The sequence below is a fragment of the Sciurus carolinensis genome, chromosome 14, assembly GCF_902686445.1.
Source record: "Sciurus carolinensis chromosome 14, mSciCar1.2, whole genome shotgun sequence".
Lineage (NCBI taxonomy): Eukaryota > Metazoa > Chordata > Mammalia > Rodentia > Sciuridae > Sciurus > Sciurus carolinensis.
In genome coordinates this window covers 64,105,362-64,249,540 of record NC_062226.1, presented here as the reverse complement: position 1 = coordinate 64,249,540, position 144,179 = coordinate 64,105,362, and the positions used below count along the sequence as shown (strand labels likewise).

General features: G+C 34.6%; 1 protein-coding gene, 1 non-coding gene and 2 pseudogenes across 2 annotated transcripts; 2 read left to right on the top strand and 2 right to left on the bottom strand.

The window, feature by feature from the left end:
• Positions 1-6,046: 6,046 nt before the first annotated feature.
• LOC124964133 (40S ribosomal protein S10-like) lies at positions 6,047-6,578 on the bottom strand (annotated as a pseudogene).
• A 27,805-nt stretch (positions 6,579-34,383) lies between these two features.
• Positions 34,384-142,000, top strand: Ric1 (RIC1 homolog, RAB6A GEF complex partner 1). The gene is given in 39 exon segments (XM_053743299.1): positions 34,384-34,811; positions 57,822-57,929; positions 66,820-66,899; positions 92,426-92,533; positions 95,897-96,039; positions 96,257-96,393; positions 99,878-99,969; positions 104,236-104,324; positions 110,435-110,579; positions 111,529-111,577; positions 113,627-113,779; positions 115,639-115,839; positions 121,105-121,143; positions 121,461-121,571; positions 122,391-122,480; positions 123,361-123,415; positions 123,418-123,523; positions 124,470-124,608; positions 130,263-130,379; positions 130,833-131,076; positions 131,079-131,200; positions 131,202-131,253; positions 131,256-131,462; positions 131,465-131,494; positions 131,497-131,558; positions 134,080-134,238; positions 134,326-134,462; positions 136,215-136,240; positions 136,243-136,323; positions 136,326-136,479; positions 136,481-136,497; positions 137,305-137,353; positions 137,355-137,494; positions 139,304-139,447; positions 139,450-139,480; positions 139,616-139,804; positions 140,703-140,718; positions 140,720-140,773; positions 140,775-142,000. Coding segments are annotated over 39 exon segments (4,239 nt in total). The 5' UTR covers positions 34,384-34,667; the 3' UTR covers positions 140,994-142,000.
• LOC124964758 (protein FAM204A-like) lies at positions 37,547-39,121 on the top strand (annotated as a pseudogene).
• LOC124965093 (U6 spliceosomal RNA) lies at positions 44,905-45,009 on the bottom strand. Its single transcript, XR_007105099.1, has one exon. It is a non-coding gene; the product is annotated as a U6 spliceosomal RNA (small nuclear RNA).
• Positions 142,001-144,179: the final 2,179 nt, after the last annotated feature.

Sequence of the window (144,179 nt, the reverse complement as noted above, 5' to 3'; positions counted from 1 at the left end):
TACTATATTTTTGCAATATAGTTAAGATACTTTAGTAAAATATTTTAATAAAAATTGCTTCCAGTCCCCAGAGTCTATTACATTCTGTCTTGGGATTTGAACTCCCAATCAGTTGTGTGTTGTGAAGGATACAAAATATGTATTATACATGTTCCACCTTGTTCCACCTTGTTCCACCTTGAGGAATTTAAAGTTAACCCAGTACATTTAAAGTTAACTGAAGAAATACATCACACATGTATTTTAAAAAAAAACCACTAGATGGTTTACATCTATGTCTGTCAAATGGAAATAAACTTTAAGTCCTAGAGGAATTCAGAATAGGTGGGATCGCCCTATGAGAGGGAGCAACACAAGAAAGCAGAGAAGGGAATGGAAGATGCACTGAGCCTGGAAAATCTCCAAGGATGAGTAAAGTATAGATAAGTAGTTGAGGACTGGGTTGAAATTTTAAAACTCACTAACCTTCCCAGCAGTGGCTCCAGCCAATCAGAATGAGCATGGGCTCGTGCTGGAGAAGCATCCTAGAAGCTCGTTGCTGAGGCAGGAATTGTTCCTTTGGTTGTTAGATTTCAAGGAAATCTGAGGGTCCTGGAGGAGAAGCAAGTCCCAGGAGATGGCCAAGGCAATGGGGAACACTCAGGGTGCTTGAGTTGATGGGCATTTCCCATCCAATGCTATCTGCTACAACAATGCAGCCATATCAGCAAATACCTGCTAAAAACCAGCTGCAAATGAGGGTCAATGCAAAGAAAGAACATTTCAAACTTTCTTTCACATACGGTATTTTATTTGATCTGCCTGTCTCTCTGTCTGTCCACAACAGTACAAAAACAGGCAAAGATACAGAAGTGGGAATGAAGGTAACCTTTGCATATTTTTCACTTGGTCAGTTGGTCCTTTGAGAAATTCAGCGCCCTGAGTGCTGGGGATGCAGCTGGACACTTCCAAAGCTCCAAGTCGAGGAGTCAATCCAGAGGTGAAATTATCACATGGTAATTGTACCTCCCGACAACAAGTCCTAATGCAAGGTCAGATCAGAAACTCCAAGTGGCAATAGAAGGAAACAAGTAAGCCAGAATCTGGGTATGTGTTGGGCCTTAGAGGAAACAAATCTGAGAAGGAAGCAGGGCAGATTAGAAACCCAGTTACTGACAGGCTACCAGGCATTGCAAACAGGAGAAACAAGAAAGCACATAAAGCCTCTACTAATTTCACTCAACATTAAATCATAAAGATAAAATTTATATTTCCATGGCACATTAAAGTTTGCAAAGCATTTTCAAATGTTGTATAATACTTGTTGAGCCTCACGACCACCTGGTAAAGTGAGTAGAGCAAATATTCTTCTTTTATCGATGAGGAAACTCATATTTAGAGAAATTAAGTAACTTTTCCAACTTACTCCATTTCTTTTTAAGTGAAGTTCCCAGTTTGGTGGATTAGGGAGATGTCATAAACATAAAATATCTCAGCACATAGCTAAGTGTTGCTTGTATATGCTTGTAAATATGTTAATATGGTTGAGGAAAGAAGTCAGGTTATAAAGCAACTGTTAAAAATTTGTCTTCTTTCTGTTAACCTCTCTCTTAGCAGTGACTTGGATAAAGACACAGAAGATGAGTTTACAACTTTTGAAGGATTAATGAAGTGGGAAGAATAGTCAGTTTTAGAGAATAGTTTCTCATTTAAAATACCAGGTTGAGTCATTAGCTCAAAACCAAGGAGTCAGAATGTAAAGTTCTGATCTTGATTCACACACCTAAGGTGGAAGAAGCTTATTTGCTATCAGTTAATATGGAAAAGTACGGGGCTTCATGTAAAATAATACAGTCTCTTACTTCTAAATTTTCCATACCTATGAGTACAGGTTGAATTGAAATCCCAAATGCTAAAATAACTAAGGTGAACTTCAGCAACACTCATAGTAGAATATTGTTCAGAACTGGGAACAAGTAGTCCTGCTGTGCCTGGCACATCTAAGTCAGTCTGCCTCTGGAATATTTTGTTCACTTTTGGCCCCACTTATTAATTGGAACATTAATACATGGGAGTAGATCTGGAAGTAGGCACCCACTACATTAATGGGGTCAGAAATCCACCTTGACCAGGAATACCTGAAGAAGCTGGGTGTACTTCACTCAGCTTCAGAGATAGTTTCTTTTAGGACTCCAAGTCTTTTTAGACCTTAAGAAGCTCTCTAGTTGCTATTTATTAGTCCCACCAGGGCAGCGTATCAAGACGTGGGGGAAAGGGCCATTTCTAGGGAAGTAGAGTCCAGAGCTATCCTGGAAAACTGCATTCATGAAAAACCAACCTGTTGTCCATTTTCATTTATTTTACCTTTCATGTGGTGCTAAGCCTTGTGCTAGGCACCAGGAATGTAGAGATAGTAAAACATCACCTGTCTTCCAGGCTTGCTGATCTCTGATGACAGAAAACTTCTCAGATGTCCTAAGTTAAGTTACAGGCCAGAGAATGGAAGAAAGGAAGAAAAGAAGAAATTCATCTTAATTCAGAGGTTCAGCTAAATGAACCCATAAAAAGAAAAACTGTTCCATGTTCCTTTTCTGTATGGAGATCAACCATAAAGGCAACCACATTCTGCCTTTAGAGTAACCAATCCAGAAGCAGCAAAAGCTTCTCCTTCTGGACTACCCCCCTATTCTAGGATTTGGCTCTCATTGTGTGGTCCTGCCCTTCTTGTCCATAGCCAATATAGGCTCAATGTAAACAATTTATGTTTCTTCTCCCCAAAATTTCATCATAAAACACACTGACTAATGTCCAGGGGACAGTTTCCCAACAACTATCTGGCCATACTCCTGGTAGATTAGGGACTTAGTCACCATACAGTCCTTTCACCTTTGGTTAGCATTTCTATCACTTCAATAAATCCTTTACTTCAGCGATCTTTTAGTCCCAAAAATTTAATATAATATCACAAAAGCTCCCTCTCTCATCTTTTATGAAGGTGATGTCCTACCATAGAGTTCTCACAGGATGAATAACATGAGCAAAGTAGCTGGGGGTATGGATGTAGTTGGGGCCCCATGGCAGAGCCTTTAACCTGGTGACGTACTGGCTCTTTTAGTCACTGAGGCTAGTGTGGTCAATGGAGGCACCAGAACCAAGGAAGGGAAAGTGATCCTACAAAGACTAAAGGTAAGTCAAACAGAATCTTGTGTTCAGCTAAGTGCCGCAAATTTTTGCTATAGAGTTCTGTGTTCTTTGGAGGTCTTTTACAGAATTAAGTTGGGGTCACCCTGGGCAGAGTTGGTAAGAGTGAAGAGCTGGAATTTCTCAGAACTTTTTTGTGGAGCCTCAGACAAAGAAAGGAAGATGGGAGACGTGGCATGTTGTAGTGGTTCTAAACATTTTACCACTCAAAACACTGAAGGATAATTCCACCCTGTCTCACCAGAATCTGCAAGGATTCATAACCATTAAGAGGTAAATTTGAGAATGTCAAGGAAGGAAAGTGAGGAATAATTTCATAAAGCTTCCTGGTTGGATCTAATATGACCCTTTCCCACTGCCTTGAGAATTCAAGGTTCAGACCTGGTTTGAACCCAGTTCTGACACTAACCAGTCACATGACCATAGACAGATCACTCATTCTGAGCCTTATTTTCCTCATGTATAAAATAATGAATCTTACCTGGTAGTATTAATGAGAGAATTAAAGATAATGTACTAAAGAACCTATCACAGTTAGTGGATAGCCATATAGACAGATCTCAATGTAACAATTGGCTACTAGTATAATAATTTGTTTCAAAAATTATATTGTGGAATAACAGAATCTGCAAATTCAGTCTTTATGTAAAAGTGAAAATTCTGGAATATACATATATATATATATATATATATATATATATGGTCCTAATCTGGAATAGGAAGGACATTCATTCATTTTTTTTTGACAAAAATTTATTGAGCACCTGCTGCATTCATCAGACAAAACTGTACATAAAAGGCACTGATTATATATATGTATATAAAAAAGTTGTCTTTACTGTGAGTATAATTGCCATGCTGAGACTGTTTTCTCTGGGAACATTAATCCCTATCACATAATAGAGGGACAGGAGCTGAAGGGAAGACATGCCTCCTACGATATAATGGTAGAACTTGTGATAGAGGGCCCAGTTTGATATTTTTCTTTTCTCTATTACTATTTCTTTCTGCTAGTCCCACATCTTTTTCAGAAAAATATTTTTAAATGTTACATTCTGTTCTCTGGAGGCATTACAAGATGAGCTACCAATGGGGCCCCCAATTGTTGGTGGTAAACCTTCCTTAGGAATTCACAGAAATCCTTGGGGAGAAATCAGAGACTGACTTTATTTCAGTTATGTAAGAGGATGAAGTTCAAAGTTATTGGGGCATTAATTAGAAGTGTGACCCCTTGAAGACTGGAGAATTCAGGACACCTTTTTTGCCACATGTTTTTGTGGATGGTTTGAATCAAACCCACAAAGTAGCTGGGCAAATTCCCATGACACTGGAACCCTGGGCATTAAAAATAGAAGTGACTTCACATTCTGGGTTACAATGTTCCAAACCAGCTCACTTGAAAGAATATCAGTTGACCAAACTCAAGCAATGTGCCTTCCTCTTTTTCCTCCCTTCTTTACCATTCAACCTTCTCCCAATGTTTTGGGTCCTGGTGCCCAAATGAAATGAAGAAGAAATTAACAAATATACTAAATACAGAGTGGGGTGTTCTGCACAAATTATTTCATTTAACCCCCTTACAACAGCTTGGCAAGACAAGTGGAATTATCCCAGTTCGGCTGATGAGAAATAGAAGCTGAGAGTCCTGGTCCAACACAAGTTCATCCAATTCCAAAGTTCTTGTTATCATCCCACATAGGAAAATGTACTTTAGAATTAATTTAATCAAAATGTAATTAAGTGGGGGTAGGAACAATAGTAGAATGAATCGGACATTATTACCCTATGTGCATATATGATTACATGACCTGTGTAACTCTACATCATGTACAACCAGATGAATGAGAAGTTATACTCCATTTATGTATGATGTGTCAAAGTGCATTCTACTGTCATGTATAACTAATTAGAACAAACAAAAAATAAAAAATAAAAGTTAATAGAGTATAAACAACAAAAAAAAATAAGAAGAGAAATGTATTGAGAGAAATGTTTAGTATTTCTAAGCAAATATAAATGGTTGCTTAGGTTAGTGAACATTGACCTCAAATTGTAACTAATTGAGCCCAGGTTCAAACACTTTCTCTCTGCTTACAAAACTTCCACAAAGGAAAAAGTCAGTTTCAGCCAGATCGTGGCAAGACCCCATAGGTTTTCTTATGTAATAGGCATAGAGATGATATCATTCTGTCTTGGGGATTCAAAACGGTTGCTGAAGGTTAATTAAAATCTGAGGTTTCAAACATAAGTTGCTTTGTACATCTGCACCTGATCACTTATGCTTGCAAACTACCCCTGCCCATTCAAAATTATGTTTACATATAAAGGCACAACTGCTGTCACAGGTGGATAATTCATAACCTTCTTATGAAACAGGGTCTTGAGGACAAATAAGGAGTCAGGGCCACTGGACATGGAGATGGTGTCCTCTGGTGTCATACGGTGACATAGCCCTGAAAGCAACCAATAGTATTGACACAATCTGGACCAGCCATCTCAAATGGACTGTGATAGAGAACCGTTACATTGTTTCCTCGATCTCTAATACTTCACAAACCAATGATTTTATAAACTACAATAAAAATAATTTAGCAGAGAAAAGAAATAAGCCAAGACATATAAAACAGAAATCTAATTTTTTAAATCATTAGATTCAATAGACCTAAAATTGCTGTCACAAATCCCCAAAAATATCTAAATAATTCAGTTTCTGCCCTTAGACCAGTAAGTTGTAGACCAGTAAGTTGTGGATAATCATAAACACACAGATCACACTTGGACACACACCTTCAGTTACAACAGCCTTCCCAAAACTTCTTTTTTTTTTTTTTTTTTTTTTTCTGACTACAAGTTTATTCAAAACAAACTAATCCTGTCCAACTTCACTGAGTGGTTGACCAAGTCCACAACCAAATCCTCCTCTAAATTGGAATTCGGTTGCTGACCCAGCCCCAGTCTCGGCTTTCTTGTTAGCAGCAGGGGGCACAGCCCTCCGTCTGTAGGTGTCTTTGTCAGCTTCCCTCTTGTGAGCCTTGCAGGTCGCTCTCCCCTAAGACCTTTAGGCCGAGGCCTGCCAGTTTCTGGTCGGCTACGGCGGCGTAGAGTGGCAGGCACCATCTCAGGTGGCAGGTGGAGGTAATCGCAGAGACACTGGATGCCCTCGTTGGTAAGGTACCAGTAGAAATGTCTCCATGCAAACTATTCCTTCACATAGCCTCGAGACTTGAAAGACTGCATGGCCTTCATGACGTGAAGGTTGGGTACATTCTTATCTGCCAGCTCTGGGTGCTTGGGCATGTGGACTTCCTTCTTGGCTACCATTACTCCCTCCTTAAAAAGGAGTTCATAAATGGCAATCTGATTCTTCTTGGGCATCAACATCGCAGAGGCTTTAGGGTCCCAGAAAGCTTCTTTCTAAGGCAGACTGAACCCTTTGACCCTCAACATGGTCTTCACCTACTAATTAATTATCAACTATTTCTTCCCTCTTTGTCTTTTTTTTTTAACTCAAGCAATCTGCAGGCCTTTAAACAACTCTAATTAATAAAATCATTCTAAGAGAAATAAGAGAAATATGGAGGTCTAGATTATATCTCTGCCTAATGATTGCTGTGTAACTATTATTTTTAATCTTCTCAAAAATTAAAATTGCCTCTGGTGGCACTAGGGTAGAACCTTGTTATTTGCATGTTTTCCCCCTAATGTTTCCCTCTCCCTGCCCCTGCACACACACTGTTTAGAGAAGTCAGATACCAGAGGGAAAGAGGGAGAGAGAAACATTAGCAGAACTATAAACTTCTGTAAGCAATCAAAGTGGTTTTTTTGTAGTCTCATTATAGCATTTGATGTAAAAACCCAAACAAAAACCACTGTACCCTCTCCTCTATACTTTTCCTTTGTCCCAGTTTTGTAGTAACGTGATTTTCTATGAGACTGATGACATTATTACAACCTTATGAATTTTTCATGATGATATTCCAGAAATTAATATCATCATGAAAATCATATCATATCAGCGATTAGTGTTATTTCTCTTTTGCTTTTTTTTTTTTTTTTTTTGGTGCACCTCAAACTTACTTATTTTTGGAGCAGTAGAGGAGGTTACTGGGGATTAAACTCACGGGTAATTTACCACTGAGCTACACTCCCCCCATCCTCTTATTTTGAGACAGTGTCTCACTAAGTTGCTGAGGCTGGGCTCGAAATTGTGATCCTCCTGCCTCAGCCTCCCTAATCATTGGAATTACAGGTGTACGCCACCACACCCACCCTTCTTTTGAGGGAAATTAGTCAATGATTTGTAAAGATACAACCAAGCTATGACCTCAGTGTCCTACCAAAGTCACAATCAGTCTCCCATTCAGTCAACTCTAATAATAATCTTCCACAGGTGCTAAAGCTCCACTTAAACCTGGAATTTTTTCCCCTTTGATAGAAAAAAAAGAATCCTGGAAGTCCAAGTGTAGAGAGTTTAACAGAAAATAGAAACCTTGTATCTTTCTAGTTAGTGTTCTGATGAGGCACTTGGGGCTAGGGAAGAAAGTGTGGTCCAGGAAGGGCTAGGTGAGAGGTGTATTTAGGGGCTTTGGAGAAGGGCTGGGGTCTCCTGGGATATCTGAAAGTGTAGAAAGTCCTACTGTTTACTAGGGAAATGCAGGTATCAGTGTCTGACAAATACTAAGTGTTCAATACATATATAATGAATGACTGGACAAAAAAGGACAAAGCAGAAGAGATAAGAGTAAAACTGGGCTAGGTAGAGAAGACAGTCGACTTTCTTTCTTTCTAGGATATTTTAGGGTTGTTTCTGTTTTCTTTTGTTCCCAGCTGCCCCAGGTATGCTTAGACACTGCCTCCAGCTGAAGACTTCTTCATCATTCATTCTTCCAACCTGAATGATTTCTAAACTAGGATTACTACTCCACCCAGGAAGAGATTCACGTTAAGCAAAGCTGTGCAGTAAGTATAAAAGATGGCGAGAAGAGGAAAGGGAAAGTATAAAATTCTGTGTTCCCTTCCTTTTATTTTAATTTAATTTAACTGTTAAAGGCAAGTTAAAATTCTTCATGTCTCTGTTTTCCATAACTGGGACTTACACTTAATGTCACTGAAACAAGCTGAAGGTAAATCTACTGACAGAAGACCTGTGAAAGAATAAGGGAATTGCAGTGTTTGGCAATACCTGGAGAATATGTTCAATGCAAACCTCTGGTTCTCATGAGCTCTCACCTAAACCAGTGCTACTCAGACTTAAATGTGCACATGAATCACCCAGAGACCTCATCAATATATAAGAGCCAATTCAGTAGAACTTGGGCAGGACCCAAGATTCTGCATTTTTTTTTAATATTCTGCATTTCTAGTAGGTTTCCTGGTGATGTCAGTGCTGCCCTGTGCCACACTTTGAGTAGAATCTGAGTCTTAATCATTGCTATAGTGTCTTCCAGCTTCAGTTGTTAACCAACTCTCTCCCACCCTCATCCCCCCATTCTGCAGATGACATTTTTAACCAACTCTCTCCCACCCTCATCCCCCTATTCTGCAGATGACATTCTGGCCATCATCAGTGACTTGAAGAGTCCTTAAAATGCTTTCATACCTGTGTGGCTTTGTATATCCTCTGCTCTTTGCTCCCATCCCCTTCACTGGATGGGCTGATGGATCTCCACTCACATGTAACCTCTGCTGTGAAACCTCCTCTGGCTCTCCACCCTATCATTTAGGCTTTCTGTCCTCTGTCCTCATCACACTATACTACAATACACTGTTTACATATCTGAGCCCATAGCATAAGGTTGCTCAGATTATGCCCTACCTAAGGGCCCCAGGTGAAAACTGCCAAAAGGAACTAAAATTCATCCTGCTCTTCACCTACCAAGATTGAGTCCTGGTGCAGAGTTGCCTCCAAGAAGAAGGGATGACTTTGTCTAATTCACACTTGTCTGGTTTTTCTCTAAAGGATGTCAGGTTCTTGAGAAAGGAATCAAGTCTCATTTATCTTTGTTTCTACCTCTAAGCATAATGCCAGTTACAGTGAAGCGTTGGAAGAAATATTTGTCGAATGAATGAACAACGAAAGAAATGCAGAGCTACTGAGAGGATTCTCAGAGAAGAATTCCATTTGGTCCTAAAGGTGTAACAATTGGATTGTAAGCAAGAGGTCAAGGGCATGCTAATGTGTAACTCAGAAGGCAAGGTCACCTTAGCTCCATTTTGTGAAAAGGACATCAGTGAAAAGAAGTATAAGGAATAAAGTCAGAATCTTTAGAAGACTCAGATTCAGCAGAGAAATAGGCTTCCCAGAATTGACACCAAATTTTCATATCTCTTCAGATCTAGGGAAAGATGATAGAAACTCTGAGGATGTTATTTTGGTCATAGGATTTAGAGTGTAATGAAAGCACTTTCTACAGTAAAAACATTCACAGAACTAGAAAAGGTGATCATGATAAAACTATATGGATTTTTTTACATTAGAAATGAAAATTTATACTTTTATTCATTTAGAGGGGCTGTGTGATATCACAAGAAATATATATTTAGTTTCTGTCCCAGGCTCCTGGCACAGAATTCCTAAAATCCTGTAATTTCCTGAATGATGGACACATCAGCAGTATCTTACACAGTGCTCCTAGGTCCCTTTCCTGAATCCAGGAGCATCTTTTGTTCTAGTGAGATGACTGTTGGTGGGTGCCTGGGTAGCTTCAGGATAGAGGCTGATTCCCGAAAAGACCAAGTCATGATTGGAAGCTTGGAACTTCAGCCCCACTCCACCTCTGAGGAAGGGGGAGCTATTAGAGATAGAATTAATAATCAAGCATAAACTGGGTATGCTGATTCACACCTGTAATCCCATTGATTCAGGAGGCAGAGGCAGGAGGATTGCAAGTTCTAGACCAGCCTCAGCAACTTAGTGAGGCTCTAAGCAACTTAGTGCAACCTGTCTCAAAATTTTAAAAAGAGCTCAGGGTTAAAGCATCCCTGGGTTAAATGCCCAATACACCTCCCCTCCAAAAAAAAATCAATCATGGCTATGTGATGAAGCCTTCATAAAAAAAAATCCCTAACTATGGGATTTGGAGAGCTCTGGGTTGGTGAACTCATCCATGAGCTGAAGGGACATTGCATCTCCATTCCATGAGGCAGAAACTCCTGTGTTTGGGATTCTATGAGATCCTACTCTGTGTATCTTTGATCTAGGGATTCATCTGTTCCCTTTATCATATCCCTTATAGTAAACAAGTCAATGTAAGAAGTTCTTTCCCTGTGATCTTGATGCCATTATAGGAAGTAATTAAACCTGAAGAGAGGGTTATGGGGACCCCTGATTTATAGCCTGAAGTTCGCCTGAAATATTGGAGGTCTGACTTGGGATTGGTATTTGAAATGAGGGAAATCCTGTAAGACTGAGCTTTTAACCTGTGGGGTCTGATACTAATCTCAGGTAGTATAAGAAGTAAATTGAGGGCTGGGGAGATAGCTCAGCTGGTAGAGTGCTTGCCTCACAAGCACAAGGCCCTGAGTTCGATTCCCAGTACCATAAAAAAAAAAAAAAAAAAAGTAAATTGAATTTGCAGGACAGCCAGTTTGTGTCCACAGAGTTGGAGAATTGGTTGTTGACACGAAAAGCAAACCACACATTTGATGTCAGAAGTGTGGTGAATAGTGTTATAAACTTTTCTTTTCTGTTGAATTTGGCAACAAGAGAGAATTTGTTGGATTATAAATGAGTTGCCCCCAGCTGCTGAGGTTCTTGGCTTTGCTGAAGTACAACCCAGATGAATAAGTACCTTAATACAACCTTTAAATAGGGTTTATTTGATATGCTTTTCAAGAGCTCCTCAGTTGTGTCAGGAGAATGTCTCTCTGAGAAGACTATAAGCTCTCAGAAGTTGGGAGCATGACTTAGTCATCTTGTATATACCTGGGACTTGCATGGTGCTCTGTGAAATGCAGAAGGCTCTGGATTTGCAGGGAGTTTACAGCTATCGATGACGTTGATAAAATAAGGAAGTGCAAAAGGTTAATACTCCTTGGCCAAAATATCCAGAACTTTACTTTGCAACTGTGAAAGAGATTCCTCTGAGAAACAAACTGACATCTTGCAAAACCCCAACCTGGGCTTCATTTTTTTATATCACCTTATTCTCTCTCAGGCTGTTTACTAAAGATACAAGTGTGGTTCTTCAGTAGAGGAACTGAGAATCCTGAATACTGTATGTTATCATGTGACTTCAAGATAAAATGTTATTCAAAACAAAACCCAAGTTAAACACATTCCCACACACAAAAAGAAAATAGGGTAAAATATCAAAATTTCCATTTTTCTCTTTTCAACATTTAATCCCAGGTGTTCATAGCTTCAGAACAAGAGTAGTAGTGAGGAGTCTATTTGACAGCATTTGGGACCTCCTATTATCTCTTCAATCCTTTCATCTAAAAGAATTTCTAGTCCTCTTTTCTAGGGTCAGACTTGTGACTAGGGTATGAATGAATTGTTGAAAAGAATAGAGATAGGTCTTTCTGAGATATTAGCATCATGAAATTCAACACTGATGACCTACCAAGAACCTACCTATGCTGGTATCAAGAACTAGACAATTGAAAATTTTCCTCTTTTTAAGGCAATGGTAAATGCTGATTTCATATACTTATTTTCTGGGTCATTTCTAGACAGCAATCAAGTTAGTTCATTTCCTTTCTTCTTTTTTAGGAAAATAAGCCAAATAGCAAATATTAATTTTAAAAAGTTTTCAATTCTTAAAAATGCTTCCTTATTTTAGAAAAATTTAGAAATAGGAGGATTCCAAAGATAAGTAATCCTGCAAATGTCAACAACTAGGCATAAACTCATCAATATCTTGCTGTAGCTTTTCAAGAAACAGAAAATCAACATACAAAAAGTCATACTCCATATTCACTAAGTGAACCAAATACAGTCTATTCTCTTATCACTCTGAGAATCAGTGGAATGATGTAAGTAAAGTAATACAGAAATCTTACATAGCAAAACAATTTAAAAATATGCCAATATTGATTTTTTTCAATGGAAAAGAGTTCAAATTTTATGCTGTTTCATATGATTTATTTTTTCTAACAGGTTAGAAACTTATTTGCTGTTTCTACATTTTGGAGAAGAGACAAGTGAAACGTCTTAGATACTATTGGGCAAATACACACACACACACACACACACACACACACACACACACAAATCCTTTCAGGAAAGTTAGAGAAACCCCAGAACATTTTTAACAAGAAATTCAGATTCATCCTTTCAAAAAAGATTAGGTGGAAAATGTATTACTTATAATTCCAGTTATGAGACATTTCTTCTGATTGTCATGACATTTTCCTTCTAATGTAGCTCCTCTTTGTTTCTTTACCTGGCTTTCAGAAGAAATTTGAAGTGATCTCTTTCTGATAACTACAGGATAGACTGCTGAATTTCTTACTGTATGGCAGGGAATTGCTTTGAAGCTGTATTCTGAAGCTCGACATGCAAAAATAGCAGCGACAACAAAACACTTTTTTATTAAGTTTTTATTGCAAGTGAGATACTAATCTATGTGTTTATTTAATCTTCATAACATAATTGTCCTTTGAGCTAGAAACCATTAAGTCCCCATTTTATATATGAGGCATGGAGAGTAATTTGCCCCAAGTCACAGAGCTGGCAAGTAGCAAAGTCACACATCTCTTCCAGCAATCTGTTTCCCCAACTGAAAAATCACATTGATTGCTTCTGCCCACTCTCCTCCCCCAATACATCTGCTTAAGTCATTGAATGCTAAATGCAATAAAGTTTACTCTCTAACAACTCCCTTTCCTGAGGTTAATGAGAAACTGACTTTTTGCCCAAGGTATCTTGTTTAATCCCCATCTGAGGGGTCTGATGGAGACTAACACTTTACTCTTGTTGCGAGAGGGAGGAAAGGGAGTTTTCCTGTTCATTTTGCATGAAGAGTCCCTTAGGTGTGGCATTTCCTTCCTCTGCTCCCCACTGCAGCCAGCCCAGGCAAGAATGTCTTCTGGTATCGATTTCACATGATCTGCCTCAAACAAAGACAGGTCATGTGCTCCCAATACAGAAGTTCCTTGCTTATGCTTTACTGTTAATTGCATGTTTTGGTATAGTTCAAGAAATGATCTTGAATTACCAAAAAAGAAAAAAAATACCACTCAGTGACTTAGCATTTTCTCTGCTGGGCATGTGACCAACATTACTAAAGCAAAGAAAGAAATCTTTGAGACAGTGAATAAAAAATTCTGTTCTTTGGAAGAGACAATGTGAAACCTCAGGATAATAGAGCTGGAATGGAAATATAATATCATCCCCCCCCCCGGATTTTTACAGATTAGGAAAATTGATATGCAGTGCTCATGATAAGATAGCTAATTTGTAGCTTGAAAAAAATCATAGTGATTCCCTTTTAGCTTAATTGATTTTAAAGAGCAAAAGAATAAAAATAACTAGCCTGTCTGTCCTTCTAGAAATGACCTATTGAATAAGGCACAGGAAATAAAATGAGCATTTTTTTAAATTACCTTATTATAAGATTATTCCTTATAACAATACTTATAATACCAAATGACTGGAAATAACTAATATCTATCGGTAGGAGACTGGCTAAAAAAGTGAGAGTATGTCTGTAAAATAGTATGTAATGCAGCCATAAAAAGAATAAGGAAAATTTCTATGCAGTGCTACAGAATGATCAGTAGGATATTTTATGTGGAAACCAAACCAAACCATGGTACAGAACTGAGTATATAGTATGCTATAATTTCTTCTTGTTCATATATGAGGAAAATGAAACTGAAAGATACTAAGTAATTTGAGTAAATAAGGGTGAAAGGAGTGCATATATTTCTTTATGCTTTTTCTGTACATAAATATAGGAAAGCTAAAGAATCAGTTGCTTTGGGAGGACAACTGGGTGTGTATGGAAGAGACAAGTGAGGGAGACTATACCAGTTAGGATCCCAACAGGAAAAACATGGCTTATTCAAAAGGTATAACTGAGGAGAGTTTAATGACAGAATTATTTCCAAAGGTATGGACAGGGCTAAGGCACACAACAAAGGATGGTAACACACTCTCCATTGGGCAAGCTGAATGGGAATCACTACCATCCTAGGTCCTAGGGAATGAGGGGAGTAAGTGGACCTGAACCTAGAAAGACCTGTAGGTATAGAAGAAGCTACTGGATAGAAGCCACAGGCTCCCCTAGATGAATGCAGCCACTATTGACCCATAGCCCAGCTCAATAGCAGATGGGGAAATAAATACCCTGACCCCATTCTCTCATGGCCCTTGGCTCTCATGCTAGTGTTTCGCAGTGTACAAACAAGGGCAGAGGAGTTTATGAGTGCATCCCTTTAGATGAGCTTCTCCTGGCCCATGGTGGGGTAGAGAGTGGATGTGGAAGGAATCCAGAAAATTCCCTGTGCAGACAGTATTGCCTCATTACTTTGTAAATTGCAAACTATTATGAATACATAACTTATATGAAAAGTAGATAATTTTTGTACACACAAAAATAATTTAAAAATAAAATAAATGAGGGATTAGAGTATATGGTTTCTTTCTTTTTTTTTTTTTTTACAGACTGTACTTTACTGTATTTCTTTGCAGCAACAGTTTTTTCACTTAATTGCAATCCATGGCTCCACCTAGTGTCGAGGCACTGCTTCACCCAGCTCTGAGACCCGTTCTTGCAGGGAATTCTGGGGCAGCCAGGCTGTCTCTGCTTCACTTGGTATGTGAGTAGTTTTCACTGTGAATTATACTGTGAATTACACCCAGGTGAAGGATCTTTTCCCATAAAAAGAAAAAATAAATTATTTTGAGATGTAGAATAAGTGTTTTTTATTTTGAAATGACAGAGGAAATTAAACATAATTTCTAACTAATTGTGATTTTTTTTCTGACATATTTCAAACTGTTAAAGGTAAACTACATGTCATCTAGGACTAAATACCCTGTAAACGCACTTTTGAGCTTGTCACTCCCCTCTTGTCCTTAATACAGTGATTCTCAAACCTGACTACAAAATATCCCCTGTGAAGAAAGCTCCTACTGGAGATTCTAATTTGATTGGTTTGAGGAGGGGCTTGGCATTGATATTTTTAAAGCTCCACAGTGCTTGCCATGGAAAGCAGGGGCTGGCAACTGTTGCTTAAGTGATTCCTTGCTGCCTACAGGGCATATTGCCCTGGCTACACAGGCTGTACTTACTCTGATTTCAACAAACCAGGTCACTTATAAGCAATTTTCTTTCCTCTATGCTCCTGCTCATTGCCATACTCTACTTCTTCCCTTGCCTCTGTCTTGACTGTCATAGTTCTATTATTCTAGGTCTTATTCAAGGGCTCCCCACTTGGAGAATTTCTTGGTCCTGCATTCCCAGATGTTTCTTCCTCCTCAGAACCCCTGAAAAACAAATTTATCTTTATTTTTGGTACCAGGGATTGAATCCAGAGTTGCTTAATCACTGAACCACATCCCCAGCCCTTTTCATTTTTCGAAAGAGGGTCTCACTAAGTTACTTAGGGCCTTGCTGAGTTGCTGAGGCTGGCCTTGAACTTGCAATTCTTCTGTCTCAGCCTGCCAAATTGCTGATTACATTCACCACCACACCCAGTTCCCTTGAAGATATGACCTCTTTTTCTTAATAGAAAATCAATATAACAATGATTTTTGTTTTAATTTATCACTCTATAACAATTTTATTTCTGTGAGGAAAATGAGTACTTCTTATATTGATAGGATATAGATAGGTACAATGACTTTTATAAACAATCTGGCAGTGTGGATAAAATACATACAGTGTGATCCAGCAATTCTACTCATAGGAATTTATCCTATGCACATGATCACACATGAGGGCAAAAATACCTGTAAAGGAATACTCATTGCAGCATTGTTCATAAAAGCAAGCTGTAGAAAACAACCAAAATGTCTCATTAACAGAGGATGGCTAAATAACTAATGGTACATACAAGACAATGCTGAGAGGTCATTTTTAAAATGTATATGTAGACATAGAACAATTCCAAAATATACTGTTAGGCAGAAAAAGGATCAAATGCAACATTATAGAATGTTTTCATTGTGGTTTTTACAAAAGAATAAATATGTATTTATCTATACTTACAAGGTTTCAAATATCTATGGAAGGATTTACAAGCAATTAAGTTAACAAAGGATGATTCTAGGGACTCGAACTACAATTGATAGGTCGAAAGCGACAAAATTCTAAAATAAAAACCACTGGACCCACACTAAATGTAAGAATTAGAGCGTTAACAATACCTTTACATCTGTCCAAAGTCATAGTTAGCCCATCCAGAAACTTTGTGAAAATTAGAAAAAAGCCTCCCCTTCTTGGGTTAGATGCAACCCTAAGCCAGGGCTTATTGCTTGGCAAACAGAGCATTGTTTTTTTTTTCATGCCCCATTTCCACCATTTTGTGCTTTTAAACTTGTGTAATAGAATTGGTACTGTATATATTCTCCTGCGGTTGATCTTTTTTTTTAACTGAAAATCATATTTGTAAGATATATCAATATTATTGCATGTGGTATGTTCATTGTCACTGCTATACAATATTCCTTTGCATGATATTTTAAAATATTTTTTAGTTGTAGATGAACACAATACCTTTTATTGTGTTTACTTTTATGTGGTGCTGAGGATCCGACTTAGTGCCTCACCCATGGTAGGCAAGCGCTCTACCACTAAGCTACAACCCCAGCCCTGCATGATTATTTTAATATTATAGAACTAAATATTAAAACAACCAAATTATTTAAATATAATAAAATATAATAAAAATTATATTAATATAGTAGAATCAGCCTCATATTTCATATTTCAATTACAGGATAGCAAAGGGCGAATGTGACTAAGCTAAGTAGAAAGTGAAAATCACCTAACAATAGATAAAGAAACTTCAAATCTTTTTATTTTATTATATTTACTTATTTATTTATTTATTGGTACCAGAGATTGAACCCAGGGACACTTAACCACTGAGTCACATCCCAGCCCTTTTTATATTTTTTTTAGTGACAGGATCTTGCTGAGTTACTTAGCACCTTGATAAGTTGCTGAGGTTGACTTTGAACTTGGGATCCTCCTGACTCAGCCTCCTGAGCTGCTGGGATTACAAGCATGTGCCACCACACCTGGCAGGGACTTTGAATCTTCTTCAGAGTTGGTGTGCTTTCATTTGATGAGGGATGGTTGCATTTTATGAAGTCATAATGAGCTAGAAAAGAAGTGAATATAATAATAGTAAATGTCTGGTGTTCATGCTTGCCTGAACCTTTTATGTTCATTTTCATTCTTTATGGAAAAGTCTGCTCTCTATGACAGTTTATTATTTTAATAATGTGAGAAATATTATAATGGTATAACCTATATATACATATACTTAATTAATGGAAGCACGAGATGTGAGATTATTGAGAGAAGAGCTAAGATATGACTGCAGCAGACTCTGTGTCCTAAAATTTGCATTTACACACAGTTGAAATGTCCTCACTAGCACATGAATGTAAATTCACTATAGCATGTTTTTTATTAGGCAAGGGAAACTTGAGCAAGGCTTTTTCTAAGGTGTTCTAGTAAATTTTCAGATAAAGAGAATTTAAATAACTTCTAAACTAGAAAAGAAACTGGAAAAGAAAAAAAAGAGAAATTTGGAAAAAGAAAATACCACTATATATGAGAAAGAAAGCAAGAAAAGAGAAAGAAGAAACAAAATAAAAGTAGATAAAATAAAAACTTGAAAATGGAATAGTAGAAAAGTCTAAATACATTAATAATTGCGAACAATACAAATGCAAAAAATACTGAACTTTATGGTTAAGAGACTGCTTAGATCAGAAAGCAAATTTTAAAAAATCTCCAAATACATGTGTTTTTTTTTTTCAAAAGAAAAAACCCCAAACTTAAGACAGAAAAATGATAAAAATTGTAAGAAAAAAAAAAAAAAAAAAGGACTGGGACTCTGGCTCAGTGATAGAATGCTTGCCTAGCACATGTGAGGCACTGGGTTCAATTCTCAGTACCACTTAAAAATAAATAAATAAAGGTATTGTGTCCACCTGCAACTAAAAGATATTTTCTAGAAAAAAACGTAAAAAGCAAATACTAGCCATAAAAGGAGGTGGGAAATATTATATTTTTAAAATCATACAAAATAGACTTTGGGACAATAAGTGCCATCAAAGAGAGCCATCATTTAATAATAAAAGGTTCTATTTATCAGAGAGATAGAGCAAAATAATTTTTAAATTTACCCCTAGTAAAATGGTTTCAGTTATATAAAGGAAAAATGTATGGAACTCAAAGAGAAATTATAAAATCTAAATACTGAAATGGGAGATTCCAATATGTTTTTCAAGTACTGGTGATCATACTAAGCAAAAATATTAAAAATATAGAAGATTTTAAAGGAAAATTAACACAACTAAATGAATAGGTTTTTTTAAATCCTACATTCAATATTGAAAATGCATATATTTTTCTCAAATATTTATTGAACTATTACAAAAAGTATTCATTTATTATGCCACAAAGGAAATTTCAATAAATTATTACACAGACTTCATTATGTGCCCACAAAGTAATTAAATTAGAAAGCAATAATAAAAGATGTTTGTAAAATTTCCCATAACTTGAAAATATTAAAACAAACTTATTTATTAAATAATTTATGTGTCAAAAATAATGGTGGAAACTTTAAAATAGTAAAAATCAAATTATAATGCAAATGCTACCTACCATGTTCCATAAGATACCGTTGAGGTCATTCTTTAAGGGCAATTTATTAATTTAAATGCTTATTGTACAAGAAGAAAGGTTGAAAATTTGTAAGCTATGTTCAACTTAAGAAATTAGGATGGAAACAATAGGGAAAAAAAAGAAAATCAAAGTAGAAAGAAATAGATAATAAAGATAAAAATAGAAGTTCACAAGAAAGTAAATAAAGGATCTGCAAATATGAAAAACTTTCTTATAGAAATACAGGAATCTTTATTGAAATTAAGCAAAGGGGAAAAAAGAGGGAAAGTACAAACAAACAATGCTAGGACTAAAAGAAACATAATCAAAGGCAAGTCAAAGATTTTCTTTTTCTTTTCTTCTCTCTCTTTTTTTTTTTTTTTTTTTTTTTTTTGGTGTGTGTGTGTGTGTGCACATGCTCACATGCTAAGCAAGTGCTCTAACCCTAAGCTACATTCCCAGCGCTCTTTATTTTGAGACAGGGTCTCTCTATATTACCCAGACTGTCTTCAAATTTGCAATCCTCCTGCCCCAATCTCCCAAGGAGCTGGGATTGCAGGCATGTGCCACTGCACCCAACCAAAGATTTATTTTCAAATACTTTTAATCAATTTAGACCAAACACTTGAAAACTTAAGTGAAATGAATAAATTCCTAGAAAAATAAAATGTATGAAAACTTACTCAAAAGACAAAGAGCCAGAATTTTCTGTTACTACTAAAGATATGCAATCAATACTTTAAAATATTCCCACAAGGAAAACAGTTAGTTCAGTTATTTTTACAACTGACTTATACCAGGCTTCCGAGAAAGAGATTATTCCAATCTTTATAACCATCTCAGAAAAGAGGAAAAGAGGAACTATGATACAAGTCATTCAATGAAATTAATGTATTCTTAATATCAAAACCAAAGAAATATTCTGGTCAAGTACGGTGGCTCATGCCTACAGTATAATCTATTTGGGAGATTGATGCAGGAGGATCACAGATTGGAGGCCAGCCCTGGCAATTTAGGGAGATTCTGTCTCAAAATAGAAATTTAATAACAAAAGAACTTGGGGTGTAGCTTAGTGGAAGAATGCTTGCCTAGCATGTGTGATGCTCTGGGTTCAGTTCAGAGTTTTGCAAAAGAAAGGAAGGAAAGAAAGAAGAAAGATAGATTTCGGACCAATCTTAATCATAAATGTACCTGTAAATTTCAAATAAAATACCAATACAACAAATCCAGGAGTTTATTTCAAATAGATAATACACCACGTGTTGAGTTTATCCAGAAATGCAAGGGCAGTTAAACATTAGGAAATAGAAAAATAAAATTTACCACATTAACAGATTAAAGGGGAAAAACATGATAATCTTGAGAGATACAAAAGTAGTCAGAAGCAGACTACAAAATCAGTAACATGACAAAGAAGTTCTACTTCTATTCAGCATTATTCTGGATTTTTTAATGAGTGCATTAAGGCAAGAAAAATAACAAAGATTAGTAAGAGAAGTAAAAGATTGGAGTTCTGGTATAGTCTATTTTTAAAAATATAATTGTTTACATAGAAATTCCTAAAAAAAAATCACAGATAAATTATTAGTAATAAAAACAGAGCTTATCAATATCTGAATAGAAAACCAGCCAATACACAAACATATTTCTAAGCATCAGCAACAAATAGTCAGAAACTATGATTTTGGGAAAAATGCTGTTAGGTATCATAACAACAGAAAAGAACAAGTTAAATCCAATGAAGTTATACAAGCCCTATTAGAAATAAATTCTAAAATTCTATTTGAAACATCAAAGAAGATCTAATACAGAGATAAATAAAAGAGGAATGTCCAATAGGAAGACTTTCCATTGTGAAGTTACAAGGTCTTCTCAATTTGCTCAATAGATTGAATGTAATTTAATTCCACACCCCACTGAATTTTTTCCTAAAAACTGACAAATGATTCTAAAACATGTATGGATGAACAAAGATAAAAAATATAACAAAGACTCTAGGAGAAAAATAAATAAGAAGTCTTGCCCTATGCTACAAAGAGACTTTAAACTTATAACAATAAGGAGAATGTGGTATTCATGCTGCAATAGACAAACAGATTAATAGATTGGAAGATAAACAAACCTACACATATATGAACACAATATGCAACAGAGATGGTATTGTGTGTATTTTGGAAAGGAAGGATTAGTTAGTATGTGGTGCTGAGACAACATGGGGAAAATGAAAAGAACTCCTAGCTGATATATAATACATAAAAAGTCAATTCTAGGTGTATTCAAGACTTTGATGGGAAAGCTGATATTTTAAACCACCAGAAGGAAATATAGAGTAATACCTTTATGACTTGTGGTAGAGAACACACACAGACACACACACACAGACACACACACACACACACACACACAATGCATCTAAAAGAGAGATTGACAACTTTGACTATCCTAAGAGTTTATGTTCTTCAAGAGATCTCACAACCATAAACCAGTAGTAGATCTTTGCAACATATATAACTAGCAGTGCACTGGCAAATATTTAAAACCTAGTTTTTGTTACAGAGGAAAAAAGGAAGAGAAAGTGTGTATGTGGGCAGGGGAGAGGGGTCTCATGTAAAGCAAAGGGGGATCAGTAGAATAGAGGAAAGAAACCAGGAAGTGGAAGCAGGGATGGAGGGGGGAAGTGCCAAATTATATTATTACATTGTGTACATGTCCAAATATGCAACAACAAACTCTACAATATGTACAACTATAATGAACCAATTAAGAATGTGAAGGAAAAAACTTACTGGAGTGCAATGTTGTGTTCTGTTGCTTTTGTTTGTTTATTTTACATTGGAAGTGTAGATCATTTCCGTGACATGCATTAAATTTCCATAGAACATTAAAAGTGCTGACTTCCTTTCTCCACTAGCCTCTGTCCAGCATGACACACATAGACATGTACTATACTTTATAATTAAATTATTTAAAACCAAAAAATAAAATAATACAAACAAAATCCAGCTTTTTCAGGGTAGGAAGCCACTATCTGCTGAGTTTGATGATTTCCACAGTGGAAAGACTTATACCAAGCCACCAACATGATGTCACTCAATACAGTTAGGAAGAGATACACAAAATCTTTCTGCTGAGACTGGTACAAGCCAGCTCCAACACATCATTGCACAAAACTCTAAAAGATTTGTTACCAGGATATATTAAGAATTCTTTCTATATATCAATAATTAAATGGACAGCAATGCCAAAGAAAAATGGGTTAAGGTCATGAATAATTATTTTGCAGAAGAGGATATATGAAAGAATAAGGAAAGTAGGAAAAGCTTCTCCACTTCATTGTTCATCATATAAATGCAAATTAAGATTAAAAATAAAAATATTAAACTCTTCATATGGGTGAAAATTAAGAAGTATTGGGCTGGGTGTGGTGGCACACCCCTGTAATCCCAACAAATTGGCTGAGGTAGGAGGATGGCAAGTTTGAGGCCAGTCTGGCAACTTAGCCAGATCCTGCCTCAAAATAAAAAATAAAAAGAGTGGGGGATGTAGCTTAGTGGTAGAGTACCCCTGGGTTCTCCCTATTACTAAGAAAAATTATTGCTTAATATATTAAGTAGTTACAAAGACATGAATCAAGGTGAGCTCTTAAGCAATGCTGGTGTTAGTATCTATTGGCACAAACACCCTGTAATACAACTTGGCAGTATCTTACCGAGTTGAATGTTTGCATATCTCATAATCCAGCAATATGTACTCTCAGGTATGTTTTATAGAGAAATTCTTGTATCGGAAAACACACACAAGAATACTTGTAATAGCACTACCTGTAATAGTTAAAAAATAACCCAAATGTATCAATTTGATTTGGTTCAGAATAACAGAATCACTAAGAGAAATAGACACAATAAATAATTTTTATTATAGCAATTTGGCTTATGCAATTATGGGAGCTGGTTATACTACATATGTGTGAGGCTGTTGCTTCTGTGTCTGCCACTGGAGTTTACATTCATAGGACAGGTAATAACAATGTGGAGTGGAAAAACAGAGACTGGAACCCTTGAGGATGGACTGGAATTTGCATCAGTCCCTCACCACCTCCAAACCTCTATTGCCATTTTTTTAATGCTGATGATTGAACTCAAGATTTTGAACATGCTAGTTAAGTGCTCTACCAGTGAGCCACATCCCCAGCCTGTACTACCATTTATCATGCAGTTAAACACACATCTGACCCAAGAGTTGGCAAATATGAAGTTTCAGAAGAGTCAGTAGAGTCATGGGCCGTGAGCAGACCTCCTGAGTATAAGGAAATACAGTCATTTCCACTCTCCATGTGAGGCACAAAATACCTCCAGCAGTGAAGGGACTTGTAACCTGGAAGCATATTTTATTTATTCTTATGCAACTGAAATTCTTCTCAAGGGAATGCATGTCAGTAATTTCAGCTCTGGATTCAAGCTATGCCTCCTCTCCAAGAGGTATTCCTCACTCATGTGCTTGTGTCTGTGGCCTTTAGTAATATCACATAATAGGGTTTAGGGAACTTTGCAGTAACAGTTCTACTTGTTATTCTCTCAAGGAAATTCCCCATTGCATTATAAATAGATGTGATTTTAGGACTGATTTCCTCCAAAATAATTGTAATTTAATCTTACCTCAATTTGAGCACCCAAATGTTCACTTTATTTAAATGTGAATGGCTAGATTTAAGCTAAGGCAGTGTTGGCTATTTTTTTTTCTTAATTTTTTTTAGTTGTTGATGAACCTTTATTTTATTTATTTATTTTTATGTGGTGCTGAGAATAGAACCCAGTGCCTCACACATGCTAGGCAAGTGCTCTACCACTGAGCCACAACCACAGCCCGAGTGTTCACTATTTATACAAATTTGATACCAATTTCGTAACCATAATCCTTAGCTACTCTGTGACTACTAATCTCAGGTTAAAAGAAAACACTGAGGGCAGAGTAAAAGTACTTAAATTTTATTTCCTTGTTGTTGGCTACTCATCTACAACCAGGGCTGAATCCATTACCAAAATGTAGCTGTAGAATTAAGATTTTTTTTAAGGAGAATAAGTCTTAATTCATTAAGAAAAAACTATTCATTTACTTTAAGCAATAATATTACAACAAATTTGGTTAATCTGAAGAACATCTTAGTAATATCAACTTAGTGGCTTTTTCTCTACTTAAAAACATTATGCTAAGAGTAAGCAGAAATTGAATGAAATTTTATATCGATGTTTAGGTTTTCAATAACACTTTAAATCATGCCAGTGGGTGAATCTAGTTTCACAAAATAACAAATTGGATAGTAAAGATTTAAATTTGCATTTTTCTACAAAACTATTTGTCATAAAAAATCTTTAAATGATGAGATCCACTACTGCTTTAATTTTAATATGAAAATATGGTTCATAGCCACCTCTTTCAGCAATGTTTTTTTAAAAAGTGAGATGTATCAGTACTTCTTTCACTTCTAAGACTATGAAGTAACTTTCTTTTTACTAAGTGATTTTTACTCTAAAGATAGTTTACAAAAAACCGACCATGCAGCCCTTTTATGAATACTGTACTTAGTAGATTATACATGGATATAGTTACTATGTACAAGACAGAAAGACAAACTTCCCCCTGAAAGAAGTGATCATTAATATCATCAGTCATATGAGACATGGTTCCATAGGCTGCTAGGACTTTTCCTTATTCTTACTCTTTGGGGTCTAGACTTCAGGAGTGGTATGTGCATCTTGGCTCTGGGTAGTTCCCAGGAATTAAGTACTCAGGGAAGCAGCATCTGATACTGAGTTTAGGGTGAGAAAGGTTTACTAGGGAGAGCTCCTGAGATCAGACCAGTCTATTGTGTAGGCTTAGACCAATATTAAAGAGGAAAACCATTTCCTCCACTCCAGGTCAAGAAAAGACAAATCCAGAGGGATATAAGATCCAGCTATTCACCAGATCTTCAACTCTACTACAAAGCAATAGTAACAAAAACGGCATGGTATTGGTACCAAAATAGAAAGGTGGATCAATGGTACAGAATAGAGGACACGGACACAAACCCAAATAAATACAATTTTCTCATACTAGACAAAGGGGCCAAAAATATGCAATGGAGAAAAGATAGCCTCTTCAACAAATGGTGCTGGGAGAATTGGAAATCCATATGCAACAGAATGAAACTAAACCCATATCTCTCACCATGCACAAAACTAAACTCAAAATGGATTAAGGATCTCGGAATCAGACCAGAGACCTTGCATCTTATAGAAGAAAAAGTAGGTCCAGAGCTTCAACATGTCGGCGTAGGACCAGACTTCCTCAACAGGACTCCCATAGCACAAGAAATAAAAGCAAGAATTAATAACTGGGATAGATTCAAACTAAAAAGCTTTCTCTCAGCAAAGGAAACTATCAGCAATGCAAAGAAAGAGCCTACAGAGTGGGAGAAAATCTTTGCCAATCATACTTCAGATAGAGCGCTAATCTCCAGAATCTATAAAGAACTCAAAAAACTCTACACCAAGAATGTAAATAATCCAATTGACAAATGGGCTAAGGAAATGAATAGACACTTCACAGAAGAAGATATACAAGCAATCAACGAACATATGGAAAAATGTTCAACATCTCTAGTAATAAGAGAAATGCAAATCAAAACCACCCTAAGATTCCATCTCACCCCAATTAGAATGGCGATTATCAAGAATACAACCAACAACAGGTGTTGGCGAGGATGTGGGGAGAAAGGTACACTCTTACATTGCTGGTGGGGCTGCAAATTAGTGCAGCCACTCTGGAAAGCAGTGTGGAGATTCCTTAGAAAACTTGGAATGGAGCCACCATTTGACCCAGCTATCCCACTCCTTGGCCTATACCCAAAGGACTTAAAATCAGCATATTACAGAGATACAGCCACATCAATGTTCATAGCTGCTCAGTTCACAATAGCCAGATTGTGGAACCAACCTAGATGTCCTTCAATTGATGAATGGATAAAGAAAATGTGGTATATATATACAATGGAATATTACTCAGCCATAAAGAACGATAAAATTATGGCATTTGCAGGCAAATGGATGAAACTGGAGAATATCATGCTAAGTGAGATAAGCCAATCTCAAAAAACCAAAGGAAGAATGATATCGCTAATAAGTGGATGATGACACATAATGGGGGGTGGGAAGGGTTAGTGTTGGGGTTGGAGTTGGGTTTAGGGAGGGGGGCAGGAATGGAGGAAGGAAGGACTGTATAGATGGAGGGGAAGGGTGGGAGGGGAGGGGGGGAAGGGAAAAAATGGCAGAATGAATCAAACAACATTACCCTATGTAAATTTATGATTACACAAATGGTATGCCTTTACGCCATGGACAGACAGAGAATCAACATGTATCCCATTTGTTTACAATAAAAAGAAAAAAAAAAAAAGAAAGAAAAAAAAAAAAAAAAGATCCAGCTATTCCTTCCTATGCAGAGATTCTTCTTCTAGTGCCAATTTTGGACAAGTGTTTATTTTTATTAAGAAAGGCAACAAGCCAGGCATGGTGGCGTGTACCTATAGTCCCAACTACTCAGAAGGGTGAGGCAGGAGAATTGTCTGTGTCTAGGAGTTCAAGGCCAGCATGATAAACATACCTAGCCACCCCCCCAACACTTAATTTTTTTTTTTTTAATTAGGGGTCTATAAATATTAGACTCCTGAAAACATTTATTAAAATTTGGAATTTAATTTACAATCTTCACAATCAGTGATCAATTTAGAAAAATACTACATTGAACTGAAATAAATTTACTATATGCTCATTTTGGTCACTATCTTAAGAATTAAAAATTTAGTGAGGAAAGTTCTTTGGAAAGTATAATGAATTTTCTTCACTAAGTTTTTTTTTTTTTTATTGTAGTTTTTATGTGCCATCATGAGGGTTCTTTGTGCCCTTTGTATCATCTCTTCAAATTTGTTCTTGCTGTTGAAAGTAGAAATGTTTAACAACAAAGCAAAATCTAAGTAACCCACCCAGCGTTTATATCCTGCATGGCTGAGCTTTAATGAAAGCTTGAGTTTTTCCAAAAGTCTGTCTGCACTGACTAGGAAGGAAATGCCGTGAGCATATGAACCATGTAATTTCATTTGAACTAAGGAATTCCAAAAATATTTGCTTATTGAAAGGGCAGTTATGCTTTTGTGTTGGAACTTGTTATGGAGAAGGGTAAGTACTAGTTCTTTCCTCCCTTAGAAACAAAAAACAAAATTAAAGACTGAGTGACTGGGTAGGAAAATAGCATGCAGAGGGTGAGCTGTCCCACTCTTCCTTGGAAGATCTAACTACTCTACAGAGCCCCATCCAGCTTGAGGTCACCCTTTCCCTGACTGATTTTAATGCAGGGCTCTATCTGGCCTTGTCTTCAACACTACTTGAACTGACACCCAGATGTTTTGTGAGATCTGCTCATTGATGCCAGTGTAAATGCTATGCCAGTAGCAAGACTGGAACTTCTGGAACCTGGCTGGGCAACCTGGCCAAGCAAAGCACACTTAGGTCCTCTTCATCTTTGTCTCTGCAAGGTGATCTGATGTTATAATATTAATAACTAGCATTTGGAGGAATATGTACTATGGTTGCATTCTCAATACTTGGTACTTTTATATGAATTGCATCATTTAATTTTTACAACAATACTTCATGGAATTTGTGGGGTATTTTTTTTTTTTTTTGGTTTGAGTTTTTTTTTTTTTTTTTTTTTTGGTACCAGGAATTGAATCCAGGGGTGCTTAACCACTGAACATCCCCAGCCCTTTTTTATATTTTATTTAGAGACAGGGTCTTGCTAAGTTGCTCAGGGCCTCACTAAATTGCTAATGCAGACTTTGATCCTCCTGCCTCAGCCTTCTGAGCTGCTATAATTTTGAAATTTAGAGAGATTAAAAACCAATGTTTTAAAATCAGTGTGTCTCCAGGGACTTTGATCTTCCCCATTTTGTAATCCCTGGCTTTTGACAGTGAGTCTTAGTATACTAGATTGGGATCTCAGATACCAGTACAGCAGATATAATTGGTGCTCTTTGCTTGTCTCTTGTGCCTTACTAACTGCTGGCATATGGACTACCTTGCTTAATAGATTTCTTTGTTGAGTAGATCTCCAGCTGTGAGCATGGCTATGTGGAGATGTAAGGCCTCCTGAGAGCAGCCCTTAACTAATGATTGGTGTATAAATTCTCTAACTTCTTTGCTTCTCTGATCGATTAGTCAGAGACATGAGTTCTACACTGGTACTCAGAATTCCACAGAGGGATTAAGCCTCAGCTCCTGTAGCACACTAGGCTGGCAAACATTCCCTTCATTCATTGCCTTTCTCTGCCTTTTTTCCCTTTGCCAGCATTTGATCACCACCCAAATAAATTTTTGTATATTCTCCTCTCAGAATCTGCTTTCAGGGGAACCAAAACTAAGATAATAAATAACAGAAAGATCTATCTAAGAAGGAGAAGCCAAGTGGAGGGGGTACTGTGTTTCTGGAAGGACAGCATGGGGTTGCACTAAGTAGGAAGCAACCTCTGATAGATGGTTCCCTGTTTAGAAGGTGACTGTGTCATTCTGAGGGAGAAGAGAAAGCTTTTGGAGGATTATGGAATGTCGAGACACTGTTGACTCTTGACTGGGTGGGGCTTCTTTCAGAAATCATCTTATGCTCTATGTTTTTTTTGACTTATAGTTATCCAAAGTTCAAAAAGAAATGAGATCACAGGAAATGTAACCATTAATAACTAGGATAATAACACAAGATAGAAATGCCAATATTTTATTAATAGAACATTGAGGAAGGCATAAGTAAATGAATAGAGGATACACATATAATTTTGGAGGATTTATAACTGACTATAATGTAATTATGTAACATGTTTCATACTAACTTAAAACTGAATGAGGCTCTTTCATACCAACTTTACTACACTTACAGGATTGTTTCTCAGTTTATGACACTATGACCTTTGTTGATTAACTGGACTTCCACTGATTCCCAAACATTAACATAAACCGCTTTTTACCTGCTTGAACATAGAAGGACATGGGCTTTATGATAAAGTATATATAGGCAATGGCCAACTTCCTTTTCTAACCCACACATGGTTGATCTCAACATTTGTTTTCCCTCACCTCACCTGTTGAAGACAAAAGCATGGAAGGAGTCTTGCCGTCCTTGACAATTTTATTTTGTCTTTATTACAGACAGGTTCTGATAAGATTTCTGAGAACACTGTGTTTTGGGGGGGTTGGAGAGGTGTAGGATAAGACAGAGGCCAAAACTACTATGTTCCAGAATGGTTTGTTAACAATTTGCAGGGTACAGTGACTCAAGCCTGTAATTGCAATGATTTAAGAGGCTGAGGCAGGAGGATCACAAGTTCAAAGCCAGATTCAGCAATTTAGCAAGGCTAAAGACTTATATGTCTGAGAAAAGAGGGGTAAGAAGAGAGACTGAGAGAGATGTCTGATCAGAATTGTTGTACACTCTCTACTGTCTCATGTTATGGAGTAAAAAACCTCTTTCCAACTCCTCTAGTTATTTTAATAGAGAATACACATAGAAAATTCAAGCATGGCATTTTTATATTGGAGAAATGGTTGAGACATGTCAGACAGAACAATTGTTGTTGTTGGCTAATTTAAGTCTGTGTCAACCAACTTCCATATCTAAAAAGACCAAGCCAGGCACTGTGGTGCTGACCTGCAGTGCCAGCACTCTGAGACTGAAGCAGAAAGATCATTTGAGTCCAAAAATTTGACACGTGCCCAGGCAACATAGTGACAGCTGTCTCAAAGAAGGAGGGGAAAAAATAAAAGACCTAGGTAAAGAGAAAGCATGGTGACTCTTTCCCCATTTATCTAGGTTAGAAACAATAAGCTATTTCATTTTATTTTCTTGTTTGCGCTAAGTCTCCAGCCCAGAAATTCCATTTGCATCTATTAATTCTTAATAATAATAGGCTACCCTGCTTTTATGGTTAATTAAGTGATTCCAAGTGATATTTAACACTCTGATCTATGGGTAGAATTGTGGACAAGATACATTGGTTAGTTACATGTAACAACAGTTACTGAGATACACCTTTTAATTTAAATGTTTACATTTTCATTGTTGAAAAGTTTGCTTTTACCAAAGACCAACCAACATGTGCTGTATTTGCACCATGAAGAAAGGACCCTGGTCATTGCTGAGTACTACTATAAGCACTGTTCAACACAAACACATGGGTAAGGAAATCACCATTATTAAGCAAGAAGTTCCACAATAATATAGTAGATGACATCATAGATCTGATGAAATGAATTGAGAGAAGCCAGGAGAGGGGTATCTCTATCAAACTGTTGGAGGAGAGAGAAAGGAGAGATAATTATGTTCCTGAGGTCTCCACCCTGGATTGGATCATTGATGTAGATTCCAATATTAAGGAAATGTTGATGGTTTTGGACTTTGGCAGTCTGTCCAAACTATAGGTCACTCAGCCTGCAGTCACTGAATTTCAAAACATCACATGGAGTCACTTGATTCTGTTTGCTATGCTGTGATATTTTCAGTAAACTTAGGGCAAAAAGGTAAGGAGAGGAGGGGAGGGATGGAAGGAAGAAAGGAAGGAAGGGAGCGATAATTTCAACCATATACTAAAGTGAAGAGGATTACACAAGGAATTCCCATTATAATTCAGCTTTAAAGATTATCAACCTATGGCAAATCATGTGTGTGTGTGTGTGTGTGTGTATGTGTGTATGTGTGTGTGTGTATGTATATGTGTATATATATATATATATATATATATATATAAAGCAAAATGCAGACATTGTATCATTTCAGCTGAGCTCTTCATTAATAATTTTCAGAAGGTACATACAAACAAGAGTCCAGTCAAGAAGCCAATGCATCAGTTGCACATGATAACAAGTGTAAAAAAGTTGAATGGTGAAAGTACATTAAAAGCCAGGTGTAGTGGCAGGTGCCTGTAGTCCTAGCTACTCAGGAGGCTGAGGCAAGTGGATCACTTGAGCCTACAAGTTCAAAAGTAGCCTGGGCAACATAGCAAAACCTTGTCCCAAGGAGAGAGAGGCGAGGGAGGGGGGGAGAATAGTAAAGATTCTTAAACCAAATTAGTATCATTTTCAGTGCATGTTATCATAGGTTATTATGAAGGTCTCCAAACATTGGGAGTGGTATGCTTGGAATCAAAATCCAGTCATAGTTCTGTCATCAGAAGCCTATGAATGTGTGCAAAAATACACAGGGTCTACTTATACTCTGGTGACTCAGGGGACCTTTTCTCCTAATCCTTCTCTCACTATTCTTGGGACTGTGCCTGAAACTTCACATTACTCCCTTTGATTTGCCAGCACTGCAAGGCCTATTTAAAGCAGGACATGTAGGATATTATCAATCGTGAACAACTTCACTGTTTTAAATAGCCTTTTTCTCATTACAAAAGTAACATGAATTCATTATAATTTGGAAAATATTAAGAATCCCAAAGGATATATTAAGCACCCAAAAGTCAAGGAGCTTTTTATTTTTAAAAATTTTTTAATTGACTAATTTTTAATGAAGAATGGAAGGTAATAAAGTGAACATAGAAATTTGGGGATTGCAAGTGGCAAATACTTTCAAATTGAGACCTTTAAACAAAAAAAAAGGCTTATAAAACTAGGTCTATAGGTAAGGATCAAATCAAGCATATCTCTGTCACACCCATCTTTAATATCTCTAAATGAATCAAGATGTCACCAGTACACCTTTTTGATTGGATGAAATGTCAAGGATCTTTCTGAACACCAATATTTAGTGCATTTTTTTTTTTTTGGTAGGCACATAAATATGTTTTTTCACCAGCAGGGGATATTTTATGTCTTTAATCTGTTTTCAGTACTTTATAATATATAATAAATGTACTTCTATATGATTATTCTTTCCAAAATAATTTTAATTTTTTTGCAAAACATTCCATTGTAAGAGGGATAATACATTATGTCTTTTGGAGGACCAAATATTTTCTCTCACACCTTTACATTTTTAAAGCTACAACTCTATACATATCAGGGTTGATTTACTTTGAAAATAAGCAAAAGAAAGAAACAGTGTGGTCCAAATGTATGCATATTTTTAAGATCTCTTATTTTATTTCTCTTGTATCCTTTTACCAACTATCCTTTAGGATAATTTTACCAAATTATTCTCCTAACCATGGTGTATATATGTACTCATTTCCATGCACTCTTACCAACATTATTTCTTATAATAAAAAAGTCTTAGTTTGGTGGGTACAGATATGCACTATTAACTTTTGCTTATTGACTTAAGTCTTAGCTCAGAATAGAGTCCCATAAGTTTGACTAGACAGTGTTGGTGGTTAAGTTTGATTAGACTGTATGTATGCACGTATGCTCACACAGAGAAAAGTGTGAGAAAGGTGAAGTCTCCTTCCCTCTCTCTCAATGCCCAGAAATGCCACCACAATTCATTACAATCCAGTCAAAAGAACACCAGATCTATAGAAAACCAATTTTTTTTTCAGGTCATGTAAATATATGCATCTCCACCCTTCTGCTTCTATTTCCTTATTAAAAAAATAAGAATAACAATATTCCACCAATTTTACCTATCTTGAAAGTTTACTGTGGAATTCAATCAAATCATGCACGTAAAATTATTTTGTAAACCTCAAATGTTACAAAGGATGATGCAGGAGAATTAGATTGTAAAGTTGGGAAGTAAGATCAAAATTGAGTATAATAAAAATTACTTAGAATTTCCTTAAATTGCTTGAGTGCAGGAAGATATTCACATTTTAGAAGCTCATAAGAACAAAGACTGTCTGAAGAAGTGCTGAGACAAATATGCTATCTAAACTGCCAGTGGAATTGCAGCACTCTTAACATTTTCATTTCCTCTCTCTTTTTGCCAGGTGCACAACTGACTCTAAGATGGTAAGTATGATGCAACTTTGTTATTGTTCTACGATTTTACATTGGCAAGTTAAGAAACTTCTCTGGGCCTCTTTATTTGCCTCACGGTGTGATTCAGGAGGATCAGAGTTTCATGCAGTGTTTCATATATCAAATATTTTCCAAGTTTACTATGCTCACAACATTCCAAGCTGCTCTGTTGATTGGGGACGGGGACAGGGGGTAGCGGTGGTGACTGGGAGAGCACAAGGAAGGAGACACAGTCTGATCACAAGAGGCTGGCGAGTGGTGAGGCGGTTCTTTGATTCCCTTTTACGGAATGCAGCAAACGTTTGGGGAAATTATGAAAACTCTTGTGTTTTGTTGTACCAGCTTCAATGCTGTATCTGATACAGATTAAGTTACTTTGTTTCCTTGTTTGCTGCTAATGTTGCTAATTGTTAATGTTGGTTAACTTTTTTTAAACCTCGGCTTTTTTTTTTTAATTGAAAAAGTAATACAAACACGGGCAAATTCAAAATAAAAATTAAAAAAAGGAAGACGAGAAGTCAATCTGTCTTCTATTACAGAACCCCTTTCTCCTCTCCACACCTCCATCCCGACTCCTATTCAGAGGTTATCACTTCGTCAATTCTTTAAAAGTAGTTATTTTAAAGGTGATATCTGAGATTCAAACGTTAAATACTAAACTACATTATCTCAAGTTCGTTCCAGCTCTAAAATTTAAGTTCGTATTTTTTGCAGAACATTATTGCGAGTGCAAAAGAGACAGCCTCGTCTTTGTCTCACAGGGTTGGTTGGGGGAAAGAATGCAAACTTAATTCCTGAAGTGCAGAGGATAGAACTCAAGTACTTTCATGGTAGGTAGTTTATTTTCTGATTAAATAAAGGCCCCGTCCAGGATGTACGCTCCATAAAGGCAAGAACCTAGCCACCAGATCTGCACGTTAGCCCTACTACGCAAAAGGTGCTCGCTGCGTAGACATCTCTAGTCCTTCCAAGGTGGCCGCCCCGACCTTAAAATGGGAACCCGACCGGGTGCCGTCACTGGCTCTGAGCTCCATTCCACCCACCCATGGCGTTGCAGCGCCGGACCCGCCCCCAGCGAAGGCCCCACCAATCCGGAAAGGAAGACAGATTTGGCCAGGCGAAGGGCGTGTTCGGCGGGCCAAGGTGCTTGGTCCCTATGTTATCACTCGACTCGGTCCACCGGATTCTCACACGGCAGCCCCGCCCCTGATCATAAGCTCCAAATTGCAAGTGGGAGGTGCAGAGGAGCAAGAGCTGTTGACGCAACAAGTCGGCCGCCAATGAACATTGGGGCGGAGCTTCAGAAACCAGCAAGTGGGAGGGGAGAAGTCTCCAGAGCGCGCGCGCACCAGCCCTCCCGGCCGACCCACGCGGCGCGGCGTGGTGACGCCCGCGCTGCCCGAGGAAGGGGCGGGGCCGGGGCCGGGGCGGGCCTCCACGCTCCTCCCGCCCTCTCTCGGTCCCGACTCTCCCTCCCCATCCCTCCCCCATCTTCGGCCCCGTCAGCGCGGGGGTGCCTTCGTCGTGTAGCATCCAGTCGGCCCGACCCGGCCAGGCCAGCGGGCAGATGCCCCGAGCTGCCGCCGTCGCCACCGCCGTCTCGGCCGGTGGCGGTGTGGGAGGCGGGCGACCAGCCCGCGGCCGCTGAGTGTGACAGACCGGGCCGGGGGCCGCCGTGGGCTCCGGCGTCTGTGCCTCCTCGCGGACCATGTATTTCCTGAGCGGCTGGCCCAAGAGGCTGCTCTGTCCTCCAGGGAGCCCGGCCGAGGCGCCTTTCCACGTTCAGTCTGACCCTCAGAGGGCTTTCTTCGCCGTGCTGGCCCCGGCCCGCCTCAGCATCTGGTACAGCCGAGTAAGTAGAGCCTCCGCCGTCCTCCGCAGCTCCCTCCCGGGCGTCCCGGCATCGACCCTAGCCCGGGACCCCTGCAGCTTCGCGCCAGACTCTAGCTCTTGGTCGGCTCTCCCAGGTGGATGAAATCGCTGCTGCCGAAAATCCATGCGCCTCCCCGCGTTGGACAGACAGCCGCCCACCATGCAGACCCCGCGCGCTCCCTTGGCCGAGCCCAGACTTACTCTCACCTCCCTTCCCTCGTTCCCGGGGAGCAAATGTGTTTAAACTTTCCTCAATTAGAAATCCGGCGGCTGTGGTCTCCCTTGCTTTAAAGGTCTTCTTTTTTTTTTTTTTTTTTGAGTTAGGGAAAGCCTGTTGGGCTTTCCCAGTGTCAGACTTTGCAGGCCTTTGATAACTTAATTCTAGGAACTTAGAGCTGCAGTTATTTTTACTAAGAGTCTGGTTGTTCGACTCCCTGCCTTATAGCTAACTTCCCACTTTCGGGCTAGGTTTTTGTTTTTGTTTTTTGTTTATTTGTTTTCTCTTTACCGCTTTTGGACTCTTGAGAGAGTTGAAGGGGGGTTTGGAGGGGCGGAAGTAGACTCATATCTGTCCGCGCTACTTAAAGCACCTGGAAATAATAAGACTTGGAGAAGGTATGCGACAGAGTGCTGTTTTTGCTTTGGATCTTGGTCATCTTTTTCCTTCTTGTATTTACTTACCGAGCAGATAAGAGAAAAAACTTGAAAAATAAGTGATGGGTGGGATACTCCCTACTCTGTACATGCTACTATAGGTCTGTCTGTAAAAATTTCGGAATTAAAGAGTATAAAAATGCTTTTTTCCTCCGGAGAAGACAGTACTAATCGATGTCAGAATGAAGTTCTCTTCAAAGTTGATTTGACCAAGTGAAGATAGATTGTGACCTTGCCCTTATTAGAACTATGTGAAATACTGATTTTAGTTGGTTAACCCCCCCAAAATCTGTTACCATTGGAATGTCCATAATGTCCTTGACTGTCCTCACAGCTCTAGTAAAACTGATGATAGGATTTAGTTAATTCTTGTTATATCCTCTGTTTGACTATCATAGGTGGACTGTAAATCAGACTGTTTGCCATAAGTTTTTGGCCTATTTTTAAATATATATCAGAACAAAACAGGATGTTATAAAATCATAATACCAGCAATAAGACAATCTGTCCATTGCTTAATTCTATTTTCAAATATGTACATAGTATTCATTTGGTTCTTCAGTGAAATATTCATTTACAAGGTATATACCAGTTGAATAATTTTTAATTTGTTTAGGTGTATATAGTTTTAAAGTACATGCAGAAAAAATAATTAGAACTTGAATTTTAAATTGTTTTTTGAATTTAGTTTGTAATTTCACTTGACAATAACATTGTCAAGCCTAAAATTTTTCTTACCTCTACAAAGGCAGACCTGACTTAATTTTAGACAAAAGAGAATTTAATATGAGGGATGAATAAACTAGAAGACTAAACCACTTTATTCTCCCACAAAAGAAACATAAAAATGGGCCTCCACTTTCTTAATGATGTTATGAATACTAAAAGCATCTATTATTTGATAATTAGATACAATATAAATGCAAGGAAGTTCTGGAATTTAAAAGTACTCATACTCCTTCCCTTTAAACTCCCACTCTAGATACAATTCCTATTCGTGGAAATCTAGGGGGCCACTATTATTAAGATCCACTAAGTAAAAAAATTCTGGTTATCTGTGGGTTCAGAGGTAAGGAGTAAAATGAAATTCAGGAGTATTTTAGGGGAGGCTACATGGTACTGTGGTTTTACATGATGGTTAACCCAGATCTCTGGGGCACAAGCTTTTTCTCTTAGAAAAATCAGATATTGAACCAGAAGATGTTTTTGTTTTGTTTTGTGGTTTTGCTTTTAAATCAGAGAACTCCAAGATTATTTTAAAATCTTTTTTCCGTATTTTTTATTGGTGTATTATAGTTGTACATAATGGTGGCATTTGTTGTTACATATTCATACATCCTCACAGAATAACAATAGAATTTGGCCAATATCATTCCCCAGTATTTCCTCTTTCCTTCACCTCTTCTCTCCCCCTGAACCCTTCTCTCTGCTCAGCTGATTGCTCTTCAATTTTTATGAGACCCTTATCTCATCTGTCTTTTCCTTTTTTCTCTCCAGCTTCCACATCTGAGAGAAAACATGTGACCCTTGACTTTCTGAGTTTGGCTTACTTCACTTAATATAATGGTCTCAAGTTCCATCCATTTTCCTGCAAATGACATAATTTCATTTTTCTTTATTACTGAAAAAAATTGTGTGTGTATTTATGTATGTATGTGTATCACATTTTCTTTATCTATTCATCTGTCAGTGAATACCTAGGCTGGTTCTATAGTTTGCTATTGCGGGTGTGCATGCATCGATAGGGTATAATGACTTTAATTCTTTGGGATAAATACAGAGGAGGGGTGTAGCTGTGGGGTCATGTGGTGTGAACCAGATGATTCTAAAATCTGTGATTATTTGACTGGGTATGTGAGGAACAAGTACCTTTCTGGAATGTCTTTTCTCTCACTGAAAGCTTCCATTTTTATTTTATAGGGAATTTCTAAACTTTCTGAAACTGTGTAAGTTAAACTTAGGTTAACAAATTGTTAAAAAGTAAACTACCACTAGGTAAATTAAAGAACTATCAGTTACATAATTTATAATGAATTGGTTTAAAGTGTTTGCAATAAGAACATGAAAGCTTTGATTTTTGGAAAAGTTGTAGGTGCAAGTAATTTTATGGCATCAAGTGAATTTTGAAGATTAAAGGATTTTATGTAGTTGAAGTCTTACAGCCGCTTCAGAGACAGGGAGAAACATGTTCAAAGAGATGAGAGTATATAATAAGATTTGCTTACTTAAAATTTTATTAGGGCTCACTTAGTAAATTAAACTTGCTAAGAAGGAAAACACTTTAAAGAATTTTTTTTTTTCATACCTGTACATAGGGTAATAAAGAGGAATGCATTTTTAAAAAGAAAAAACTAGCTTTGTGGAAGGAACAAGTATTTATTAGTCTCGGCCAGTTTTTTAATGTCCAGAAAAATTGCGAAATGTTGGTTACCCATGAGACTATGGAAACATTATAGTCTTTAAGAATAATTTGTGTACATTTTGAGTCTTTGAACTTTTATGTACCTCTCATAGATACTATTATATATACTAAGTAGCTATTGGAACTTGTTATGGAGTCATATCTCTCCCTACTTATTTTTCTATCCCAAATTTGAGAAATATACCATGCTGCTGTTATAGACTGTTTATGAACAAGAAGAGTTTCTGTAGGTATTTATTTGACTCTTTGATAGAGACTTAAAACTAGCATATTTCATTGTTAAAGTTTGAAGTTTTTATTGCTTCATTTTCTGTATAATGTGTTAATTTAAGTTTATTTTCTCTACATTGCAGTTCTTAGGAATTCTAAAAAAAAAATTCTAGAGTCTACAATAGGAATCATCCATATATTTTGAAGCCCTCCCAAAAGTTGTTAAAAACAGGTATAGTATGTATATGTTAGTGTGAGGTGGTAGAAGTACAACTTTATTGATGGAACAGTTGATGTATTTCTGTCAATAGTATTATAAACGGATCTTAAGATAGATGCAGTATGGCTGCTTCCTGACCAAAGAAAAGATGTGGACTGCTGCCTCCTGGCCTAAATGAAAGTGATGCTGAGTCGAATTCTGAAGATGAAGCCCCTAGAGAAGTCTGAACTTAACTTATAGGAAGACAAAGAGGATGGGACCGTTAGAGAAACAGAAATCTGAAATTTCCCTGCAGATGGGCCAAAAATGGAAGCAGAGGCCAATGCAAATGAAGAGTACCCATCTGGAATTCCCTTAAATTTGTGAAACAAATTTCAAGAGTTGCATAAAGACATTCTGAACAGAAAACTTCAAAATTCAGAGGGAAAAAGAGAAAATGCTCCATAAATCAGCAGTCCTTAAATGAAATCCAATGACAAGAGCTTATTCAGTCTGTGAAACCAGTGATAGATTTGAGCTCCCTGTTAAAAAGATTGCCAAGTCAGGCCTTGAAAAGAGGATAGTTCAGGCTGTAGAGGAGTAGAATGTTGAGAAGCCTAAAGAACTCAGCAACCAGCTTGCTACTTGGGAGCTTCATGTACAATTTGCCAAAGCAATTGCTTGTCACAAGTTTGTAAAAGCCAATAAGGAGGCTGAAAACTTATAGGCTCAAAAAAAGGAACTTACGTGGGGGTTTGAAGCAAAGAAGAGATGGAAAACCAAAAGCAACATGGGATATATATAATTTGTCAGCATTCTTCACGACACTTGTTAGACTCCTGTGCTCAACTTACTGAAAAGATTTTCTTGCTTATGTTAAATATGTTAGGAAATTGGTAGAAATAGAAAAAAGTAAGCATGAAACTTTGGAGCTGATTATCAACTCTTTTCAGTTTTTTTCTAAGGAGTTCATTCTATTGAAGTGAATGAAATGAAACATTTTGTTATTCGTGTAAGAAATCTAAGCATACATACAAGAAAAAAAGATAGGATTTCATTTTTTTAGACCTACAATATGAAATCAGTTTTGCTTTTCACATGTTTGGTATAGCATAATCTCTAAGATCTTTGTACCTTCTTATTTGTTCTTGGCATAACTACACTTTTTCTGAAACATTTTTAAGACTGGCTTTTGTTTATAATGAATTAGTCATACATGCAAATAAGTCTGAATTGATACTGTCCTTACAAATGTCTTTAATTCCTTTGATGCTCTAACGATTTTTTTTTAATTCTTAAAAAAAGTATTATAAAAGGATTCAACTTTGAGGATGAAGCTGCTCTGTAAAGTGGGATATGGTTTATGATTGACAAGGTGTTGACCAGGGCCTTAGGATTATTCCTTTAATATACTGCTTACCAGTGAATGTGAAGGTCTACATATGTGAACCTCAGAGTGATACCTGAGAGTGCTGTCATTCAAATTAGATATATAGACATATTGCAGTTTTCAGGTCACTAATGATTTCAAATATTTAAAATACCCTCAAGTATTTCTGAACCATCAGTTGTGAAAAATAGCATAAACAGGGAGGATATGAAAGGGATGAAGAGGCATATTATATGTAGAAAATATTCTATTCAAAGATGTTAGTGTGATAATGTGATAAATTCTTATGAGTTATCTCTGTAGGTTGCTAATAAAAAGTTGAAATGGGCACATAATCACTAGGCTTTTGTAAATAAAATCTTTGAGTAACCTTTAACAGAAACTTATATTCCTTTTGATGTGTGATAATAATGGAAAAAACAAGAGATAGATGTCCAAAGAACCAAACTATAGGATCAGGTATAGGATTAACCATCAACCTCAGAAGGACCATTTAATTTAATTCAATTCTCATTTTTTCCATGTCCCCATTTCTTGCCCTTTCTGTTCTATTCTGTTATTGCCTCTAGAGAACTTATTTATAAATTAACTGCTCTAAAAGTCTTCCAGGGTTCACTTTTTATTAAAGAATTAAACTCAATCTACTGAGTTTGATATCAGAAATACACACCCTTCCTGAACTGTTCTTTTGCACCATTTTTACCATTAGAATTTTATCTATACTTGACTTTTGTTGACATCTTTCTTTCTCTGAGTCCTTCTTACCTACCATAACCGTACATTGATGACTATTATTTTGTTTTTCCCCAGCTTTTTGAGGTATAATTGACAAAAATTGTATATACTTAAGGTATACAATGTGATATTTTGATATATATATATATATATGCATTGTGAAGTAATAACCAAAATCAAGCTAATATACGTATCCATCACCTGACAGTAACTTTCATGCCTATAACATGATCTATTCTCATAGCAAATTTCAAGTATATAATACTTTATTATTAATTGTAGTCACCATATTGTATATTAAGCCTCCAGAATTTATTCATTTTGAAACTTTGACCTGGCACCCCCCACCCACCCCATTTCAAACCTAAAGTGCAGACACTTTACCACTGAGCTACACCCCAGCCCTGCTTTCTTAATTTCCTTTTTAGTTTGTTGTTAATATATAGATTATGGTACAGAGAATTATGGATTTTTATATATTTCATATTCTGAAAATTTAGTGAATTCACTTAACAGATTTTTGTAGGGTCTTTAGAGTTTTCTAGCATGTCATCTACATGCTCTTGTATCTAGGGATAATTTTACTTTCTACTTTGAACTTTTGTAAGTTTCACATTCATACTGTATTTTTCCAACTGTATTATAAATTGGAGGACAAAAACTATCTTATTTCATGTTATCCCCAGTGCCTCCCACAAAGCAAATGCTTAATACCTTTTTAGAAATTAATTCAAAATATCTGTACTTTGTGTAGCACAGGATTTTCAAAAGATTTAATAATTTAAAGATTTTTAAAAATATATAGTAAAAAAATTGTAGTACTAACTTATGACTTAAGTTCAGAAAACCTAAAATTAGGGTTTATAGTAAGTGAAGATGAATTAAGTGCAATTTTATTTCATGTAGTTCAAATTATAGTAGAAAAATGGTAAGTGGTAAAGGATCCTACTTTAATTATTAGGTAATCTATAGTTTATCAAAGTTTAAGCTAGTATACTAGTATTCATATAGAATCAAATTTCTGGTTCCAGAATGTGTTTTTATTGACCTGATCTATGGAATAAAGAAAAAGAAGTATATAGACAGATTTAAAGAGAATATTTTAGCCACCTTCAGGTACTCATGAATCTTTGACATAGTCCATATTATGATTGAGCACTCCTCTGGAGTTAACTGTTGACTAGAACCAAATTTAGGTTCTTTGCATGCCTTGTTTATGATTTTTGCTCTCATACAACCTATTCATTCTAACTTTTAAATGTAAAATTCTCATTCCAATTAAACCAGGTGTGGAGGCACACTCCTGTACTCCCAGCACTAAGAAGCTGAGGCAGGACTATAACTTGAGCCCACGAATTTGGGACAAATTGTGAATCCTGTCTGGGGCAGAGGAACACCTCACAAATTACTTTATACTTTTGTCATAAATGGAAAGCTAGGACTGTTTACATGAACAGAAGATTACCTTATGAAGTGATACAGTGAAAACAATGTTATGAAAATACAGTTTCTGCTAGAGGCTCTTACCCCTTTGTTAAAAAGGAAAATTAGCAGATATGTGTAAGATTATTTATTAGTAAACTATCACCTTGTCCAGATTTCCTCCTTATCTAAATCAGCAGGATTGAAGAATTGAAAAAAAAAATTCTTGTTTTTATGTATTTAATAATAGTGCTTTGTATGTCAACTAAAATGGTGATACAGGAACTGCATTAAAACATTTTATCTAAAAAAATTTTTACCTGTATTAGCTTATTAGGCAATTTAATTACAATAAATAAATTTACAATTTAAAAATATTTAAAATTTTTTAGAATTCACATTTGCCACAAAATGAGACAGTTCTTTAATTCAAATTTCTTACTGACCAGTAGGTACCAGTTGATTGAAATCATGGAATGATTCTTACCTTTAAGTTCATTACACTTGCTTTACTTTGAGTTGTCATTTGTCTCTACAAGTTATTTGCTTTAATTTCAGTCGTAAATAATACTTAAATTTGCATGTTAAAGTCCAGATATTACTATGGGTATGTGGTAGAATTCACTGTGGTTTAATTTTTTTTTAACAGCTTTGAGGTATACAAAAATACATGCACTCTAAGTGTACAATGATTTTTTAGTACATTTTTAGAGTTGTGCAACTATCCCCACAATCTAGTTTTAGAACATTTAGATCAATCCTAAAAGTATTCTGCCTGTTTGTGATCAACCTCTACTCTCACTCCAGCCTCAGGAAACCAATGGTTTGCATCTGTCCCTTTGGATCTGACTTTCCTGGAAATTTTATCTCAGTGGAATTATATAATATGCAATATTTTTATGCCTTTTATTTATTTTTAAAATTTTTGTGTGTTCTTTTTAGTTATGCATGACAGTAGAATGTATTTTGACATTTCATACATACATGGAGTATAACTTTCCATTTTTTGTGGTTGCACATAATGAGTCTGACTTTTATTTAGTATAATGTTTTGGGTATGTGCAGGTGTAGGACTCATTACTGAAATTATTCCATTGTAAAGATACATCTCATTTCCAAAAACTCATTTACCAGTTGATGGTATGTAGAATGTTTCTAGTTTTTTGTCATTTTGAATAATGCTGTAAACATTTATGTATACGCCTTTATGTGGACATATGCTATCATTTCTTCTGGTGCGACACCTAGGAGTAGAATTGCTATGATAAGTTTATGCTTAACTTTTTAGGACAGTGTCATACTGTGTTCCAGAGTTGCTGTAGCAGTTTACATCCTCATCAGTAAATTTATGAAAGTTTCTGTTTCTGCATACTCATTTTAGTGAATTTGTAATGGTGTCTCATTTGTGGCTTTAATTTGTATTTAGCATGTTTTCATACGCTTATTATTTATAAACTTTATTTGGTGAAAAGAATTTGAATATCTTTTGACCATTTGGATAATATAGGTGATTTCTTTAATTTATTAAATTTTATTCTAAGTATTGTTGCTTAAGAAAATATAACCTGTCACCATTATTTTCCTATAAAATTGTATACAAATTTTAAAACATACAGAACATGTAGTATCACCTAGATCCAAAACAGTTTTCAACATTTTGCCTTATTATTGGCTTGTGTGTATTTGTGTTTATGTCTGCATATTTGTGGAATTATTTAGAAATTGCACATTTCAGGGTGCTTCACAGGTACCTAAATATTTTGGTGTCCATCTTCTAAAAATGACAATAATATGTAGCTTTGATATAGTTATAAGAAAATTCATAATCTTCTAATATCTGCTAATATGTAGTTTAATTTGAAATTTCCCAAGATATTCTACATGTTACTTGTAGAGCCTTTTTCTTTTTTAAAAACTAAAGTCTACTCAAGATCCATTGCATTGCTATTTTTTTTTTTAATTTCTTAACCTAAAAAGAAGGTAGTCCTTCCTTCTTTTCTCACTTTGTTACATAAATTGCTTTAGTAAATTAGGCCACTTTACATGAAGACCACCGCACGTTCTTTTTTTTTTTTTTTTTTACTGGTTCTTTTTAGTTATACATAACAGTAGAGTTCATTTTGATATAATTATGCAAGCATAGGATATGTCTTATTCTAATTAGGACCCCATTCTTGTGGGTGTACACAATGGTGGGATTCACTATGGTGTATTCATAGTGTACATAGGAAAATGATTTTTGATTCATTCCACTGTGTTTGCTTTTCCTATCCCCCCCACTTCCCTTCATGCCCCCAAATATCTATTGAATATCTGTTTTTCTCTTACCCCTTATTGTAAGTTAGCTTACATTCTACCTTTGGCTTTTGGAGTCTGGTTTATTTCACTTAGCATGCGAGTCTCCAGTTCATCCATTTACCAGCAAATGTCATAAAGTCATTCTTCTTAATGGCTGAGTAATACTCCATTGTGTATATACACCACACTTTCTTTATCCATTCATCTGGGCACATAGGTTATCTCCATAGCTTAGCTATTGTGAATGGAGCTTCTATAAATATTGATGTGGCCGCATCACTGTAGTATGTTGATTTGAACTCCTTTGGATATATACCGAGGAGCGGGATAATTGTGTCAAAGGTGTTTCTGTTCCTAGTTTTGAGGAATCTACGTACTGCTCCAGAGTGGTTGCACCAATTTGCAGTCCTGCCATCTATGTATGAATGTACCTTTCTCCCCACAACCTTGACAACATTTATTGTTGCTTGTTTTCTGATAGTTGCCATTCTGACTGGAGTGAGGTGAAATCTCAGTGTAGTTTTGTGTTTCTCTAATTGCTAAAGATGTTGAACATTTTTTCCTGTATTTGTTGACCATTCATATTTAAGTGTCTGTTCATTTCCTTGACCCATTTATTGATTGGATTGTTATGATTATTATTGGTGTTAGGTTTTTTGAATTCTTTATATATCCTGGAAATTAATGCCTTATATGAGGTACAGGTGGCAAAGATTTTCTTCCATTCTGTAGGCTGTCTTCTCACATTCTTGGAACGCTTTAACAAATTTGCATGTCATCCTTGTACAGGGGCCATGCTAATCTTTGTATTTTTCCAGTTTTAGTAAATGTACCCCCAAAGCAAGCACCATCCCACACTCTTGGTTTAGCTAATTGCTAAAGTTTTTCTGTATCTTTTTACCTGTTGTAAACTAAGTTATGGTTAAAGACTTAAACATCTTATGTGAATACTTTATAGATGATGTGTTATATATTGATTTTAAGGAGTTTATATTCAAGAGTATTTGTTAATGGATAAGTAACATTTCATAGGATAAAGAATAGTAATAAAGTGAATGATAGAACAGCCCGATTTTAATAACAAGGTTGAAAATGAGCTTTAGATATTCTTACTCATTTCTTGTAGGAGAGGGAAAAGTAACCAAAGATTATTGGTAAGCCACTTCCTATAGATGAAGTTGATCATCTCAATTTAATGCCAAGAGCATTAGTATTTGGATTGAGAAATCAGTCACAGTTGCCATTGGCTGTTACCCTTAAAGAAGAGGGTCTTTTGAAAATTGAGGAATGTTTGAAATATGAAGTTAATTATTCATCTTTACTGATGAAGTGTCAGTAAAAGAAACTACATGTTACTGATTATAAGTGTCCTATATCTGTTTTGAAAGCAATACCTAATGGATCATCAACAATTAACCAGAAATCCTTTTTGAGAAATCCTCTAACGTATATTAGAACTCTTTCCTGCCTTTGTAAACAGTATTCAGTATACTTGAATAATGGCTTATTTATTTATTTTTGGATATTTCTTCTAAAGGTAAATTTTATGTAATATGTGAAATCCTGAATTTAAGTAAACTTTGACAAATGTATATACTTATGTAACCACTATTTTGATCAAGATTCAGAACATTTTCAACATTCCAGAAGGTTCCCTGTACCTACTTCAGGTCAGTCTGCTGCCCCTTCCTTCAAGCAAATGGTAGTTTGCCTTGGTCCCAGCCCTGCACAACCAGAGTTTGTCCAGTCACAGAGCTAGTAAACAAATGTCAGATCCAGTATTTTAACCTTGCATACAGCCTTCAGTTGTATTCTTAATCCTTATATTATATTCCCTAATGATGTTTGTGGGCTGAATAAACTTTGTGAACTGGCCATGGAATCTAATCACCACTTATAAGGAATTTTCTTATAGAAAAAATTATTTTAAAGAAGTTCAACAATCAGCTTACAGATTCAAGTACTAGAACATAACCACTTTAAAAATTGGTTAGCTCAATTTAAAAATGGACAATTAGTTTGAAATAGGCATCTCTAAAGAAGATACACAAGTAGTTCAGTATGTTTATATTGAAAATAAAAGATGTCCAATATCATTCATTATTAGAGCTGTGTAACTCTAAACCAGGAAATAATACTTCACATTCACTAGAATGGCTACAACAACAACGACAAATAACAATTGTTTACAAAGATGTGGAGAAATGGAAACCCTTGTGCACTGTAGAAACCGCTTGACAAAAAGTTAAATGTACAGTTGTTATGTGACCTAGCGATTCCATTCCTAGGTATATATCCTAAAGAACTGACAGAAGCTATTCAAACAAAAACTTGTACATGAATTTTCTTAGTATCACTATTAATAGCCAAAGATGGAAACCACTCAAATGTCCATCAACAAATGAAGGGATAACCCCAAAATGATATGTCTCTAAGGGAATATTATTCAGTCATAAATATATGAAATACTGATAAGCAGTACAACATTAACAAACCTTAAAACAGGCTAAATGCATGAAGCCAGACACAAAAGGCCACATATTTTATAATTTCATTTACATTAAATGTCCAGAATTGACAAATTCATAGAGTCAGAAAGAAAGATTATTAGAAAAATTATTAGTTGCTGTGGGTCAGGGGAAGGAGAAAATGGGGTGTGACTGCTAATGGATACAGAATTTCTTTGGGTAGGTATTGAAAATATTTCAGAAGTACAAAGATGGTAATAATTGGACAAGTTTGTGACTATAGCAATAACACCCTAATAATTTTACAGTATAAAAGTAGTTTAAAAAGTTGATGGTGTTTAATATATTAGGCACAATATATACATAAAGCTACTTGAAAAATGTAGAATAGCATTTCTTGAAGGTAATCAGAAAAAATATGAGGTATTCTTGATACTATATGATAATGTAGGGGAGATGAGCTATTTAAATAAGCCTGGGAAATATACTATATACTGTTGAAAATTTACAGTGTTCATTCACTTGTTGAAGATTCATTTAAGCTATATAGTGAAGAAACAACCGTATTTTTAAAACTGAATTGATCTCCAAAGCTTCATCTAAGTTAACAAATCACCAGTTATGCAGAGCCTATTTCAGTATATGTAGTATGGAAACAACTAGCCACATATTATTAAAAATTCTAATTCATTGAGTTGAATAAAATTTAAAAGTTAGTTTTCTTACTTAAACTAGCCACATTTCAAATGTCCAGTAGTCATATGTGACATATCTATTATGTTAAAGTGTACAAATATTTCTGTCATTGCAGAAATATTTTATTTGATAGTGTTAGCAAAAACTTGCAGTTTGACATACACACGTAGGATGTTTTTATTTGCTCTTAATACCCCAGTTCCCAGTTATTATGGATCATTTACAGAGAATATTATGAGTAGAATCATAATGCCCCCAAAAGAGATAATGTTGAAATCCTAATCCCTGACATTTTAGAATATGACCTTATTTAGAAATAAGGTCTTTACACAGGAAATCAAGTTAAAATGACATCATTAGGATGGGTCCTAATTTTATATAACTGATGTCCTTGTAAAGGGGAAATCTGAACAAAAATACACGTACACATAGAAGAAAGACTGTGTGAAGATACTAGATCTCTCAGGTAAAGGGAGCAGAGCAGGAGTGGAGGTAAATTTCTAAGCTAGCTACTCACCACATCTTGCCTCTCCAGGTCCAGGCAGAAAATCCCAGTCCCCATCAGAGTTTTTGGGACTGAGTGTGCTAGCTTTTTTGTACGTGGACCTTGTGACTTGCCAAATGTCTGGGAATGAAGAGGACAATGCCTAGTGCACACATTGGTGACAGCTAGGAGATGGGAGTGATACATCTTTAAGCTGAGGAACACTAAGGATAGGCAGTAAACACCAAAAACTAAGAGGGATGAAAGGATCTTCTTTTAGAATTGTCAGGAAGCATGATTTTGCTGACGCTGATTTCAGAGTTTGAGCCTCCAGATGTTGAGAGAATATTAATTTTTGTCTTAAGACACCCAGTGTTTGGTACTTGAACAGCAGACCCAGGAAACTACTACAGAGAACATAATAGTTATATAATCTTGAGTATTTTGAGTGAACTAATTTCTTTTTTTCTTTCTTTTTTTTTTTTTGTGCTGCTGGGAATTGAGCCTTAGGCATGCCAGGCAAACTACTGTACCACTGAGCTACATCCCCAGCCCTTGAGTGAACTAATTTTGAAAACAGTTATTAAGATTTAAAAGATCAAGCCAGAATCCAATTTTGCAGATATTCTCCAAGTATAGCCATAACCTTAAATCTTTCAACATTAAAAAAAAAATACTAGTAGGCATGTAAATACCATGGATTTGCAGTCCATTGAGAACATAAATGTGTTATATGATTCTCAGTTTAATAACTATTGACGTTTGTATTACAGTTTATACAGTTTTTACAGTGCCTGTTTTACAGTTGATATAGTACATTGAATTGGACTATATATGATTGGAGACCCTCTAACCCCAACGTTATTCATTTTGAAACTAATTTTCTTTATCAGAAAATTTAATTTCTAAAATTTTTTCTGAATGCATATCAACAGAATAGTTAAATAGTATATTCAGTTAGTATAAGAAGTGAGTAAATTATAGAAGAGTAGATATATAATCACAACATTAAAAATAGTGGGTAAGTTTTTGGAGAGCTACAGATGCATGTAATTAGGGTCACTCAGGGAGCTTCCGAGTTGTGGATAGTGAATCATTTCTTAATCTGGTGGGTTTGTAGGTGTTCATTTCATTATCATAAGTATGCTACATGTTTACATTACATATTTTGTTAAAATCTATACCATCTGAGTTAGAAAAACTACTTTGACTAAAGTTGTGTATTACTAGGAATTTATAGATAGGTATACCCTTTCATATTCTTTATGAATAGTCAAAGAATATAAAACTCATGAGATTAGTTGATGTAACAAAATTAGTAAGAAAACATATTTAATAGCATGAAGCTTTACAAAAGGATTTGTGGATAATCTATGGACCATATTTTATATGTTGCAAAGTTTTGTTTCTTATTGTGTTTTAAGAAACTGCATTTTTAACTAAGCAGCAGACTTTACATACACATGTATTTAGAAACAGGAAGAGTGTTGTAGTAGGTAAAATTGTGTCCTAGCTAAGTTTTTGTTTTCATGGAGTCAACAATTGAGGGACTTTAAACATGTTGATTTCTGCCATTTACAGAGCAAAGATAGTGCTCATTAAACTTTGTGCAAAATGCAAGTCAAGAGGTGAGATTAAAGAGTAGCAGTTGTGTGCTGTACATCAAAATTTAGCAGTCTTAGAAACCCACATTATTGTATATTACTCTGTTTGTTTCAATATGGGTACGGAATAGAAACCTCAGATTTGGTGTACTTCTGACTCGCAATGCTAAGAAATGAAATTTTATTTTTAGAAATGAGAAATTTATAACATATTTAAATGTTGAAACATTAAGAAATGAAAAATTAGTAAATGGTAAAACATACCATGATTTTTAAATTTTGTCACTCAGTACTAGACTAATTTTACCATTATTAATAGACAGTTTATTATTAATGCCAACTATAATGAAGCTCATGTTTAAAAAAAAAAAACCCTTTTCTGTTTGGAATTACTAATCTCCCCTTGGTCTCAGTATTTAAAAAAATCTTTCAAAATAATCAGGTCAAAGAACCAGAGAGTTCAAAATCACACACAAACAAAAGTAAAATAAAAAATAAAAAATATATGTACTCCTGATTGTATCTTATATGTATTTATTGAAGTTGCTGCACAGATTATAGCTCCTTTTTTAAAATTTCCATTTTTAAATTTCTCTTTTCTTCCCCCTCCTCCTTATGTACTAATTCAGATGTCTGTTCTAGGCTTTTACAATAGGTTCCAATTTGGTCTCTCAAGCAGTATTTTCTTCTGTATTCAGAAAATTTTATTTTCAAAAAGACCATCCAAGATATCTTGTTTTTAACTTTTAACAGCTTTCTTGAGATATAATTGACATAAGTTGTACATGTTACTTGTATAATTTGATCAGTTTTGACATGTATACATGCATTAAGCCATCCCCATCATCATCATAATGAGTGTATCCATTACCCCTAAATGTTACCTCATGCCCCTTTGTAGTGTTTCTCACTGCCCTCTATCCCCACATAATCACTCATGTGCTTACTTTTTCTCTTTGTAGATTAGTTTGTGTTTGCTCGAATTTTTATTTAAATGGGTCATATAGTGTGTACTTGTTTTTTGGTGCATCTTTCACTTAACAAAAAATAAATTAACATTGGTATAATTAACCACAGATCTGATTGAAATTTCCCCAAATTTTTTAAATTGATGTTCTTTTTCTATTTTAGAATTCTGTCCATGATCTCACTTTGCATTTAGTTATTTCTTCTTCATCCCTTCCAGTCATTAACAGTTTTTCTCATTCTCCTTTTTATTATCTTGACTCTTTTTGAAGAGTACTGATTAGTTATTTTGTAGAATGTTTGTCATCTTAGGTCTGTTTGATTTTTCTCTTGAATGGACTGAGTTTATATAATTGTTGACAAGATCACAAAAATGTTGTTCCCTCTCCATATTTATCTGAGAGCTTATGATGTTCTTACTGGTAGGTGATGTTTACTTTGATCACTTGGTTAAGTTATTGTCTGCCAGATTTTTCCACCATGGAGTTACTGTCTTTCCTTTTGTAGTTAAAATTTTTGAAAAAGTAACTTGGGGGAGATAACAGGCAAATCTTATTTCTCCTGGAACCTTCCTTTCCTTCCTTGCTTTTCCCCCATCCCCTGCCCCCACTGGGCATTGAACCTCTCAGGGAGGTTCTCTGCCACTGAGCCACATCCCCAGCCCTTTTTATTTTTTATTTTGAGATAGGATCTCACCAAGTTGCCCAGGCTGACGTTGAAGTTATGTTCCTAGTATCTTAGATTCTCGAGTTGCTGGGATTACAGGTATGTACTACTGTGCCTGGTTTCCTGGAACTTCTTCAGTTAATTTGAATCTCGTCTGCAGTTATTAGTAATATATGGTGTCCACCTAGTTATGATTCTCTGCCTCCCTCTTTCCTATCACATTTACTAATTGGAATTCTGGTGTGAGAATATGCTGTCCCTTCTCTTTCAGTTATTCCTTTAGTTATATCAGTATGACTTAATAGATAATTTATTCAGTTACTTATGTCAGTCTGACTACATAGATATTTATTCCACCTGGGCAGAATCTGATACTGTAATTATTTTGTTTACCTCTTTTATTAGATTGTTCATTTTATTAGATTGTTCTTTTACCTCTATTATTAGATTGTTCATTTTATTCCTGTGTTTTAAGAGTCCTTTATGCACTCTGGATACAAGTCCTGGATGTAAAATTTGGTTTGCAAATATTTTTTTCCAGTCTGTGACATATCTGTTAACAGTGTATTTTGAGGAGAAGTATTTTTTATGAAGCTTATTTTATCAATTACTTCTCGTTTGTGAAACAGGCCTTTTGTGTCTTATGTAAGAAATCTTTGACCAACCCAAGACCACAAAGGATTTTCACTTATATTCCTGAACTTCTATGGATTGGGTTTTGCATATTGGTCTATAATAATCTATAAATTGATAGGTACAAGAAACAAAGTATGGATTGAAGTTCTTTTTTAAAAACTGTAAAATATATTTTAATATATCTATATATTAACTTTTATAAAATATAGTATGCAGATATCCTATTGTTCTAGCACCATTTGTTGAAAAGATGCTCTTTTGAATTAGCTTTGCATCTTTCTATTGACTTCTCTACTTTTGGACTCTGTTTCATTGATCTGTTTGTCTCCCTTGATGCCAGTATCACACATTCTTGATTACTATAGCTTTATTAAAGGTTTAGTCTTCTAAGTACTTTTTTTTTGGTACCAGGGATTGAACTAAGGGACACTAAACCACTGAGCTACATCATCAGTGCCCCTGCCTTTAAATTAAAAAAAAAAAAAGTTTAAAACAAGGTCTGGCTAAGTTGGGTAGGACCTGCTAAGTTGCTGACACTAGCTTTGAACTTTTAATCTTCCTGCTTCATCCTCCCAAATCACTTGGATTACAAGGTTGGGCCACCTCGCCTGACTTTAAGTACATCCTTTTTAAAAGTTGCTTTGTTATTTTAACTTCCCTTGCAAAGTCAAGTTTATTTTCTAGATTTTTACAATAAATTCCTAATTCCTATCCCCCACTGTTTTTATTTTCATCCACTGCAAATGACACCCAAAGTACTTGTTTTTAACTTTTACTTGATGCCAAGAGTACAACTATTAATGGCTAGCAGTTTTGATGTTTGGAACCTTGTTGGCTTCTTAGAAACCTGTATATATTTCACTTGCAGAGATTAACAAAAAAGACTTTAAGGGATGACCTGTGTAACTTTAGAAAACCAGTATTTTAACTCTTTATTGTAAGGCTAAAATAGGAGAAATACATAAACAATACTTTCTTTTTGGCAGATTTCCCACAGGGATGTAGTTAACCATTCAAAACTACTTGATGTATATACTAGGCTTGAGCAAAGTAAATAAATTGTATGAAATAAGAGCAGGGTTTCTTACTGCCAGAAGCTACAAATAACCAAGAGTGCCTTCTAGAATGAATGCCAAATGTTCTGGATTATAGTCAGAGGTGATAGTAGAAATTCCTGTGATAGATATATATAAAATACATATGTGCATATAGAAAAATATATAGATATACGTATATAGATATACGTATCTGTATACATTGGAATATTTCCTATTATGTTTGCTGAGATGGCTTATAACTAACTATAGCAGCAGATAACTCAGATCTCCTTTTTTTTTTTTTTTTAGTTTTTTTAGTACTGGGGATTGAACCCAGGGGCACTTTACCACTGTGCTACACTCCAACCCTTTTTATTTATTTATTTTTTTGAAGTTTTGAGATAGGGTCTCACCAAGTTGCTTAAGGCCTTGCTAAGTTGTCGAGGCTGGTCTCAAACTTGTGATTCTCCTGCCTCAGCCTCCTGAGTCGCTGTGATTATAGGTGTGTGACACTGTGCCTGGCTTCAGATCTCATTTTCTAAAAAGTTTTTAATAAAAAACATAAAACTGGCACAATGGTGCATGCCTCTAATCCCAGTAATTTGGGAGACTGAGGCAGGAGGATGGCAAAGTGGGCATCTCAAAATAAAAAATATGAAGGGCTAGAGATGTAGCTCAGAGTTAGAGTACCTCTAGGTTCAAAAGAGCACTCCCAGGAAGAATGGCTGACTCAAGGGCTGAGGAAGGGAAAGTGCAAGAATGACCTTGGAGCACATTATAGTTCCAGAACCTTAGAAACTGAGGGTATGCCTAAGGGACCCAGGAGTCAGCCTGAAATATAATAATTGCTGCAGGGAAGATCTGCTAATGAATTCTAAAATTAATGTCTGAGTTTATAAGGAAAATGGGATATTTGCACAGGCTGAGGGGCATTCTAAAAATAAAAAATATGCCAGAACTCTACTCTTTAAAAAAAGTGGCAATGTCATGAAAAATGAAAGACTATGAAACTGTAACAAATTTGATCTCAATTAGTAAAAATTATAAGTACTCTAAGGTAGAGAAGTTGATGTCAGGATTTAAATGACTAATAAAATCATATTCTTGAGCTAGGAAGGTCCTGAAAACCTAAACATTTGGTTCAGTAAGGCAGCAGGGAGAGGGAATCTTAGCAGGTAGTAATAGTAAGGGAATGAATGACAGAGTAGTGGAAGGTTGACAAGCTGTAGCCTGTGGTGTCCTGTTTTTGTATAGCCTGTAAGCAAAGAATAGTTTTTATCTTTTATATTGTTTGAAGAAGGAAAAGAAAAGAATATGTGGCAGAGACTTTATATGTCTCACAGATCTTTAATTGTTTTCTCCTTGATCTTTTTTGGAAAGTTATCTGACACAGAAAAATGAATGAATGTGACTATAATTTTTGTCCAATTTTATAAACTACTGGGAGAAGGGTCCTTGATTATAATTGTGTGTCTTTTTTTCTTTTAATGATGATGATACATTCTTTCATATATTTTGAAGCTTTATTAATAGATATAATTATCTATAATAATTATAATTGTTTGCCTTTCTAATGAATTTATCATTTTAATAGGAAATTTTTCCTTATATATAATAATGTTTAGTTGAGCATTATTTTTTCTGAATTTTATCATTCCAGTTTTTATGGTTTACTGTTTACACATTTTTCTATTCTTTCATTTTCCACCCTTTTATATCATTGTATTCAAAGTCCATTTCTTGTAGACATCATGTAGATGAGTCTTAGGGGTTTTTTTGGTTAGTTATCATAAATATTTATGTGGTTAACTGTATCTGTGTGTTAGCTTTCTGTTTCTGTGACAAAATACTTGACATGAACAACTTAAAAGGAGGAAAGATTTGTTTTGGCTCATGGTTTCAGAAGTTTCACTGCATGGTCATGTGACTCCTCTGCTTTTAGGCCTGTGGTGAGGCAGAATATCATGGCAGGGAGAGCATAGTGAAGCACATTATAGTGCCAAAACCATGAAGGAGCAGATGGAGGCCAGAGAGCCAGTTAGGTTCTTTCGTATGGTTTCTATTTCTGTTTTGAGATTTCTGCTTTTGTCTTCATTCATTATGAGTATTTTTCCTTGAACATGTTCATAATACCTTGCTTTAAAATTTACGTTAAATTTAACTTCTGGGTCATACCTCTCTCAGTTTCTCTAAAGTTTTTTCTTTTGAGTTATCCTTTCTTGTTCCTTCACATGCTTATTAAATTTTGACATGTCATTTATGATATACCATAAATTATAGAGACAAATTTTGTTATGTCCCTCTAAGAGTGTTATGGCCTCGAAGGCTGCTACTTTATCTCAATTTAGACTTTGAATTCTATTTCTCTTGTGGTGGGCAACTTCTGGTATCTTCCTTTCATTTCTCTCAACTGCCATCTGTTGTTTTTTCATCAGATGCGGTAGTCTTTCCCATGCAGGAAGAAGTCGTTCCCATGTAGTTTAGAGTAGAGTTTACATGTGAATTTTTGAGATCGATCTTCCCTGAGGCACCCTTTCTTTTAGAATTTCCTCCATAACTTTCCAGCAATAATAGCAAGTCTTAATTTTGTTTGTTGCCTCAAGTCAGTAAATCTACTTCTGTGACCCCTGAACCAGATACAGATCCAGATACAGATTGGATTGTAACTTTAGGCAAAACGCTGAAGATCTATTAAAATACATATAAAATGTGTGTGTGTGTGTGTGTCTACCATAGATTTTATTTTTTTATTTTGAGACAGAGTCTCACTAAGTTTCATAGTACCTCACTATGTTACCGAGACTGGCTTTGCACTTGGAATCCTCCAGCCTCAGCCTCTTGAGCCACTGGCATCATAGGCTTGTGCCACTGAGCCTGCCAGATTTACAGATTTTACCTGGTGGCTTGTCTTGTCTTTCAAGATAGCTAATTTCCAATTTTTGCCTATTTTAGGTTGCTTTCCAATGCTTTGAAATACTTTGTTTTCTAGATTCTTGTCATTATCTCCAAGAAGGTTACTTGAAGCAAATTTCTCTGCCATTACCTGAAGCTACTTCCTAGAAAAAAACTTTTGAATTTCCTTTTCTGTATTATTTCCCACATCCATAATGCAGATTATTAGCTAAGTATATTTTATTTAGATAATACTCTTTGCTTTAAAGCCCAGCTTATTAGTCATTTCTTTGGACATTGTGCTTTTGGTGTCATTTATAAAAAAGTCTTTGCCATACCTAAAGCTGTTTAGATTTTTCTACTGTTATCTTCCAGGAGTTTTACATTTTACATATAGGTCTGGAATTTATTTTAATTAGTACTTATGTAGGGTGTAAGATGTACATCCAGATTTATTTTCGTGAATGTCGATGTTCATTAGTTCTAGCAATATTTGTTGAAAAGACTGTCTTTTCTCCTTGGTAGTCTTTGCTCCTTTGTCAAACGTCAGTGGAGGGGCTGGGGTTGTAGCTCAGTGATAGAGCCTTTGCTTCCCCCTTGTGAGGCACTGGGTTCTATCCTTAGCACCACATAAAAATAAATAAGTAAAGGTATTGTGTCCATCTACAACTAAAAATATCTTTAAAAAAAAGATCAATTGAATGTATTTACATGGGTCTATTTCAAGACTGTTCTCTTTCTTTGATTGATTTTGTTTGTTCTTTCACCAGTACCATTAACTTTATAGTAAGTCTTCAAGTCAGGTAGTATCATATTCTTCAACATGTTCTTCTTCAGTATTGAGTTGGCTCTTCTTCATCTATTGCCATTTCATATAAAATTTAGTTTGTCAACATCCACAGAATAATTTGCTGGGATTTTGACCGTGATTATATTTAATCTGTAGATCAAATTGATCTGACATGTTAATAGTATTAACTTTCTGTTCATTAAAATAGAATATCTTTTATTTAGTTCTTTGATATCTTTCATCAGAGTTTTATAATATTCCTCATGTAAATCTTACATAAAGTCTGTTAGATTTGTATACCAATTATTTCGTTTTTGAGAAGCTAGTATAAAGGGAAAATATTTTTTATTACAAATTCCACTTTTTGATTGCTGGAATATATGAAAGTGATTGACTTTTGTATATTATCTTCTGCAACTTTGCTATCATTGTGTATTATTTCCAGAGGTCTTGATGTTCTTTTAGAATTTCTACATAAATGATCATGTTATGATAAAGACAGTTTTACATCTTCCGTCCCAGTACATGTATATTTTATTTCCTCCTCTTGTCTTATTGAATTTGCTAGTACTTGTGCTGTTGTGTTGAAAAGCAGTGGAGCACAGGAACATCCTTGCCTTGTTTCTGGTCTTGGTGGGAAAACTTAGAATTTCTTTCTTTAAAGTATAATATGATATGTGGATCTTTTGGTAAGTGTTCAAGTTGAGGAAGTTCCCATCTATTCCTAGTTTGCTCAGAGGATTTTGTTGTTGTTGTTTGTTTCTTTGTTTTTATCATGAATGGTAGATATGTCAAATGCTTTTCTGCATTTATTGTTATAATCATGTAAATTTTTCTTCTTTAGCCTGTTGAAGTGATGTATTTATTTTCTATTGTTGGGCTAGCCTTGTGTGTCTGGGATCTAACCCACTTGGTCATGGTGCATGATTCTTTTTATACATTGTTGAATTTGACTTGTTTATATTTTTTGAGAGTTTATGTATCTATAGTCCTGCGGGATTTTGGTGTATAGTTTACTTTTCATGTAATGTCTTTTTCTGGTTTTGGTATTAGGAGAACAGTGACCTTACAGAATGAGTTAGGAAGTATTTTCCCCTAGTTCTATTTTCTGGAAGACCTTATAGAAAACTAGTATAATTTCTTCTTTAAATATTTGGTTGAATTCACCTGTGAACACATCTGGGCCTGGTTCTTTCTCTTTTGGAAGGTCATTAATTATTGATTCCATTCTTTAATAGAGGTGTAACACCTTGTTTTTCTTTTTGGTTGATTTGCTTGGAATGTTGAAAACTCATGATTTAATATTAGATTATGTGATCTTTTATTTCACTTTAAAAATACTTAAGACTATTCTGTTATTTTAAATTTTATTTGTATATGTTTTATGAGCTATAAATAAAAATACAACTATTTTCTTCCAGCCCAGCGTGTTAATCGTAACCTACAAGGAACCTGCAAAATCATCTATTCAGTTTGGATCCTACAGACAAGCTGAATGGCGACCAGATAGTACCATGATAGCCGTGTCAGTAAGTAGATTTTTTTAACTTAGTGTTTTCTTATGAAATCATTTTATTGTATTTAAACTTGATTGTATTGAATGACTTCCTTTCAGTTTTTCACACTTGTAAATATTTATCTTTCTATAGTAGAAATTGCTGTACTGATTTTTCTGTGCTGCTACTATATCCTCTAATCTTCTACCTACCATATCTTTGTTGACTTTACTACTTCCTGTCATCCCTAAACTAGCACCTGTATCCTTTGCTTTGTGATCATCTTACTTTCCTGTTTTGTCCTTTAAATCTAGTCCAGCTTTTAAAAACTTTTGTCCATATTCACATGGTACTTCTGAATTTATGGTTTAAGTTCTGCCTTCCATTTAGAAGGAAATCCTATAAAATAATAAGCTTTGTTTTTACATCATACTAAATTCTCATATTTGTTGGACTCTATTTCTGGATTTCCATTAGATGTGCCTAGAAATGGCTCATTTTATCTTTTCAATTTATATTTTATCAGTATCATCTTTAGGGATATCATTATCACCTAATTTTCAATAGCAATAATATGTATGGTTAACATTTACTGAGTAAAACTTTCTATGTAAGTACTATAATTAGTTTACATGGATCACCTCATTTAATCTTTAGATCAGTGCTTTGAAGTGTATACTATTATCCTTTATAATAGATGAGTAATTTAAGGCTATGAAAAGCTAGTAAGTCCTATCCAAGATTACACAGATAGTGTATACTAGAGAAATAAGACAGAAACTCAGATTTTATTTACTAGACTACAACTAGACTAACCTGTCTCTCTGCTTTCAGTTTTAGAAAAAGATCATGTTGTATTATGCTGACTAGATTAATTATCTGAAAATGCTTCAAATAGATAAAAACATTAAGTAGTTCTGTACTTCTTGTAGTAGGAGTTGGCAGACAACCAGCCACATATCAAATCTACCTTGCTGCCTGTTTGTGTGTAGTCCATCAACTAAGAATAGTTTTTTTACATATTTAAGTGATCAAAGAAGAACTTTTTTATACTTGAAAATTATGATATTTTAATTTAAATGTCGATAAATATTTATTGAAGCACAGAAATGCTCATATATTTATGTGTTATCTCTGGCTTCTTTGAGCTACATCAGCAGATAGAGTTTAGTAGTGCTGATAGCAACCATATATGAGGCTCTCAGTGCTTTACTCTTCTATGCAGTGTATTATAATTTATAGTTATACATTATGAATTAGATGGCAAAGTATTTTGCTTATTATGCAATGAATTGCACTATAGCAATGCAAAAGAATACAATATAAGTAGACATTACCAGACTAAGCACTCATTGCAGTATTTACAGTTTACCGAAATAGTCACAAAATTAAGAAATTTAAAACAGCAGAATGACAGAATTTCTTCACAAAAAATAAAATATAAAAAGTACATTCAAAGTAAGTTAGCTTGATCCTTGGTGAGTTGACAAATGTTAATATTGCTTAGTTATACTTTATTTGAATGATTAGTGCTAAGTGTGAAGTAACTAAGAATTATTCTGAATAAATAGCCTGTGTAGAACAACTCCAGAAGAAATATTTCTCAAAGAAGTTGAGAAAACTCTAAATCAGTACAATCTGAAGAGGAATCCACTAAGGTGTGCATTAATTGATGGTGGTAAAAATACACATGAAACAAAAAGACTTACTTGAACAGACTTACGAAGCTTATGAAAATTTAAGACTTTTAAAACCCTATGGTTATTGTAAACTTTTGTCAGACATCCAAGTTGAGTGCCCTGCCTTGCCCCACCTCACAGCTAGCTGTTGGATGACCTAGTAGTAGGTTTATTCAAACATTTTTAGCTTATTAGTGAAAATGAAGTTTTTTCAGAATTTAAAAGAATCACCCAGCTGAGTTTGGTGGCATACACCTGTAATCCCAGTGGCTTGGGTGGCTGAGGCAGGAGGATCATGAGTTCAAAGCTAGCCTCAGCAACTTGGCGAGATCCTACCTCAAAATAAAATCTAGAAAGGACTGGGAATATGACTCAGTGGTTAAGCACACCTGGATTCAGTCCCAGGTACCAAAAAAACAGCACCCTTAACAGACACTGAATAACTTTGGATAATAGCTTTTTTACCCCAGAGCTGGGGATTGAACCCAGGGTCATTCATATGACACAGGTATTCTAATACTAAACTGTATCCCCAGCCCTGAAAATAGCTTTTGCTGCAGATGTGGCAGAATTTCCTAATGAATTTAGTCTAAAGCTATAAAGCAAACAGTCTTATCTGTGAAACCGATATGTGGTAAACTCATTTTAGTTAACAACTAATAAAATTGTTTGAACTACAGGTAATGTCATGCTGCTTTTTATATGTACAAGTTTAGACAAGATCTCTAATCCACACAGAATTAGCAGTAGATATATTTTATGAGCTCAAGCCTCAGTTCCAATAGCATTTTATATTTTTGTGTACAAAATCCAGTTGTGCAAAAGAAAAGCTTCCACATAACCTTCAATGGGAAATGATTAATCTGCAGTATTAAAGTAAAAAGCCAGGAGAATAATTCTATAATACCCTATAAGGTGACATACATTCAGTTAAAATCATATACCCATGGATTGATACCAATATTTGGTTGTACTTGTATGAAAAGACATTTTCAGATATGAAACCTGTAAATTCTCATTATTGACCTGATTAATAGATAAAACTCTACAGTAAATTTTCATGATAGGGAATAGTCACTTTAATCCCCAATTAGATAAATATGTTATCCTTAGACTATTACTACAACTTATAAAATTTGGGAGTTTTTTCCTTTGTATTTATCATGCCTTTTTATTTTTTTGTATTTCATTTTGACATCTTAGGGCCCTGTTGTCCTTGGAGAAATTGTCCTAGGAGTAGCCTCTTCCTAGAGATAGATACCTAAACTGTACCTTAAAGGACTTACCTACAACTGTACCTTATTATGCAAACCAATCTATCCAAAGCACATACTCGAGCTACCATCTTTATCATCCTCTGACCCTCTGGGCCACTATTCCCCTCTTCTGTTAACCTCAGTGACAGGTACCAGATAACTAAAGACCACTCCTATAGTTCAGAGCACACTGAAATTATTCAGACTCATCAATACTAACTTTATTTACCTGTTTTACTCGTTCCTTCTCATAGAAATTACAGTAAAGATTCTTGACGCATGTTTTCCTTTGACTCCTGGTGCCTTCTTGCTGACCCTGGTACTTCCCACATCGCCTTTGATGTGATTTGTCATGCTTCCTCCACCTGGAACTGAAAAACAAATTCTTCAGTGGCACTTGCCTTCTGACCTGTTGGCTCACCATACCTGAATAATAATAAAACTTACCTTTTAAAGTACTGTCACGTTATATAAGTACCTACCTAATGTCCTTGATTTTCTTCTCCTGGCTTAGAGATCCTACAATACATAGTGTCTAGCCATTTACAGCTAAAGTTTAGAGTTCTGTGTTCCACATAATAAAGTCCAAGCTTAGCATTGCATTTGAGGTCCTTTAAATCTCTAAAACCCTGCTTCATTATTACTTTTCTGATGTTATGTTTTCATTTTTCTTCTGCAAGTACTCTCCTTTAGACAGCCTGGCTTTTTTATTCATAGGAATATTCAGGGGGAAAAAAAAGACAATATTTGCTAATTATAGAGGATTAACTGAATATGAGTAGTTGAATACTCTGGTTTCAAGCTTAGATGAGTGAGAGAATGTTCATGGCAACTACTGAAAAAAACAAAGAGGAAAAGCAGTTTCATTAAAGAAGATATGATTATCTGTATTTGGTCTCATTTTTGGCATATTACATGATTGATTTTTTTTAATTGTAAGATATATATAGCATAAAGTTGCCATTTTAATTATTTTAAGTGTACAACTCATTAGTTACATTCACTGTGTTACACGACCATCTCCACTGTTTTCTTTGTCATCACCCCAAACAAAAACTTGGTAATCATTAAGCATAACTCAGCATTCCCAATTCTCCCAGCTCCTGGTAACCTCTAATCATGTATCTATGATTTAGCTCATACCAGACACCTCATGTAAGTGGAATCATAATGTATTTGTTCTCTTGTGTCTGGCTTTTTCACTTAGGGAAGTGTTTTCAAGGCTCATCCACCTTGTGGTATGTGTCAGAACTTCATTCTTTTTTATGACAGTTGTATTTCATAGTATGTATATAGCATATTTTGTTTATCCATTGATCTCTTGATGGTCATTTGCATTGTTTCCAATTTGAGGCTATTGTGAATAATACTCTATTGAACATTAGCATAGAAGTATTTGTTGGAGTCCTTATTTCCAGTTCTTTTGGTTAACTCAGATGTAGAATTGCTAGATAAATCTCACAGACTGTACTGTCTCATTCCCTGTGGCAGTATTTAAAAGTTCTGATTTCTTCTTACCATCCTTAACATTTAATTTCCATTGTTTCTTTGTTTTTTTAAAGAGTGTGAAGGGGTATCTCATTGTAGTTTTGATTTGTATTTCCCTGATGACTGATGATGTTGACCATTTTCCATCCATTCTTACATATTTAGAGAAATGTCTATTAAAATTTTTTTACCCCTTTTTAAATTGGATTGTTTTTGCATAGTTGTTTCCTAATAGTCACTCTATTGGGTGACTATAACAGTACTTCTTACTCCTACTTAGTACCATTTCATCAACCTTTCTGCATCCTTCCCTGACCTCATTATCCTTTTAATGTCTCTAGAATCTATAGTCCTGTTACCACTCTTCTTTCTGGTATTACATTCTTTTTACTCTGTGAGTAGAGGCGTGTCAATTTTAGTGATTTTCTTTTCTTTTTTTCTTTTTGTGATTTTCTTTAAAAACCCAGAATTTCTTTCATTGATTTTACTTTTCTGTTTTCTATTCCATTGATTCCCACTCTAATCTCATTTTTTTCTCTCCTGCTTAGTTGGGATTTCATTTGGTCTTTTGTTACTAATATAAGATAGAAACTGAGATCATTGGTTTGAGAGTTTTCTTTTTCTCTAGTACAGATATTTAAAGCTATAAATTTCCCATTAAGTATTGCTTCAGCAGAATCCCACAAATTCTGGTATACTATATATATTTTTTAAATTTCCCTTTTGATTTCTTCTTTGATCCATGAATTATTTAGAACTATGCTATTTTAGTTTCAAAAGAAAATTGACATTTTAAAGAAATTTAAGTGAAGGAAATGAATTTTAATTAAATTCAATGGAAATATAAACATCATTTGGGGACTGTGTGTATATGCATATTAGGCCGCATGAAATCTTACAATTTGTTGATCTCTATTTGTTTCATTGTGAAAATTTTTTATTGCTATGCTTTTATGATCAGTGCTTTTTCCTGCAGTGTCCAACTGATTCATCCAATCCAATATGTTTTTTGACTCATATATTTTAGTTTTTATCTCTAGAGTTCTGTTTGGGCCTTCTATATTTTTGTAAACTTTTGAAGATAAGGAATATAGTATCTGTTTTAATACCCTTTGTGCTAATTTCAACATCTTATTGCATTCTGGGTTGTTACAATTTGTTGATTTATCTCTTTACCACGTATTATATTTCTTGCCTCCCTGCATGTGCAGTAATCTCTTAATTGGATGCCAGAAATTGTGACTTGACTTTGTTATTTGCTGGATACTTTTGTGATCCTATAAATCTTCCTGGAATGCAGTAAGTTACTTGGAAATAATTCGATCTGTTTATGTCTCATTTTAAGCTTTGTTTTATGGATTCAGAGCGCAATCTTGAGCTAGTTTTTACCCACTACTAAGGCAATACCTTTCTAGATGTACCACAGGAAGACTCGAAGTCTGCTTTCCTGAGTATTCTACCTAATGTGCTATAAATTATGACTTTCTTAAGTCCTGCTTATGTACTGTTCTCTTTACCAGTCCTTTCAAATTGTTCTTTCTTCTTCCTTGAGTAGTTTCCTCACACATTTATGTGCTTATTGGTATTCTTGAATTGTTTCTCCATTCTTTCCTCTCTAGTATGGTACTTTGTCACATGAATTTGAACTGCCTTATTTAATTCTAGGATCTTCAGCTTTATCTTCTGAAGCCAGGGAATCTACTAGGCTCTGTCTCAGTTTCTATTCTCAGTGCTGTAACCTGTAAATTCTCAAAAAGGCAGTAAACTGGGTAAGAGGAGTAGGGCTCACCTTCATTTCCCAGCCTTCATTGCTTGATGCATGTTTTGGAAATCATTGTTCATTATATTGTGTTTTTTTTGTTGTTGTTATCTCAAAGGAGCATAAATCAACTTTAGTTTAATCCATTTTGGTTGAAAACAGGGTCTCACTGTCCCCCCCACCCCAAATTAATGCTCTGGTATAAAACAATGTGGTAATATTAGGAAAAATAATTTTGAAGGATATGTCACAAAATAACTATGTTTGAGAGTACTTGTAATTTGTAATCTTAAATCATTTCCCAATTAAGTATAATCATGTGTATGTATGTACAAAGTCTGGAAGTTTATACAAAAAATGTTAAATTATTATCTTGGGAGAGTGGTATGATTTGGGGTAATTAAGTTTGTTTTTTCTCATTTTGAACTTGTGTAATAAATAAAAACAAAATATTATTTACAGACCAGTGTAAAGAATTTGAGTGCTAGTCTATTTCATCCTTATTTGAAGCCTAACATAACAATAAGTTGGAATAGAAGATACATATCTAAGTCATCAAACCTTTTATCTCTTTAATTATATCTTTGTGATACATCATTCAGGTCATTGGAGCTAGATCCTTAAGTGTGTCCTATAGAAAGAAGGAAAATGTATTTAAAATAAGTCATGATAACAGGAGAAAGAACGTCAACGTTATGCTTTTCATTTACTTAAAAAATTAGTTTTGGGTGAGAGAGAGAGAGAGAGAGAGAGAGAGAGAGAGAGAGTGTGTGTGTGTGTGTGTGTGTGTGTGTGTGTCAGAAGATGGTGGGATTGTTTCCTGTTGATTAAACAATAGTCATGCTTTATTTGCGTTAGTTTGGGAGCATGAAGAGAAAAGTAAGGTCATTATAACCCTGTCTAATGACAGATTTAGTGCAAATTGAGGCTGCTTTTAAGGATAGTTTACTACCAAGACTTTTAAATTGTTCAAAAGCAAGACTGTTTAATAAAATATTGGTGATAGATGTCATTGAGCACTGGAAATATTTGGCATTTGGTTTACATACTAAGTTGATTGATATAAAATATCAAAATGTAAATCAAGATATTATTTGTAATTTCACCTAGTATTCTATGTACATAAAATTTCTAAATACTAGTACAAAATGCTGTATTTTCCCTGACATTGTAGTCTTTTAAGCACTTTATATGTTTTATAGTATTAGCATTTGATACACTGAAATATCAGACTTCAGTGGCTTAGGACAGCATTTGTATGTTAATGTTTTCCATGTTCAGTATGAGATCATATACTATGCTACTCTAGCCCATATAAAGTAACAGTACAGATTAAATTTTTTGAACAGCCATTATTCTATAAAGGAACAAGGATATGTTTGTAACTTTAGTATGGCTTCATTTGAAGCCATTTTCCTTTTGTTTTTTTGTTCTCCGTATTGTAAGACCATAAAACTGCCTGTGAAGAATTAGAAAGATGATCATATATGAAGTTTTCTACCTTTCTGTATTCTGATAAATTGAACTTTAGTTTTTGAGAATGCATCATAAAATAGTTACACTTATAGTTGAAATACAGACAGACCTGGCTTTGCTTAAGAAACTGAGTGTTTTTTTTCTGTTATTCCCGTAAGTGAAAAACAGGAAGCTTGTACTGGAAAGAAATATGAAACGTTTGATCTTTTCTTTGGTTTTCTTTGGTTCTACTTTGGGTAAATGCCCATTTGCCTCTAAAATGATAGGAATTCAGTGTTAGTATAAAAAAGTTTGGGGAAAACATTTGCCACTTTGTTCTGTTCTGTTTGAAAATGTTGGATTAGAAAAAGCTGTATATAGTACTTCACAATATTTAAATAAATGTAAAATGGTTGCTTGAGTTTCACAAGTCACTGATGTTTTCACTAGTTTCTATCTTAAAAATATTTTGTTAGGAAAAAATGGTGTTCAAAACTATGCTGTGTTCAAGTACGAATTTACCTCAATAAAATATATATATAATTATAGCACACTAATTGAAATAATAATGATAGAAAGGAAATCAGTAGAGTAGAGGTCGTAGATCTGGGGAGAGAAGATGGGAGAGAAAGGAAAGGTACTGAGGAATGAACTTGATCAAATTATGTGCATATTACAAATGTGACATAATGAAGTCCACTATTATGTATAATTATAGTGCACCAATTAAAAAAAGAAAAATGATGTTCACATTTAATGTTCAAATGTCCACATTTTTGGAAATTAAAGGTTAGCTTTGCTTTTTCTTTGATCATACTATTTTATGTAAATCAAAGACCAAAAGATTGATTTTGAAGTATATAAATATGCTATTTTGAGGTTAGTATGTTTATTTGACCAGAGTCAAGCAATTCACATACTGTTAACTTTCCTTACAAGCTTGGAATAATTATTTACTATATTATTGCAGAATTCATAAAGTCTGTGTATTTTGCAGAATAATAATTTACCCATTAAATAAATGTAATTATTTGAGAATATTCATGTCTATAATATTTTATGAACTATTTCAATTATATGTTTATGAAATATTTGTAAAACCTTTCTTTTCACAATAGGTTATATTGAAACAAAAATCGTTTTACTTACATATTTAGGCTAAAATTATTCAAAAGAAAATTCCTAAGAGTGACATTTCTTTTCATAATAAGAATATTTAAAATTAAAATTTAGGGGACCAGTTATAGCCTAACTTTAATTCATGCTTAATAAAATTTCTCTTTCAGACAGCAAATGGCTACATCTTATTTTTTCATGTTATATCTTCAAGAGGTGACAAGTACCTTTATGAACCAGTATATCCCAAGTAAGTTTGTTGGTTTAATTTTTTTTAATACTTAATCTGCATACTTTATATTCACAGAAACATTGTAGATTTGGATTGTCTGAAGTTATTAAAATAAAACTAAGCCAGCATTTCCAAAATAGCGTTTCAGAAATTACCAGGTCTTTGAACTGTAATTTCTTGAATAAAGAATTCTGTAACTAAATAAGTTTGGGAATCATTAGGAATGTATTGTATCTTTTCTTAGCCAGTCACAATTACTATTAATATACTCCAGGTCTGACATTCTGCAGTCTTTATTAGAGAGGAGCTAAGAAATCATGAGGGGAGGAGGTGAAATATGAGTACATTATAGGTACTTTTGCCTGCGATTTTGTATATGCATAGGAAAAAAAGAACCTCAGACATTTGTTACCTCTTGATTAAAATTTGAGGAAATATGAACTTTTGCTCTTTGAATGTGTAGCTATGTATATTTTTGTGGGTTTTTTTCCCCATAGCATGTCTTACTTTCAAAATAAAAGGATGTATAATTTTAAAGCATGTCATTTTTTAAAAAAGATGAAGTTTTGAAGCTAGATATAAAAGATTATTTATCATATTTCTAGATAATAGAAAATATCCAAAATGTAAGGAATTAATGAGAAAAATAGATTTCACTATTTGAAAAGTTTAAATTTCTGAAAGTTAACAGCAAAAAAAAAATTGAAAAAGTAAATAACAGACTTGGAGAAATATTTTTAGTAAATAGGGACTCAGCTTATTGTTTTTAATAAAAGAATCATATAAATTGCTAATAAACAGTTTAGAATTACTATAAACACAAGAGAAACTGTTCAAGCTTAAGATTATTCAAATAAAATATCAAATTCAACAATTTTTTTAAAAACTCAAATGTTAATATAGAAAAATGTTTGTGGTAAAATTATTCTACTAGTGGAGGTATAGTAAATATTTTTTTGCTCACTTCTGATAGAAGCTGTATACCAAAGTGTGATAATAGGGAGTTATCAGGTTAACGGTAATACATCCTTCTCAAGGGTGATGTAGTCATTAAATATAATGTCTCAGAAAATTTTACATACTCAAGAACCTGACTGTATTCAAATAAACAAACAAATCTACACAAAATTACATATATATTACCATAACTATTTAAAACAAAACAATAAAAATTATCCAAAAAGATCCAGAACATTTTCAAAATATGGAAAATGTATTTAATTTTGTTAAATCAAACTTGAAAAATCCAAAAGATAAAGAAACCCATGATTTCCAAAAAAAATTTTAAAAAATGGTACCATGGAACTTTTTTTAAGGTAACCTTTGTTAATATTCTTGAGAATACCGCTTTGGAAGGACTAAATCATGTAGAATATAGGTCAGATTCTAAGGAACTATCTAGATTTGTCTGATACAAGAGCCATTGTTTTTGTGACAAATATAGTGTTAATCAGGGTATTAGCTAAATTTGGAAAATGTTTTTAAGCACAGGAAAATTTTGATGATGGGATTAATTTGGTTAATATTCAATATTAAACTTTCAATGCAGCAACCCTTTTGACACATAAATATATTATTCACAATTATATGTACATTATGTGTATTTAGAAATTTTATATTCAGTGTTGTGGGTATTAATAAAATAATTTTTTCTTGACTTGTGTATTTTGAACTATTTTGTCTGACTCTTTATTGCTTGATTTAGACATGCTCCTGTAAATGAAAAGCAATAATCACAATCAATTAAATTTAACTTAATCAGTCTGTACAACTGTGGACAGGGTAGAGAATTAACTTTTCTTAAGGTAGTAAGAATACTGTTTTCTTTATTTCAGCTCACTAATATGATTTGTATATATTTACATGTTTCAGAATAGTACTTTGAGACCTACATTTTGTATCACAGGGTTTTTAAAAGCAATACTTTACTTTTTGATTCCAAAACTATATGAGATGCCACTTAACTAAGTCCTGACAATACATAATCTTTGCTGTACTTGGCTGTGTATGTTGGGGTAGAAAATTAAATAAAGATATTATTCTATTTTCAGTTTGGACACTCTTTCCTTATAGTGAAGATTTGGAGTTTTAATACCTGGGCTCACTAAAATGTGCTTAGAACAGCATGAATCATGGCTTAAGAGATAATCTTTGGTGACAGATATCTGAAATTGAACATCAACTTTGCCATACCTGATGTATGATTTTTTTCAAGTTTTTAATACTGCCAAAAATGTTTCATCTATAGAATGGGATAATAATACCAACCATTTCACAGAATTAAATGAGATCATTCATATTCAATGCTTGGATAAATACCTGGCTTATGAGAAAATTAATAAAGGACAACTGCTGTAATCACTAGTATATTTTTTCTTTCACAAAATTTTTACTTCATTTTAAAGATTTTATGATTAATATATATTAATGTGTATTAATATATATAATTTACTTATAATTTATTATATATTAATATATAATATATAATTTATATATATAATTTATTGTGCCTCTTTGCCAGCATCTAGTTACTTCTAGATATTAGGTTTTACTACTACATAAAATCAAATAATATCTCATATACAAAACAATTTTGTAGGATAGAGTCAGCCTGTTACATGTTTGTGCATTTAACTGCTTTTTGGTTAGGATAGTTTAGTAAGTTTATTTATTTTTCTGCAGAACCCTACCTTTTTAAATTGTTAGATGTTCATATTTTTAAAACCTGAAAAACAGTAGTCATATAAGGGTCTGAGGAAAGTTAAAAAAAGCAAAAAAGTTTGATTTTGATAATGATATCATCATAACTTGTACCTTTGTAAACAATTAGGTAGTTCACAGACACTGAGTGTTTTCACTACTCATTTAATCACTCCAAAGGAACAGTTACCAAATATCAAACCTCCTCTTCTTTACTCCTTTCCTCTCCAGCATAGTTCTTCTTACTAGCTCTGTATTAATGAATTAGTACTGACTGGAAAGGAGGAAGAGACTAAGGCTACAGTTTCTGATTTCAGCAGTTTATCTCCAAAAATCCAGTTTTCTTGCAGGAAAATCCTATATTATGGGTCAGAAGCATCTGCTGAATCACATCAAATATAGAGGAGAGAAGAGGTCTGAATTAGCAGTAGACTTGAAAGTTTCCCTCATCATATGTTTACAGTCATGCATTGCTTAAGACTGGAATGTTTCTTAGAAATGCATCCTGAGGTGACTTCATCATTGTGTGAACATCACAGAGTGTAACTATACAGACATAGATGTTATAGCCTATTGTAGATGTTTAGAGCTTTTGTATCCTAGGCTACAAACCTGTATAGCATGTTACTGTACTGAATACTATAAGCAGTTATACAATTATAAGTATTGGTTTATCTAAATATCTAAAAATGGAAAAGGTATAGTGGTTTTTTGTTTGTTTGTTTGTTTGTTTGGGGTTTTTTTGCCTTTATGTTCTTATACAAGCAGTTTTGGATATCTTCAGATTACCAACACCAGAAACTCTGAATATACTTTCGTATAACTGGCAGCTCAATAGGTTTGTTTATACCAACATCATTGCAAACATGGATAGTGAATGTTTTGTCTCCTGTGACATTACAATAGCTGTAACATCACCCCAAAGATTCATGCCTGAGACGATGCAAGGATATTCAGAGGTGAAGTGATTAGATCACGAGAGCTTTAACCTAATGAGTGGATTAATCCACTGATAAGGATTAACTGAGTAGGAACTGTGTCCAGGTAAGATGTAGTTGAAGCAAGTAAGTCATTGGGGGCATATCTTTGGGGTTTATATTTTGTCTCTTGTGAGTGGAGCACTATGTCTCTTGGCTTCCTTGTTGCCATTTTCTGAACTCTTTCTGTGCCATAACTTTGCACCATGATGTTCTGACTCACCTTGGGCCCAGAGGTATGGAGTTGTGTAATCATGGACTGAACCTCTGAAATCATGAGCCAAAATAAACTTTTCATCCTTTACATTGTTCTTGTCAGGTCTTTTGGTCACTATAATGCAAAGCTGACTAAAATACCACCTTCGATTGAAATGTGTGGTACATGACCATCCCTTTTTACTAATACGTTCTGAGTGTTGTTTTTCTAGGGAATAAATTTGATCGCATTTGCCCCTTATTTCTAATATTCCACTCTGTGTTAAGTTCATGAACTTAATTATGTATGTTATTAACCATAACATTTTTATTCCCTTTGAACCTCTTAAAACATGTCTAGTTTGATTTCAGTATGTATATATTCTGTACACATGTGACCATTAGCTGTTGAACTTTGCATGTTTCATGCATCCATTAACTGGTGACATAATTATATGAGTACTTGTTAATAGGATTGGTAAAAATATTACTGTGTAAGTTCTGGGTAGTGTAGTCTATTCCTTTATTAGCCACACTTCTGAGGATGACTCCTGAACTTAAAGGATAGAGTTGTTTAAAGGTCTGCAATTCAAAGAGCCTGGCACATTGTTCTTATCAAACTGAAGGCCATTTGATGTGATCATTTGTGGTTTTTTGGAATGGGGGGGGGCGTATTTTATAAAATATCCAGTAGTCAGAGTAATATCTCTTTAAGAAATCTTCTGAAAATTATTTTCCTCCATCTTTCCATTCAAAAAGTATTCAGTTTTATCAGGCTTTAAGAACTGTTGTTGATTCTAGCAATGCAGCAACTAAGAAATGGAACAAAAAATCCTGCTTATAGAGCTTGTATTCTTCTATTAGAGGGAGATAAATAATATTTCACAAGTTAGAAGATACATTTTAGGCAGAGATATAAAGCCAGATAAGGGAATATGGAGTTAGATCATAATTTGAAATAAATTCTTCTGTAATGTCACTGAGAAGCTAACATGTAGAAGAATCTCAGAGTTATGAGGAAACAAACCTAGGGAGAGTATTCTGGATTGGTGAGATTTAGGAGATAAGAAAATTCATAAGAAAATATTGTGAATAAATTCCCTTGAACCAAAATAAAACATACATGAAAGTGCACATGCAGTTATAATGTAAGTTAAGGGACACATGAAATATGCAAAGTTCATTAGCTGAAGTTCATAACATGTACATTTACAGAATATCTACATACTGAAATCAAATTCAATGTGATGTTTCAGGAGGCTCAAAGGGAATAAAATAATTAATAATTAATGTACATTCTCAAGTTCATGAACTAAATACAAAATAATGTATGTTTGTATACTCCCATAGAATTTGCTAAATTTTTATACTGGTAATCCATGAATTATCTTCTCATTAAAAAAAATCAAACCATTATATAAAGATAAAAAGTGAAAATATGGACCTTGTCTGCTTTTTTAGATTGTAATCTCATTTCGCTGTCCAATTGTCTTGAATCTTTTGGGTAAATAATTAGGAGTAGAATTACTGGAACATTTCACAAGCCCAGTAATCTTCGATTGGATGCTAGACATTATATTATTGATTGTCTGATTTTTGTGTTTTTCCTTTAGGGGTGTTGAAATTTGTTTTGGGTAGCAGTTGTTTTGGCTTTCTTGATTCTTTTGAGACTTGTTTGCATGCTTTTTCATGGTGGATCTAAAATTTACTTTGGCTGATTTAGCCTCTATGAGATCTTTAACAAGGTCTATCCACTTGAGCCAGTTGGAATTAAAATTCTTTCAGCTGCATATCAGCTGGGCAGCCAAAACCCTTAGCAGTTGCCTGGCCTTGTGGGGTGCCACAATATGTATTCATAATTTAGTATTCTGTAAGACTCGGGGGAATGTGGATTTCTAGATCCCTTTCTGTAATTCCCACCTTTCTGGTACTCTATAAATTGCTGCTTCTGCTTCCTTGAATTTTAATCTTACTCTCCTCAACTTACACTACCATACTGTGCTTCAATTCTCCCACCCTAGCTGGTAGTCTGAAAGTGACTTCTGCTAGAAAACCTTATTCGTTTCCCTTTCCTCATGATAACACTTTTGTGCTACCTGTTATTCATTTTTAAATACAGTTGTTTCAGCTGTTTTGTCCAGTTTTGTTTTATTTCTAGGGGGCTAGAATCCAAATCAGTTACTCTGTTAGTGGAATAATAAAATGACTACTTACATGCTCATCAGTCAGCCTGAACAGTTTTTTTTTTTTCTTTTTCCATTAGAGTATATTTAAGCAAATCCAAGAAATCATCATTTTATTTCACCTAGAATACTTTCATTATTATGGGCATATCAGTAAAAACAAAAATTTTTCAGGGAAGTAATTCACACATGCTTAGTATGTGTGAAACCCTTGAGTTCAACAACTCCATGAGCCCCCTGCTCCCCCATTTGCATTGTCTGCAATTATGAAATGTAAGATATGGGAAAAGTTATAATTCTGAGCCTTTCTAGAACTATGGTTGGAGAAGCAAAGCCTCTTAGTTCCAGAGTTCACCTAGGACTGCCAGAACCCCCTGGATCAAGCACATTCTGGAATTGTTTTAAGATTTGAAAACCTGGGATGGAATTGATTCATCCTCATTGTTATGTACAAACTTATGCTTACTGTCATTTGTAGACATTAACTACATACTCGGGCTTAAGAAGTATGAGATACTAATGAATAATTATTTAAAGATAATGGCAATGTAAAGTGACAAAAGACAATGAATATCATGAAAAGTTACAATAATATTTCAGGGGAAAGTGCTCACTTATTAGGGTAAATTCTGTAGATAAGGAGACTTAAACTGTATGCTTAAAAGAAAAGATAGATCTTAGGTAAGTTATGTTGCAAAAAAGTTATGTTGCAAAAAACAATGTATAATTAACTGTACTCTTGAAGTTCCTGTATTCCTGCACCACAAATTCATCAGTTTATCTACCTCATTATTATTTTCTTTAGCTGGCACTTAGAGTATTTGAGATCTTTTACAAAAAAGAACTTGTTAAATTGTGTAGTAACAGTTTTCTGTATCACCTAGTGTAATCCCCAAAGCATATTTAACATTTGTGAGTACTGTGGTTTGATTTTCAGTTACCAGTTTAATGGGAAATTACTCCCTTTTCAAGGATATGATGGTAAATTTGACTAGTAATTGACATATCCCATTAAAGCATTTCAATTTTTATTGCCCTTTATTGACATAAATATCTTGTGTCATTGATTAGAATAGAAACATGGAAGACTCTACTTTTAATTTATATAAAATAGATTAGTAAAATAAAACTCTCCAACTGACTTAGTCTTTTTTTCCTTCTTGTATAATTTTTGAACTTGTTACTAATACCTGAAGTATATAACAGTTGAGAAATGTAAAGAAAGAGTATACATAGCATTTGGAATCAGAGAATTGGGTTCTAGTTCAGGTCTACATTTATTAGCAAAGATTTTGGAAAAGTCACTTCTTGAAATACTTTCTGTACTTTTAAAGTTCTATGTATCTATAAAATGAGAAAAGTGAATAATTAGAAGATTTTTTGTAAAATGAAACTGATTCTGTTTAGATTGCCTTTTAAAGTATTTAATGTCTCCACATTTTAAGACAATTCATGTGTATAGAAGAGAAGGGAATTCTGATTCATTGAGTATGTGGGTATATAGTGAATTCCAGTTCAAACATTGAAAAAACCTTAAGTTGACAAAAAATACAAGTGTTCTTGTTCAAAAGTAAAGCTCAGATTGAGTCGTGTATTAAATGTAAGCAATCACAAACTTGACTCTTCTTGAGAACTTTATTATATTAGAGTATTTGTTTATATAATACTTGAAAATGTAGTGTTGACAAAGATAAAAGAGGGATAAACTCTTATTACCAACAGCTATGTACTTATTTATATTACCATTGTTTGCTTATTTGCATTAATAGTTGTTAATTTAAATAAAGTTAATATAACATTAAAGGTTGTTTACATAGATGTTAAATAAGAAAGTGGCATTTTATGAAATGTTCTATGGAGAGACTTCTGTACAAGTGGTATGAGCAACCTAGTCTCTAGAAATGTTTTATTTCATAAACTGAATTTTAACAGATCTTAGTTAAACCATACTTTCTGGATGAAGATTGATTGGACTTTTCACATCTTGGATTTATACAGTAATCTGACACGCAACAGTTTCTGATATCTGTCCACTTTGATTCCAAAACTAAATTAACATTATTATATTTCATGTATCAAAATTAATGGCAGTTTGCCATGATTAAACTTTAAAGTATATTCGAAAGTTTTCTTTTTTTATAAATAACCAAATTGTCTGCAGAGGCTATGTGAACTTCCACAATTTAAAGTATGTTAAGGAAACAGTCACATAGTTGATCTGATATTGCATTGAGAAAAAAAAAATCAAGAATACTTAATTGGTGACTTCTCAACATTTCCTTTATTCATTGGCTATTTTATTTGAGGAAGAACTACTTTTCAAAACTCATGGGTTGAGGAAGAGGCTCAGTCTTATTCTAGTTAAAATTTAGAATCGATATCCTTTGGTATGCCTTGAACAACCCTTTCTGCTTTTTTCCCTATTTTTAGTTTCTTGATTCTCAGGTTGTCAGCTCTCCTGGACTGCCCCTCACAACCCATTTGCACAAAGTTCATTTGGTTTCCTTTGAAATTTCCATCTCTTGTATCACAAGTTCCACTATAAGTTGCAGGGGAACTGCAACTAACTAGTACTAAACTGGGATGATTGAGACCTGTTCAGCTAGTTACACAGATGTTTAGTTTTGTTAGCCTTAATTAATCTTGAGTGGATAGAACTTTAGGACATTGTTGAGGCATTATGTTGAGATTAAGCCCTTTTCCCTATCTCTTAATTCATTCAGCTGTTCTCATTTTATTGATACGTGATTGTGTATGTTTCAAGATCAAGAATCTGCATGTTAATTCAGAATTTTGATTTTTAAAAAGTCAATTTATTAAAATTTCAATATAAACAGCTCTTAAACTTGTAAGTTCTATCTCCAAATCCTCTGTTTATAAATCTAGCATATTTTAATAACCACTTTTAGAACTTTTACAACTTAAATTCTCTTAAGTATATTAAGCTGTGTTTCACAAATTTTGTGTATTGTATTTCTTTGTAGTCCTTCGTTGTCTAACAAGTTTTTTAGCCTTTCATGTGTAGTATTCTTTTTGCTAAAGCATGATATATGCATTGAACTTCCATTCTGCAAAATTGCATGTTAAAAACAGCTAGTGTGAAAATAGCTGGAGATCAATTAAAACATTTTAAACCTGAATTAGAAGAGTCACAAACAATAACAATCTTAATAAAAATCCAAAAATAGTATTTTAAATATAGGACTTTAAAAGAGCAAAGAACACTTAATGGACAAAGGGATTTAAGAAAAGAATTAAGCTATTAAATTATGGTGATAATGGAAAAGGGTGCAGTGATAAGCATTTGAGCCAAGAAGAAGAGAGTACTTAGTTCTCTCACATCTTACATTTCTCTGTTGGTGCTTTGATTTCGTGGTGATGTAAAGCATTAGCAAGCTGGGAGAAATTCTCTTAAGAAAGTCTATGAAATTGTGGTGAAACTTTACAGATTTAGATCAGAGGATTCATCTAATAGATTTAGATGTCTGATAGGATTTTTCTTTTCCATGTAGTTTCAACAAGACAATTTGAAGTTTTAAAACTTTAAATAGCTTTTGATTTCCCACCATGGTTTTCTTGTTCATCACATTCTTCTTCCCAGTTAGCTTTTTAAATTCAGATTCATCTCAGAATTGTAGAGTCAATTGTTACTGTTTTCTTACTCTTCACATTTTTTCCCAGTTAGCTTTTTAGTTCAGATTCATCTCAGAATTGTAGAGTCAAGTGTTGTGTTTCATTTTCCTTAACTTTTTTTTCCTCCATATTCATCTAACTCTGTAACTTGAGTTGACGGGGTTCTGTTTTGTTAATACAAATTAGCAGATTTTGTTATAGCACATTCAAAAAGTCACTAGCTGACTATTCTTTTGGGACCTAAAGGAATATTTTGAACTGTTTTATTCTGTTCATCAAAGGATGTATACATAGCACTCCTTTCACTTTTTTTTTTTCACTTTTTTTTTTTTTTTTTTTGGGTGCTGGGGATCGAACTCAGGGCCTTATGCTTACAAGGCAAGCACTCCACCAACTGAGCTATCTCCCCAGCCCCAACATAGCACTCCTAATGGGGATATTTATCTTTTATTAATGGGCATATATATTTAATGCTTTCATAGTAGTTTAGTTTAAATACAAAGTGCAGCTTAGAACTAAATTTTCTTTTGAAAGTTTAGGATTTTGTTTTGATATCCATCTTCCTTTTCTTTAAATTTTATCTCTGTAGATTTGTACCATAATGTTGATTATGAATGTGGTAGTTATTACATATCAAATTTATTTTCTGTTTCAGCAAACAATTTGTATTTTTAGTGATAAAGCTAAGGTAACTAAAATATCAAAACGTTTTAGTTTTTAAAGTACATGACTGGAATCAAAAATAAAATGAATAATTATTAATATTTAATAAACTCAAAATGTCACAAGACATATTCATTCCACTTATCAACAAGACATAAAAATGATAAATATTTATGCCCCTAACAATGGAGCATCAACATATATCAAACAAACCCTTCTCAATTTAAGAAGCAAATAGACCACAACACAATAATACAGGGTGACTTTATACACCTGACTGACTACTGGATAGATCATCCAAACAAAAATGAAGAAATTACAGAACTTAAAAATACAATTAATAATTTAGACTTAACAGACTTATATGAATACTTCATCCATCAAGGACTGAACACAGTTTATTCTCAGCAGCACATGGATCCTTCTCTAAAATAGACCACGCCTTAGGCCACAAAGCAACTCTAAGCATATACAGAAAAATAGAGATAATACCTTACATCCTGTCAGATCATAAGGGAATGAAATTAGAAATCAACAATAAAATAAAAAATAGAAGCTACTCGAACACCTGGAGACTAAACAATATGCTATTGATGAATGGATAGCAGAAGAAATCAGTGATAAAATTTTAAAAATACTTAGGGGTTAACTGAGAGTAGCAATGCAACATATCAAAATCTCTGGAACACCATAAAGGCAGTTCCAAGAGGGAAATTTATTTCATTGAGCTCATTCATTAAAAGAATAGGAAGTCAAATAAATAACCTAACATTACATCTCAAAGCCCTAGAAAAAGAACAAATTAACACCAAAAGCAGAAGATAGGAAATAATTAAAATCAGAGCTGATATCAATAAAATTGAAAAAAAATTTTAAAAAATTGACAAAAGATTGGTTCTTTGAAAAAATAAATAAAATTGATAAAACCTAGCCAAGCTAACAGACAGAAAGAAAAAACACAAATTACTACTGACATAATTTAACAGAAGCAATAATAAGATTAAACAAAGTGCTGCAGAATACAGGGAGATATGATTGGGGTGGAGGAATAGTTAAGTCTTCATGGTGAGGGGGCAGAATAACATGTTTTTGTTTCCTTTGTAATATACATGATCGGAAATTTACCCTTTTAAAATATACAGTTCACTGACATTAAGTACATTTGCAGTGTTATATGCAATCAATATCTAGTTCACATTACTCTAAACAGAAACCATGAACCTATTAAGCAGTCACTCCCTATTTCTACTCTAGTCTCTGAGCATGAATCTGTTTTCTCTCAATGAAATTGCCTGTTCTGGTTTGATCATATAAATATAATCACATACTATATTGCCTTTTGTATCTTGTTTCTTTAATTTAGTGTAATGTTTTCAAGGAGCATACATTTTTTTTTCATGTATGAATAATTCATTCCCTCATGGCTGAGTAATAATCTGTTGTGTGGATATACCACCTTGTATTTATTCATTATGTTCATCTGTTTTTCTGTTGGTGGACATTGAGGACGTTTCCATCTCTTGGCTATTATGAATAGTGCTACTATGAATGTTACTGTACAGTTTTTATTTGAACATTTGGTTTCAATCCTTGGGCATATAGCTGAGAGTAGAATTGCTAGACCATATGGCAAGTCTAAATTCAACATTTTTTAATTGATTCTTTTTAGTTATACATGACAGCAGAATCTGTTTTAACATAATAATGAAAGCATGGATTATATCATGTTCTAGTTCAGACCCCAGTACTTCTCCTTCCCCTCCCCATTTTAAGGAACCACCAAATTGTTTTCCTGCAAGCATTGTAAGAGGGTTTCAGTTTCTCTATACCATTACCACTTCTTCCTATTTTCTGTTTCTTTTTATGGCCATCCCAATGAATGTGAAGTAGTATCTTAATAGGATTTTGATTTATATTTGCCCAGAGACATTGATCATATTTCTTTGCTTATTGGCCATTTGACTATGTTCCCTAGATAAACTTCTAATGAAGTCATCTTTCTATGTTTATTTGGAATATTTATCTTTTTCCTTTTGTCACTTTTTGATAGTATATTTTGCACACAAATTTAATTTTGATGAAGTCAAATTTATCTGTATTTTCTCATTTCTTATGCTTTTGATGTTGTAAACAATTGCCAAGCCCAAGACCATGATGATTTACCTATATCAGAAGGAAAGAACACTGTACATGACATCCTACAATGTTGAGTTTTGTTTTCATTAGTTACAGAGTATAATTTATTTTCTTTTTTAATCCATTGTTATTTTAGAGTATATTGTTTAATTCCCACAAATTTGTGCATTGTCCAGTTTTTCTTCTGTTACTGAGGATTCTAGTTTCATTCCACTGTGGTTAATGAAGATTCTTTGAATGATTTCAGTTTTTTGAGATTTATTAAGACTTTTTTGCAGCTTAATATATGTTGTATCCTGAAGAATACAGGATGTATACTTGAGAAGAATGTGTATTATGCTGTTGTTAAGTATTTGATCTAAGTGAGTTATAGTGTTTTTCAAATTCTGTTTCCTGTTTGACCATCTTTCTTGTCTGACCAATTATTAAAAGTGGAATATTGGAGTCTTCAAGTATTATTTATAGAACTGCCTATTTTTCTTCAAAATGTCAGTGTTCATTTCATATGTTGTGGTGCTCTATTGTTAGAGGCATATCTGTTTATAATTATGATACCTACTTACTGGATTGACATTTTATCGTTGTAAAAATTCCCTGTCTCTCCTGACAGTTTTTGACTTAAAGTCTGTTTTTTCTGATAATACTGTAGCTATCCTGTCTTGGTTACTATCTGCGTGGAATATCCTTTTCCATCCTTTGACTTTCAGCCTATTTATGTCTTTTGATCTAAAGTGAATTCTTTTAGACAACTTGTAAGTGTAATCATTTTTTAAAACCCCATTCTGACAGTGTTTGTCTTTTAATTGTAACTTTTAATCTGTTTAAATATAAAGTTATTACTGATAGGGAAAGATGTCAGCCCCTTTGCTATTTTTTTTTTTTTTTTTTTTTTTAATATCTCTTACTGTTTTTGTTCTGGGTTCCTCCATGATGGCCTTCTTTTTGTTTGATTTTTTGCAGTGTAACATGTTTCTTCCTTTCTCATTTTCTTTCCTGCGTGTATTTGTTTTTGTTAGTTACTTGGGTATTACAATTAAAATGTTACATCTAGAGGGGTTCAAGATGGCGGACTAGAGGGCGGCTGCATTTCATGTTGCTCAAGTGCTCAAGATTCAAAAGAGGAGATAGTGACTTGGGACCAACTCAAAGCCGCAGGGTGAGTTTCTCCCATAGGGGAGGCGTCCTGGATGGGGCAGTAGCCCCGGAATGCAGAGAACTTTGTGAAGTAGAGTGACTCGGCGGGACGCCCCTCCCCCGCCGGAGCGGTAAAAACGGACAGCGAAGCGGAGCGAAAAATGGCGGATTGAAGTTTCCAGGACCGTGGGCAGATTCTCTAACCTAAGGAGACTCGTCTGCGAAGGGTGAGGCTCCAAAGCCCAGGAGGGAGGTCCGGGCCCCTGGGAACCTTGCCTGCGAAGGCTGCCCTGCCCAGGCGGCAAGTCACACCTCCCCCGCTGGAGCAGTGAACTCAGAAAGCGGGGAACTTTGCAAAGGAGGTTGTGCGACACACCGCTTGGTTTTGAAGCGATCTGCCAGGGCTCCAGCAGCTGCCAGAGAAAGAGTGGGGCGGCGAGTTGTTTGGATCCAGCAACCGCCTGAGCAACGGGGAGGGGGCTGCCCAGAGGAGGTGGAGGTACGCAGTGAGTGGCTTGGTCTCTAAGCGCCCACACAGAGCACCGAGTGGCTGCCTGGAGGAAGAGACGAGCGACGGGTCACTGGGGCTTGGAACATATGTACGAGGCTCCAAGTGACTGGTCAGAGGGCGCGTCGCATAGCCAGGCGATTAGGTGCATAGCAAGGTCCGGTCCAGGGACCTAGGCACCTTTTCTTGAATGAACTACACAGAGACAAGCTGAGGGGCGAAGTGAAGGTTCCAGGACTACGGGCAGCTTCTCTAAGAAGGGACAACCTAAGGAGACTCGTCTACGAAGGGTGAGGCTCCCAGGCCCAGGAGAGCTACACAGAGACCAGCTGAGGGGGGGGAGCGAAGGTTCCAGGACTGCGGGCAGCTTCTCTGAGGAGGGGCCACCTAAGGAGACTCGTCTGCGAAGGGCAGGGCTCCCAAGCCCAGGAGGTAGGTCCAGGCCCCTGGAAACGTTGCTTGGGAAGGCTGCCCTGCCCAGGCGGTAGTTGTGGACTGAGGGGAACCTCTAGGAGGGGAACGGACTAGCGAGACCTCCCCACCGGGTGGGTCTTCCCCGCCGAGTGAGGTTTTCCCACAAAGACGGTAAAACCAGAGACACAGGCCCAAACAGGCATTGCCTCAGCCTGCAGTCTAATTCCCCTTTGGATGACCATTGGTCAATAAGTAGAGGCACCTCTGCCCTCTAGCAAGGAATATACCCCACCTGAAGACCACCACCCGTAGAGAGGCAGCTACCTAGGGGAACACCGAAGTATCAACTTCCTCTAAGACTTCAGGCTACTGAAGGATAAGAGGGAATACACTAGCAATCTTCAGGGACATTATAAGTCAATAGAGGAAATCTGCAACATCTCTGCAGTCCACTGATACCTGAACAATATGAGAAAACAAGGGAAGAAAATGCCTCAAACAAATCTGGATATTATATCAATAAAATCCAATGACAGCATGGCAGAAGAAATGTCAGAAAGGGAGTTCAGAATGTACATAATCAACATGATAAGGGAAGCAAACGATGAAATGAAAGAGCAAATGCAGGCATTGAATGAACGCACCAGTAGACAGTTAAAAGAGCAAATACAGGAAGCAAAAGACCATTTCAATAAAGAGTTAGAGATATTGAAAAAGACCAAACAGAAATCCTTGAAATGAAGGAAACAATAAACCAAATTAAGAACTCCATAGAAAGCACAACCAATAGGATAGAACACCTGGAAGACAGAACCTCAGATATTGAAGACAAAATATTTAACCTCGAAAACAAAGTCGAACAAACAGAGAAGATGGTAAGAAATCATGAACAGAATCTCCAAGAACTATGGGATATCATGAAAAGGCCAAATTTGAGAATTATTGGGATTGAGGAAGGCTTAGAGAAACAAACCAAAGGAATGAACAACCTATTCAATGAGATAATTTCAGAAAATTTCCCAAATCTGAAGAATGAAATGGAAAATCAAGTTCAAGAGGCTTACAGGACTCCAAATACACAAAATTACAACAGACCCACACCAAGGCACATTATAATGAAAATACCTAACATACAAAATAAAGACAGAATCTTAAAGGCTGTGAGAGAAAAGAACCAAATTACATTCAGGGGGAAGCCAATACGGATATCAGCAGATTTTTCAATCCAGACCCTAAAAGCTAGAAGGGCCTGGAATAACATTTTTCAAGCCCTAAAAGAAAATGGATGCCAACCAAGAATCTTATACCCAGCAAAACTTACCTTCAGATTTGACGACGAAATAAAATCCTTCCATGATAAACAAAAGCTAAAAGAATATACAAAAAGAAAGCCAGCATTACAGAACATTCTCAGCAAAATATTCCATGAAGAAGAGATGAAAAACAAAGAAGCAAATCAGCAAAGGGAGGAGATATCCTAAAGGAACTCTCAAATAAAGAGGAACCAAGTCGTGTCAAAAATAAGCAAATAAATGAATAAAATGAGTCAAATGACCGGGAATACAAATCATATCTCAATAATAACCCTGAATATTAATGGCCTGAATTCATCAATCAAAAGACATAGACTGGCAGATTGGATAAAAAAGAAACATCCAACAATATGTTGCCTGCAAGAGACTCATCTCTTAGAAAGAGATACCCATAGACTAAAGGTGAAAGGATGGGAAGAAACTTACCATGCACATGGACCCAGCAAAAAAGCTGGAGTATCCATCCTCATTTCAGATAAAGTGGACTTCAAGCCAAAGTTAATCAGAAGGGATAAAGAAGGACATTTCATAATGCTTAAGGGAACCATAAATCAGCAAGACATAACAATCATAAATATCTATGCCCCAAACAGTGGCTCACCCATGTATGTCAAACAAATCCTTCTCAATCTCAGAAACCAAATAGACCACAATACAATAATACTAGGTGATTTTAACACGCCTCTCTCACCACTGGACAGATCTTCCAAACAAAAATTGAACAAAGAAACCATAGATCTCAATAACAAAATCAATAATTTAGACTTAACAGACATTTATAGAATATACCATCCAACGAAGAGTGAATACACTTTCTTCTCAGCAGCACATGGATCCTTCTCTAAAATAGACCATATATTATGCCACAAAGCTAATGTTAGCAAATACAAGAAGATAGAGACACTTCCTTGTATTTTATCAGACCATAATGGATTGAAACTAGAAATAAATGAAAGAGCAAAAAACAGAAATTACTCCAATACCTGGAGATTAAACAATATGCTATTATATGAGGAATGGATAACAGAAGATATTAGGAAGGAAATTAAAAAATTCTTAGAGGTAAATGAGAACAAAGAAACATCGTATCAAAATCTCTGGGACACTATGAAAGCGGTACTTAGAGGAAGATTTATTTCATGGAGCGCATTTAATAAAAGAAGTAAAACTCAAAAAATAAATGACCTAACACTACAGCTCAAAGCCCTAGAAAAAGAAGAACAGACCAACACCAAAAGTAGTAGAAGACAGGAAATAGTTAAACTCAGAGCTGAAATCAACGAAATTGAAACGAAAGAAACAATACAAAAAATTGACAAAATAAATAGTTGGTTCTTTGAAAAAATAAACAAAATTGATAAACCTTTAGCCACACTAACAAAGAGAAGACGAGAGAAAACCCAAATCACCAAAATTCAGAATGAACAAGGAAATATCACAACAGACACGATTGAAATACAAAACATAATTAGAAGCTATTTTGAAAATCTATATTCCAACAAAATAGAAAATTTCGAAGATATCAACAAGTTTCTAGAGACCTATGAATTGCCTAAACTAAACGAGAAGGACATACACAATTTAAATAGACCAATTTCAAGTAATGAAATAGAAGAAGTCATCAAAAGCCTACCAACAAAGAAAAGTCCAGGACCTGATGGTTTCTCAGCCGAGTTCTACAAAACCTTTAAAGAAGAGCTCATTCCAATACTTTTCAAAGTATTCCATGAAATAGAAGAGGAGGGAACCCTCCCAAACTCATTCTACGAAGCCAATATCACCCTGATACCTAAACCAGACAGAGACACATCGAGGAAAGAAAATTTCAGACCAATTTCCTTAATGAACATCGACGCAAAAATTCTCAACAAAATTTTAGCAAATCGCATACAAAAATGTATTAAAAAGATAGTGCATCATGATCAAGTGGGTTTCATCCCAGGGATGCAAGGTTGGTTCAACATCAGGAAATCAATAAATGTAATTCACCATATCAATAGACTTAAAGTCAAGAATCACATGATTATTTCAATAGATGCAGAAAAAGCATTTGATAAAATACAGCACCCCTTCATGCTCAAAACACTAGAAAAAATAGGGATAGTGGGAACGTTCCTTAACATTGTAAAGGCCATCTATGCTAAGCCCATGGCTAATATTATTCTTAATGGTGAAAAACTGAAAGCATTCCCCCTAAAATCTGGAACAAGGCAGGGATGCCCTCTCTCACCACTCCTATTCAATATCGTCCTTGAAACTCTAGCCAGAGCAATTAGACAGACCAAAGAAATTAAAGGGATACGAATTGGAAAAGAAGAACTCAAACTATCCCTATTTGCTGATGATATGATTATATACTTAGAGGAACCAGGAAATTCCACCAGAAAACTCTTAGAACTCATAAGTGAATTCAGTAAAGTAGCAGGATACAAGATCAATGCTCATAAATCCAATGCATTTTTATACATAAGTGATGAATCTTCAGAAAGAGAAGTTAGGAAAACTACTCCATTCACAATAGCCTTGAAAAAAATAAAACACTTGGGAATCAATCTCACAAAAGAGGTGAAAGACCTCTACAATGAGAACTACAGAACACTAAAGAAAGAAATTAAAGAACACCTTAGAAGATGGAAAGATCTCCCATGTTCCTGGATAGGCAGAATTAATATTGTCAAAATGGCCATACTACCAAAAGTGCTATACAGATTCAATGCAATTCCAATTAAAATCCCAACGATGTACCTTACAGAAGTAGAACAAGCAATCATGAAATTCATCTGGAAGAATAAGAAACCCAGAATTGCTAAAGCAATCCTTCGCAGGAAAAATGAAGCAGGGGGTATTGCAATACCTGAACTTCAACTGTACTACAAAGCAATAGTAACAAAAACGGCATGGTATTGGTACCAAAATAGACAGGTAGATCAATGGTACAGAATAGAGGACACGGACACAAACCCAAACAAATATAATTTACTCATACTAGACAAAGGGGCCAAAAATATGCAATGGAGAAAAGATAGCCTCTTCAATAAATGGTGCTGGGAAAATTGGAAATCCATATGCAACAGAATGAAACTAAACCCATATCTCTCACCGTGCACAAAACTAAACTCAAAATGGATTAAGGACCTCGGAATCAGACCAGAGACCCTGCATCTTATAGAAGAAAAAGTAGGTCCAGATCTTCAACATGTCGGCTTAGGACCAGACTTTCTCAACAGGACTCCCATAGCACAAGAAATAAAAGCAAGAATCAACAACTGGGATAGATTCAAACTAAAAAGCTTTCTCTCAGCAAAGGAAACTATCAGCAATGTGAAGAAAGAGCCTACAGAGTGGGAGAAAATCTTTGCCAATCACACTTCAGATAGAGCACTAATCTCCAGAATCTATAAAGAACTCAAAAAACTCAACACCAAGACTACAAATAATCCAATCGACAAATGGTCTAAGGAAATGAACAGACACTTCACAGAAGAAGACCTACAAACAATCAAGAAACATATGGAAAAATGTTCAACATCTCTAGTAATAAAAGAAATGCAAATCAAAACCACCCTAAGATTCCATCTCACCCCAATCAGAATGGCGATTATCAAGAACACAAGCAACAACAGGTGTTGGCGAGGATGTGGGGAAAAAGGTACACTCATACATTGCTGGTGGGGTTGCAAATTAGTGCAACCACTCTGGAAGGCAGTATGGAGATTCCTTAAAAAACTTGGAATGGAACTACCATTTGACCCAGCTATCCCACTCCTTGGCCTATACCCAAAGGACTTAAAATCAGCATACTACAGAGATACAGCCACATCAATGTTCATTGCTGCTCAATTCACCATAGCCAGATTGTGGAACCAACCTAGATGCCCTTCAGTTGATGAATGGATAAAGAAATTGTGGCATATATATACAATGGAATATTACTCAGCCATAAAGAATGATAAAATTATGGCATTTGCAAGCAAATGGACGAAATTGGAGAATATCATGCTAAGTGAGATAAGCCAATCTCAAAAAACCAAAGGAAGAATGATCTCGCTGATAAGTGGATGATGATACATAATGGGGCGTGGGAGGGGTTAGTTTTAGGGTTAGAGTGAGGGTTAGGGAGGGGGGCAAGAATGGGGGAAGGAAGGACTGTATAGAGGGAAAAGAGGGATGGGAGGGGTGGGGGGAAGGGGAAAAAAATAACAGAATGAATCAACCAACATCATCCTATGTAAACGTATGATTACACAAATGGTGTGCCTTTACTCTATGTACAAACAGAGAAAGAACATGTATCCCATTTGTTCACAATTAAAAAAAAAAAAAAGTTACATCTACCCCAGCCTAGTTTGAATTAATATCAATTTATCTTCAATCATTACCAAAACTGTGTTCCTCCATGCCTCCTCTTTTAGATTGTTATTGTCACAAATTTCAAATTCATGTACTGTGTGATTAACAACAGATTTATAATTTTTGTTTTATGCATTTGTTAAATCATATAGGGAAAAAGGGATCATATAGGACTAAAAATATAACACTACCAGCTTTTATATCGTATACCAGCTTTTATTTGTAGTTAACATTTTTCAGTAGTCTTATATTTTCACCTGGCTTTGAGTTGTTGTCTCTTGTCCTTTCACTTCAGCCAGAAGGACTTTCTTTAGCATTTCTTGTTGTTCAAGTCTACTTATGTCAAATTCCCTCAACTTTTTTTAAATCTGGAAATCTCTTGTTTCTCCTTTATTTTTGAAGAGTGCAATTCTTCATCATTTTTTTCTTTCTGCACATGAAATATGTCATCCCAGTACCTTCTGGTCTCCATAGTACTTGATGAGAAATTGAGTGTTAATCTTACTGAGAATCCCTTCTATGTGAAGAATCACTTCTGTTAATGCTCTGCAGATTTATCTTTTGATAGTCAAATATAATGTGTCTCACTGTGGATCTTTTCAACTTTATTCTTCCTTGGAGTTTGTTGAGTTTTTCTGGACACTAACATTCATGTCTTAAACTTAGAAAGCTTTCAACTGTTAGTTCTTCAAATATTCTTCCTATTCTTTTCTTTCTCTTTCCCTACCTTTGGGACTCCCATTATACATATGTTGGTATACATGAGGTTGTCCCAAGTCTATTAAGCTGTGTTAATTTTTCTTCATTCTTTTCTTCTACATCTCAGACAACATAGCTTATAAAATCACTCATGTAGAATTGTCACAAACTGTTAACTTGGTGTTTTGTTTTGTTTGCAATACTGGGGATTAAACCCAGGGCCTCATGCATGCTAGGCAAGTACTCTACCACTGAGCTGTATCCTCAGCCCTTTTTATTTTATTTTGAGACCGTCTTACTAAGTTGCTCAGACTGGCAACTTGCAGTCCTCCTTCAGCTTCCTTAGTGGCTGTGATTACAGGCATATGTTTCCAGCAGGTTTTACTGGAAAAAAATCTAGCAGCTTTCAGTTATTTGATTTAGTGTGCTGTGTCAGTCAGCCTAATCTAAATTCCTGTCGCAGAGTTTAAAAACAACATGTTGTACAGAATATCTGCTCGTAAATCATCTACTCATAAGGAATACAAATCCTTTATTCTTATATTTTAGACCAAAGTAAGTTATGGGGCCATCCCTAATTTTGAGTAGGCAGGTAACCACCATATTTCTCTGTGCCCAAATGTGGAAAACATAACTATCTCCTAATCTACAATCTCCACTCGCTCTCCTATTTCATCCCCATCCATTCTTTAGCATTTATCTCCTTATTTCTTTGTGTAAACAAAGGTTATCACATTTATTACCTTAACTATAATTTCCATTTGCTTAGAACCTGGTATTGAAGCTACATACTCAGTTGTCAGCTCTTTTACTTTTAACTCTGTGACCATAAAATTCTCAGTGTTTCTAAGTTTCAGGTTTTTCTCTGGAAAAATTAAGATAATAAAGCTTATCTCAAAAGATTATAAATGATTGGTTGAGATAATGTGTCTAGAATATTTTGTACACCATTTCATACATAGTAAATTCTTGAGTTATTACTATTTTCTTAGCCTTTAGTGACTTTCATAATCTCACTTTAACTTATCCTTCCAGTTTCACCTTTATCTTCTTTGACTCTCTTCTAACCATTTGATGGCTTTATTTTATTTATAGTTTATTGATAAACTATAATAGTATTTTTATTATACATATATACATATACATAATATATATATATATTTTATATATATACACTTTTTTTTTTTTTTTGGTACCAAGAATTGAACCCAGAAGCATTTAACCAGTGAACCACATTCCCAGCCCTTTTATAATTTTTTATTTTGAGACAGGGTCTCAAAATTGGTTAGAGCCTTGCTAAGTTGCTGAGGCTGGCTTTGAACTTGTTATCCTCCTGCCTCAGCTTCCCAAGCTGCTGGGATTATAGGCACACCCTAATGCGTCCAGCTGTTAATGTTATTACTATTATTATTATTATTATTATTATTTTGGTTATAGATGAACACAATACCTTTATTTTTTTATGTGGTGCTGAGACTTGAACCCAGTGCCTCACAGGTGCCAGGTGAGTGCCCTACCACTAAGCTATAACCCCGGCCCCTCCCCTGTTAATGTTATTTTTTATTTTGCTGAATTTTAGATTATTTAGAAGATAGAATAGAAATTTTTCTATGAAATTTCCTTCTGATTTTGTAAGAGAAGTCATTAAGAAATCAGGATTTAAATTTTATTTAGAAGTTTTATAATTCTTCAACTCTAATAAATTAAAGTATTTATATAAAGAAAAATGGAGACTTTCCTGTTTTAAGATAGGTATTGAGGTAATTTTCTCTTGAAAATTTGAAATATTTCTTTCTTTAATGACCTAAAAATTAGAAGAGAAAATGTAAATGACTTAGAAAGACTTACAAAACCTGAGGGCTTAAGTGTTGGATACAGACAGAAATCACTTTGCTTTATTCATACACCCAAAAAAGCTCAGGAGTTAGATGGACGAGTAAGTACCAAAGAATTTAAGAGTAAGGTAGGGGCCATAGAGATATTGCTTTAAAAATCCAAATACGGGAAAAGGACCCTTTGTTTTCATCACATGGTGGCCAAGAAGTACATTGTCTGTTTGAACCAGAGGAATTCCAATCACAGAGTAGGATAAGTGTGAGGCACTGAACTAAGATCAGGATTAAGTGCTTGGCTTCAGATGTCTGTCTTTCATGCCTAAATATCGTAGGCATAATTGAGAGATCTTTCCTATAGAAATTGAACTACTCCAGAAAAGCTAATTAACAGGTACAAGTATTTGAAGTCCTCAGCAAAAAAAACTAGCTGGCCATTACTCTGAAGCCCACCAGTTGGCAAGCCCATCCTAAACGCACAGAGCATTATTGTTAGCTTTTTAATGTTAATGCTTTAAATAGGAAAAACCAACCAAGAATTGTTAGCTGTCTTAGGAAAGTTTCCAATGTCAAAGAGGGATACATAACAGAAAGCCAGGGGTGGGGGTGTTTAAAAGGAACACACATTGCAGGAAACAAAAGTACTTAAAGGAAATGAAAATTCCTTATACCAGACAGATATTGCCTAATGAAACAAAACAGAATGCCCTAAGAAGAAAAAGGGGAGAGCAACTGAGAAAATTTGTGGGATAACCCTAGAAATGAAATGATGTACCCCATTTGTGTACAATGAATCAAAATGCAGTCTGTAAAAATAAAAAAATAAAAAGAAATCCAAAAAAAAAAAAATTCAGTGAAAGCATGAAGCAGTTGAAAGACTCTCTCTAGACATAGAATGTGAAACAAAATAAGAGAGGAAAGAAAAAGAGGTTGGTAAGAGACTCAATATCTAACCAAACAAGAGTTCCAGAAAGAGATGACAGAAAACAAAGAACCTTAAGGAAACAAAACATGTAAATTTTCTAAAACTAAAGACATCATTGGCTTGAACAGGTCAAGTGCCCAGCACAGTGATAGAAATTCACATACTTGTGTAAAGTACATCATTCTGAAAATTCAGAACAGTTAGTAAGAAGATCCTAAGGACTTCGAGATAGGAAGAGGGAAAAAAAGGATAGTCTGTGAATAAAAACATCATTTAAAATGCTAAGGGAAATATATTGGCTTGAGCTTTTGTTAAAAAATTTGTAAAAATATACACTAGAAAGAACAATGTAATGAAAACCCATGTGTTCATCTCCCAGATTCAAGTTATCAACTTCAACCTTTCCTCTATGCACAGCACACTTTAAAAATTTTAAAGCAAATTCCAGGTACTTTATCATTTTACTACTAAATGCTTCAATTTTTTCTGTAACATATTTTAAAGAAACAAAGTCACACTTATTACACCTAAAAATTAGCAATTTATTAATATCAAATACTTAGTTTTTTGTTTCATTTTCTCTAACTCAAAGCTGTGTTTAGGAATTGACTTATTCTAATGAGAATCTACTGCATTTAATAGATATGTCTTAAATTTCCACTAAGAGAAGACTACTACTTTGTATATATATATTTTTCTTTTTCACAAGCCACCTATCACTATTTGAATTTTAAGGTCGGTCTCTGTATTACTTTGAAAAATACAGATTAACCTTAAAACTAGTATACTTGGAGAATGTCTCAGGAAATTTACCAGAATGTGTGATTAACAGTTTAACTACTACCCATTTTCATTTTAGAGACTTTCATATTGATCAAACATATTAGTTGAACATGAACTCGTGTAGCTTTCAACTGGCTCAGCCTTTCAGACATAGAAAGAAACAGATATTCCACATTGTTGCAGTAGCAGGACAAGGTAGCAAAAACCCAACACCAAACATATATGAAAAATAGACCAGAAATAAAAAGCAAACAAGAAAGGTTTTTGAGCAACAAAATTTGCACAAAGCCAGGAACCTTAAAAGCCATTGGACCTGTTCAATGTTTGCATGTAATTTTAAGAGTACAGGATTATAGGTGACTGGAAAGGAAGAAAGGTGATTTCAGCAGGCTAATTATTGCCAAGATTGATAGCCAACAATAAAAAAAGGGACAGATTCCATTTAATCCCAAAACAGGCTTTGAGGAAGAAAAGTAGTCTAGTGAATAGTAGCCTACTTCTCTGCCATGTGGAGATAAAGAATCCAAATCAACTCTTGTACTCCTTTTCAGCGGGGTATGTGGCATTTTGGTTACGTTGGCATTGACTTAGCCACTGTGGTGCAACCATTTAACACCCATGGATTTTTTTAAAATTTAGCTACTTTGCTTTTTATTATTATCAAGTAATTTTTGAAACATCTAATTTTGTTCCTGAATCTGACCTTAGTTCTAATATAAACCAAAAGAACAGGAATCAAAAGTGAAATTAGATGAAGTAAGTAAGATTAGATGAAGTAAGATTAGATTAGATGAAGTAACAATTTGGACCCCTTGAAACATTCACTATATATGGAATAATACATTTCTTCCATTGTTTTCCAGCCCACAAAATTCTCATAGTCATTTTAAACAAAATGTCTGTTGGTTCTCTTGAGACTTCACTTTTAAGTGCCCCACAGACTAGAATCTTGTTTCCAGTTAACAAATAGATACTTCTACTGCAATAGAATTTGCTTGTTTTTCATTTGAAAATCGAAGGGATGAACACCTTTATGTTTGTTTCTTTGGGTGTAAATTAACCACAATCTTTCTCTTTAATCCTATGCTGTTTCTTTTAGAGGAAGTCCACAAATGAAGGGGACACCCCATTTTAAGGAAGAACACTGTGCTCCAGCATTAAATTTAGAGATGAGGAAAATATTGGATTTACAAGCACCCATCATGAGGTAGAGTGCTTTGATTAAATTTGGCATTTTGTGATGACAGTAGACAATGTAGCTGGTTAATCACATGACCAATAAGAAAATTGCTTTCATTTCTTAAAATTCAAGAGAATTTTTAGTTCTGGAAATGCTTGTCTAAGACATTTGAAATTTCACAAATAGTACATTATTTTACCTGTTGTAATAAAACTCATAAATTGGGTAAATTTACTTTGCAATTTGTAGTTTTTTGATAAGGTCTAGAATTGTTTGACTCAATAATATAATCCATATTCCTCAAAAAGATACTGATAAAAATCATATCAGTAAGTAATCATAAGTTGAGGAAAAGAGAAAATATCTGATTTCAAAGCCTTTATAGGTTTCTGGGAAATATATTTACATTTAGAAGAAAATTAAACTTTCTGATCCAAGTATGAATAAAGGTTTTATGACAAGGCAGACAGAATACCAAAAATTTATTTTTACATCTATTTTTGAAATAGGTGATCTTACTTATAATTTGACATTATTTCTTAAATTGCTTCTTGTTTGACATTTTAGCTGCAACTTAGTTTAGCTGCAATTGTTTCCATTGTGTAAATGTTAATATTTTTAAGTAATATGTGGCTGTGAAAACAATGAGGATATTCTTTACTGAAAAAGACTTTCCAAATATATTGGTGAGTGACAAAAACCAAGGTGTATATAATAATACTGTTAGTTTCTAAAGAGGAGATGGTAGTATTAGAATATTTATTGTTCTAGAAGAATGCATAAGGGACTGGGGATAAGAACTGAGTAGCCTGGGGACAGTTTTGAAAGATTTTTTTACTATATACTTTTTAAAAATATTGAACTATATGAATATAGTATGAATGTATTGAACTATACAAATGTAATACTTATTTTTTGAAAGATCCTCTTGATTCACAGTTCTGATAAAAGGGCTTCTTTCACTATTTCTCTTATTAGAATAGAATAACACTGGAACATATTACATAAAAATTTTATGTAAGTGGTGCGTTGTTGTATTTGCCTTGTTTAGTGTGTCTTTTTTATATTCTCAGAAAAGAATGCTGTCATTTTTTAAAATGTGATCAGTGTCACAAAAGATTTGAGTTCAGGATAATCATCACCTTGGTCAATAGGTTACTCATCACTTAAGATTTTATTTATTTCAGCATTGAAATCCTTTTCAAGAATGTAACTTGATGTGGAATGAATTTTTTGAGGGGTCAGGGGAAGATTACTGTTTTATTGCATTAGAAAAAAACATTAGCAATGATGATTATAATTTATTTCAGTACAGTTTAGAAAAAAGGTGGTACTGTAAAATAGTTACAGTATAGCTTTCTTTGACAATGATCATCGTAAAATTTGGAAGAAATTTCTCTTTTCAGGATAGATTATTAGGTAGAAGGAATTTTGAACTTATGGGTACCAAGCAAAGTAAAACTACCAACTTGGCTTTCTACTTCTGCTTGGTGGTAAAACCTGTTTGGTGCATGGAAATAGGATAGAAAAAGAGCCTTTAAAAAAAGAATTTGTAGGTTTGGTGTGAGTGGGTAGATCCTGTGCTTAACAAATGCATGGCCCTGTTTTCAATACTAAACAGCACCAAAGGGAAAAAAGAATTTCTGCCACTTGTGCAAGTTTAAACCTATCAAGTGCTAGGTTCTACAAATTTAGGTGGTTGGAATTCTCTAAGTTTTCTCTAAAAATTCCAATAAAATGATTGCATTTTAGAGCAATGCTTTTAGCACCTGTAATACATATTTGCTGGAAATTTGGGAAATTTCCTATACAATTTTGAAATGGATGAGTAGACATGAAAGGCATTATAACCAACTATTTTCCCTCCCAGTATTACAATTATAAGTCAAATAAAGTTACAGATAATTGTTAGGCTGTTGCTTGTAGGAGCCAAAATACTGCTTTTATTTTGTATTTCAGAAAAAATATAGAGATTAATGTTAAGCATCCAATCTTTGTTAGTAATTGAAGATAGTATTTAGGTAAATGTTTATCATTTAATGAGTTTAATTTACAGTTAAAACTGTTAGATATTATATTTCTAACTTTTAAATATCAGTTTATTCCACATCTTCCTCTATTCTGGGCACTTAAGAAAACACTATATAGTATATAATGCTTATTAAATATTAAGTATAATAGCAGTTTGAGTTTTTAATGTGCATTGTATAATTCATATAATAACATGTATAAAATAATATTTGATTAATCAGAAACACTCCTTTACTTCAAGGTACACATTGAAGCATATATGTATCATATTGCTTTCTAACCATGTTAAATCCTTTAGAATGCAATCCTAAATTTAAAAATGCTTACACATATTTGGGATACCAGATACTTGTTATAAAGTTCATGAAGCCAGTGATTGAAGAGATTCCCTGAGGATATAACTTAGAGTGTATTTAAATGTATTTTGTATGTACTTAAAACCAACATTGATATTCAGAATATTTAAGAAGAAGTATAGCATGAAAAGATGTGGGTTATTGGTATAGGTTCCTGATCTGTGCTAAGAATTAATCCTTTACTAGATCTTTCATGAGGGAAGAAGTCATTAGTGGCACTTGGATGGCTTGGGGCAAGACCTACATTTACCATCCTTTATGGAAATATTTATTACTTTAACAACTGACATCAACCTTTGTTTTAACAATTTTGTTTACTTTTAATTAGACAAGGTATATGATGTATCCATCTTTTCTTGTAGATTCTTTATCATCTTTAAAATCATTATCTGCTAATTCTAACATCAGGATTATGTGTTGGTGTTATTTATATTGATAGATTTTTCTTTTGACTTTGAGTCACATTTTCCTATTCATATGTCTGGTCATGTTTTGTTGCAGCATTGTTAATTTTGATTTAGAGATTATATATATCGTATTAATTTTCAAGTGTACAATCACTACATATGGCTATTGGCTACTATAAGACAGTATAGATGCAGAACATTTCCATCATTACTGAAAATTCTTTTGGACTGCTAGAGGTTGTTACCTCTACAGTCCATGACTCTAGATTGTCATCCCGTTGTCTATTCTTTATGATTTCTCCTCCTCTTTTCCTTTCATGTCATTTGTCACTTGTGCTTCTGTTTTCTAATTTGCTATTTCAGCATTTCTAGTTTTTAACCAAGTCCTTCAAGTTTGTTACTATGCTGCCCATAGTACATCGTTTTTCCCTGAATTTCTGAATCTAGATTGACTTATGCATAGGTAAAATTCATAGCTAAATTGCATATAAATGGAGATGTCGTGATTTTTTTTTGCATTAACTTTTTCTAGAGTAATTATATTCATACTCATTACTTTCCCAGCATGCTTTTAAAAGTTACTTGTTTCCCTACAGTTTGCAGTCTGTGCTGGAAGATCTTCTGGTTGCTACTTCTGATGGACTTCTTCATCTTATTCACTGGGAAGGAATGACAAATGGAAGGAAAGCCATTAATCTTTGTACAGTACCCTTTTCAGTAGATCTGCAATCATCTAGAGGTAGTTACACTTTCTACAGAAGGTAGAACCAGTTGTTTAATATTTGATAAAATCTAGTTAGGTATTTTCTTTGGATGAACATTGATTTTAATTTAATCGTTTAGGTCATTAGGTCATTATTTTTGTCCTTTTAACTATTCTCAGAGGATTTGCAAGCAAAAGTGTAATAGTTTTATTATACTCATAATCCAATTTCATGTACTTATTTATTCATCAGTAGGTTCATTCCTGGGCTTTGCAGATGTGCACATCAGAGACATGGAATACTGTGCCACACTTGATGGATTTGCTGTTGTGTTTAATGATGGTAAAGTTGGATTTATTACACCAGTGTCAAGTAGATTTACTGCAGAGGTATGGCTTATTTACTTTGAATATTTATTTTATTTTGCTTTTTTTAATGTTAATCTTTGTTATTAAATCCTTCCTCATTTTCTTTATTCATATAAGACTTTAGGGGTTATTAATTTTTTAATTTAACTATATATATATTTATAAACAATGTACATAGACAAAATTATATTAGACATGTTGAAGAAAATTGATGGTTCTTGCCCTCCTCCCTGCTCTGCTCTTGCCTGATTTCCATTCTCAGAGGCTTATGCCTTTTAATTTTTGTACTAGTTATTTGGATATTTACCTCTACCACTATGAGTATTTCCTTTAATTTCAGTTTTTAGATTGTGTCATTGACTTTCTCCTATGAAAAATGGCCATTCACTTCCCTCTTCCCTATTCCCAACACACTCATATTCTTTCCATCTTCCCAGTGAAGTTTTATCATTTTGATTTGGTTACTGTTCATTGTTTATATTTTTATCAGTATATAAACCCTGGTAAGACTTTTCATTTCCTACAAATTTTCTCTCCCTCTGGGAAATAGAGTTTTTACATTTGCTTAGGGTTTATTATGTATTTACCACTTAACTCAAGACTGGCCACCAGTTATATAAACATCTCTTTCTCTTTCTCTCTCTCTCTCTCTCTCTCTCTCTCTCTCTCTCTCTCTCAAGATCAAATGTTGGACTTCACACATGCTAGGCAACTGTTCTTCCACTGAGCCACATTCCCAACCTCTACCTCTTTTAAACACATTAAGTATGCTATATATTTCATCCTCTTAAATAAATTACTCTTGGAGCCTTCTTGCCTGCTCCAAACTTGACTGGTTGTTTACTATACTCCTTTAACATAGCTCTTCTTTTGGGTCTTCATCGTCATCACCCTGAGGGTTCCCATTACTCTTTTATTTGTATGGGATCCTTGGATAGCTAATGGTTAATAATACATGGATTTTGCTGCTGTGATAGAAACCCAAAATAAAATTGGATTCATTGAAAACTGAATTTTGGTGGATTTGTTATATGTTCTTCACCACAGGATGACCTTCCTCCGTTATTTATTTGGACAACCCCCTATCTTTAGATTCATTACCTTCTCTCTTTGCATCTTTTTCTTCCCCTCCTCTTCTATCCCATCATCTCTCTTTCTTCACTATTCCTTAGAAAAGAGTCTTGGAGTGCTTTCCAGTAGATGTGTACCTGATTCCCATTGTATTCTGGAATTTTAGTTATAAAAGAGTTAGGCTAGAGGGTCCACTTTCAAGGTGTAAATTTTATCTTTGACAGTCCTTTTTTTCTCCAGTTTTCTTTTGGGATGTAGGCCATGTATTTCATAGCTGCTAAGCATTGAGAGAACCAGGTGCTGTTTAAATGGGCTTTAAACTAGTTCTAATTTAGTTCCCAAGCCTTTCACGTACACTGTAATGTAAAGTTAGCCATTTCTCAGTATTCTTTACTGCCAGTAGAGAACTCTACTCATTTGTGTGCTTTCCAGCTTCCCAAATTCTCTAAGACTTCTGCCTTCTCTCCCATTCTTTGTCTTTGTTAGTTTATGCTTTTGAAAAAAAATCTTGTATGAAAGTTTGGGGCCTAAGAGTTATGGACACTGAATATTCATTTTCAGTCTGCTGTCTTAACTGGAAAAATTTCAAGTTTAAGGGGCATTATTATTGTTGCTCTTCTATTTGTTTTTAGCTTTAATATTCCTAATAAATATTCTGTACTTTATTCAAATAGTGATGTACTACATAATACATTTTTGATAACTTAATGTCAATATTTTGAAAAAATCTTTCTGCAAAATGCATATATAATTTTATTTGGAACTTAAATGTTTATAGTGAAAACAAAAATAGTTGGGCTGAAATGGTAGTTAATATTTTTCTGAGTACTTTAAAGTTAGTTCAGTTATTCTCATCATTTTTTGGTATATGGTTAAAGAAATTTTCACTAAGGATTTAAAAAGTAAAAGCAGATGAACTTTAAGTGTTATAACTGGAAAATATAAATTACAAGAAAATACAGATTACTGATAATTGGGAAATACACAAAATGGCACTTAATAAATGTGTTACAGTACATACATTATACTATTTCTCTGGTCAATAGAACTAGATAATTATGGCAAAAAGTCCAGCTGAGGGTCAGAAAAGTTAGATTAAAAACTTTTAAAAATATGCTTGAAGACTTTCAAAAGGTAACATAATAATAAAGAATTACCACGGTAGGGGAGACCAGAGATCAATGAGCTAAACCCAGTGTTTAAGTGTAAAGTAAACCTGAACAAAGAATGCTGTGTGCTGCAAAATAGATAGATCTCACAAGCATATTGAGTGAAATGGAGAAACCCAAAAGAATACATGCTATGATTCCATTTTATGTAAAATTTAAAGGAAAATTAAAACATAAGCAACTTTAAATTAGAAAGTACATGGAAACATCTTTAAGTGGTAATAGTCTAAAAGAAAAGATTTCTTGTCAGTTTGGATATTGGTGAGTTTTGTGATGGGGTGAGGGTACAGTGATCAGGAGGGGCACTACTTGAGGACTTTATGGTACTGATAAGTGTTAGCCTAAATGTTGCTTTGTGATATTATTAAGATGTACATTTTTGTTTTGTGTATTTTCTAACAGTATAATTCAAAATAGAAAAGGTTTTGAAAAAATCTTAAGCCCTCCAGTGAGTTCCCCATTTATAACTTGGAGAAGAAACAAAAGTTCTTACAGTGACTTCAAAGCCCTAAAATTCTGGCCCCTTTTACATCTGTCACCTCAGATACTCCTTTCCTTTCCCTGTGTTCACTCTGCTTCATCCATATAAACTTCTGCTATCTCACATCCTGCCAGAAATTATACTATAATGGGCCTTTGTATTTGGTTTATTTCCAAGACTGTCTTCACAAGGCACTTGGGCACAGGGAAGTCTGTTTAATATGCTAATCTCCCATGTGCTCTCTTCACCATAATTGCCTTACTCCTTTAAAAGTATTTACCAATCTCCAATATACTATATAAGTTTTTAAACTTGTCTGTGTACTGATTCATATATAAGGCAGGCATACAAGTAGGGATCTTGATGTGTTTGTAATCTTATCATATCCTCAGGATCTCAAATAGTGACTGGTGAATAATTTATGCTCAGTGCTGTTGTTACCATTTTGTTACATAAAACAGTGTCTAGTTCTATTATTAAAATCAAAAAATAAAGTAAAACCCCTAATAGTGAACAAGTGAGATGCAGTTTCTGTTATCAAAACTTTGACATTATAATAAACAGGTTATCTTAATTTTAATTTTGAGATTGGATATTCATTTTTAGTGTTTTCGATTAACTCTAGTATTGGATTGAGTTCACCTGGGAATAATATTCAGATGGTCTTTCTGATGGGACATTTAAGCTTTAGGAAACTTCACGTTTATTGGAGAAGAATTATACTGACTACAGTAAATTTGGGGAAACGCTTTTTTAAGCTTTAACTGTTTTTTTTTTATTATAGCAGCTTCATGGAGTTTGGCCCCAGGATGTTGTTGATGGAACATGTGTAGCAGTAAATAACAAATATCGACTAATGGCATTTGGTTGTGCAAGGTATTTATATAGACTTCTGAATTTTTAAGTTATTATCAGAAACAAATTTTTAGACTTAAGATGTCTTTACACAAATGAATCGGACATCACCTTCCTATGTTCATATATAAATACATGACCAGTATAACTCCACATCATGTACAACCACAAAAATAGTTAAGTTGTACTCCATGTATGTATGATATGTCAAAATACATTCTACTGTCATGTATAACTAAAGAGGACAAATTTAAAAAGATGTCTTTTCACACTTGGAAACCTTACCATGCTTATTATAATTTATCATTACCCTTAATATGAAGTCTAAAGGTATTAGATTGAAACAAAGGTTTGAGAGGCTGGACATTTTAATTTGTGAAAGAAAGCTTTTCTTTAACTGTAGAAAATTGAATTACAAATTAAAAAGAATAAGTCAGTTAAAATTTAGGTTCTGTATTGTTAAAAAGAGAACCTGAACCTGGCACAATGGTTTATTCCTGTAATCATTGCAACTCAGGAAACAAATGCAGGAGGATTTCAAATTTGAGACCAGCCCCGACAACTTAGCAGGAGCCTATCTCAAAATAAAAAAGGCTGGGGTTGTAGCTCAGTGATAGAGCACCCCTGGGTTCAATCTCTAATACAGAAAAAAAAAAACCAAAACTAGAAGATACTTTTTCTTTTGTTAATAATCCTTTTGAAGACATCAGTGTTAATATTGCCTTTAAATTAGTAGGTATGCCTTAGTTAACAAGTATATTTAAAACTTAGGTGCAAAATCAATTTCTTACTTTGACTCATGTAATAGAGGTTTTAAAAACAAAATGGAATACAATTATTCATATAACCATTGTCTTTATGTGCTTATTATGTATGGGACATGGGTCTAAACACCTAGAATACCTTAAAAAAGCAAAGCTGCCTAACTTTTTGAGCTTATACCTTAGCTTAAATTAAAAGATTATATCAGTCAGTTATAATACTGCGTTGCAATGTGTATAGTGCTTTTTTAGTTTTTCAGATGTATATATGAAATTCTGTTTTGCTCTCAAAATGAAACTTAATTGTTTTATAGCATATGCATCTAACATGGTCTCCAGCCACATTATTTCCACCCAAATAAGTATCAAAGATTTTTTATCAGTATAAGTAATATACATATTACAAATCACCACCTTGATTACATGTTAAGTAACCGCTTTGTAAAGTGAGAACTTTTTTTTTTATTTTAACTTGTTCTCAACACATTGCTTCTGAGTTAAATGTAGACATACACACTTTTTTTTATATTTGTGGATTCAGTTTGTTCACATTTTATTTAAAATTTTAAAATCTATGTTCATTAGTACATTTTCATTTATCCTATACTCTTAGTTAAGCAAGCTTATGCTTGTCTCATAAAATAAGTTGATATCTTTTCTCTGTTCATCTTTGAATATGTGGCAGAATTTGCTAATGAAGCCATGTGGGCCTTAATTTTCTTTTGGGGGAATTTTTTGGATGTCTAATTCAATTTAGTTTTTAAAATATATTTAAGAGGATTTCAATTTCTCTAAATAATTTTGTAAGTTATCTTTTTCTAGGAATTGGTTTCTATATTCTGTTAAATTTATTGGCATAGAGTTTATAATATTCCTTTTCACTTTCATATTATACATTAAAAACATAGGTACAGAGTGGTATGTAATCCAAATACTTGAAGTTTAAAAGATAATTGTAGCAGACATGATGGCACACACCTATAATCCCAGTGGCTTGGGAGGCTGGAGCAGGAGGATTGCAAGTTTGAGACCAGCATCAGCAAGCTAGCAAGGCCCTAAGCAACTTCATGAGACCATCCTGAAAAAAAAAAATTAAAATGATTGGGGTTGTAGCTCAGATAAAGTACCACTGGGTTCAATCGCCAGTACCAAAAAAAAAAGAAAAAAGTAATTTAAATACCCATCTGTCTGTTCACAACTAGATCAAAAAATAGAACATTGCCAGCCTATCATAAGCTCTACCCCCTTCTATTTGTAACTCTACTCCCTCCCTGACTCAGTAACAATTTTTGGCATTTTTGATAATCATTTATTTTTCATTATAGTTCAGTTACCCATGTAAACCTTCCTAAAGACCAATAATAATTTAGTTTTACCTGTTTGTGAACTTTAGAGAATCATGTTTGATATTTTATATCTTGTTTCTATCAGTCAACATTGTGAATTCATCCATAGTACTTGCCAATAGCTGTAATCATTTTTAATTGATTTATGAATAATGTTCCAGTGTATGAATATATATAGTTCATCAGCTTTTCTCTTGGTTGACATTTGTATTATATCTTGGTTTCCAAAAGAGAGAGGCATTTTTCTTACATAAACCCACTGTCTTTATCACGTACAAGTAATTAATGATAAGTACCTAATATCTAATACCCTAATAATATCTAATATGTACAAATTAACTCAGGTGTTACCAAAATTTCTTTTATAATTCCTTTGTTCTAACCAGTATCAGTCAAGATTCATGAATTATATTCAGTTGTTATTTTTCTTTAGTTATCTTTTTCCTATAACAATTCTAACACCTATAATAACTAACCTGAAAACTGGTTTTATTGAGCAAATACAGTTAAATGACTGAGAAGCTCACACAAGTTTGGAACAGCATTTAGAGAAAACTGACAAAGACAGTAGTGATAAGTGTACAGTTCTTCCATTACCTGTATTCAGGTCTGGTACCCAGGGATCTAGCAGAGCCAGATGATAGGATCCAGAGCTCTGGAGCCTTAGGCTGTGAGCTTATAAACTGCATGACTGAAAAATATTCGCCTTTTTATTAGAATAATCTTGGTTTATGGCCTCTTGGTCACCTCAGTTTCATTAATTGGGAGTCTGCATAATCCTGGGTTGAAGTTAATTTTTTTTTTTAATCATAACTTTGTGACACACAAACCAGTGGCTTCTAGTCCTGTTTTGCCAACACTTACCAGAATTAATTGCATTGAGCTCTAGGTTGTGGCTGGTGTCTTTAGAGTTTTATAAGAAGCCAGCTTTCTTTTTAAGATACCATTTTGCAATAGACAACTTGAACCACCTAGTTCTTTACCTTTATATGTAATGACTTAACCACTTAAACATAAATGGTTATATTTAATAGGTGGATTCTGGGTAAACATTTTTGTCATAGTTGATGATGTGTACTTTCTGTGGCATCATTTAACAATAATGTCAAGTTGTCCCAGTATTAATGATGCTAAATTTGGTCATTTTTGTTAAAAATAGCCATATTTCTATCATAGAGATGTTTTGTTTAGTTGCTTTAGGAATAGTAAGTTGTATTTTTTTGGTGTAATAATTATAAATAAATATGAGGTACAGAGTGATATTACAACAGATGTTTATAGCATATACTAATCAAATTGGAATAATTAACATTTCCATTTCCTTATCATTTCTTTGTTTGGAGCCTTCAAACTCTTCTAATTCTTCTCTTCTAATTCTGGCACTCATAAAGCATTGTCTTCCTAATATCTGCAAAGGCAGCCTGGTACTGAAAAGTATTTTAAGAACATTTGTTTCTCTTTTTCATTTTAATTACTTTGCATAAGTAATGTAACTTAATAAGCTACCTCACTTTCCAAAATGAGTATGTGTTGAATTTTTTAACTAAGAATAACCCCATAAACAGAAAAATCCCTCCCTGCCACTTTTTAGAAGTAATATAGAGACTTTAGTTTTGGTTTATGACCCTTTGTAAGTCTGATACTTGTAAATATTTTTTAAATGAACTATTTATACATACCTTATAGACAGAATAGCATATATAAAAATAATAAAATAAGAATCTGTATTACCCAGCATAAAAAACAGCACATTGCTAGTACTAACAAAGCCTTCGGTTTCCCTTCTTTGATATTCCCCTTTCCCCACCTGTGCAGTCACTAATCTGAAATTCGTGTTTGTTAGCTCCTTGCCTTGCACGTGACTAAAGTTCATTCATTTTTTTTTTTCAGGTTGGTTTTTGTTTTGTTGTTTTGCTGTTTTTGTTTTTGGCAATTATACCTAGTCCAGTGAACATTGTACACGTCTCTTAATAAATATTAGGCAAGAATTTTGGGGGTTTATCTAGAAATGAAATTGTTAGAATACAGAATATGCATCTACGCAGAGTCATGAGGTGACTTGAAATTATTTATGAAACAGTTTTATTCTTTATATTCAAATCAACAGAACATATAAGAGTTCTCATAAAATGCTTTATTTATATTTGTCTTTCTTTGCTAAGTTTTTTTTGTTTTCACAGTGGTTCTGTGCAGGTTTATACAATAGATAACACCACTGGAGCCATGCTGCTGTCTCATAAATTAGAGCTAACAGCAAAACAATATCCTGGTGAGTATATTTTAAAATGTTTTCAGTTTGGTCCCCCTCTATCTGCAAGGGATACATCCCAACATGGTTTTTACTCTTCCAGTGGTAAAAACTTAGGCATAGTGAAAGATATCCTGATTTGATGATTACACATTATATAAATGTATTGAATTATCTACTCCATAAATATATAAAATTAAATTTAAAACATTTTTTAAATAATAATAAAATAAATAATTATATACTGAAATAAAAGTTATACAAAAGTGGCTTTTCTCTTTTCCCGTCTTTCAAAGTATAATTTTTGGTTTTGAATGTGAGGTTTAGTGCTCTAGACATCATGCCTGACTTAAAATATATGCCCTAAGATATTGCCACTTAATTCCAGAGTTAATCTGCCTTTCTGTGTTTTCTGCCTTGGTACCACCTCCCACTTTTATGAATACTGGTTCTTTGGAGCATCTTACTCTGGAAAAGCCCATTTTCTTCTCAACTGAAGATTTGCTTTGAACGGTATCCTTTCTCCTTGATCAATTTACTCAACTCTGCCAGAAATGCAGCCACAAATTCTTCATTGGCAGATGCAGCATCTCCTGTAACATTTATATTTTTCAGTCCAAACCTATTCACGAAGCTGTATAATCATCCCTTACTTGTAGTAAGTGGATCATTATCACTTCAGAAAGAGGATTACTTTCTGAAGTCTTCACATAGGCTTCAGTGCTTTCTGGTGCAACATGTTGCTGTCAATTTTTGAACTGAGAATAGCCCCATAAACAGATTTCCACAAATTTAATGCATTTTCCATCTTTATAGTGCATGTATCACACATTCCAACCATAACTTTTTTTGATGTGCAACAGCAAAACTAACAACAGATTTTTTCATTACAATTCCACAGGTAGACCATTAATTGCTGTCCCAGATCTTAGCAACCTCAGCATATGTTTTTTCTTTCCTTGAGAACTTTAACCTATCCACTTAAAGGAAACAATTTTCAGCTTCTTTTTGGTATATCTGAATTGCCAACATTATTACTTTTTTGCTTTGGGGTCATTGTTAAGTTAAATAAGGATTATTAAACACAAACACTGTGATACCACAACAGTCAGATTCTACTAAGTGACAATGAGTAAATAGTGTATACAGTGTGGATATAATGGACAAAGTGACAATTGATGCCCTGAGCAAGACAGTGAAATTTTATCATGCTACTCAGAATAGTATGCACTTTTAAATTTATGAATTATTTCTTTCTTTAATTTTTCCATTAATACATTCAGACCATAGTTGACCTTGGGTAACTGAAAATGTGAACAGCAAAACCTCAGATAAAGGAGGGCTACTGTAGTGGTAATTCTATGCCTAACAAATACTGGCTTTAAATCAAATGATACCTGCTATAAGTAAATATTGTAAGAACATGTAACAAGATTTTATGTGACCCAAAGATTTCTGTGTAACAGGAGAGGCTCCTGAGATATTTTCTATTCTTTCACTTAGTTCTTTCTGTCCTTAGTTTTAACCCCTGTATTCCTTATCTGGATTTTGCCACGGTCTCTTACCTGATTTCATTCCCTCTGTTATTTTATGTCTTCCAATCAATTTACTTATCAAACAGATACTTTACATGTTAGACACCTCTAATTGCTGGATACATAGCAATAAATAAAATAAAAATTTGTTTTTGAACCCTTTATTCTCTGCTTTTCACAAGATTAAGCCTAAACTTTGCATCATTGAAGATGCTTTTGACTGAATTAACAGAAAACCCAACTTACTATGGCTTAAACAAATAGAATTTATTTTGTCAACTAGCAGAAAATCCAAAGGCAGTTTTCTACTGATCTTCATTTGATTGTTTTTGTGGTCATAGGGTAGCTCCAAAGTTCCAGCATTATGCAGTTGAGTCAGCCAAAAAAGATTGGAGCGAAGTATATCTGATTTTTTTTTTCTTTTTAATGAAGAAAGCAAAAGCTTTCCCATATGTATCCCTGCCTCCTACCTACTCCACCTGTCTTCCACTTTCATCTAATTTATGACCATAAAATGTCACCTGGCTACCTCAGGTTTCAGAGAAAACTTGGAAATGATAACTTTTTCTAAGCCATTATAGTAAAAGTGGAGAAGGTAGATGTCAATAGGTATTGGGTTAACTGACCAACAGGGCTAAAGATGTAGCTTACTGGTAGAACACTGGCCTGGTGTGCACAAGGCCCTGGGTTCCAACCCCCAGTACCACCAAAACACACACACACACCTTTAAATTTTTATTTCCTGTAAATGGAAACAAAATAATAATCTCATTCTTCCTTTTTATTAATTTTTTTTTTATTTTTACAGACTACATTTTGATTCATTGTACACAAATGGGGTACAACTTTTGATTTCTGTGGTTGTACCCAATGTAGATTCACATCATTCATGTAATCATAAATATACATAGGGTAATACTGTCTGTTTTATTCTATTATCTTTCCGTCCCCCAAATGTAGTTTTTTTACTAATGGAATGTTTATGCCTGTTGGGCACTGCACAGTCTCTCAAACTTTGGGCACAATCATCCACATTTCTGGTTTCACATTGATTTTCACAGAATACTTACTTTTTATTATAGCAGCTCCTAAAAACCTATCTTCACAAAGAAGATAGGGAGGAGGGGTGAGAGAAGAATTGAGGAACTTTACATAGAGGGAAATGGGAGGGAGTGGGGGTATGAAAAATGGTGGAATGAGACAGACATCATTACCCTATGTACGTGTATGATGGTATGAATCTACAATGTGCATAACCATAGAAACAAAAAGATGTACCCCATTTGTGTACAATGAATCAAAATGCGGTTTGTAAAAATAAAATAATTTTAAAAAATAATAAACAAAGTGAATTGCAGTCATAAACTACTTGCAGATATTTACAAGTGTCTAGATATTTACATTGTGTCTAACACATGCTGTATATCACTGTGTTTCTTTTGAAAATTATCTTATGGCACCTCTGTAAGTTTTTTGCCCCTTTTTGGTGTACATTGGCACACAGGCTAGGAACTAATCTTAACGCTTTACTTAGCTTGACCAAACTGCCTGCATACCTCCATGCTTGAATACCTCCACGCTGTTTGATATCTTTGACTCTCACATTGATCTCTGTCTAAAATGTCTCATATTTCTACATGGAAGAAATCTAGTCATATTTCCAGATATAGTTTAAATCTCTTTTTATGAACTAGTTAGAATACTCTTCCCTCCTCTGTTTCATTGTATTCTGCATGTCTTTCTTAGCATCTATAATGCTTTACTGAACTTAATAGCTTATAAATAATTTCCCCCTCCTAGAATATAAGTTTGAGTGTAGAGTGGTTCCTGTTTCTTCACACCAAGCTGATTCAGTTTAGTGAGAAACACATAATAGACATGCAATGAATGAATCTATTTTTAAGTCAAGTCCAGTTACCTTTCCAGAATTATATATAACAGCAGTATAATCTCATTACTATATGTCTTCTGAATTTTGTAATGTACTATGCCTATATCCATATTAGTAATTGGGTGCCTTTTCCCAAACCCGAGTTATGTTTTCCTCACAGGTTTAAATGTGTTCCCATCTTAAGAGTGATTATCATAAGACTACAAATTGCTTTGTTGTTAGGGGTCAGAAAGAGGTTGAATGTACCTGTGAAAATCTAATCAAACTTATTAATAAAAAATCTTACTAGTTTCAAGGAAGAAAGATATCTTACTTAAAATTTCAGTTAAATATTAGAATACTTAACATTTCTTGTTGACTTAGTTCTAACCACATACAAATACCAATATTTTTGTCTACCATTTCTTTTAACAATTTGTATCTTCTTTTTGAGACCATTTTCTGCCTGAAATATATCCTTTGGAATTTCTTTAAGTGAAGTTTTTGGGATGGTAAACTCTGTTTTGTTTATTTTGGTCTTAATGGCTTATTTCACCCTGTGATTTAATTATAATTTAGCTTGTTATACAATTTTAGATTGACAGTTATTTTCCTTTATATTCACTGAAGAAGTTCCATTGTCATTGGGTTTCCAGTGCTGCTAATTGGGAAATCTTCAGTCAAGTTGTATTCCCTTTTCAGATTAGTCTTTTTTTTCTCTTTTTGTAAGAGTTTCTCTTTGTCTTTTGTGTTCTGTGATTTGATTGTGATGTGGATGGTGAAGGATTTTGTTTAATCCTGCTTGAGATTCAGATGTGCTGGATCTGAGGATTCATATCTTTCATATGTTCTAGAAAAATTCTCCATCATTATCCTTGATTATTGCCTCTCCTGCAGCTGCTTTTCCTGAAACTCTAATACGTGTTATGCATTTTTATGTGTTGTGTGTGTGTGCATGTGTGTGTTTGTTTTTTGTTTTTGTTTTGTACTGGAGATTGAGCTCAGAGGCACTTTACTACTGAGCTGCATCCCCAGTTCTTTTCATTTTTTATTTTGAGACAAGATCTCACTAAGTTGCTTAGGGCCTCATTAAGTTGCTGAGCCTGACTTTGAACCTTGGTTCTCCTGCTCAGCCTTCTCCTGAACCACTGGGATTACAGGTTTGCACCCCTGTACCCAATTTTTTTCATGTTTTTTTAACCTGGCTTTTGAATTTTTAAATTTCTTTTGTTTCTCTGAACTGCAGTCTAGAAAAAATTTCCATATCAATCTTTGGTTTACCAATTCTGTCTTCATTTATATCTACTAGATCTCTCCATTGTGTTTTTAATTATTTTTATTTCAGAAAGTTAGTTTTTTCCTTTCTAGGCTTCCTGCTCCATCTTTCAATCTTCTGTTTCTTTAGCTATAAAACACATGATTATTAATGAATGTTCTGTGTCCATTAATTCTAATATCTGAAGACTTTGTTGGTATGTTTCTCCTACTTGGTTCCGAAGGTTCTCATTCATTTGTTTATGTATTTTAGGATTTTTGACTGAAAGCTGATTATTTTTCTTGAAAGTTATTTATGTGAATGCTTTGAGACCTGGATTGCATTTGACTTCTACCAGAGAGGATTTGTGTTTCTGCCAGTCACTTGAGAGTACCACATTAATCTGGAATACTGCACTTTGTAGTTTCGAAGATTTTTTTGAACCACACTAATGGCACAAATCAGGGTGAAGGGTGACTTGTGGCTGCAGATTATCAGAGGAGCTTTAGTTTTTATTCAGTACCATAGGTGAAGCATGGAAATATTTCTTGCTATTTCTTCTCTTCTTCGAGGCAGTTTTTTTCTCATTTGCTTTTATACAGTGGATAGAGTCCTTTGTAGTCTAACTTTGCATAGGTGTCTTTGATTAGACTCCCTGATTGGGCAAACTCTGAGTTTCTTTCCTATCCCTTGCGTGGTTGAGTCATCAGAGGTGGTAATCAAGGTTTTCAGGGCTTAGCAGATAAATTCAAGGAAAAAACATTTTGTCCCAATATTTTTGGTCATTTTGAGGTATATAAATATTTATTCAACATCTTAGTTGTTTCAGTGTGGAGTCGTTTGGGGCATCATTTACTGTACTGCCAGAAATATAAATTTGCTCCTTGCATTTTTTGGTGGGGACTGAACTCAGGGGCAGTCAACCTCTGAGCCACATCCCCAGCCATATTTTGTATTATATTTAGAGACAGGGTGCCACTGAGTTGCTTAGTGCCTCGCTTTTGCTGAGGCTGACTTTGAACTCACGATCCTCTTGTCTCAGCCTCCCAAGACTGGGATTACAGGTGTGCAACACTGCACCTGACCTGCTCCTTGCATTTTTATCATTCTTATAGCATTTTCAAAGTCCAGCATATATTTTTCTCTAAATAAAGTGTTTACTTCAACCTTATCCCTGTTCTACACAAGCTAATTAGCACAAACCAAAGACTGAAGATTACTCAAGCCAATAGTGGCCGGAAACAACTTTCACTTCTTATAGTCACCTGTGCACTGAATTTGTCCTGATTAGATCAGACCAAGACTGGTGATCCTTGTTTTAAATAGTCTTACATGAGCAGGATTCATCTCATTATGTGAAGCAGTGATGCTTCTGCTTGTTTATGTTTGAAGATATAGACTATAAAAAGTACTAAGTATTTCTGAAGCAATCATTTGTTTTTTTCTAACTCTTCTCACTATTTCTTAACAGACATTTGGAACAAAACAGGAGCTGTTAAATTGATCAGATGGTCTCCTGACAATAGTGTTGTAATAGTGACATGGGAATATGGAGGACTTTCTTTATGGAGTGTGTTTGGAGCCCAGCTGATTTGTACACTTGGAGGAGATTTTGCGTGAGTCAATAAAGACAAGTTTAGATAAAATAGCTCCGTTATTGCCCAGACAGTATATGTATATAGAAACCTTGGGTCATGTAATTACCCTTTTGCCTTTTTTGACACTTACCCCAAAATAATTTGTGAGGTTCAGAATTAGTTTGTTCAGAATGTATTGATTTTCCAAACATCACCCTCTTAAAACTGACAGTTCCTTCAGTGAAACTCACTGGTCCCCAATACTGGAAAAAAAATTCACTTATTTACTGAGCCTCTTTTGTGTATTTGACCTCATGTCAGATTTAAGGCTGAATCACACAAGGTCCTGCCTTCAGGTAGCTGCTCACACAGTATGAGTGATAAGCCTTGTACATAAATAAATAAATAGGAAGTTAAAAGTTACTTTATCTCTTTGAGTTAATGTAGTTTAACCCAGCGGGTTAATAGTAATGGGTTACTGTGTCTGCTGTCTTTATATATTACCCTGAACTACAGTTCTGAGGAAGTGAATACACCTTCCCAAACTTCATGATGCTGTCAAGAAGTCAGTTGAACCTAGAAAAATGGCTGAGTGATAGGCCTAGGTGTATTAGCCTACAGCTTCTTATTTCATGCAGTTATGTATTTCTGTGGTTTTTTGGATTGTTTGTTTTTTTGTATTGGGGACTGAACCCAAAGGCACTTAACCACTGAGCCACATCCTCAGCTCTTTTTTAAAATATTTTATTTAGAGACAGAGTCTTGCTGAGTTACTTAGGGCCTTGCTAAGTTACTGAGGCTGGCTTTGAATTCTTGATCCTCTTGCCTCAGCCTCCCAAGCCGTGGGATTACAGGCATGTGCCACCACACCCAGCTGTATTTCTGTTTTGATGGAGCAAAATATTGTTCTAAAAAACTAAAGCTAAATACTATGTGCATTATAGGTAATCATAAGACTCTTTTAAATTAAGTTTCTATTCTGTTTTAGTTATAGGTCTGATGGTACTAAAAAAGACCCCCTTAAGATCAGCTCTATGGTAAGTACTTTCTATTAAATTGGCATAGTATAAAGAATGTGGATATCTTTTCTTTTTTTCTCTCATATTGGTCTGATAGAAATCACAAAGTTATTTTACTCTTAGCAGTTATTCCTTATACAGTTCTTACTTTGATGAAAGTTTTTTTTTTTTTTTAATTGGGAGGCTGCCTGATTATTTTCAGTTTTGTTTAGATGTGTCCATTAAGTGCCTTTATGAAGATGACTGTTCATACAAGGCTCTTCTGTTTTCAAAGCATACCTCCCATTTTTGTGTGACTCACAGGTGCTCACTTCTCATGGCTTCCTTTCTTTTAACATAGTACTATTGTAATAATTCTTTTATTACCTATTTTCAAATTTCTATAGAAATCAATGAGATATAATCTCTCTCTTTACATAAAACCATTTTCTTGCTCTATGTAGCCCCTCTTGGTGTCATCCTTATGGAATTAGTGGCTATGAGGCCTATCACTACCCTTCTTCTTTTTTTTTTTTTTTTTTTTTTTTTTTTTTGTGGTGCTAGAGATTGAACCCAGGGCCTTGTGCTTGATAGGCAAGGGCTGTGCCACCTGATCTATATCCAGCCCTACCCTTCTCTTTTATTATACAGAGGAAGGCATTTCTGATCTTGGATTTCTCTAAGAGTTAAAATTACTGTGGTTACCATTTACCACCAAGGAGCCATTTTGCTATTTCTCCCTGCCTCCATATTTTATTTTTATTTTTATTTATATATTTTATTTAGTTGTTTATTTAGTTATTTATTTAGAGTACCAAGGATTGAACCCAGGGGCACTTAACCATTGAACCACATCCTCAGCCCATTTGATTTTTATTTGGAGACTGGGTCTTGCTAAGTTGCTGAGGCTGGCTTTGAACTTGGAATCCTCCTGCCTCAGACTTCTGAGTTGCTGGGATTACAGCCTACCTCCATATTTAAAAATAAGTTTTCCACCAGAGAGGATTTTTATAACTGCTAGTCCATGCTTCTGAATGGAATATAACAGTGCTGTCAGCCTTGCTAAGTTAATATTTTAGCCACAAACTTTTACAGGTTTATCATGGGAAAACATAAAACTCCTATTAAACTCTTGAAATTTTGCAACAATTCATGGGTCCCCCTCCCACCTCCACTATTATCATCTTCTTGGCTTACAGATTGAGAATAACTAATCTTTAAAAATTTTATCTTGAGCCAAGCATAGTGATGCACACCTGTAATTACAGTGGCTCGGGAAGCTGAGGCAGGAGGATCATGAGTTCCCATGAGCCTCAGCAAAAGCAAGCAACTCAGACCCTGTCTCAAAATAAAATACAAAATAGGACTGAGGATGTGACTCAGTGGTTGAGTGCCCCCAAATTCAGTGCCCACCCCAAAAAAAAATCTGTCATGAAATGTATTAAGTATTAAAACAATGTGGGGGCTGGGATTGTGGCACAGAGGCAGCATGCTCGCCTAGCATGTGTGAGGCCCTGGGTTCAGTCCTCAGCACCACATAAAAATAAATTAAAGGTATCGTGTCCACCAACAACTAAAATTAAAAAAAATAAAAACAAAACAATGTACCTGGAAAATTTTATTAAGCTTCTTATTTTACAGAGTAAGAAACATTTTAATAAACCAGATAGCGTGGCCAAGATAATATAACAAAACCCATCTAAAATGAAAACTAGTCTCACAGCTTCCAATCCACTGTTCTTTGCTCTATGTAAAACACTAGTCTTTTGTATTTAAGAGGTAGCTAAATTCAATTAATGGAGAAGTTAGAGAAAGCAATAGGTATTCCTTAGGATTGTGATCCTGAAATTGAAGCTAAGAATGGCATTTAGTTGTTTGACTGTTCTAACTATAGGACAGTGGTAGTGATTTCTCTGAAGATAGCTAAGATGTACTAGAAGGTATCATTCTTGTTTGAGTTGTCTGTCATAGGTTCTCCAACCTTCAGAAGTCATTAATAATGCTCACTGGTTATTGGAGATATTGACTGAAGGGTAACAAGTCCCTTTTAATGCTTTGACTTTTTTTCTCCCCCATCCTCTCTCCAAGAGCTGGGGTGCAGAAGGCTATCACCTATGGGTAATCAGTGGATTTGGTTCTCAACACATTGAAATTGAATCTGACCTCAGAAATATAGTTAAACAGCCCAGCATTCTGCTATTTCAGTTTATCAAGAGTGTCCTCACTGTAAACCCTTGTATGGTAAGTGTATTTAAAACTCCAATTTCTTTAGTTTCTTTCCAATTGGAATTCCAGAACTTTCTTCATGACTATAGACAGCAAGTATATTCCTAAAATTGGCATATTACCTTTTTTTGTGCATATTCTTGTGATTTTTACATTTTACAATAAATTTATACCAAAATCATTCTGAACATACTTTATAGTTTTGGTTTTTTATTTGTTTGTTGGGTTTTGGGGCATGGTTGGTGTATTATTCTTTTTTTTAATAGGGTCACAAGTGGGAAAGCAGTGTTTATATGTTGAATAACTGGAATAATTTAGTCTTAATCTGAATAGAATTTACCAAAGTATGTTTCACCACACTACTTACTAAAAATATTAGCAGTTACATGGGATTAAAAAAAAAAAAGTTCCAGTTTTACCTAGGTATGAAATAAAGACTTTAAAACAAAGCTGTAGAAATCTATTTATTGTAGGTTCTAGAGTTTCAAATATGCTCATGTGCATCATGAAAATCTAGGAGTTGGAATATTGAAAAAGCACAGTTGAATCAGGTCCAGTTGTGCATGGCTGACTGAGGTAGGAAGGTCACAAGTTTGAGCTCAATCTGGGCAGTTTAGTGAAACTCTTTCTCAAAATAAAGAAAACAAAAAGTTAAGGGGGTGTAAGCACCCCTGGATTCAATCCCCAGTACTTAAAAAAATAAAAATAAAAAAAGACAGTGTTCCTCATGCCTAATCAACCATCAACTCTTAATGAACACTTGGAAAAAAGTAAGTCTAAGAACCTGCTTTGGGAAACATTGTCCCAAATTATAAATTCCCCATGCCTATCTGAAATAATATATATTAATATGATATATTGCTAATATATAATAGTAGTATAGGTTACATGTTAGGAGTGCTTATCTTATTACCTTAGTATCAAGGGCTTTTTAAAGATTTTTGGTAAAATGGGTTAATTAAATTTACAATACATTGAGAAATACTATAAAAAATAGTCCAGATCTGAGTTCCCATCACTGCAGTTTAAAATTAAGAAACCCCAGAAAAATAAGAACAGAGTGTTTGTCCTCCTTAACAATAATAGCGCCCTTGAGTTTTATGTCAATATAGCATTTAGACTAAAATGGAAAAGTGAAGGGATAGGGTCCCAAGAATCTTACCACTTTGGAATACACTGGTCCTTTAATTGAAAACCAGAACAAAGTTTTAAATAGTAGAAACTGCCTTATATGTCTGATTATCCTTAGACCCATACACGGTCCTTGACACTAAACATTCACTTTATGATCAGATTTTTCTGAACCCAAAACTATAGGTGTAGGCTTCTCTTTTTCTACCCGCATGGTTTAGAAGATCCTCAAGCATCCAGTTATCCCTGTTCCTAATCTACTCCATCTTGTTACCATGTAAGCACATGGATAAGCATACAAAAAGAAATGTCTTCCACCAGACACCCTTTCTTAAAATGATTGATGAATACTTTCTGTAAAACTAATTTGTAAACTAAATAATGGGTGGTCATATTCAGTTTTTCAGATTAAAAATCTCTCTTAGAATTGCCATTTGGAAATAGTAATGTTAGGTAGTTTCTTTTATAGCAGTTGTAAACTTATTACAACTATATAATAAAACAGATTTTAACAGGTTTTAACACTGGAAAATAATAATTAAAACACTGCCTATTCTCTCTAAATGTAACTGTACTGAGATCATTATGTAGTCTTTGTCCTCTGTGAAGAAAATTAACATTAAGGTAATACATTTTCTGTAATAGAAGTAAATTGATGTGTTACTTAATTTTCCCTACCTAAGTTTCGGTTATTTTTATTCAGTTTTCTCCTTTGCTCCTCATCTTCCTCTTTCCTTATCTAGAGTAACCAAGAACAGGTGTTGCTTCAGGGAGAGGATCGCTTGTACTTGAACTGTGGAGAGGCCTCACAGACCCAGAATCCCAGAAGTTCTTCACACTCTCAGCAGAAGCCCAGTCAGGAAAGGAGCCCATTTGCAGATGGAGGTTTAGAGTCCCAGGGTTTAAGCACTTTACTTGGACATCGACATTGGCATGTTGTACAGGTAAGTGTTTATTTACTGATTACTAGTGATTCAGTTCTTGGTAAGATGTCACTTGGAACAGATTTTTTAAGTATTTAATTTGTTACTTCAGAAAACTATCTATTTAACCTTCTCGACTATCACATCACTCTTCTGCTTTTCTATGTTCTTGTCCTCTTGTCGTCTTTCTTTCCATTTGATACAGAGTATATCCTCACCTGCTTTTAAGTCCATTACTCTCAAGAACTGGAAGTTTGTTTTGCCCTCTCATTGAAGATAACTTTTATTTTCAGGATCTTTTTTACATAACATAGCTCTATGTATTTACATAGGTAAAAGTATAGTCACTGTGAAAGTGGCAGTGTTGACTGGTACCCTCTACAGCTGACCTTATAATCCTGATGGGTTCATATTAAGGTTAATCATCTGACAGTGTACCCAAATTTAGAAAAATTACGATCATTCTAAAACTTTGTTAATAATTTTACTAATATTTAATCTTCCAAATTATTCACTCATTCTGATATCACTTTTTTTAGCAGTTTCTTTTAGTAATTCTGATAAATTGACATTTAACATGAAGATTAATTCTGATTTTTGATGATAGTTAAAATTAAACTGGGAAATTCAATAAATTAAAGTTTCTTAAAAGAAACTTGCATGTATAAGTTCAAAGTCCTGAATGTTTTCTTTCCTCCTTTGATACCACAATGTATCGGAGCCTACTGTTGGATGAATTTACTTTAGTCACTTTCTGTTTCCACAATTCTTTGCCTTCTGCTCTCTGTACTTGTACCTTACTAGCTTACTTCAGCTTTCATGTTATTTTCAGTTGACTTTGGAGATAATAAAAGACAGAAAAATGGTCATTATGTGAAAGGTCAAAGGAGGATTATCTCCTACATTGAAAATGTATTTAATTTACATTAATAAACATAGAATCAAACAATGTACATACCATTTTATAATTAGTAACAATTTTTAAATAGAACTGCATCAGCTACTTCCTTGACTAAAATTTTCCACTGCTCCCTTCTCTCCTATAGCCATTTCTCTGCTATTTTCATTTCCCCATACTTTGAACTATTCATTCTACACTGACCTAGCATCAATGCCAGTTCTGCCTAGCCAGGTCTGTGTTACCAGAGAGCCAAGTAGAGCAGAGGATCAAAGAAGGTAGGTCTGGAACTCAAAATCCATGAGGCAATAACAAAACTGAATTTCCTTCCAGCTCAAAAATTCAGTGATTCTTAGCCATCTATGAAGTATCCAATAAGAAAAGCATATGGCACTGATTTTTTAGGACTTTAGGTAGTAGCATGATTCTTTCTGTTAGACAACTCAAAATATTTAGAAAGATGAACTTTTTAAACCTGAGTTTAACTTGGTTTTTCAGTTTCCTTGAAAACATGGCTACAGTTGTATTCCCAAAACAATTAAATTATGATAGATTCATAGAATTTTTAGAGCTGGAAGGACCTTAGAGATCATATAATCCAACTGGATTTTATACGTGAGGAAACCAAAGCTCAGGGAAGTTATGTGACTTACCCAAGATCACACAACAGAATAATGGCAGACCTGTCTTTACTGTGACCTACATTAAAGTAAGAAGTCTAATGTATATCAAATTTAGGTACTAAATGTTGAATCATGTACTATTAATCTTGGGCTAAAACTTAGAATTTACCTATATGGCTATGTTTTTATTTGGAGTTGCCTTATACTTTGCTAGCATTCCAGCCAGTGATTCAATGCAGAGTTATGGTGATCTTTCAGTAGGATGCTTTACAATGTCTTTATAATGCTAAATCTTTACCTTCTAGGCTTTAAAGCCAGTAATGATGACTCTGAGGAAACGTGGGTGCCTGGTTTAATTGCCCTTTCAACATATCTTTTCCAGGATAAGATCACATCCTCCATCAAAGTTATTTGTTTGTGTAACTTATACTTTGTATGTTTCTTGTATAGCTAGCGTTCATCTAATGAGCCCCAACTAATTCTACTGCTCTTTCTGTTCGTTACTTAGAATACTGGATTTTTTGCTTATTTAAGCCTTATCTTGTACTCCTTAACTTCCTTATTAGAAGATTCTATGTTCATTGTGTTTTCCTTTAAAGCTAAAACAAAAAAATACATCCTTGTCAGAAGCAGGGTTTGTAGCTGACAGTGAAGCATGGTTTTATTTATTTTTATTTTTTTAACTGAGTTTTCTTAGTTAAAATTTTAGAAAGTAATGGAGCACAATATGAACATTTTTTAAAAAATGAAAACCTTCTAGTTTTAAGCTATGTTACTTCTCAGATGCCACTTACTTTAATCCTCAGTATTTCATATAATGTAAACATTGATTTCTGAAAGATGCAATAATCTTTATTATCCAGTATTCTGAGGTTGTTGGTTTTAATTAACTAGCTCTAACTACTTGGAAAGAATAACTTAGACAAAATGTGGGAGATAAGTAACAGTGGTGTATCAGGCACCATGTTAGGAGTGTCAGCTGTGGATCTGAAAGGCTGTTTCACTTACAAATAATTTGCTATCCTACAATATGTATCAAGTGTACTAGGAGTGGTATTTGGCATAGATCAAATCTGCTAATAGGCTGGGTTTCATAACCTTACCAGTTCCAAAAGTAGTCTAGGCAGGAGATAGGATTTTAGAAGAATGACTTTAAAAGAGAGAGACAGACAGACAGACAGACTGACTGACTGACTCTGGAGGCTGGGCATGTGGCTTAAGGTAGATTGCTTGCCTAGCATGGCGAAGTCCTGGGTTAAATGCCCAATTAAAAAAAACTCCCACCACCACCACCACCACCACCAAAAAAAAGAGACTGGAAAATCCTACGATAAGAAGGGTAGAGATTCTTTCTGTAACTTAGCACTCACTCAGTTTCTCAGTGATGTGGCATGACTTTTGAACTCTGAATGTGTGTTCTTGACCTGTATTTCTTCATTATTCATTAGCTACTTCTTTACTTACTTCTGCCATTTCCTGTTCTTCGTGTTAGGCATAGAGTTCAGAGTTCAGATGACATGTAAATCAATAAAGGTGACTACGAGGGAAAATACAAGTTTTTGTTCTAGTTTGTATTTTATATAATCTTCAGACAAAAAAAAAACTTATATGAAAAAATAAATCTTCATTTTAAACTTATATCTTGAGTTTTAAATAAACAATTTGCAATTTTTTGGTACTTCTTAGATTTTTTTTTTTTTTTGATAGCAGGAATTGAGCCCAGGGGTACCTAACCCTGAGCCACATCCCCAGCCCTTGTTTATATTTTGTTTAGAGACAGGATCTTGCTGAGTTGCTTAGGGCCTCACTAAGTTGCTGAGGCTAGTTTGAACTCATGATCCTCCTGTCTCAACCTCCAGGTGCTTACAGGTGTACACTACTGCGCCTGGTACTTCTTAGACTTTTTCAGATTAAAAAAAAGAAGAATTGTTTTTGCCTATAAAATATTCATTGGAGTACAGTCATTTGCTAAGATTTAACATTGAATTCCCATAATTAGGAACTTTATGTTGTAAACCATTTTGCAGTGAGATCCCAGCTCCTGCATTACCCTCTCAGTCATGTTTCATACAGTGAAACATCAAAGTTTGGGTAGTTTGGATTTTTTTTTTTTTTTTTTTTTTTTTTTGAGTGTCTTGGATATCAGGAGCAATTGTACTCAAGTACATTCATTATATCCTCCTTCATGTAACCATAGTTCTTTTCTTAATTGGAGAAAAAAAAAAAAGGAATTTTGCTTACAAGCTAATAAAAAGATAAAATTTGCTCTTAACTGGGGCTGGAGATATAGCTCAGTGGTAGAGCACTTGCCTAGCATGTGAAAGGGCCTGGATTCAAACCCTGGCTCTGCAAAAAAGAAAAGAAAATGCTTTTAACTTTTATTTTACCACCATGTTATTACCTCAAGTTTACCATTATTCTGAACTAATTTTGCCCATCATAGTGAATTTTATTAATTAGCCTGAACAGCATAGCATATCTGTTAAGATTCAAGTTAAGCATTCTTCCAGCATTTATCAATGACACAGTTATCTTTTATTCTATAAGGTAGGCTTGCACAAACAATATTGGGGTTTAAGAACTTCCTAATGTACTAACAGCTATTTAATTTAGTTGATTTACTAGATAAGTGAAATCTAACATAGTTCTACAAATAAATTTTATCAAGATTAAATAGTTTCAGCATATTGTTATTACTTGATTTTTATTTTGTTTCCACATTACACAGTTTTCTTAGATTTGATTCACTTCACATGGCTTTTTAATTTAGAATTATTTTTTAAATATGTGACACTTTTTACTGAGTAAGATTAAAATAAATATGAATAAATTGAAGCTTTTCTTACAGAGCTGAAAACTCTTCCTTTGTTCTGTTGTTCTGCTAATTCACACTCCACTCCCACCAACTCCTTGTGAAAACCGTGTAATTAGTGGGCTAATAGAGACAAGAGTCTCAGTAGAGCTAGAATTTACTTAATCCACGTTTATAGCCCACAAAGGATTCTTGAAGTTTAAGAGTTTTGTTATAATGATACTAGGATACCATGTACAAAGGTGGAGGACAGACATGGGAAAATACATTTACCACTGATGTTGAAAATAAAAACTTAATATCTGTAATATGTATTAAGAGTTCTTGTAGATGAATAAATTGAACATTCCAATAGACTAATAGTAGCTTAAACATACTCTACCTTTTTACAGGTGTTTGTTTAGAGACAGAATAAAAACTAACTAGTGGTTGTCCCTAGAGAACAATTTCATTTTGTACTTTCTACATTTTTGTATTATTTAATTTATAAGTATTGCTTTTTTAATCAGAAGTGTAATCGAAGTATTTCCATTAAAATCAAAACTCTTTCTGAAGCTGTAATTTTATCTGAAAAGGTTGTTTGAAATGATTCATGTTAGCAAACCAAAACTGCTCATCTGCATAGTTCATGACTACCCTCATGGATGCTTCTAAGTATCTCATCGGTCTGTATTTATTGAGTTTAGTACCAAAAAAAAAAAAAAAAAAAAAAAAAAAAGCATTGTGGGGGAGAAAAAGGAAAAAGAGGAAAACCTGATGAGCCTGATGTCTAGAATTTTGGACTGGTTAAGACATGAGATGAGAAATATTGACTCATATATAAATGGTAAATTCCAAGTGCTCTGCTACTACTAGCCACTCTTGGGAAACTGAATCTCATTGTGATAAATTAATGCTTTAAATTTTAAGTATATTTCATAAATCTTACCAAACCGATGTGTTATTTTCTATAGATTTCCAGTACCTATCTAGAAAGCAATTGGCCTATACGGGTGAGTTGTTATTTTGTTAATGTTAACTTTGTTGAATAGCATTTGTTGCAAGAGGCTTTCTGGGAATTGAGCTTTTCAGTGGGAACACTGATAAGAGTGAAAATGTAATACATGATCTTCTACACATTACACATTACTAGTGCATTAACATCTACTTTTGTCATCTATAACTAGAAATATTTGAATTTTTTAATTTAGCATTTTATATTTAATTCACTTAGCACTTATTAAGTCTGTTTACCTTACCCAATATTAATCACTATATGCCTTTTAAAGTATATAGGTTTGCAAAGAGTTCTTAATTTTTTTTTAAACAGTTTTCAGCTATTGATAAACTTGGACAGAATATTGCTGTGGTTGGCAAGTTTGGTTTTGCACATTACTCATTACTCACCAAAAAATGGAAACTTTTTGGAAACATTACTCAGGTTAGTCTTTTTGAAATTAAAAACCAATTTCCCTAAATATAGAACTTAATATAAACTATCTATGCTATACAGTAAACTATTTCCTTATAAAAACTGAGTCATGTATAAGAAACTGATATTGGATAATATCTGTGAGTTGATTTTAATAAAGTACTTGATAATTTGATAATGGGTCTTGTGTTGAAATGGTTTATTCTTATTTCTTGTTAAGATCAGTAACAATAATTATTTAGCTTGAGATTTAATCTCAAGTCCATCAAATGTAAATTTCCACAAAATTTGAGATCATTCTCTGCTTCTCTGTGTGATCTATTTGGAGAAAAAAAATACACACACACCACACACACACACACCACACACGTACATGAAGTTGATTTTGCAAGAATCAAATTGGAAGAAAAGAGAAGAAAATGGTATTTAATAGGTACTTTTTGTGTATCAGTCACTTTAGGGTATTTTCTGTATATCTCATTCGTTTTATAACAACACAGGGCCTTACTGTTGCTCACCATTTGATAAAAGAGAACTTAGGATTCATTCATCTGATGAATGATAAAAACAGAATTTAAACCAGTGTCGCTTGGATGTGGAATAATTGTGCTATATGATACATCAGTATATTTGCTTCCTTACAGAAACATTTATTTTTAAAGACAGAATATGAACCATTGTAATAAAGTCCCTGGAGTAATCATTCAAGGGAGAGAGAGTAAAGCAGAAATAATTTGAGCTTTCTTTGCCTAAGAATATGTTACTTTTTTGTAATTTCTGGTAACTTAATTAAGGTGAAAATGTTTAAAAAAATTTTTTTTTTTCAAGGAGCAAAATATGATTGTGACTGGTGGCTTAGCCTGGTGGAATGATTTTATGGTTCTTGCATGTTATAATATAAGTGACCATCAAGAAGAGGTAGGTTTTATTTTTTTCTCAGAAATAATAGATTTTATATTTGTGACTGGTGGCTTAGCCTGGTGGAATGATTTTTATGGTTCTTGCATGTTATAATATAAGTGACCATCAAGAAGAGGTAGGTTTTATTTTTTTCTCAGAAATAATAGATTTTTATATTTAGACCTAGTAAGCACTATTTAATTTTATATAGAAAATAACCAATGAAAACTGAATAAAATTTTTTAATCAATAACTAATGTTTTAAAAAAATTTTAAGTGACAATGGGATTTCTAAGATAAACTTTTCTAAGGATTTTTAGCTCATAATCTATAAAATTTTATAGCAAATAGTTAAAATTTTAAATTCATAAGAATGGCTTTTTTTTAAGAATGACTTCTTAAAGACAGATTTGTAAGCCAGACACACACCCGTAATCCTAGTGACTCAAGAGTGTGAGGTAGAAGGATCACAGATTTGAGGCCAGCCTCAGCAACCTAGCAAGACCTTCTCTCAAAATAAAAAAGAAAAAGAGCTGGAGATGTAATTCAGCAGTAAAGTGCCCCTGGGTTCAATCCCCAGTACAATAAATAAATAAATAAAGATAGCTTTATTAATTTATTGATTATATGCTTGTTTTAAGAAACTGCTGGGCTCATCATATCAGATGTAAACATGCAGTCTAATAGGAATGTCTCATGATATTGCATTCACAGTTTTGATCATTTTATCTTTTATCTATAAAATTAGTCTAACCTGCCAAAATATAAATATAACTCTTTCATTATTAAAACTTCTATAGGTCTTTTAACTATTACTTGAAAAAAGAGTCAGTAAATAAAAAGCAGTTTGTCTAAAGTATTTAGCCATCTCATTTTTATAATTTTCTTTATTCTGCAGCTCAGAGTATACTTGCGAACATCAAATCTGGACAATGCCTTTGCTCATGTCACCAGACACAAGCAGAAACATTACTACTTAGTGTCTTCCGGGACATGGTAATAGTATTTAGAGCAGACTGTTCAATATGCCTTTACAGTATTGAAAGAAATCTGATGGGTAAGTTAATAGCATATGACAAGTCACTTTCTTCTCCTACTTCTTGTGTTTCCTCTGTCATTTTTTTTCCCTCAAAACAATTTTTTCTACCTTTGTATTTAGTTTCCGTTTTTAGAAATAAAAATGCAAGGAGTTTTAATTAGTGATATTTATGTAGTAGTAGTGAAAAAAAGGAAAAAGAATAGCATAGCCTGCACTATCCTCAGCTAATCTTCCTGGATTCATTTTTAAAAATCTAGTTTCAGCTGAGGTAAACCCTGAATTATTAAATTTCTCACAGCTTTGAAAATAAGGTCCAGACACTTGGGGAAATTTGAAGCATTCTATAGCTTTACAGCCTCAGGAAGCACATCCTTAGCATACTCAGTTTCATTTCCACTGTGCTAAATGATTATAGTCTGAACAAGATAAAGCAAAAGTCCTGCTGCTACTACATGTGGCCTCATATTATTTTTGGCATCTGGTCCCTCTTGCAGCATTTAGACAACATCTCTTGAGTTTTATTTTGTTCTCATAGGTGTGCTTGTTTAAATAGCTGTAAAGTATGTATTTGCTGAAGTAGCTCAGTGACTGGTAATGCACACATAAAAAATTAAGATATATTATTGGCCTCAGTAATTAAACCTTCATCCTTTCTCAGCCAGTTTTTAATCCCTGAATTAGTTCTGTTTTGCAGATTCTTCCTTGGATTTTGTTTTATTATTTCCTTTTCTCCACAGTCTTGTTTCTTTTTTCTTTTTCTTTTTCTTTTTTTCCCCCTCTCATCGCCATATGTATTCTTGAAGGTCCCTCAACTTTGCTAATCATAACTGAAGGACATTTAGGGAGGAGAGGACAATAGGAACTTTTGGATCTTTCTAAACATGGAATCTACTACTATATAGTAGCAGAAAAGAGAAAAACATTGTTTAGCATTGTTGAGCTACCAGAGTTTCTTTTGTTTTTTACAGTTCAAATACTATGGCTGGTATTCAAGTTCTTCAGGAGGTATCCATGTCACGCTACATTCCTCACCCTTTCCTGGTAGTATCTGTCACTCTGACATCAGTGAGTACAGAGAATGGAATCACCTTGAAAATGCCACAACCGGTACCATCCATTATCAAAACTCTTGGAGCTTACATCTCAGTCTTTTTAGTATTTTAAGTTGATCTTAGAAACTATTTATTTATTCAACAAATACATACTACATATTTAGAATGTATCTTGTGTGAATATGCTAGGTTGCAGTAGCAAACTAAACAGACATGATTTCTGCTCGATTAAACAGATGATTACATGCATAATTAATTGTTTTTGTGAGATATATATATATTATATATATATATACACACATATATATATATATCTCAAAAAGTAAAATATAGGTTACTGTGAGAGCATAAACCAAAAACCTGGTATAGTCTAAAACAACCAGGATTTCTGTTCCATTTAAATTGAAACCTCAGCTGGAAGTATAACTCAGTGGTAGAGTGCTTGCCATGCGTGCAGAAGGTCCTGGGTTCAATCCCTAGCACAGGGAGGGAGGGAGGGGTTGGGGAGGGAGGAAGGAAAGAAGGGAAAAAAATATAAATTGAAATCTGGAGAATGAGTAGAGATTGTCTAAGCAAAGAGGAAGAATTTCAGGCAGAGGGAACAGTCATGGAAAGGCTTAATAGACTTAATAGACAAGAGAACATAATATAAGTTTCTGGAATATAAGTTTCTGGAACGTGGAAAGTGAGAGAGACTGTGAGTCTTATAGATAATATTGATAACTTTAGACTTTATCTTCAGGTTTAAAGTGTTTTAAAGAGGGTATTATTAGCTCTAAGTTTTATAGTTTTTGTTTAACTGTAAGGAGGAAATGAACTGGACAAAACTGCATAAAGGGAGAGCAGCTAGAAGGCCATTGTAATGATCTAGGTGAATGGTAGCCTGAACTTGGCCTATGAAAACAATGAGATGGAAAGAAGCAGAATGAATATAGAATATCAAGGTCACCATGGTTAGTTATGAAGAAAGAGAAAGTATAAGCCTAGCCAGGTATAGTGGTACTTGCCTGTAATCCCAGCAGCTGGGGAGGCTAAGTCAGAAGGATTGCAAGTTTGAGGCAACCCTTAGCAACTTAGCAAAATCCTGTCTCAAAATAAAAATGTACTGGGGATGTAGCTCAGTAGTAAAACGCTCCTGTGTTCAACCCCCAGTATCCCCACCCCTGCCAAAAGAGAGAGAAAGAGAGAGAGAGAGAGAGAGAAAGAAAGTATAATCCTATAGTTTCTGTGTGAAGTAACAGATGTGTATTGTTGCCATCAGGATCCAGATTCCATAGCCTCCTATTCCAGGCTCTTTCTTTGGTAGCAGCAGTTTCCAAACTTCATGTCAGCTGGGAACCTGTTGTAAAGGAAAATTTTATGAAGATTTTTCATTCCTGTCTGCCCTATGTGTCTTTTACTTCTTTTTTTTTTTTTTAATTTATTTTATTGTAAACAATGGATACATCTTGTTTCTCTGTACATGAAGTAGAGGCATACCATTGTGTAATCATACATTTACATGGGTTAATAGTTTTTGATCCATTCTGTTATTTTACTTCTTTTTTGGACACTTCCATTAAACCTCAATACTCCATAAAATAATGGAGAATTCAGCTACTTCATAAAAGAGCCTCTTGTAATTATTATTATTATAATTATTATATAAATAAGTTATTATTTATAAGGATCTAAAATCTGATTTGTAACAGCCTATCCCATTTCTCTATTCTTTGGAACAGAAATAATAAAAGTTACTTTCTCTCCACATGATATACTCTAAAATATTTGCAGACAGTTACCATTCCTTGACTTTACCTTCACTCATACTTTTTTGTCTACATGCCAATATTCCCATGTCTGCAACTATTTCATATGATAGTTGTTCTAGACTCCTTAACAAACTTGGTCTCCTTTTTATAGATGAACTTTTATAATTTGTTTTCTTCCTTGAAACATAGCTCCCATTTCCCTCCACAAACTTATTTCATAGTAGTAACCAGGTAATTCTTAGTTGATAAGGGATAGTTCTGTTTTACACAAGAATTCTAGCTAAAAGATGTAGAAGGAGTGTGAGAATAAAGGATCATCATTTTACAGACTGAGGAAATAACTGATTCAGCCACTGCTGAATTCATACTGGATGAAACTTTACAATGAAGGAATCAGGTTGTCATACCCATGCCTGATAGCATCACTGAAAATCAGATGTGGTATGTTTCCTGAGGCAATGTAACATGAAGTTCATGTGAAGAATTACTGCCAAAAACGTTGAACTTAAGTGTCTAGAGTCATTCCATTGTCAGGAATTAGGAAGGCCAAGTTCTACCACAAGGAAACAATGCAGAATATTCTGTAGGACAGCTATGAGTTTAGAACATGAGGGAAAGGAGAAATTTCTAGATTATCCAAGACTTCAGAGTCATAACCAAATACAATGGGTAAGCTAATTTGTGAGTCAAATGTGATAATCACTATACCACAGAAACAAACCAATAAGGTTATTTGGATCTTCATTCAAACCAGCTATAAAAAGACACTGTTGAAATAATTAGGGATATTTAAATATGAATTGATAACTCCAAATAATTGTTGGTTTCATTAACATTGTGGTTTTGTCCATATAGTTAAGGAATGAATATTTAATATAGAGTTTAAATGGCATGATTTCTTGCTTTAAAATACCTCAGAAAATTTTAAAAAGAAATAATAAATGGAGCAAACATGGCAAAATCTTGGTAATTATAAGTTTGGGTGATAAGAATTTGTAGGTTCATTGTACTTTTCTCCATATTTTTTATCATGTTGAAGTTTCATATTAGAGAAAAGAAAGCCAGGTGTAGTAGCACATGCTTGTAAGCCCATTTGTTTGGGAAACTGAAGCAGAAGCCACCCAAGCAGCTTAGCAAGAACCTATTGCAAAACTTAAAAAAAAAAAAAAAATTTAAAGACTGGGGCTGTAGCTCAGTGGAAGTACCCCTGAGTTCAATTCTCAGTACTAATGGAGGGGTACAGTGTACATGCCTGTAATCCTAGCTACTTAGGAGGCTGAGGCAGGAGAATCACAAGTTCAAGGGCAGCCTCAGCAGTTTAGTGCTTGCAACTTAGCAAGACTCTGTCCCAAAATCAAATGAACTAGGGATATAATTCTGGCAAAGCACCCTTGGATTCAGCCCCCAGTACAAAAAAATATTCAGTCCTCAGTACTGCCTAAAAAAACCCCAGAAACTTTGTATATTCTGGATATAGAAGGCAATCAGTGGTATCAGTAGTACTGGACCTATTTTAACCTCTATAAGAGACCTTTCTTAACAGAAGATGCTTAATTTAGTGAAGAGCAGATTAAGTAGTAAGTTGAAGTAGAAGTGAGACTGATTATATCTGGTATGGGAGGAAGACCAAGAATACTGTAACAAAGTCTTGGATTTAATAAAGTTTTTTAAAAGTAATAACAATGAGAACTGTTCAACAGTCAAATAGCCTCTCATGAGAAAGTGAGCTCCTTCTTGAGCTCCTGAAACTCCCACAGAGAACCACTGGGGGTTTTTAGGCTAAGAAATGATATTTTTTAAAATACATTTTTTAGATGTTGATAGACCTTTACTTTATTTATTTATATGTGGTGCTGAGAATCAAACCCGCTACCTCACACGTACTAGGCAAGCGCTCTACCACTGATCGACAACCCCAGCCCAGAAATGGTATTTTGAGTTCCTTCAAATTTAGGATTTTGAGCATACAGATAGTTCATGCTTGTTCTAAAAAGTTCATTAAGATTTCCTGAGAGTACTATTGCAGACACCTATGATAGAAAGTACTGAATGAGTAAATACTAATAATATCTACTCTTTAAATATATTTTTAAATGAAATAATGCCAAATGTAGTGGCGAAATAATCTATCGTCTTAAGGTGGCCCTTATGAATATTAATAATATTGAAGTAATGCAGTGAATTCAGTAAAACATTTTCAAAGTCTTTTGCAGTATTTGAGGAGTATATGCCACTGAGGACTATATGTCAATTCCAGCAGCCTTATTATCTTGATTCATGCTCGTTTTTTTTCCTCTACCATCTAGCTACATTTTACTGAGTACCTGACCCTTTTAGAGTTCTCGTACATCTTTTAAGTTATATTTTTCCTTCTCAGACCTCTAAGTTATTGGAAATTTTTCATGTTTTGGACAGACATCCACATTTTTGGTTTTGCCATTTCTTTATTGTGTCATCCTTGTAGAAACAGACTCACTCATAAGCCAAAGCATCTTGTGTAACTTGGTATTTTGCAAATAAATTACATAGGGTGGCTGCTTTTCTCCTTGACTGAATCCTAGGTGATACTAGCAACTTAAATTATCTAGTCAGCAAGGCTTAGCCTGGAAAATAATCCTACATCTTCTAAGAGTCACTCTTTCCTTCCTGAAATTCTTTCCTTTTTTGGTTTATGTGTCATTGCGCTTCCCTATTTTTCTTCTTGTCTTAAAAGCTCAGATGATGACCCTCTGCTCTCTACCCCTCACCTCCATATACTGTGCCTCAAACTCATCTGTTTCTTCAGTTTACAAACTGCCCTTATTTTTATGATGTTGGCATGTTCAATTTCTGGTCCAGTTGTCTCACACAACATGTCTACATGAAAGTTGCAAGGTTCTTTCCAGTTTAATGGCATGTAAAGTAACAAACTCTTTGACTTTCCTGATTTGTCTTCCTAATTTCTGTTAGTGATAACCTGAACTTCTCTGGTACCTTGCCTAGATTCAATAACTTGAGATTATCTTTGATTCAACTCTGTTTTTCTACCTTTCATGCCTAAGACAGCAGTAAATTTTGGTCCTTTTTAATCAAAATGCTTTTCCTCTTTATAGGTGAAAATGATTTTATCTGAAATTTGCTTTAAAACAATGCTTTTCAAACTTGTTAATATTCATAATTATTTAAACTGGGTAATAAGTTTCAACAGAAAATCATTATGCTAGGCTCTCTAAAGTTTGAAATTAAGCTGTTCATAAAAAAAAAAAAAGACCCCTGTCAAAATGCATTGTGTCTGCTTCTCCCCAGTAATCCATCATGATTAACTCATATCTTCAATAATTCCCTTGAGAACCATACATAGTGAGTTCTTTCCTGCTACTCTTTTACCTAATTCTAAGCCCTGAAGGCCTGTTGCTATCCAGCTTTGATTTCATAATATCCCTAATCTAGCAAAGTTGTTCTCACCTTACCATTAGAACTGTTTCTATCCTAGCTCCATGTCTTCATTTACATTTCATGCTTTCACTAAAGCACCAACCCTTTCTCGTCTACCCATGTGCTTTTCTTTTTGTGTGTGTGTGGTGCTGGGGGTTGAACCCAGGACCTTGTGCCTGTGAGGCAAGCACTCTACCAACAGAGCTATATCCCCAGCCCCCCATGTGTTTTCTTAATCTTTTAAGTTCCACGCATCCTTCATACCTTCTCCAGCTGTGCAACTAGAATAATAAAATGATCTCTCATTTTTTTATTAACTATTTAAGTTCTCTTAGTTTTTCCAGGATTCATCTCTGCTTTCAATTTTATGTTCACTAGTATGGTTCATTAATTAGCCTGTTCCACTCTAGCCAGAAAGCACTTTGTATTCCCACAGAGCCTAGTAGAATGTCTATATACAGTACAACCTTAATCAATATGGATTGGGGGATGCCAAAAATACCTATAAATTAGTATGAACCCAGTTGCTTTTCTAAAATTTCAGGCACGTGATGCAGAGAGCATTATGCTGAACCTTGCAGGGCAGCTCATCATGATGCAGAGGGACAGGTCAGGTCCTCAGATCCGGGAGAAGGACAGTAACCCAAACCAAAGGAAACTTGTGAGTAAAGGGAAGGTCATTTCAAATGTTAAGAAAGGTATAAGATTCAAGTGAAGGAATAAAAAAAATTAAAAAGAGTAATATGATTTAGAAACTAATATATAAAATTCACCTTAAGCCTCTGGGATAAGGCTGTTTGTGAAGGATAATCCCCAAATGATAATAAGATGTCCTGAACTCCAGGCAGGATATTACGTAGGTATCATTAGGTGCAAATTCTAATGGAAATTATGGATAGTTTGGTGAAGTTCATGGGTTTTTTTTGTTTTGTTTGTGTTTTAGATTTAATATACTTTAAAAGGCAGGGTACTATTACTCTGTTTCTGAATATATTGCTCTGGTTTTCTCAAAGTTATTGTACTGTTATTTTGAAAATCAAAAAACTAGTACCTATGAACAAGGACCTGCAAATTTAATAGGAAAATACCCTGATTCTTGTGTCTCTTTCTCCAGCTGCCATTCTGTCCTCCTGTTGTACTAGCCCAGTCTGTTGAAAATGTCTGGACTACGTGTAGAGCAAATAAACAAAAACGTCACCTTCTGGAGGCCCTCTGGCTGAGTTGCGGTGGTGCAGGGATGAAAGTTTGGCTCCCCCTCTTCCCTAGGGATCACCGCAAGCCCCATTCCTTCTTGTCCCAGCGGATCATGCTGCCTTTCCATATCAATATTTATCCACTGGCGGTTCTGTTTGAAGATGCATTGTCCTTGGTGCTGTCAACGACACTTTACTGTATGATTCTTTGTATACTCGGAACACTGCTAGGGAGCAGCTGGAGGTGCTCTTTCCTTTTTGTGTTGTGGAGAGAACCTCTCAGATCTACCCTCCACCACATTCTACGTCAACTTCTGGTCAGAAACCTTGGGGAGCAAGCCTTGCTCTTGCTCAGTCCTGTGCTGCATTACCTTACTTCCCTCATGTGCTGGAGCTCATGCTTCATGAAGTGCTGGAAGAAGAAGCTACCTCACGGGAGCCCATTCCCGACCCACTACTTCCCACTGTGGCAAAATTTATCACCGAGTTCCCCCTCTTCCTGCAGACAGTTGTGCATTGTGCTAGGAAGACTGAATATGCCCTGTGGAATTACCTTTTGCAGCTGTTGGAAACCCCAAGGACTTGTTGAAGAATGTTTGATGGCTCAGGATTTGGACCAAGCTGCCTCCTACCTTATTATCTTACAGGTAACAATTCTATTCTTATAAAGATGCAAGAATAATAAGCTTAAACTTAGAAAAAAAGAAATGTTCTGTTTTGCTACTATTATTATGTTTAAGGATACTAGCTTATATTTTTCATTTGAAGAACTCAATTCTTGCCAACTGACCACTGATTTCTTTTTTCATTTTTATTTTTTTATTTTTTGGTATGGGGGATTGAACTCAGGCACTCAACCACTGAGCCACATCCCCAGCCCTATTTTGCACTTTATTTAGAGACAGGGTGTCATTGTTGTTTAGCACCTCACCAGTGCTGAGGCTGGCTTTGAACTCACAGTTCTCTTGCCTCAGCCTCCCCCAGCCGTTGGGATTATAGGCATGCACCACTGTGCCCAGATTTTAATATTATGAAGGAGCATTGCAAGGCTATTTTATCCTGTTTTTTTTTTCTATAAATAAATCTAAAACAAATCACTTCCAAGTATTATTTTAAATAAGACTGAAGAAACATTTTATTGTATTATTGTAATACAATGCTATTTCATATTACATAGGACATATAACATTTGATTGCCCAAAATACTACATAATAATGAATACTAGTACATTAATAGTGAAGAAAGTATTGTTTGGACATGAGTATATTGTCTGAACTCCCCACAATAATAAATTTGATTTCTATAGTGTGGGATTGCTGAGAGGATTCTGATTGTACCTCACTTATAACACAGCACCTTATTTTGGCTCCACATAGCACACTGGACAGACTCAGACCTGCCACAGTAATGACCTCATACACAGGATTTTTCTCAAAATAATAGATTCTTTGAGACTTCTGAAAATTCATTTCATTATATATTTGACAAATGGGCTTGACAGTTTGTTATTCCCATAAATCTTATATGGATTTTATAGTCTACACTTAAGGTTCTTTAAATTACAGCAGAGTTGTTTTCATTGATATAAGATGCTCTTCATAATTGTGGTTTGAACTGCAGATTTTACATTGGCTTATTTGCTTTTTGAGAACGGATTAAAACCAGAGAAGATAGTCAAGCAGAGACTAGTAGCCATGAGATTCTATGGTTCCTTGGCTAGCCCTAAAGAAAAGAACACAGAATTATAAAAACTGGATCAAAATGACACACAATAAGTGGGAAGGGAATAGTTTCATTGGATTAGACAAAGGGAATGAAGGGAAGGGAGGAGCGAAATGGGATTAGGAAGGACAGTAGAATGAGTAAGACCTAACTTTTCTATGTTCACCTAAGAATACACTACCACTGCAACTCCACATCATGTACAATCACAAGAATGGGATCCTAATTAGAATAAGTTATAGTCCATGTATGTATCATGTCAATACATTCTATTGTCATTGTATCTAAAAATAACAAATAAAAGAAAAAATAAACTATACCCAGGGATAAACCATAAGAGAGTGTGTGTGTGTGTGTTGTGTGTTTTGATGTAGGTTTAGTGCTTGAAAATTTAATCTCTTGAGTATTGTAATAAATAAGACTTCATTTTCCAATTACTCTAATAAGTGCAGTTGGAGAAAGATTTGTATATTACCTTGATCAATGTTTATATCATTTTGAAATGCCATGCAAAACACAACTAATTTAAATTGTTATTCTGTGATATCACTGAATGACTGAAATGGAATGACCCATTAATCTGAATAAAATTGACTATAATGCCATATTATATGGCATTATATATATTATATATTATATATATTATGTGGCATTATATATATACATATATTATATAATATATTACATATATTATATATATATATATATATATCAGTTTGTAGAGTGCTGCCTCACATGCACAATGCCCCAGGTTCAATCCCAGCATCACAAAAAATAAAAATAAAATGCTGCTGGCATTTGTTTTGGGTCACTCCTTAGACTGCAGCAATTTCCCTAATGGAAATTGGAAACTTTTTCCCCAGAATTTCCAAATTGCTGTGGATTAACATGATAATTACAATTAAATTTGTCTGTTAGGCATCTCCCATGAAAGCCAACACAGGCATTAAAGTTAAATTTGTAAAAGACATATGTAGAATGCTGAATGTATTAGCAATAGTACTGATACTATCCAGAGCAAAGATTTTTTAGTTACAACCTCAGAAAACTGTCATAGGAGACAACTAAGCTTTTTTGGAGACAAGCAGACCTAGATTTATATTCTTGATTTTCTGGTGTTCTTCACCAGAAATTTACTTAACTCTGTTTCCTTATCTGTAAAATTGTAATGATACACCTATTGTGCAGAGTCACTGAAAGAAATAATGTATGTAAGATAACTAGCATGTAATGGGAGTTTAGTAAATCATAGTTCATTTTATACCAGCAAAGACCTGCTTTACTTTTCCTTGTACTTTTCAATATCCTTTTAATCTTATTGTTAAAATAATCCCACAGTATTATAGGTATATTCCTCAGGTTTGAGTTATTGTGAAGAAAATGATTGCCCATACCTTCCCAAATCATGTATAAGAGGATGCTACCTTCCTTGCTTGTTTCTGTAGAATATGGAAGTCCCAGCAGTAAGTAGGCAACATGCCACCCTTCTGTTCAACACAGCATTAGAACAAGGCAAGTGGGACCTATGTCGACACATGATTCGATTTCTTAAAGCCATTGGCTCTGGAGAATCTGAGACACCTCCATCCACACCTACAGTTCAGGTTAGTTTCAAAATTGTATAAGTTCTTTATACCATGTACCTACAAGGCATCTTTGTCTAACTTATTGCACTTTGTTTGTAATCATAGGAACCCAGTTCAAGTGGTGGATTTGAGTTCTTCAGGAATCGAAGCATCAGTTTATCCCAGTCAGCTGAAAATGTTCCTTCTAGTAAATTCAGCTTACAGAAAACACTAAGTATGCCATCTGGTCCTTCTGGAAAAAGGTAAAAGAATTAAAGAGCCATTACTGATTTAGGGTATCTAATACATTGCGTTCAGGGCATTTATAGAATTAAGTCTATAATCCTAGGGACTTAGGAGTTGAAGCAGGAGGATCACAAGTTTGAGGCCAGCCTAGGAACTTACTGAACCCTGTCCCCATAACCCCCCCAAATATTTTAAAATTAACTATTATATAATTATGTAAGTTAATTAACATATCATTATATAAATTATACATCTTATGGAAACTACTTAATCCAACTGCAAATCATTTTTTTCATTCCCAAAACTAATCAAGACCCCACAAAAGGCTTCCTCTTTTCCTTCCTTCTAAGTTACTTCTGTACTTTTGTGTCATTTCTGTGCCTTTGTACTAGATAGGACTTAATATATCTGTTCTGATGCTATTAGCTTTACCTTTGATGACAGAGGACCAGACAGTCCACAGATAATCAAAAGCCTTCTTAACATCAGTAGTTCTACTGTTTCTTTCAACTATACTTCTTGACAAAAACCAAAAATTTGTGCTGATGCATTTGACTTTCATGTAACCTTTTGATTAGAGAAGTCATTAAACAGCCAAAGGAATTGTGCTCTGGAGACCAGAGTCTACATCACCATAGTTAGGTTATTGTTCTCCAGAAGGGTGACTGTGAACTACACTGAACCTTATAAATCATTAGAATTTCCTCTGGTATGTAAGGTCTTTTGTATTCCTTCTTGTGTTGTTACATGTTCTGTTTTTTCTCTTCCCCAATCCTTCTTTTATATCGTTTGTATTCTTACACAGTGCCTGTCTTGTAGTAAGAGCTTACTGAACATTTTTACAAGTTTTTTAATAAGCAGTGGTCAAAACCAGATTTTTTTTTTCAGAATCAAAATACAGAACAGGCAGAAAAATTATGGTATTTAAACTTCACAAGTTTTAGTCTCCACAAATAATACAACCAAGTTTTACACTTCTAACAACCCTTCTACATACACTCTATCTTCTCCATCTTGCTTCCAAGTTTCATCTTCATCCCCAAATATACCAATTCCATTGTTATTTAAACAGAAAAATTGAACATTTTTATTATATTTTATTGCTCTTTTATCACTGGCCATAAATCCCCCACCCACACACACAAACATGCACACAGTTATGGACTATATGCAGTAAAGTATAACCATGGAGGACTATAAACAATTGCCAGGCAAATAGTATCTCCTCAGCCAACCCCTGAATTAAATATTAACTAATAACATATCAAGTGCTCACTACGTGCCAGGCACTGTTCTAAACATTTACATACATCAGACTTTTAATCTTAAAACAACTTCTTGAGGTTTGTTACCCACTGTACAGGTAAAGAAACAGATTCAAAAAAATGAACTTGGTTATATTCACACAACTAATTGGTGGCAGGGTGAAGATCTGAATCCAGGCATCTGCTCCAGAGACTGGGTTCTTTAATGCTCCACTGTACTGCCACTCAGTAATGGCATTTATTTGCTTCTTTTTCCTTCAACCACCCATTATCCCTTCCTAGTCCTGTTTTTTCTATTCCATATATTCATTCCATATATCAGTCTTAAAGTTTTCAACAGGTCATGGTATATCTCACATAGAGAAGCCCTGATGCTTTTCTTCCTCTTCAGTCAGATAATAGATCACTTACCTCCTTGTCAGCTTTATCAGTGCTACTGCATAAAAGTATATGAAGTCCTCAAATAAAGACTGTTCTGTAGTTTTCTTCTGTTATTACTTATAGATGGAGTAAAGACAGTGAATGTGCTGAGAAATGTATATTGACATGATGCTCTGGAGACATGCTCGGCGTCTCTTAGAAGATGTGCGGTTAAAGGACCTTGGCTGCTTTGCTGCCAGCTAGGCTTTGAACTAATTAGTTGGCTCTGCAAAGAACGTACCCGAGCTGCCCGGGTAGACAACTTTGTAATAGCGCTCAAGAGACTCCACAAAGATTTCTTGTGGCCACTTCCCATCATCCCTGCCTCTTCTGTCAGTTCTCCTTTCAAAATGGAAATACCGTACAGGTAATGTAGACTTCTTGCCACTTTATAAGGAGAATTATATTTTATTCCAAGTAGTTAACATTCAAGGAAGTCTTCATTTCAAACTCAAGCAAATTAAAGCCGACTTTTATCTTTCAGTTAACATTCACTGTTTGACCAAGGATAAAAAGTAGAACTTATATCTTTAAGTCTTTTGACCTTTAAGTCTAATTCATAAATCTAGCCATTATTATCTTAGATTATAAACAAGTTGAGAACGGGCTCAATGTAAAAGCTACATACTTACCTTATTGTGGGAAGGAATTTTGGAACTGATTAGTCATGGACCTCAAAATAAGCTAAAATGTGATTTACCTCATGGAAATCATTCCAGGAAAATAATAAAAATGCATCTTTGAATCGTGGGTCATCTTCTGCGCTAGGAGAAGACTAATATTTGAGTGAAATAAAAATTTAAAGTTTTTTTAGTTTGTTTGTTTGAGTCATTTTAGGAGGACTGCTTTAATTACAAAATTTTAAAACTTTTATGGTATTTGGAACTTCATGTCACCTTAAGAACCAAAGCAGGAACCTTAGAACCTTATCATAGACTTTAGAACATATTGTAGATGATACAACTTCGATGTTTTATATGGTCATTCTCTTTTGTTATAATTCCATATTCTTAGTTGGATGAATGAAGAAACAATGTAGGACAGTAATTGACTTTGCATTGTTAGTACTGAGGAGCAAATAGGAGAAGGTAAAGAACTGAATTGGAAATGACAGTGGGTAAATCTTTGACAACCTCCCACCGTCCAATCTCTTTGTTTTGTACCTACCCTGCAGTGGGAGAGCAGCTGTTAAAGTCTCAGTCAGCTGAACCTTTATGAACCTTGAATGGATGCTGGCATCTCTAATATTCAACGAAGTCAGAGCTGGCTCAGCAACATTGGCCCCACCCATCATGAGATAGATACAGCTTCATCCCATGGACCACAAATGCAAGATGCTTTCTTATTACCTTTATCTAATAAAGGTAAATGTCATTTTAAGTCCTAGCTCTTCTTCAGTTTCTTGGTAAAGAAAGTGTGTGTTGTAGCATTTCAGAGATACCTTCAGTGTCCTGAAGGAGTAGTCCATATTATCTGCTGGAGAGGTGGACAGGTACTAAAACAAAGGAAAAACTGGGCTTGACTATATTTTGCCTTATTTTAGATAAATGAAGTAGGTAAAATTTCAGTACAGATCAGCACTAATATGTGAATCTTTGCAATCAGTTTGATGAAAAGGAAACATTAACTCTTAGCCCCAAGTAAGCAAATGTTATCTCCATAAGAATTCCATTTTTATTATAAGTAGATTTGTGTCATGCACATACAAAAAATACTCCATTGTCATTTTTTTATTTCATCAATAAACTCCTATGGGAATTTGCCTTTTCTTTTGCTCTGTATTTAAGTTCCTACATAATATCCTTGATTTTGCCTCTTAGCCGTCAAAGCCTTATTTACTGGTTGGACATTTAAAAAAAAAAACATACACCAATATCTGCTCTACACTAATGGGTAAATTACAAAGAGAGGTTTGAAGCAATTTATGTGGTAAAGGGTTATAAAATACAGGAGCTTAAACAGTAATTCGATATTTCTTTTTTTCTTTTTGTAGTCTTTTTAATGGCCAGGCATTCACCTAATGTTTGATACCTGAGCTGCCACATGAGGCGGCTTACAACTGCCATTACTTATAATTATAAAATACACATACAGTGTACCATCTTAACCATTTTAAGCATACAGTTTCAGTAGTGCTGATTACTTCTATCCACAGTGTTGTGTACTCACTCTCCATAGTACTTTTTGTCTTATAAAACTAAACTCTATATAATAACTCCAATTCCTCCCTCAGTGCTAACCACTGAAACCTAATTCTATTTTGTTTCTATGAACTTGACTACTCTGGGTACTTTATATATGCTGTGGCATGTATCAGAATTTCCTTCCTTGGGAAGTGAATAATATCCCACTGTGAGTACATACCATTTTGTTTGTCCATTCATCTATTGAGGGACACTTGGATTGATTGCTTCTACCTTTTACCTATTGTGAATAATGCTGCTGTGAATGTAGGTATACAAATATCTCCTCAAGATTTGGCTTTCAAGTCTTTTGGGTAAATACTCAGAAATGGGATGACTGACACATGGTAATGCTATTTGTAATTTTTTAAAGAATCACTATACGTTTTCCATAGCAGCTATACCTTTCTACATCCTACAAAGTATCAAGAATTCTAATTTCTCACATCCTCACCAACACTTATTTTCTGAGGCTTTTGTTGTATTCTTATTTTCAGTTGTTTCATAAATGTCACAAATTTTTAGTTTTAATTAAGATCCAAATTAGATTTACACATTGCGATTGTTTTTGTGTTGTGATTATCCCCCCATCCCTTGCAATTTATTCATTGAGGAATCTTCTGTGCATTATTCATAATATGGATTTTGCATCTTCATGGTTTAGTTTATTTCCTCTATTTCCCATAAACTGATAGTTGAACCTAAAGACTTGATCAAGTTTGAGCTAGATTTTTGGGGGAAACAAGAAATATGACTTCTTGGTGGTAGTATGTCTTTCATTCCAGGTTTATAATATCTGTTTATTGCTGCACTAATTTTTTAAAAAATATTTACTGTTGTTCATATGACACAGCTATTTTAGCAATAGATTCATGTTTGGGTTTCAAAATCCTAAGGAGAAATTGACATCTGAGAAATAGCTAATATTTTAATTAAGAAAATATTTTCTACACTAAGCTGGTTTATAAACTTTGGGGAATTCTCCATCAGGTGATGAATGCAGCATTGGTTCAGCCACAGACTTGACTGAAAGTAGCTCCATGGTGGATGGGGACTGGACAATGGTGGATGAAAATTTCTCTACACTCAGTTGACTCAGTCAGAGTTAGAACAATATCTCCATGGAGTTGGCAAGTAAGGCCCTCACAAATCCCAAGTCCAGCTTAGGTGAGTTTCACAGAAAGCCTAGTCAGGGTATTCGTACAAATAGAGTACTGAAGCCACTTTCCTAGTAATCATTGCCCTTCTGTACATCTGTAGATCCTTTTTAGCATAAATATTTTGCTTCTGCTTTATTTATAGGTATTTGCTACACATTTTCATGGAGGCAGGATGTCTGGACTGGTGCATTGTAATAGGCCTGATTCTTAGAGAATCCTCAATAATCAGTCAGATTTTAGTTATTGCACAGTCTTCAGAGATAGATGGAGAAATGTTACAAAACATAAAGACAGGGCTGCATGCGGTGGACCGATGGGCCTCTACAGATTGGTAAGTACTGGTGTCCACAGGCTTATGTTCCTTTGGTGTCCTTTGGTAATGTGTTCTTTCACTTAAGGCTTAGTTATAGTTCGGATATTATTTTGGATTTTTTCAGGTTAGTAGGAATAAAATGCTTACATATTTTTTGTTGTAGTTTATTGTACTGAATGTTTGCTTTAGTACTAAGCTGTATCCCCAGCCCTTTTTTTTATAACTTTGAGACAAGGTCTTGCTAAGTTGCTTAGGGCCTCCCTAAGTTGCTTGTACTTGCATCCCTCCTGCCTCAGCCTTCTGAGTCGCTGCGATTACACGTGTGTGCTCTCATGTCTGGCTCTCTCATGTTCATTTTTAAGGATACTTTCTTTAGTAACCATTTCTGTACCCAACCATTTGGTTAATGAATGGTTGAATTAATGACTGTTTGAAAAGACAAAAAGTTATAGTCTGTGTTAATTTAAATCCATCGCAGTTACTAGCATGTCCAAACTAAGAGAAGTGGATCAGAGTCCAAACCTGGACTCTAGCCCTGTCTTTGCCACCAGTTATGTATGGATTTGGTTCTATTTACTTCCCTTACTTAGATCTAGTTTTCCTTTTGCCAAATACATTTAAGTTAGATGTTTTGAAGATCCTTTTTTGAATCTAAAATGGTATGATCCTTCAACTATAAAACTATTTCTAGTTATAAAATGGCTTTAAAGTCAGTTCTTGCTTGTACTGCTCAGAAAATGTAAGACAGCCTATGCTATGTACAGTCCCTCTGTGCTGCTAGGCAAGGCACCCAAGAAGCCTTCTTTTCCCTCACAGTCTCCCCCCCCCCATATTATATCAATATTTAGTAATTCACCTATAATGATCTACCAATCTTTTTATGGCAGATGAGAACTAATTTTTTCCCTCTACCTAGCCCTGGATATAAGCCATTTTTTAAACATCATTAAGCCACAACTACAGAAGCTCAGTGAGATAACAGAAGAGGCAAGTCCAGCCTGATGCCTTCCAGCCAACTGCTGTGGGTAAGACTCCTGAACAGACCAGCCCTCGGGCAGAGGAGAGCAGGGCCTCCTCCAGCCATGGAAGCATCCCCCAAAGTGAAGTTGGGGTTAGCAGTATGGTCACCCGAAAAGATGAGGACACAACCCGAGCAGAAGAGGAAGAACCATTTCAGGATGGGACTTATGACTGTTCTGTGTCCTAACAATAGTGAGGTAACATCATGACAGGCAGTATTAAATTAGCAGCAGTGTGCAACCATGAGCACACTGTGATGTAGTTGAATGATTTAACAGGAGAAAGGAACTCAGCTCAGAGACTATTTGGTTAAAGTATTATGCGATTTTAATGAACTCTTTCTCTAAGAAATTCTTTGACTCCATAAAATTGATATCAAATAAAGTATCTTTCATAAAATTTTTAAGCTGCAGTGGAAAGTAATAAAAGAGTATGTACAGATGTACATGAGAATATCTTGGTTTTATTCAAAGGTTGGAACCTCTTAAACTATAGGGATTGTTTTGCCACAGGTGAGCATACTTTTTCAGTACTTACAGCTTCTGTTTTCTGGTTCTGTGTGTCTAGACTGCTTTTTTGAAAATTAATGCTAAGGTGCTTGCTCTAGCTCCTCAAGTTCTTGAGCTACCTGTTTGCTTCCTTGAATAGAGCCTGTTGAACTCCCTAATTTGGTCCTTTTGAATAGAGGGCCTCCCCTTGCACAATGTGCCGGGTGCGATGGAAATGTTCTTTGACTTTACCAGCCTGTTAAATCCCTGCCCTGAATTGGTGGAAGATATTACCTGCAAGTTAATGTTCCTGCTTCAGCAAAATTGATTCCTACTAGATAATGTGGCAGAAGTGTGAGGGTTCTTATCAATTATGCTGGATACCACTAAACTATTTTGTATCAAAGAACTGTATCTTTTGTGAATACTCTTGTGTAAATATACTGAAAGGCACTATTCATATTTTTAAGGCTTGTATTATAATTTTGTAAGGTTTTATTGCATGACTGTAGATACTCTTGGAACAAAAACTGGGCTCACTCTTCTTTCCAGAAATGAACAGTCTTCATAAGGAATACAGGTATATTGGCTCAGTCATCAAGTAAACAGAAATGGTCCCATTGATCATGAAGTACAACAGGTTTCGTGCAAATTAACTGTAGTTTCTTATTTTATTGCTTTTGTAAATGGAATAAAAATAGGCTTTATGTAAATAGACTGCTGATCCTGTATTATCATGGCTACTAAAAATTAGTATGTAAATAACACATTCTTCATTGTAAACTTTAAAAGATTTTATGTATTTCTAAATACAACTTACATTTTAGGTTTTTTTTACATTATGAAAACAAACTACATACTCCTTAACTGCTTCAGACTAAAACACATATCCACTGTAATTCTAATTACTTAATACAGTATTAATTTAGATAGCTTGTTTGTACTGTGCAATTTGAACAAGGAATGCAATGTTATTTTTTATGAAAACTTGTTTATTTTTATAATAACAATGTATTTGCTGTGGACCAAATTCGTACCACTATGTAAAAAAAGCCTCTCTTCTCACAGTGCAGTTAAAATTTAGAAATAAAACTTGGTCCTCTGTCCTTATTTTTTAACGTAAATAGCCAGATTTCCTTTGAAGGGAAACTCAAAATCATTTTGAAATTCCTTATTTCAAAATTCACCATTTAAAATTATTGTTTGGTAATTTACTATCATCTACTTTTTACAAGTGCAATAATTTCACATAATAAAATTCCTGAATGAGTGGAGTGTGACAGTTGGTACCTGGTCCTTTTGGTGCTACTTTTATTTAAGTCTTGTTTCAAGCCACCTTTCCTCTGACCCTTTTGATAGAAAGTGTTTTCTATGTGAGTACATGCAGCACACCAAGAAACTAAACTGAAATTTCTTCTGTCCTATTCCCTTAGGGAGAAGAACCAGCATCTTTGTATTTGGTGTGAATAGTCAATCAATAAAAATGGTTTACTATTATAAACAGCTGTGATCTTTTTCAATATTCTAAATAAAACTGTGTTGCTGAGTTCATCTCACTCTGGAAAGCAGGGCACCAGTATGTTAACATTATTCCCATAGTTAAGACCATGAATGAATCTGTTCTTCTATAAAATATTCAATTTTCAATTAGTAAAAATAGGAAGCCCCAGGGCAAAAATTTGGCAGGTTTACAGAAATTTTCTCTGTGGTAATTTATATGTTATATACTTTAATTCTTAAAAAATCATTTTATTTTGCTGTATGGTTTTGGTTCACATATATGTAAACTGTTTAAGCCATAGTTTAACCAATGAATTAAATATTTGGTATAACAATTTTGAAGTTACTGGATACATTTAAGTTATTTGCTGATACCAAAAAAAAAGAATTCATTGGGGGTAGAGTCAACCTTCGCTTGTAATTAAGTGCTCTCTGTAACATGTATTTTTTACTTGCAAAGGGCAATAAAACCATTACACCAACTTTGTTTATTTATCAATCTGAGCTTAACAGCAATATATATATACCTATATATAATAGCAACAAAAATATTCTTTGATCCAGGTGTGTGGGCACAAGTCTGTAGTCCTAGCTACTGGGGAAGGTTAAAATGGAGAGATCACTTGTGCCTCGGAATTCAAGATCAGCCTGGTCAACATAACAATACCCTATCTCAAAAAACTTCTCATTTTTACAACTTCACCTAGAATTTTCCTTATGAAATAACTATAAATTCAGACAGATTTATTTAAATATTCATATGTAGATGTAGAGCTGGCAGCATTCTAAATGCCCAACAATAGAATATTAGAATAGTTAATATAACATGGAAAGTGTTCAAAATATAATAAATGATAGAAAATTATGCCATATGACCTCCATCAAGCAAAGTTTTATATTGAAGTATACAGGAGAGACTAAGCATCTTCTCTAATACGTGGGATTAACAATTATTTTGACTGTTTTCCATTTTCCTGCATTCCTAAATCTGCTGTTGCTATGAAGTTGCCTATTCTGGACATTTCATGATCATATAAAATGTGGACTTTTCTGTCTGGCATCCTTTACTGGGTATGATGGTTTTAAGATTCATCCTTGTGTATCAGTACCTTAGTTCCTTTCCTAAGGTTGAATATTATTTCACTGTGTGAATGTAATTTATCAATTCAGCAGTAGAGGGTTTATTTGGGTTTTTTCCTTCTTTGGGGCTATTACAAATAGGAACATTCAGATTCTGTAAATTCCCCCTCGTCTACAGTTTTGAGTTTTCAGTTACCTTTAGTCAACCAGACTAAGGTCCAAATTATTAAATGAAAAATTACAGAAATATTGTTTTAAATAGCATATTGTTATAACTGTTGGGTAGTTATTAATTCTCTTACTGT